Genomic DNA, 144,179 nt, shown 5'->3' with positions numbered 1-144,179 from the left:
ACCCCACCGTCGTTAGTTTCATTCCCCCCCGCAAAAAAGAAAAGAAGGCGTGTTTCTTTATGTTTAAAAGAGATTCCAAACTCCAATGTTCACGTCTATAACCTTCAGTTTTGAGATATAAGTATCCCCATAAAAATAATTCACTATTTTCACATCTTTCACCCCCCCCCTAAGTGAATTTTCCTGCAACAAACTTGTTTCTTTAATTGTAAAGTATCTTCTAAATACCAATTATCAGGACTCTAAATTCTTCAGTTTTTGATTTATGTGTCCTCATGAAAGGAACTCAACTCCTTTTCACTCCCGCCCCCTCCAAGATTATTCCCCCCCAAAACGCGTTTTTCTTTGATTTTAAAGGAGATCCAAATACAAATTTTCACGCCTGTAACAAATATAGTTTTTATTAGATGTAAGTATTCTCATACAATTAAGTCTATTAATTTTTCAATAACTTCACCCCACCCCCTCATTGGATTTTCGGAAATTACGCGTTTCTTTACTTTTTAAAGCGGATTCAAAACATCAAATTTCACGTCTGAAACATCTTCATTTTTGAGATATCAGTAGCCTAATTAAAATAAATCAACACTATCTTCAGTCAACTTTACCCCCCCCCCCCTCCACCCAAGTGGTATTTCCGAAAACTAAAAATACATGTTTCTTTATTTTTAATAAGATAAAGAATACAATTTTTCAATTCTGTAACATGTTAACTTTTTTGAGATATACTGTAGAAATTCTCATTTTAAAATTTCACCACTTTTAGTTCCCCTTAAGTGGAGTTTCCAAATACAAATCACCTATGTTTCTTTACATTTACAGGAGATTCAAAATACACACTTTTTACGTCTGCAACAATTTACGTTTCTCAGATATTCTGTAGATATAGTCTTTCAAAAAATTCACCCCAATTTGTCACTCCTGTTCAACCGCCATTAATTGGATTTACCAAAAGCAAAAAAATACGTGTGTCTTTGTTTTTAAAGGAGATCCCATATACAAATTTTCAGTTCTGTAATACCTTCAGTTTCTGAGATATATGTATCCTCATTAAAGGCATTCAACCTATTATTCACCCTTTTAAACCCATCCTATTGGGATTTACAGAAAAGAAAAAAATACGTTTTCCTTCATTTCTAAGGGAGATTCTAAGTACCAATTTTTACATCTGTAAACTTTTAAAGTTTTAATATGTAGACACACTTATTTTAAAAATTCACCCCCCCCTTTTCACCCCCATATTTGGATTTTCCAAAAACGAAAAAATACCTGCTTCTTTAGTTTTAAAGTAGATCCCAAATACCAATTTTCAGGTCTGTAATATCTCCAGGTTCTGAAATATAATTAGCCTCATTAAAGGCATTCAACCTTTTTTTCACTCTTTTCCACCCTTCCTATTGGGATTTTCCGAAAACAAAAAATACATGTTTCTTTATTTTTAAAGGAGATTCTAAATACCAATTTTTACATCTATAAACTTTAAACGTTTTGAGATATAGATACACTCATTTTAAAAATTCGCCCTCTTTTCACCGCCCCCCCCCATTAATTGGATTTTCCGAAACTAAAAAAATACGTGTTTCTTTATTTTTAAAGGAGATTTCAAACACCAGTTTTCAGGTCTGTAATATCTTCAGGTTCTGAAATATAAGTAGCTACATTAAAGGCATTCAACCCGTTTTTCACCCTTTTCCACCCTTCCTATTGGGATTTTCCGAAAACAAAAAAAATATGTATCTCTTTATTTTTAAAGGAGATTCTAAATACCAAATTTTACACCTATAAGCTTTAAAAGTTTTGAGATATAGATACACTCATTTTAAAATTTCACCCCCTTTTCAGCCCCAGCATGAATTGTATTTTCCAAAAACAAAAAATACGTGTTTCTTTATTTTTAAAGGAGACCCCAAACACCAATTTTTAGGTCTGTAATATCTTCAGTTTCTGAGATATAAGCATTCTCTTTAAAGGCATTCAACCCCTTTTTCACCTCTTTTTACCCCTCCTATTGGGATTTTCCGAAAACAAAGAAATACGTGTTTCTTTATTTTTAATGAACATTCTAAATACCAATTTTTACATCTGTAAACTTTAAAAGTTTTGAGATATAGATGCACTCATTTAAAAAATTCACCCCCCTTTTCACCCTCCTATTAATTGGATTTTCCAAAAACAAAAAAAGTACGTGTTTCTTAATTTTTAAAAGCGAACAAAAGTTCCAATTTTCAGGTCTGTAATGTCTGCGGTTTTTGAGATATAAGTACCGGTATCCTGATTAAATGGCATTCAACCCCTTTTTTACCCTCTTTCACCCATCCTATTGGGATTTTCTGAAAATAAAAAAATACGGGTTTCCTTATTTTTAAAGAAGATTCTAAATACCAATTTTCACATGTGTAAACTTTTAAAGTTTTGAGATATAGATACACTCATTTTAAAATTTCACACCCCCTTTTCACCCGCTTAGTGACGGAATATCCAAAAATCCTCTCTTAGCGAGCACCTACATCTTAATATGAATATATCCTCAAAATTTCATTCATTTATGTCCAGTAGTTTTGGCTCGGCGATGATGAATCAGTCAGTCAGTCAGTCAGTCAGGACAAGTTACTTTATATATATAGATTTGTTTATAATGGCGGGCACCCTTGCCTACAGCTGAACACAATCGGGTAGGGGAGTTTTAAACAAAACTGCATGTTCCCTTGCCTTCTGCAAGTCAAATCGAGAAGTGAATTATTCATTACAAAGGTAGACCTTCCTTACTAATGTCAGTTACACAGGCGTTGGAGAAGGACACCACTCCTACTGCCAGTCAAAGTCGGCGTGGGGAGTACTGATTACAATAGCAGACACACCCTTCCTCGGTCGCTACAAATCGACATAAGTGAGTATATATAGATCGACATACGAAAGTATATGCATGTTTACATTATTGCAGAACTTCATTTACAGATTAACTGCTGTTAAACTGTACGTCATATCGACAAAATAATTATACAATAAGACACCGGATTTAGCGCCTAAATTGCTGGTCTTATGATATATCATCTATTCATGGGTCAGACTAAGTTAGAAACGTTGAATAGGGTAAACTCTTTTTAAGATTATCTCACTTTGCATTACATTTCGGATAATTATGTGACAGCTACATAGCATTTGGCTCACATGTGGCTACTGGGTGGGCCAATTTTCGTGTAGAGTTTGATTATTCTATCTTTCCTATAAGTGATTGAAAGTATGAATTATGCATGTGAAAAGTCCAAATTTACTTAACGCCGAGAAATAAAAATCAAACGTAAAACGGATACAGATACGACAAAAGGTCATAAGACAAAGGTTGTAGACCACTCCAAATTGAACGGAAACTGTGCCATCCGTCAATAATCTTCGGGGATAACAAGTGAAAAGTTTAAAGATCTTGGAAGTTTTTCGTCCGTTACAGGCTAAAACGTAAAATTTTGACAAATTTCAATTTTCTGTTTAGTCTGGCAGATTATGCCGCAATCTGTGTTTTGGACGAGGAGGGTTAAAATTAGGACTTTCAGGAAACTAAACCAAAAAATGTGCAGATGGTCACTATTACCCCTTAAACGGGTAGCTGTACGAAAATTTCGCCAAAATAGTCAATGTACAGGCACACAGTCGTTACTATTTTGTTTATATAGATTGATAAGAAATCTGCTCCACGTACAACATATTTTGGGCTATGTCCGATGCATTTAACCTGCAAGACCGACCATTCATGATATCTCCCTTATTAATCCTCCTGTCAAAAAGTGCACGTGAAAATAAAAAGTTTTAGCAATGGATTTCCATCAAGTTGGGTCGATTTCCAATCAGCTTGGTCTTGTGTTGTATATATTGTGGAAGAATAAAATCACCATTTCGGTTCCCTATAAAACGTCAGTCCATTCCTGAAACAAGAAATGTTATTAACCTTCGAAACCTATCTTTGGACAGGTGGCTGCTAAATATAAAGTTTGATTCAAATATCTTCAGTAGTTTTCAATTTGTAAGAAATACGCTTAACACACCCCCGTTCTTGAGTTAAGTCCGGTGGAACTTGTACCGAAAAACGAACCGTTAATGATATCTCCGTTATTAATCCTCGTATCGAAATGATGCAAATGAGAAAAAGGTTTTAGAAATTAATTTCCTTTAAGGCAGGTAGATTTCCATTAAGTTTAGTTGTGTATATTTTGTGGGTGTGCAAAATCACCGTTTCGGTTTCGTATAAACCCCCATTCATTTCAGATATTTAGAAACAATATTTGCTCTGAAATGAAATGAAATGGCGTACGGCTTTTAGTGCCGGGAGTGTCCGAGGACGTGTTCGGCTCGCCAGGTGCAGGTCTTTCGATTTGACACCCTTAGGCGACCTGCGCATCATGATGAGGATGAAATGATGATGAAGACGAAGCATACACCCAGCCCCCGTGCCAGAGAAATTAACCAATGACGGTTGAATTTCCCGACCTTGCCGGGAATCGAACCTGGGACCCCTGCGACCAAATGCCAGCACGCTAACCATTTAGCCATGGAGCCGGACAATATTTGCCCTAAAACCTACCCAAGGACAGGTGGATTCTAAATATGAAGTTTGGTGGACAGACAAACAAACAAACAAACAAACAAACAAACAAACAAACAAACAAACAAACAAACAAACAAACAAACAAACAAACAAACAAACAAACAAACAAACAAACAAACAAACAAACAAACAAACAAACAAACAAACAGACAGACACAAAAGCTAAAATATGCAGATGGTCATTATTACCCCTGAAACGGATAACTGTACGGATATTTCGCCGAAATAGTCAATGTACAGGCACACTCTAGAAGTGCAGACCTTTATTTGGAGAGTTACTGCTTTGAAACTGTACGACATATCTACAAACGGACTTCACCATCAGACGCTTCGTTCAGTGTTCTACATGACTGGTCCCATGACATCTTCTCGTATCTCGTATATTTATGGGTTATATTGAGTTAGAGTCATTGAATGGGGTGAATTTTTGTACAGTTTTTACATATTACTTATAAAATTTGGCTATCACAGGGCCACTGGTCTTGTCAATGTGCGTGCCGAATGTCATGATTCTGTCTTTCCTATAAGTGTGCCAAATGGTAACATATACGTGTAAAAGTACAAAATTAATTTGAAATCAAGAAATACAGCTCTATTTAATGTATAAGGGATAGAAATACGACAAAAAGTCATAGTAACAAAGTTGTAGATCTCTCCAAGGCGACTGTGATTTCTGATTTGTGATACGACTTACCAATTAGCCACCAATTATCCCGAAACGAAGGTCTGCACCGTCGTTAAAATTGCATCCATAATTCGATATTTTCCGGGGCCAAAAGTTATACATTTGCATAGCTTAGAATATTTCCTCAAAGAAAAGAGAGTCCAGCTTTCGGGATTAGCACTCGCATACATACGGAGTAATTAACCCGGCAGTGGTCGCGTGGTTGGTGGCACATAAATGGTCGCGTCTGAGGGTTTCCCTCACCCAGTAATTTTTATGTTATTGTGATAAGTAGTTTACTTAAATGCATCTGTTAATGATATGGAAGTGTACACGGACATGTCCCATCACGTAATATGAACGAATATATTTCACAAATTATTTACGGTGTTAGTTTCCAGGATAATATTCTAGTCTGAGAATTATTATGTCATTCTGATACAAAAGTGGTCGCGTCATAAGCATTTCGCTCACTTGTTCAGTTACGTTAGTGGTCGCGTGGTGAGCATTTCGCTCTTTTCAAAACCAATACTAAAATCGGTTTTGTTTATTGTTTATCTTTCTTTGGTTTAATAATTATCTTGAAGTGGACTTCTAATGTATTTATTTTACAAATGTAAATAATACATAAATACAATATAACGCAATACAAAGTTTTTAATGTGTGTCATCGAGACTGTCATGTAACGTTTCAGAGGGAAATAATAATTTCCAGGACTTAAGTGGTGATCTGACAAACTTGGCATTTCCTTTCACGCCTGGTAACTTAAGGATAAGGTTGATGTGTCATTGCAGTTGTCCTTTCCAATATAACGAGGTACTGGTACACGCTGCTCCTCTTCCAGCTCTTCTCCCGATACCTCTGAATCAGTATCATGATCACTGTTTTCCTCGTGGTCACTCTCACCCTCATTTTCACTGTCATAAGGATCACCAAACTGTGCCAAATCATTTTCACCAACCGTATTTCTTACTTTGCTTTAGTTCCTGGTCCACTTCGTCCATCCATTGCATGATTCGCTGTTCTTGTGAATTAGCCATTGAATAACTACACAATGTTCACAACTCGGTAAATCACTAATTAAAGAACACCCTAACAAATAAAACAATACACCAGAGATACATAAAACAGTAACACTTGTGGTCGCGTGCTGAGAAAATCCCTCACCGAGCGCACTGCATAGGGTCTACTAAGAACAAAAATAACTCTTCTCTAGTGAACGGCTAACTCATACTGAATATCCTGCATGGAAGATAAGGGATTGGCCGAGGAATACCTAGAGGGGAGGGGAGCTGCGCACATGGGTTGGGCAACGACAACACTTCATTTCGAAAAGTGAGGGATTCACTCACCACGCGACCACTGCCGGGTTAAGGAAGAAAATAATACAGTTAAGAAAGCTGACATTAATAGAAAATGGATTATAACTGAGGATAGCCGGACGACGACAAACATGTAAATACCAAGTGAATGTATTGGAAAATCGAATGCCCCTCAATAAATTATGCTGGTGTGAGTTATGGATATAAGAAAGCTGTAACAGGAAAACTTTAGGGGCACGGATTCTTAGGTAAACAGATAAGAAGATCACTAATGGTGTTATAGCTTAAGCTATTCGAGGACGGTTATAATCTCCAAAGATATTCCGCCTGTACCCCGCAAAATAGCCGATAGACGCCTCTCTTGCTTTCTACCCTAGGAACAATCACGAATTTAAAAGCATGACGAGGAAAATGACAATACGTTACTTGCCTGCTGGCATGCAGTCAGAGACGTTGCCATAGTACCCTGTAGGTTCGTTGTCAGTCTGTCGGTCACTCAATGCAGAGCATGATACCCGCAGAAAATAGTAAATTTCTCCGTCATTTGAAGAGTATGGTAAATTATGAACATAACGAAAGTTGTTTATAATGAAGATGTGTTTCACATACGATCCACGGAGTTTGCAGAAAATCAATTGTATAAGAGAAAATGGAGGAAAACCATTGTGGTTTTCCTATAAACGCCCCGTCTATTCAAAGATTTTAAAGTAATAGCCATATCGAAACCTTCCTTGGGATGAGTATAATCTAAATATGAAGTTTGGTTGAGATCTATCCAGCCGTTTCGCTGTGATGGTGGAACAGACAAACAAACAGAGACGAAAAATAAAAACCACCGATTCGGTCTTGAGTTGACCTAAAACGGATAAATATCTGAAAAGTTTACAAAACAAACGAAATTACAGACAGCGGACCCCCTACAACTTTATTTATATAGATAGGTGAATTTGAAGATCAGTTGGCACTTCTGGGTTTAAGGAGCAATTTGCACGATTACCATGAAAGTAGTGAATGAGACGTAAAATCAATAACCGTTTTACTATGTAGTTTATTATCCTCATTTTATAGATTTTCACAGACACTGAGCGCGAGTTCAGTGTTTATCTGCAGTCGAACTACTACTGTAGCTCATCCAGAATCATTGCCGTTTCCTAACAGAAGATTGGTGACAGTCACGAAACATTAATTGTTTCCTATTTTATGTTCCCCGTATCAGAGATGCCGTGTCATGGATATCGAACTACTGTCGGAGGCTACGCTTCCAGGTTAATATTCTTCACACACGGTCACATATCCCTTTTTGTGCCTTGCCTTCAGCGATGAGTTGTATCAGGGGTTATTTGACATTTCGGATGATGTGACTGGGATAGTCTGTTCTCCTGCGTTTCGAGAGGTTAAATACTTCTCATGATTTTTCGGCACGACGATGTAACTCTTAGTTAAACTGGTTAGTTGTTTAGTATTGTTATAAGTAGGGCGAAGCTTGCATTCTACCAATCTTTTCATTAGCCTAAATCCTACACCTGTATAGGCATCCAAACCAAATTTACTTTCCACTTTACCGGGCGAGTTGGCCGTTGGGTTAGAGGCGAGCGGCTGTGAGCTTGCATCCGGGAGATAGTGGGTTCGAACCCCACTGTCGGCAGGCCTGAAGATGGTTTTTCGTGATTTCTCATTTTCACACCAGGCACATGTTGGTTCTGTACCTTAATTAAGGCCACGGCCGCTTTCTTCCAACTCCTAGGCTTTTCCTATCCTATCGTCGCCATAAGACCTATCGGTGTCGGTGCGACGTAAAGCCGCTAGAAAGAAAAAAGATCTTTCCACTTTGCTTGCATTTGAACCAAAGTTTTATCTTCTACAGAGTTCCCCAGCTATTTTATCACAAAAATAAATACTCTCACGGATATCTTCTTCCCTGTACCTTGATCCTGGGGATTCAGAAGAAGTGGTGGCAGAAGGCGTAGAATTATAACCTAACTTCTGTCTCGAATCTGCACTGTACTGGTCACTTTCATTATAACTTACTTCAGATTCCTTCGTTTATGACTTCGACGAAATCTGTAGCGTTCTCTCGAAAGTTCACCCCGTCTCTTTTTCACTTATATCATCACACATATTCTTAGAATTATTTGATCCGACCAAGCGATTTGCCCGTGCGATTAGGGGCGTACAGCTGTGAGCTTGCATTCGGGAGAAAGTGGGTTCGAACCCCACTGTTAGCAGTGCTGAAGATGATTTTCCGTAATTTCCCATTTTCACTCTAGGCTAATGCTGGAGCTGTACCTTAGTTAAGGCCACGGTTGCTTCCTTCCCACTCGTATACCTTTCCTATTCCATCGTCACCATAAAACCTATCTGTGCCGGTGCGACGTAAAGCAACTTGTTAAAAATATGTATATATACTTGATCCATCTCTTTCAACCACAACACAATTTCCTGAATCCTGCTACTTAATTAAACTTGTGGTAACTGTTGTGAAACCGCTGATAAGAAGAAAAGCGTAATGCACGTACCGGATAGGGACACGATACCTATCCACAAAATAAAATATCAAATCGCACAAAAATATGCATAACGCTCAAGAGTTACAGAAAACAACAAGAGTGTCGGTACGGTTGCAATTTCCCAACAGTCCTGTGCCATAGCTATTCTATAAACCTGTAATTTACAGGGAATACAAAATCTATGCTCGTGTCTGGTGCCAACACAACTATGGCAAAGCGTGATATTAGTCTGCAAGAGTGTTCACAATCTGTTATCGCTTTGCCACCATACTTGGATTCTAATCATTTTTTATTACTGAACTGCAGCGTTATTATTATTATTATTCAATAACACGTAATAACAACAATAGTATTCTAACAAGTGTGTTCGGCTTCGTTCCGATCCATTCAGACTACTGCCTTTAATTTTTTTATTTTCCAAACAGGAAATTAGTTCATGCTATATTCATTTCGGTAAAATGTTCGAAATATCGTCAAGTGGTGAACACATTTTTTCCTCTAAACGTAATAATTCTTCTCTTAACATTTCCAGTTCCTGCTCTCGGCTGCGTAATATCAATTCCAGAGAAGCCGGTGACTTGCGATTCGAGAGCATCTTCACGACTCGCCGGTAGAGAACGGTCCATATTGATTTTTGTGTGTCAATACTGCCAAGAGAGATAGGGGCTGTGGTTATAGACTGACGGAAACACGCTCATCGTGTGATTGCTGCTAACTCATTCCAACAGTCAACTACCCTAACACCAATTATTATTACAAACACAAACTCAAGTTGAACAGGAGAACTTCGCAACCTACACTTGCAAGATCAAGGTAAATGAGAAATGTCAAGCACACGAAGAGCACACTTGAATTTGTAACAAAAAATAATTGAAACAGGATAAGATTTTTCTCCACACTCCGCAATTGAACATAATAAATACTCAAACGCCAAATTTGGATGGAAAATGAAGGCATAGGGTTACATAATTTTGTAGTCAATGGCTTTTACTTTATGCCCCTTTTAAACAGTAAAAAGAAAATAAATGAAATGGCGTATGGCTTTTAGTGCCGGGAGTGTCAGAGAACAAGTTCGGTTCGCCAGATGCAGGTCTTTCTATTGGACACCCGTAGGCGACCTGCGCGTCGTGATGAGGATGACATGATGATGAAGATGACACATACACCCAGCCCTCGAGCCAGCAAAATTAACCAATTATGGTTAAAATTCCCGACCCTTCCAGGAATCGAACCCGGGACCCCTGTGACAAAAGGCCAGCACACTAACCATTTAGCTATCGAGCCGGACTTTAAACAGTAAATTAGCTCAGTTCAGAAGTCTAATTAGTTTCTTCATAACAGAATACAACATCTAACACAGTCTTTCACTTTCAGATGCTTATCATTTTATATTTCAGTTTCATGTCAGATTACTAAAGAGATATTTTGATTAATTTTGTGGTTTATTCTTGCTTAGAGTGTGAATTTACATCACGATGCCCATAAATCGTGCTACAAATGCTTTCCGTAATGAAAATGGTTTATTCAAAAACCGCTGCCAAAGAATTCAGAAAATACGGTCTTCTTCTAATCCTTCCACCACGTTATCCAGGCGGGAGGAGTTTGGCGGGTATAAATCATTGCACACATATGAATTTGGGCCTATTTTACGTGCGAATATCCTTCCTAATCCTTACGCCAGCACTATGGCCGAGAAGTATTCTCTGCTGTGTGTTTCGTTGCTTGTTGGAGGTGAGGTGTGTTGTGTTTGAAGAGGTGCGAATTAAGAAACTGCAAATATCCTGTTCCCAAGTCAGAGGGATTAACGAGGTTAAAATCTCCGAAACGGACGGGATTCGAACCCAGGACCTTCCGAACCGCAGTCACGACACTGACCATTCAACCAAGGAGCTTGACATTCGTAAGCCGTTAGTTTTTCAACTGCATTATGTACCCCATCCGATATTTCGTATCGTTTATATCAGTTAATTTTACTCACGAGCTGCTATGATTTTAAATTGTGCACTGATGGCACGTTATTCTTCCACCACTTTATCCACACTCTGGGGGAATTCGTGGGTGCACACCATGGTATACATGTGGATTTGTACCTATTTTATGGGCGGATACCCGTCTTAAATTTTGACGTTGTTATTCGATATTCTTCTCCATTCCCAATCAACTATTAATTATACCGTCCCACGGAGTGCGACGCTTGGAATGTGGAGTGACAGATCTTCGATTTTAGGTGGACGTTTTGCAAGCGTTCGTATATGACTTATGTCGTCGTTCCCACATTATGCGACGTGCATTAATTTGATTAATTAATTTGATCATCAGCAATCGTAGATCGATGATAATTAAACTTCTTGTTAATTGGAAAGTTCTCCTCATGAACTTGCCGGCTGAGTGGCTCATACTGCTGAGGCGCTGGACTTCTGACGCCAAATTGGCAGGTTCGCCACTGGCTCAGTCCGGTGGCATTTGAAGGTACGTCAGTAGATTTACTGGCACATAAAGGAACTCCTGCGGGACCAAATTCCTGCATCTCGGTGTCTCCGAAAACCATAAAAGTAGTAGTGGGACGTAAAGCCGATAACATTATTATTATTATTATTATTATTATTATTATTATTATTATTATTATTATTATTATTATTATTATTATTATTATTATTATTATTATTATTATTAATATTATTATTATTATTATTATTATTATTATTATTATTATTATTATTATTATTCGTTATTGCCACTAACGTTTGCGAGATCTCAATTCTTTGTCTTCTTGCGGGCCCACCAGGTTTTCATCCTTTAGGAGTGTGCTTTCTTCCATGCATCAGAATGGAAAAGTGAATAGGCGTTAAAGGTTGCAAAGAAATGTGGGTGCTTGGAATTGAATTTGTGTGTGTTAAATATTTGAGGAGACTCCGGCTTCTCCTTTGAGCATGTGGGTGCAGACTCCCCAGAATCCGTTGGTCTGCATGAGGTCCGCTGAGAACGGGAGGATTGGTTACCACTTGGGGTAGATTTTCTTGTCCATCATGCTTGAAGGTGAGCAGTTGAGAAACATGTTGAGGTTTCGGGAAAAAAGCAAGTTCTTAACGACAGTACAACTGAGGTTGTTAGCCCCAGAGGGCCATGATAGTCCTGACAATTGTTTTACAGCGGAATATTCGTCCTTATGCCAACCCTCCTCCTTTACTCGGGCTTGGGGCCGGCAACAGCACCATTAGGCTAATCAGTCCACCCAATAGGCGAAGTTATTATTATTATTATTATTATTATTATTATTATTATTATTATTATTATTATTATTATTATCATTATTATTATTATTTATAAATTTGTAATGTTTTGATGTCTTTTGAGTCTAAAGTCACAGATTTGTAGCCCATATTGCGCCAGTCGATTATTTCATTGTTGGGACAACCGTTAATATTATGTCGTCAGCACAGAGAAGTATTCAGGGTATCGGATGTTACAAATCGGTCTTAAGCGGAGTAATGACTGAAATTTTGCGATTTTAGACCAAAAAGTGGAATTTTAAATTTTAACCTAAAAATCCCCAAATTCTTCCTCTTTTAAAATTCCCGTTATCAATTTGTTATCGTCATTTTAAAGTTCTAAATTCCGGATTTAAACGGTAGCGGCATGCCGTATATAGAGAAAGCATCCACCCCCATCTCTCACGCTGTTAGACAATTTTGGCTTCATAGTTGTCTCGGACTACAATTTCAACACTCCCTCTGGAATATATTTACCTTGTAGTAGGCCGAGGCTGCGCATAAGAGGATACGGAAGTCTGTGGGAGTAACTTAAATTCCAGAGTAGCATTTTTTGCAAGTATGTTTCTTAAAACTTTTAATTGTATTGTTCTAGCTTAAAATATCAGCTCCTTGGTATGTATTGTGACCGTTCGCATCGTCACCTATAGTATGTCATGATATTCAGGAGATGAAATATGCCGTTTTCCGCGTCATTCTAGGATAAAAATTGTCCAAGTTAGGATTTTCCCACCCGCTCCGGGAAACGAATTGCAGTACTCTGACTCGCGCGACCCAACTCTAGTTGCCGGTAATTAGCAGCGAGACATTGCAGGAGCGCTTGTACTTAAAGTTTTCCCACTCCAACCGCGAGCGAGGTGAAAAGAAAAGCGTTATCACGTGACTGAGAATCTAGGTTACTAGTAGAGCTCAAGGAGGATATCCAATGTAAGAACTAACATTATACTGTATTTCCCTCATCCATTCACCACTGCCAAGTGCTCTACATAATTGAAAGAACGGTAATTACGCCGTAACAGGGTGCGCCTTGATGGTTACCAGATGTTGGGTCTCAACCGCGGCAACTAGCTCAAGGATTCCCCTAGCGCTCGTCATCATCCATTCGTCGTGATTTGGGTGTTCGTTCTTTGTGAAGATATCATTCTGATGTGTGAACAGTATAATGCAGTGATTTATTAAAGTCTGTGAATTTATGTGGAAGTAACCATAATTCGATTAAGCTATTTGCACGTACAGTGTGCCGCTAACAAATTTCGTAGAGCCGGTACGAAACCGTGATGATCGCTGTCCGTGTGACGAAGAGGTCGTGCATCGAGCCTCATATTTGCCTAAACTAATACGGCTCAATTAACATAAATAGGCATGTATTTAACTAAGTGCGTGGGGCGAGTGTATTCGAAATGAACGCAAAATATTTAGGAAAGTGAATGAACGGCTCATTTTCGGCATGTACAAGGGCAGAGCCTCGTCAGGTCAATCCCTAACGCATTAGAGAGCTCGACTTGGGCATGACTAAGTGCAGTAGAGTATGCCTGAATTATTGTTGTGTAGTACGAAATTGTTAACTCATTAGTAGCGTATGCAGTGACGTTTATAATTGAATCAGTGGAATTTCAGGACCTAGAGTAGCTGTCAATAAGAAGGATAGGTAGATGAGGAGGGAATTATGTCGAGCTTCAGAGACATAACCATCATTAGGCTGGGTGCTTGTGTCATTGAGCAGATCCAACCATATATTTAATCTGTGATGTGTGATATTAACTACGCATTCACATGAAATAACTTCCCCTCATTTACATAAGTAGTCTACAAGAACGTCAGAGTGGACGAGATATCTAGCTGTCTGCCGAAATTACGCCCTGTGTAGCAGAGAGAACGAGACATCTCGCTGCCTGCCGGAATTTCGCCTGGTATAGCAGAGGTCATCTGGAACTTCGCACGAGATCAAGCCGTCATGGTCGTGACTCACCAGTTCGTCATCAAAGGACTTCACATCGCTTAAGGCATCATGAAGACCGAGTAAATCCATGGGTGTGCCATCCTGTAAAGCTGTGTTCGTGGTCTCTGGAGAATGAGTACATTTCCAATTATGTTTTTGATTGAATATTGTATCACTCTGTAAAATAAAATGACAAATTTGCATGTAGATTTAACACAGGTCACACGTATGCTGTTTCAGCGGGATAACAGTATTTGTTTGATGGTTTTTATAGGAGATATTTCTTCATGGTTGAGGCAACCATATTTCTTTCTGGTTATTTACAAGGGTTAATGCATGACGTAGATTTTATAACCTTAGATTAACTAAGTGTGAAGTGTCTTAAGTCAATAGGGCGTAAATCTTCTGTATAAATGACTCAGACCATCACCGATTCACTAGTTAACAGGAGTCATCACAAGTTTTTCAATTTGTTAATTGGACGCTTCATATAATGAGACAGGAAACCACCGTTTAGAATTTAAGACGTCGGAGACAACGACTGAGATATGAAATTGGAATATATATTGCATGCGTATTTAGCTCGGGATTTGCTTGGAATAACTTGACCCGTGTAAGAGATTCATCCCCAAAGTAGCTTGTTCTCGGCGTATCGAGTGGAAGGAGACAGCTCATTGTCCAGGTTGTAGTTTGGACATGGTATTGCGAAATGTAGATGAAGCTCTCTTTGAGTTAATTGATTAGCACGAGGAATATTCCGTGCCACAGATAAAATAATTAAGGCCGGAGGTAGATACGATATGTAATAATATGATAGGAATGATGTATTCCGCTGTGAAAGGGTAGATTTAAAGGGACCCAGAAAAGGTGACCCGTTGTGTGTTGAATGTGAACCAGGCCACGGCTGGAGTGACTTATGTTGCCCTGCAAAACGGGACGGAGACGGACCCGAGTGCTCGCTATGTCTGTGAAGAGTAGAGAAGTATTGTCTGTCGTATTCCCCTCGAGACAATGACTCAAGCTATTATTTATTATTGACACCGTCCATTGAGCTCCATTATTCTGAGATGAACGATCCCACCAATTTCTTCTTTAACCATTTAAAACGTCTAAGGTTACAGATTAGCAAATTCATGTCTCAGGAGACCCAAGTTCACGCCTTGGATACAGTGAAAGTTGGTCTCACTGTTGCTAACGACAGACGGATTGAACCTCCTGCAACTTCATCTAGTGTATTTAAAGTGCATATGTTTGTATATTCATTACAGGAAGTGCCAATTGCATATTCATGAGAAATTGGGTGTTTGAAGTCGCTCTATGTTTGTACACATAATGTCATAATGTCATGTTTATATATTTGCCGGAATCCTAATGAAACAAGCGTGTGTATTATATTGCATATTCAGCAATGATTAATTTAGGGAAATGACGTGATACGACTTTCACTTATTTGGAAATGTAGTCATAGAAACATACATTTACTTGAGTTCATCCGATATCGTAACTTGTTATAAGTTGAATATATTATTCCTCGACAGATAAATAGAATTACAGCAGGGTATGCCCATACTAATTAAATGTGTGTAAGCGTGATAGGTAATGCGCAATGTGATAAAAGTAAGTGCAAAGTATAAATAGTTCAAGAGGAAACGCCTCTTTAAGTTTGAAATATTTGAACGTAGAATGAGGTGTAGAGAGAGACTACCGAACATTTAAACGTTAAGATCACCTTAAATACCATACGTAAAGTGTATTGTATGGCATATCCATGTGAATAAGATGTGTTTAACTAGTATAGTAAAGTTGTTATGTACTAGTATGTACTAGTATTCCTCTCATAATTAACATTCCCCTACTATAGAGATTATTAGAAGATTATCGCCCCATCGGACGGTCCATTCAGACCCGCAATGTTCTACCGGCTCAGCTAGCGTATTATTCTAGTAGGGGAGATGAGAATTAGACACCAGGCTGAGTTCGAAGCTCATCGGAGGTGCTCCATTCTAATATCATGTTTATGAGCCACGGTAACTTGTTTATGTACTGAAGCCTTGGACAGGTACAGTATAAAATGTTCCTTGCGACAGAGTTCTAATAAAATTTAACTGAAATTCTCTGATGAAGTTGTGATATGTACAGGAATTAAAAATTGTTCTGGATTTTATTATCAATCGAGTATTACCTTCATATTTTTTCCTATTGAGTGAATAATTAAAAATTGAAATTTGTTCTTCACCGAATATATTGTGCTGGGAAAAGTCTATCGAGTTCTCTCAGCTAAGGTTGAAAAGCAAAAGCTGCTTGCACCAGGACGCCAAGTAGTATCAAAAAGTATGTTTCGAGTTTCCAGTCCTTTCGATAAGTTCAAGAGGTGTTGTCTTGATAATAATGTTCGGTTAAAATATCTTGGTGTAGAAAGGAGATTTTAGACTACCTGCCCTTGCTGGTGGGACCTAGTGTTTACAGTGCACTATGTCTTCTGGTATAGGCTAGAGCAATTGCTTTTTACTTTCACTGATCTGTCTCTGTCTCATCCTCGGCTTTGACAATATGAAAGTGACTGAGATATGAGTTAAGCTAGTAATGCCGTTCCTTATGAACTCAGTCCCTACTATGAAGTGTGTGAGAATGTTGCTCATAGGGTTGGTTGGTGCATGAATTTCAGTGGGCTTGGCAGACCGATATGTAATAGCAACTTCTGACTCGGAGAGGAAAGCAACGGGAAACTACATCACCCCTCATTTCTCTAGTACACCTCTTCAGGATGCCTAGGCTGTTGGCGGAGCTGTTGAGGATCCAGCCAGCCTTAGGGCTGAGGACCGAACATACACACACCAATATTGCGTCAGATATGGGAGCTAAGTACCAATTGCCGTGTTAATCACATACATTCTCACACCGCACAAGGAGATTACTGCCCCATGTCGTATCATACACATCTCTCCACACTGTCGGGTTTAATCAGCAGTGGGGAGGAACGGGTTCATGAGAATACGCTAATTCACAGCGACGGCGGCTTGATGCTCATATCTATCCTAACGGAAGGTATTTTGAACATTTCATATAGGCCTAAGAAGACTTCCCATGTGGTAGTCTGGAACGTTCTTTTTCTGTGTGCCCCGTGGTTACTGTACTGTACAGAATTGTAGAAAATGGGTTCTAACATGGAAGTGAATCGTATAACATATTATCTTCTTGTACGTGTGAGGAATGTACCGAGAATGTTTGGCCGTACCTTATTCTTACAGTTATAGTCGACGATTGACTTCCATCATTCTTTGAAACTGTTCTGTTGAAATGGTTTGTTACTTGCAGAACACTACGCGCCATTAAGAACCTGTGCATACTCCGTGGTTAAAGCGTGCCTTGGACCCCGTGCACAGAAAATGATTCGTGTTAAATCATTCCTTACTAGGTGACGAGGACCCAATAATTTTGTTACACATGCCAGGACCGCTAAATTGATATGCATTTCGCCCATAGAATGTTGAAACATTGAACTCCTTCACAAATAATCTCTTCCGTTTTTACTAATAGAAAATGATATGTTCTTTATTTAATTACAATTAATTGGAGCCTAAATCATAACTTGATGTAAATATAGTAGTATCACAATGTGTAGATAACAAATAAAGGAACAACAAATTTAATGATCCCATCCATCATAGAATGACTTCAAAATCACTAGCGAAGATTAATTGCGCTCAACAATCAGACAAAAGCTGTCTCTGTGGAATAGTGTCTGCCTACTGATCTGATATACATTTTCTGGTCAACTCGTTTGAGGCACGTGTTTACTTGCAAGGAAAAAAAACGAACTTTCGGAACATAAATGAACATTTCAAGTTCTTCTTCCCCATTTTTAGAAATATGAGTAAATTTGATTCGAAATAGAAATACGAAAAGATTACCAAATACGGGTGATCCACACATCACTATAAAATTGTATCTCTATCTACACATTTAAGTATTAACCTGTACTTTGTATTTACACCTGACGGGACAAATAATAGTCTATGTCGAGTTCAGTTTAAGATTGATTGTCTGTCTGAGTGTTCGTCTGTTACAGGATTGCGGGAAAACAGATTGAGGGATTTTTAAAAGGCTTGTTAAGTTAGTATAATGTTGAGTGGAATCTTATTTATAAGTTTTTGAAAAAATCAATGAGAATGGTTATCCACAGGAGGTCTAAAACACATAACTCAACGTATCCCCCTTACGGTTGATTTTAAAAGACGAAATTGATTTAGAATATTGCTTATCATTTTTTCTTCATTTTTTTCCGACACAGTTAAAAATAAGGGGAATATCAGTGGCGGTTGTCTGAAAGTTTAATTCCAAGAAAAGATAAGTAACGATATCGCGAATTGCTATAGAGATCATACCGACACAATTTTAAATGCTTTGTACATCTGCCAGTACTTTTAAACGGTCAAAATGATACTCTTATTTTATCCAAAAAGGAGGAAATACAATACAAAAAAGATTAAACTGTACTGGACCAGAGGGAACTGGGAAAGGAAAACTACTGACAGGGAGAGGTTGTCAAATTAAGTGCCTCAGAACCTCAACAGCAAAATGTGCGCTCGACAGAAATGTAATCATATACATGCTAAGTAACAGCTCCTTAAACGGCGGTTATTACATCTAGTACAAAATACTGTATACAGCGTCTCTCATGTAAAACCCGGACCGGACACACAGTGCTTATACTCTGCGCTACGGCAGTTAGTGTATGGGAGGTGCGCGCATAGCTCTTGCTTTGCAAGCAACCAGCACGTGTTCGACCTGGCAAGCATCAGTCGCCAGTATGAATCTCAGCTGTTAGCATGGTGAGACAGCTATCATTGCAACACTGTATTTTCGTATGTAAAAGTTCTGGTTTCATCTCCATGGTCGTGTGAACAGTCATAACTCTCGCTTTTGGTGTGCTGAAAATCATAATGGTGTTTATGAAGTCCCTCATTATGATGAGAAGACTGGTGTTTGGTGTGCTTTTAGTGCAAGACGAATAATTGGGCCTATTGTTTCCGAGACGACAGTAAATGCAGAGAGGTACCAAGATGGCATTTTGACTCCATTCTTCCATCAGTTAAACGAAGATTTTCAACAAGATTCGGCACCTCCTCATACAGCAAATTCCGTACTTACAAAATTGGAAGTGTTTGCAGACAGAGTGATCAATGCTGGTCTATTTCTCCCTTGTTCTCCAGATCTAACAGCGTACGATTTCTAATTTTGGGGTAAAATGAAACAAATCCTCACACATTGTAGGAACTGAAATAAAAATTACGAATGAAAACAGAAATATTATATTGACAGAACTCACTTGAGTCACCCAGAATGTGATTACCGGACATAATGCCTGTATAAATCAGGAAGGAAGACATTCTTTTTTGCTAGTCGTTTTACGTCGCACCGACACAGATAGGTCTTACGGCGACGATGGGACAGGAAAGGGCTAGGAGTGGGAAGGAAGCGACCGTGGCCGTAATTAAGGTACAGCCCCAGCATTTGTCTGGTGTGAAAATGGGAAACCACGGAAAACCATTTTCAGGGCTGCCGACAGTGGGGTTCGAACCTACTATCTCCCGAATACTGGATATTGGCCGCACTTAAGCGACTGCAGCTATCGAGCTCGGTGGGAAGGAAGACACTTTGAGCTTCTTTTATAAGGTAAGATTTCATGTAAGATTTTATACACGCTTAAAGCAGGGCGACCGCGCGTGACAAATGTTAAGCTGAGGCAGCTACCGTAGCGCAGAGTATAAACACCGTGCATTCAGTCTAAGTTCATATGAGACACCCTGTATATATAAATGCTCACAATTAGACGTTGTTTAAATTATTACAGTTGTTTACTAAATAAATAAATTACATGTGAAATATGTGTGTACAGTATATACAATTTCTCATTATAAATTCATTCTCTCAGTCCACTAGTTACCTCCCCTCACTCTAACAGTGTGTCATTCGCTCAAGCATTCATGGACACACGTGGAAATTTCTTTAAGTAATATTTTCCTTTGTCTATAAACCGGCTCCGTGGTGGTACTGGGGTACAATGCCTGCTTCTTGCCTGGAGGCTCCGGGTTGGATTCCCGGTCATTAAATAATTTTTACCTTGACCTGAAGGCTCTTTCATGTCCACTCAGTCTTTGTGATTACAATTGAGGAGCTATCCGATAGCTGAGGAGCCAAGAATAACTGCCGAGAGGATTCGCCATGCCGATCACACGACACCTCGTAATCTAGAGACTTTCGCTCTGAGCAGTGGTCGTTTAGTAGTGCAAGGCCCTTCGGGGCTGTTGTCCCATGGGATTTGTTTTCTTTAAATTTTTATATATAAGTCACATTTAGGAACGCTCGCAATTTCATGGCGTCACCTGGCAGAATATCTATATCTCCACTACTTCAAATAAAATCCATTCTTGACGGCAGAAATATGGAAGAAGGGTGGAAAAGAGGTAATTCAACCTCATTTTTGAGCTGTACGGTATGCGAATAATAAGTGGTGAAAGTCTATAACGTGATTAGCTGCCACCCCCGGAGGCCCGGGTTCGATTCCCGGCCCTGCCACGAAATTTGAAAAGTGGTACGAGGGCTGGAACGGGGTCCACTCAGCCTCGGGAGGTCAACTGAGTAGAGGTGGGTTCGATTCCCACCTCAGCCATCCTCGAAGTGGTTTTCCGTGGCTTCCCACTTCTCCTCCAGGCGAATGCCGGGATGGTACCGAACTTAAGGCCACGGCCGCTTCCTTCCCTCTTCCTTGTCTATCCCTTCCGATGTTCCCATCCCTCCACAAGGCCCCTGTTCAGCATAGCAGGTGAGACCGCCTGGGCGAGGTACTGGTCATACTCCCCAGTTGTATCCCCCGAGCCAGAGTCTGAAGCTCCAGGACACTGCCCTTGAGGCGGTAGAGGTGGGTTCCCTCGCTTAGTCCGAGGGAAAAGCCGAACCTGGAGGGTAAACAGATGATGATGATGATGATGATGATGATGAAAGTCTATAAAAGCAGAGAGGGAGTTGCGGAGAAAAGTCAGGTAAGTGTGTTTGTCTCAATTACATGGATACTTTTTGGATGGGAGGTAGAAAGTCGGCGAATTGTCATTTCTGTGTGATGCTGTAGGATTTTTATGCAAGACGAATAATTGGGCCTATTGTTTTCGAGACGAGTTCTCCCCAGTTATGGGATGCCGACGTGGTAGACCATATGAGAAAACAGGCCATATCATGCAAGTATTCCTAGCATAGACTGCGATCTCTCAGAGTGATGTTCAGGAATTCCAATATGTTCGTTGCCTTGTCTCTTTGCACTTAGCAGTTTACCTCTTCACGCTGTATACTCCATATAACTTTACTACTTAAAACAGATATCAGACTCGTTGGCTCAATGTTCAGCGTACTGGCCTTCGGTTCAGAGGGTCCCGGGTTCGATTTCCGGCCGGGTCGGGTATTTTAACCTTCATTGGTTAATTCCAATGGCTTGGGTTTTTTTGCTAGGGGCTTTACGTCGCGCCGACACAGATAGGTCTCATGGCGACGATGCGATAGGAAAGGCCTAGGAGTTGGAAGGAAGCGGCCGTGGCCTTAATTAAGGTACAGCCCCAGCATTTGCCTGGTGTGAAAATGGGAAACCACGGAAAACCATTTTCAGGGCTGCCGATAGTGGGATTCGAACCTACTATCTCCCGGATGCAAGCTCACAGCTGCGCGCCTCTAAGCGCACGGCAATGGCTTGGGGGCTGGGTGTTTGAGCTGTCTCCAACATTTCTGCAAGACACACACCACATATAACACTATCCCCTACCACAATAACACGCAGTTACCTACACATCGCAGATGCCGCCCACCCTCATCGGAGGGTCTGCCTTACAAGCTCTGCACTCGGCCACACGAAATTATAATACTTAAAACAGACGATCTGAGTTCAGTAACTCTGAGATCAATAAGAGAAATTTCTTGGATTGATCAGTAGAGGTTTCTTCAATTATATGAAAAGTACACAGGAACTCGTGTAGTCATATTATTTTTGAATTCCAAACATTTTACTTAAGCTGATTCCGAACAAGTGCTGGACACAGTGACGAAATATTAACTAATGTCAAGGTTTGGAGATTGTCATTGTGCCTAAACTTGTTGCACGCTTTCAGGTTGATAAGAGTCTAATGCTTATAGAATAATATTGGAAGTGAATTGCCGGGGAAAACCGGAAATTTTACGTCGCCGGAAATCTTAAAAAGCAGTGAAGAGAAAAAAGAAAAGAAGAATGAATAACAGAGTAAACCTGACCTACCTCGATGTTATTCAGTAACAGTGCCATGTGGACATGCCGAGATTCGAAGCTACGTTGAAACGGTTCAAAGCTTTCATGTAGGATCGGACAAGGAAAAATATTAGTTGATGGAAGTCATTTAAGTGAAAATAGTGAACGGAGATACGGCGTGCAGTTTGGATTTGTGGAAAGTCAGTCTAGTGAGAGCTGTCTCGAGGGTCTTTCTCGTGACGGTTTGTGTAACAGAGCAATATAATAGCCCGCGAGACAAGCCGCGTGGAGGCAGAAGTCAGCCATAAACTTCGCTGACGAGGAGGAGGTGGGGACCGAGTATAAAAGAGTTACATAGTCTACTTGAAACGCCGGCAGATGATTCACATCCACAACGTATGAACTCCCAGACTGAGGAGCAAACACTTCTACTACCTCGAGCTACATAATACGGTCAGCGAAGAGGATATTTTGAATATATTATCTTCCTTATATTACCTTGTTAGAGCTAATCAATTTCTTTGTGCAATAAGCAAGCTATATTGTGTCTAGAAGGAGTGTGTTTGTAAACAATGCACTAGATGGAATGTATATAATAGCAAAGCAAGGTCACCTCCGTACAGGCAATGAAGGCCCTTGGAGGAGTGGAAGGTAAAGGTTTCCACCATTGTTAACCTCGGCACGTGATGGGGTAGAGTGGTTAGCTCTACGCCCGGCCGCCTTTTCCCCCAGGAATTAACCTGGTACTCATTTTTGGTGTAGGCTGAGTGAACCTCAGGGCCATATGCACCTCCGGAAGTGGAAATCTCATTTCTTAAATTTTACGACTTCCTGACGGGGATTCGAACCCATGTCCTTCCGGGCGAACCGAGCACGCCTTTACCGCCTCGGCCAGGCAGCCCCTGGAATGTATACAATGCCATGTAAAATAATTTATCCAGGAAATCAGCCGGCAGATTGGCTTCTCCGAAAACCATAAAAGTAATTACTAGGGCGTGAGGTCAATAAGATTCTTCTTCTTATTATTACTATTATGATAATTATTGTCCGCCTCTGTGGTGTAGTGGTTAGCGTGATTAGCTGCCACCCCCGGAGGCCCGGGTTCGATTCCCGGCTCTGCCACGAAATTTGAAAAGTGGTTTGAGGGCTGGAACGGGGTCCACTCAGCCTCGGGAGGTCAACTGAGTAGAGGTGGGTTCGATTCCCACCTCAGCCATCCTGGAAGTGGTTTTCCGTGGTTTCCCACTTCTCCTCCAGGCGAATGCCGGGATGGTACCTAACATAAGGCCACGGCCGCTTCCTTCCCTCTTCCTTGCCTATCCCTTCCAATCTTCCCATCCCTCCACAAGGCCCCTGTTCAGCATAGCAGGTGAGGCCGCCTGGGCGAGGTACTGGTCCTTCTCCCCAGTTGTATCCCCGACCAAGAGTCTGAAGCTCCAGGACACTGCCCTTGAGGCGGTAGAGGTGGGATCCCTCGCTGTGTCCGAGGGAAAAGCCGACCCTGGAGGGTAAACAGATGATGATGATGATGATGATAATTATTCAAAATTTTCAACCGTTAGAATTACGGGTAAATCCTTTAGGCGAAATTATATTACAGTGAATATTAGTGGTCTCACGAAAATGTCAACGGTTGATGCTGACTTCCCTGGAGAACTACCTTGACTGCCCGTAAATGACATGGAGTCAATTACAGGGAATATCAGTTTTCAGATATTCAAGTAAAGGGTTTCAGGGCACACTGCTGGATAGCATAGAATGCCTGAAGGGATAATGAGAATGATAGCTTAATTAAAATGATTGCAATATACAGAAGCAAGATGATAGAAAGACCACTCTGCCAGAATAAGGGTATTTATAAAATTACCTGACCAATACCCGATGAAATTATATAATCAAATTAGTCGTATGCCAATAGATGCTCAATGTCCTTGCAGTCAGGCCTTGTTGAGGGAACAATATTCACACTAATTACTATATATTCTTCGATCACATCTGAGCAAGAATTCTAAATGACCAGGAAATGATTAATCCTAACATGAAGACTCGAAGTTGAGCGGTTGATGTTCAGTAAAGTGACCAAGCAATACATCCTGAAGGTGGGCGGAACTGAAGACATTATTTCTCAGTGCCTGAATATTCTTTAACAAAGAAAATATTCATTCATACATCATGTGCCGATGGGGTAGCAGAATACTATGTTCCTAAACGACTTATATTTAAGTGGTTGTGAAAATCGTTTTTGCTTCTTCGATCTCTTATATTTCAACGTACCTTACAACCAACGCGTCAGTCTAAGTCAACCTTCACTTTCCAGTGCAGACACACACACTAAGACGATGTACACTTTCCTGTGCAGACACACCCACTAAGACAACCGACTCCTTTCAGTTCAGACACACACACTAAGACGATCTACACTTTTCAGTGCAGACACACACACTAAGCCAAACTTCACTTTTTCAATGCATAGGCGGTCATGTATCCGACTATCACTTACGTACTGTGATATATTTGGGTAATACCAAATTTACAAAAGTAATATCAATCTATAAGTGTAAATTGACGGTAAAGCCAACACATGCGCCTGTACTAGTTACGGAAATAGTAAGCCGAAACGCTGATGCAAAAACATTGCACCAGGCATTGCACTTGTATGGCCAAGTACGCATCGAACATGTTCTATAGATTGAACTCCTGGCTGGTCACCAAGGATCATCAGATGATTAATTACATGGCCCGAGCATTTCAAAACCGTACTGCTCCTCATCACCCCATACCAGTCGGAATGTGCACTTGGGTAAATTTGTGAAATATAAGTTCAAGAATCGTAACCTTGGTAAAATGGAACCGTATTCAAATTATTCTATTTTATGACACCCAATGCGGTAATGTTCCAAAACATTTGGTAATATTCGGAAATTCGTTTACCAGTTAACGTCATCCCTAATTGCCTGTCTATCGCAATTGTACCGTTACGTCCGCCGTATGATTCCATATTCAGTGATACATCACGGGGTAAAATTTACTTTCAGAAATATATCCGGCAAGTGAAGGTATTCTCGTAATTATACTTTTGTCGCTAAGGTAAACAGAGCAACCATTTTTGGTACCATCATGTTGGCATCAGAGAGAGCTTCGAAAGTGTACCTCGTATGAGAGGTCGGAATTTATATTTATATGGTAAAATCTCCGATTAAGGAAGAAAATTCCAAAGTCGAAATTTCGGCCCACCCCTTTTGGGATTCCGAGCATTTCTTTATGCGAATATTAGACGTGAGTGATGTAGCTTGAGACATTTTTAACACCTTCGTAGGTGATTTAATTTTGAGGTTATCATTCGCAAACCACACTCCTCAAAATCGTCACTTTATTTAAAGCGCCATTGCCCTAGCGTCATACAAATATTTTCTCTCATATCCTCCATCTCTTCGGAAACGGCATCACAGCCATCTTTATTTCTGGAAATCTAAGTCAGAAAGTGACCTCATGTTTCCATTACACTACTGGTCCGATGTAGTATGTAGCCTGATTTTATAGTCGTTGTCAAGAACTAGCTTGCATGGACACCGAGAGGATTAACATCTGTGACCAAAGGCGTCGTTTCAAAAATGTTGGATCTGCTCCCTCAAAGTGAGCCTATAGTTAGAGATCATCTTAGAGATCACTTACAATCATCGTCAGTATTAAGTAAAATATCACCAGATGTCCGAAATTACTTGCTAGAAGAAATGACAATTGATTTGAATGAAGGGATCAAAACAGTCATCGAGTACAACAAACACAAATGAATCCCCGTCACATTGTTTCTATTCTAGCCGAAGAGACAGACACCTCTCCTGTAAGAGCTAGTGTTGGCTACTGAATGCATGATTCGAAGCAGTGTATCGATTCATTCAAGAGTCCGAGTGAATCGATTCACAGGAACGGCGAGCTCACGGCACACGATTCAGCTTACTCCCAGCGGACAGTGCTGAGTGGCCCACTTACTGGACGTTGACGGGGAGCCGAGCTTCCACTGCAGCGAGACAGTGAATCATGGCACATCGAAAGAATCGTGAACGAGCACTGCTCAGTGACACACAAGTTACACTCGGCTCCTTATCGGCACACTGGACACTAGCGGAGAGCCGAGCTTCCGCTGCAGCGAGACATACAGTGAGCTATGGTACACAGAAATAATCGTATGCTATAATGGACTCTCGAGCTCAGCTCATTTGAAAATAATACCCACTTGCATTCACTGTCTTCTTCTTACAGGGAGGTTTAAATAATAGATGGATTTATTTTCAGTGTTAAAAAGGTAGTCAAAATATAATTCTGAAGTAGCTAGTAAGTAGGCAGACTATTAGGTCATACTATTTATTAGTTTAGTGAACCTTAGTATTATAACTTATTTGAAATTTGACAATTAAACTCGACTCTAGCCTGCCCTATGACTATGAGTCATGCTCATGACCACTCAAGAGTACCTGTTTTATATTGGGAAGAACGGCTCAGTATTCTCTCAGTTCATGTCACATCGTTGCACAAGACTTCAATCATATGTGGACAGTAAGTGAGCCGACTGACGCAATAACTTAACCAACAGTATGTTGAATCGGAAAACCAGTGGCCTACTGTACATCTCGGGTAGCCTATACAAAATATGACGATTTAAAAAAATTCTCAGCTGACAGAAAGTATATATTTTCAAAAATGACTGAGCGAGTTGGACGTGCGGTTAATATCGCGTAGCTATGCGCTTGCATTCGGGGGATGGTGGGTTCGAATCCCACCGTCAGCAGCCGGTAAGATGGTTTTCCGTAGTTCCCCATTTTCACACCAGGAAATGCTGCGACTGTACCTTAATTACGGCCATGGCTGCTACCTTTCTAATCCTTGACCTTTCCCATCCTGCGTCGCCGGAAACCTTCGATGTATGAGAGTGACTAGCATTTTTTTCTAAGAAAGGAGTTCATAATATGAAGACCAGATGGCAGCTGCGAGCACTGAATGCTGTTGCTGCTGTCCTACCAGTACATACTACAGAGGTGCAGTAGGAGCTGGTGACTAATGTGCCGTGAATCGGATCACTGTATCGATTCAGTAACGTGAACGGAATCAAATGAATCGATTCAGTAAAATGAATCGAATGTCCCATCACTAGTAAGAGCCAAACCCGTATAATATTTATGTAATGCATAAATGAATGTTAAGGAAAAAACAGAGTTAATTTGGTGTGACAATGAGATAGTAACCGTGTACAAAAATGAACTTCATAACGTACGTTATGAGACAAAACAATAAGCTCGTAAAAAACTGAAATTTTTTGTCGTAAAAGAACTAGACCTACTCGATCAGAAAGTTAAAAAACTAACTTCCCCAATTAGTACTGATTATTCCAACCATCGCAGCCAGCAGTGAACAAAGTGTGACCATCCTGAAGATGATCAAAAGAGAAGAAACTATTAAATTAGGTGAAATCAAGTCATAGAAAACCACCTACATTTTTGCAGAAAAGGGGAAAAGATACTTCGAATGTTGTTCCGGGTTATCATTGTATATATTAATATTTGTATATAATAATAATAATAATAATAATAATAATAATAATAATAATAATAATAATAATAATAATAATAATAATTGAAGTGATTTTAGGATTCAGTTTGAAACATTTTTTTCATTTCTAGCGCATACTACATAATGTAATGCATGTATAAATGAAATAAACTAGGAATTTCCATCTCAGAAGTTCATGCTACGCCACTGCCCCATTTACTCGCAATCGGTGAAAACGGGGGGCGGGGTTAGTCTGGATACCTTCGGAAAGACAGTGTAATACACTAAAATAAATAAATAAATAAATAAATAAATAAATAAATAAATAAATAAATAAATAAATAAATAAATAAACTTCTTCAGCATGCCCCTGGCATTTCTGGGATCGCAGGGTCCATCTTGGTTCGTTTCGTTTGGGCTGGTGTTTACGGCTGGATAGCGTTCCTTGGGCTGCGCGGTTTATCAGATGAAAATTCCACCACTGCTCTCATAACGCTTCCAATAAATCAAATATGAATTATTAAATAAGAATTAAATGGCCCGCCTCTGTGGTATAGTGGTTAGTGTGATTAGCTGCCACCCCCGGAGGCCCGGGTTCGATTCCCGGCTCTGCCACGAAATTTGAAAAGTTGTACGAGAGCTGGAACGGGGCTCACTTAGCCTCTGGAGGTCAACTGAGTGGAGGTGGATTCGATTCCCACTTCAGCCATCTTGGAAGTGGTTTTCCGTGGTTTCCCAATTCTCCTCCAGGCAAATGCCAGGATGATACCTAACTTAAGGCCACGGCCGCTTCCTTCCCTCCTCCATGTCTATAACTTCCAATCTTCCCATCCCCCACCAAGGGCCCTGTTCAGCATAGCAGGTGAGGCCGCCTGGGCGAGGTACTGGTCATCCTACCCAGTTATATCACCCAACCCATGGTCCGAAGCTCCAGGACACTGCCCTTGAGGCGGTAGAGGTGGGATCGCTCGCTGAGTCCGAGGGAAGAACCATCCCTGGAGGGTAAACAGATTAATGAGGAGAAGAAGAAGAAAGAAGAATTAAATAACTAAATAACAATTGTTTCAACTGTCGTCGACGACAACGGGTCGTTCGGATGTAGAGTTCAGTGTAGCATGCTGTTCAATAACAGTATCTTTAGGTAACTAATTAAGTGAGAATGAATATTGTAATTCCCTGTAGTCAATCATTTCAGTTATAGTGCTCAGTTGAAACCATTCTTCTTCGTGTCCTTATCGTCATCCATAGTAAAACTGACGGGCTTGAAAGTGGTCAGTGAAGAGGCGGACGAATGGAAGCATTGTGCGGAGCCGGCGGCAGGATCGTTGAAATCGATAGCTCAGTAATGGAGTTGACTGTCGTCTCAAATGTATTTATGACAGGCACTTGAACTGTGTCACAGATGTAGTCGTTGTGCTGGCGAGAGAATGCACGTTCCAGACTAGAGTAACTACAGAGGTGTTGACTTATGAAGTTTCCAGGAGTACTTCATTTTTGGGATACGAACATTTTACTGTCTAAGAATTCTTACTCAAAACGTTAGTAAAAGAGATCCATACGCCTGTTCTGCAATACGTCAGAACACATAAAATATAGTAGTAGTAGTAGTAGTATATTACTCCTCGGCTAAATGGTTGGCCTGTTGGTATTTGACCACGGGGGTCCCAGGTTCGATTCCGGGTAGGGTGGGGAATTTTAACCATAATTGGTTAATTTTGCTGGCACGGGAGCTGGGTGTATATGTCGTCTTCATCATCATTTCATCCTAATTACGACGCGCAGGTCGCCTACGGGAGTCAAATCAAAAGACCTGCACCTGGCGAGCCGAACATGTCCTTGGAAACTCCCGGCACTAAAAGCCATACGCCATTTCATTTCAGTAGTAGTAGTAGCAGTTGTTTTGTTGTTGTCGTTGGTAGTGGTGGTTTTCGAGTAGTCATTCCACTGACTGCATTGACACTACTGTGTAGTCCATTCAGTGTTACAACAGTAGGTAACCTTTCTAAAAAATATTTCAGCTTAAACATCGCTCTTTCTTCGTATTGCTCATGACTAACAGATTATGTTAGGCTATAACTAAGATACACCATCATAGGATTGTACTAGAAATTTCACCAGATGTGGTTTTCAATGTCCGCCTCTGTGGTGTAGTGGTTAGCGTGATTAGCTGCCACCCCCGGAGGTCCGGGTTCAATTCCCGGCTCTGCCATGAGGGCACGAGGGCTGGAACGGGGTCCACTCAGCCTCTGGAGGTCAACTGAGTAGAGGTGGGCTCGATTCCCACCTCATCCGTCTTGGAAGTGGTTTTCCGTGGTTTCCCACTTCTCTTCCAGGAAAATGCCGGGATGGTACCTCACTTAAGGCCACGCCCGCTTCGTTCCCTCTTCCTTGCCTGTCCGATCCAATCTTCCCATCCCTCCACAAGGCTCCTGTTCAGCATAGCAGGTGAGGCCGCCTGGGTGAGTTACTAGTCATTCTCCCCAGTTGTATCCCCCGACCCAAAGTCTGAAGCTCCAGGACACAGCCCTTGAGGCGGTAGAGGTGGGATCCCTCGCTGAGTCCGAGGGAAAAGCCGACCCTGGGGGGTAAACAGATTAAGAAGAAGAAGAAATGGTTTTCAATTGTATTCTGTTCTTATAATAGGCTGCTGCTAATCTGGAAAACAGACATCTTGTGTAGCCGCCCCTGACCGGGGGGTAAATACGCTACCTAATGGCTTCCAGTTGTATATCCTCCACTGATGTGAAATGGCACATGGCTTTTAGTGCCGGGAGTGTCCAAGGATATATTCGGCTCGCTGGTGCAGGTCTTTTGATTTGACATCCGCAGGCGACCTGCGCGTCGTGATGCGGATGAAATGATGATGAAGACGACATATACACCCAGTCCTCGTGCCAGCGGAATTAATCAATGATGTTTAAAATTCCTAACGCTTCCGGGAATCGAACCTGGGACCCCTGTGACCAAAGGCCAGCAGGCTAACCGTTTAGCCATGGAGTCGAACATATAAACCTCTCAGGGTCCATCCTCCTCCTAAGAAATCTCCTCCACCCGAAGCTGTTTGCGCTTTTAGTGAGCAATCAATCAATCAATCAATCAATCAATCAATCAATCAATCAATCAATCAATCAATCAATCAATCAATCAATCAATCAATCAATCAATCAATCAATCAATCAATCAATCAATCAATCAATCAATCAATCAATCAATCAATCAATCAATCAATCAATCAATCAATCAATCAATCAATCAATCAATCAATCAATCACGCGGTTATTTCATTCCCATCACCACAACGGGGAATGGGCGGGCCACCAGCTGAACGTGTAGCTCTTTGGCCGTATATAAAGAAAGGATCCGAGAAGAAGACAGTTAGAGGGGTATGTGTTGTACATACCATAAAATAAGTTAGAGAACTGGCACAGGGAGACTGGGACAACAAGGCGGGACCCAGGGGAGACCCGCAAAGCACCCCGCACAAGCAAACCCCCACAAACACCATAAGGAGAAGGGACACGAAATTTATTGTAGAGCTACGTATCTCGGGCGCGTATTCCAGAAATGGCGCTACACAGATGTACAGAAGCATATTAAATATATGGTGTGGGTATAATGGGAGGGTGCGGTATGTAGTTGGAGGAAGGAGGGAGGTAATGTTGTGAGAGAAGGTAGGAGAGGGTGGTGGTAATATTAGTGATCAAGTGGCTAGGAGATGAAGAAGGAAGAAGGTCTAATGTCGGGTAGGGCGATAGGATGAAGTTCGGGTGTGGAACAGGGGGGGCTGAACGGTTGGCGGCGGGGGTGTGGGTGGCGGGGCCGGTGGAGTGGTATGCGAAGGGGAGAGAGGGGGAGGGAAGTCGGTACGAGGTGGGGAGCGAGAAGGCTCCACCAAGGCCAACTAGATATACAGGCCATAAGGCTCCCCCTCCACTTCTGGCGCTACGTCACACGAAGAGCCATCCGCTTCATTTTTCGCCAGTGACTTGTAGGCTGATATGAACCTCGCAGCAGTAAGGCTATCAATGGTGTTGAATGACTTAAACGTGTGTGAACATTGTGAATTATGCCCACGTCGTGTTGTGTACCTGGTTGTAGAAGCAACTATAGTTCAAAAGAGCCCAATATTTCAGTGTTTAAATTTCCTACTGACTTGGTTCGGAAACAAAAGTGGATCATAGCCATCCATCGAACAGAATTTGTCCCTTCAGCAAGCTCAGTTGTGTGCATAAAGCACTTCGACGAACGTTTCGTAATTAGGGAGGATTCTGTTAAAAGTCCTGATGGGTCTATTTTGACAGTAAAACGTAACCGTTTAAAACTCTCAAACGACGCTATTCCTACTAAGTTTGAAAATGTGCCTGCCTATCTGTCTAAAAATCCTCCAAGACCGAGGAAAACTCCTATTCAAAGACAAGAAGAAATTGAAAAACGGGAAGAAGAAAGAAAGAAAGCTGTGGAAGAAGATGACAGGATCAAGGACTTCGATGACTTTAAAGGTAATTTCACTACTAAATGCAAATTAGATTTTGACAAAGTTTTTGTCAATTTCGACGGCCAAAGTCTATGTATTTTAAAAATTTATATGACTGAGGAAAATATTCCGAAAATTGGTACTTCTTTAACATTAAACGAGGCTCTTGATTTTGAAGCCATAAAACATGGTATTTTCATGAATGATAACCCTGATATACGTGCATTAGGTAACGGGGGCAAGATATTAAAATGGTCAAATTTGGAAAGTATCTGTAACTTCCTGTTTAGTCTTGCTTGTGAATCAAAAGTGACTGTCCACGACAAAATAGAAGCTGTGAAAAAAAAAAAAATCGATGAAATTGAAAGTGAAGTTGAAGACTGTATCATTACTGATAAATTAGAATTTTGCAAGGAACAGTTAAATTTAGCCTTTGCAAAGAACGTGTCTTACTCCTGTATATTAATAACATGGTTCGCTTCAATATTTTTCGCATTTCCTGGGGCGTATAAGAAGATAAGACAGTCAACGTTCCTTACAATGCCTCACCCTGTGTATTTGCAGTCTTTTACCTCAAAACTAGGCACGGGAAATTCGGGTATAGATGATTCACATTGGAATTACTTGAAAAAGAAAGTAAAATTGTTAAATGAACATGAACGATTTTGTAACTTGTTGTTGGATGAAGTCTATGTAAAACCTGAGCTTAACTATAAAGGAGGAAAGGTAGAGGGAGTTGGTTTTAGTAGTAAAAGTGGAGAAAATAACGCAACATTAGCTACTACTGTACAAACCTTTATGTTGTAATCCATTCTTAAAAAAAATAAAGACGTTGTTGGTTTGTTTCCATGTAAGAACCTAACGTCACATTTCTTAGAAGAACTAACTTTGCAAATCCTTAAAGTATTAACAGATATAGGTTATAAGGCAGTATGCATAATTTCTGATAATAACAGTGTTAATAGAAAAATGTTTGAAAAGCTGTGCAAAAGCAATTTACAAACCACTTTTCAAAATCCATTTGACGAAACACAAAAGATTTTTGTAATGTTCGATACTGTTCATTTATTTAAAAGCTTAAGAAATAACTGGCTTAATCAGGCCGATAACTTACAAACTTTCGTGTTTCCTGACTTTGACAACCCTGAGTCAGACAAAAATGTTTTGCTAGTGTTGGTCACCTTAAACAGCTCCATAGAGGAGAAGAGAATGATGTAGTTAAGCTTGCTCCTGCCTTGAACCAAAAAGCGTTGTACCCAACTTCTTTAGAGCGACAAAATGTAAACCTTTTTTCTAAGCTCTTCGATGAGAAAAATGTCGCCGCTTTAAAACACTTTGATAAAATAAAAAATGGAGCACAGCTGTATTCTTAGAAATAATTCTTCAGTGGTGGAAGATTGTTAATGTTAAGCATGTTTTCAAAGGCGACAGATTTAACGACCCTCATTGTAGCGCAATATTTTCAATTCATGACGACAATGTTTTATTTCTGCGCAAGTTTTTAACATGGTTAATTAGATGGAATAATCTGTCTGTTCAAGGGGAGATTACACAAAAAACAGAGAGTCGTCATGGAAAACTTACTAATGAAACTCAAAAAGCCTTAGTTCACACTACAAAAACTATTTTAGAGTTAATACATTTCTTGAAAACAAGTTTAGGATTCAAGTATGTATTGTTAGGGAAATTTCAAACTGACGAATTGGAAGCAAGATTTGGGCAGTACAGGGAAATGAGTGGTGCCTGCTACCATATTTTAGTGAAGCAAATCCTTGAGTCAGAACGAAAATTGAAAGCCCTGACGGTAATAAATGCATACTCTGCTAAACATGCAGCCATCCCTATTTCATTAAGTAAGTATGTGGATTGCAAGAGCTCAGATTGTAAAAGCTTTAAACCAACAGACATATCGCGTTTTGAAAATGTGCTAGTTGAGTTAAATGATATTATTGTATCTGAAAATATTTTGTTAGGTCTAGTTTATATTGGTGGATATATTTGTAAAATAATTATGAAAAATTGTACAGGTATAAATTGTCAAGATGTTTTGTTTTATTGTTAAATAATGATAATGTAACGTCAGATGTGTTAAAGCCGGAGGACAATTTTTATTTCAATATAATTGACAGGGGAGCTTTGAAATATCCATCAGATTTTATTGTTAACATTTTGATCACACAGTTTAAATTATTTAGTGTACTTATAAGAAATAAATTTGAATCGAGGTTTTTACATGGTGATTCTCAAAGAAACATTCTGACTTTGCTTGTCAACAAAGTTTTGGAAAATGAAAACGTCATGTTTGAAACATGCAGTGATTGTAGAAGTAGTTTTAAAGATTACGTTGACAAATGTATATACATCTTTTGTAATATATTATTGAATAACTATAGAAAAGTTATCGCAGACAAACTCGTTGCTAAGAAGAAGAAATCCTCAAGTAAGGATAGCCATAAATCGGCAAAGAAAAGGAAATTGATAAACTGTAACCTTAAGAATTGTTAGATAAGTTTTAAGTTGAAGCCTAATTTCTAAGAAAGGTTCCAGACTATTGTTGTGAATTGCTATCATGTATTTGCATAGTAACATTAAAACTAGTTTTATACGTATTATGGGTTTTAATCTTTTGCATGAAACCGTGTTCCGTTACAAATGACAGATGTCAGCTTAATTTTACGTAAATAAATGTACATAAACTGTTCCGCTAGTTTCCCCCCGCATAAAACTGATGTAGTGCACAAGCCTAAATAAAACCACAATTAAAGGCGTGTTCAGTTATATCGTCAAGGTTCAATAAATTAATAATATCATGGAGACAGTGAGAGCGGGCCGTATACTACCATGCTGAACGCCAGCCACTGGCGTGACGTCATGCTCCGAGCCTTTTGGCTTGTCTATCTAGTGCGGCCTTGGCTCCACTCGATATGTTCGCCTGCGGAATCTGACGCCGGTAGCGATGAGATGGTCTACGCCAGCAGCTGATGGAAGTTGGAGGCGAATCATGAAAGTCGGGCCGTCGTTGTTAAAGATGCGGAACGCCCGACGAGCGGGTACGCCAGCCAGTTGCAGTTCGTGCTGTAGATCCCGTTCGGTGACGGCAGGGTCAACCCCACGGATGACACAGCTCGGAGATGGAAACAATTGACGAGCTGGAATGGAGGCGTCTTCATTGCCATGGGAGAGTGGCGGAGCGGCGACGGTGGCATCCGTGAGGTTCGCAGAGGGCAGCTGGGGACTGGTTAGAGTGGTAGATAGGGAGGTGGAGGGTGTAGACATGATAGGGTAGGGATGACTATACGTAATATTGGAGGTAGAAGAAGACGGGGAAAGATGGACAGAAGTGGTGAGGTGGTGCTGGTAGTAGTAATAGTAGGCGAGAAATAGTGGTGGTAGTAGTAGTAATCGGAGTGATGGAGGGGGCTTGACTTTGATAGGGAAGTCAGGATCGGAGCCAGTTGTTGTAAAATATGTTCAGGAGTAGGGATCGCTGCATAGAGTTCATCAAAGAGGAATGCACCTTTCTTGATGTAGGTCTTCGGTGTCTCCGGATAACGAAAAAAGACCACAATGTCGGGGGAAGGTTGACCTGATGTAGCATCTTGGAGGCGGAGAACCACTTGAGCTGCGACTCCGTAGTTGATAAACCAAGTGCGGATATCAGCTGGAGAATGAATGGTGTCCACATTCTTGATGAGACATGAGTAAGACGGCATGGTGAGGGAAGGCGACAGCCAACTAGGCGTCTGCCCGGTTGTTTATTCTTGGGCCGACTGAGTAGCAGGAGAGAAGAGGGCCACCCAGCCGAAAAAATTGTGGACATGTGACGTATGTAGAGGATGTCTTAGTGATTCAAGTTTTCAAGTTATATCGCACCAGTCAACACTCAGCGTAAGTTAGAACTTACTCTAACATTTAATCGTATTGGTTTTAACACTTATTAGGAGGCAATAAACAAGACACATTGGGGTCTAATTTATTTTATGCCATGATTTACAGTGTCAACATTTTAATAGCAAGATTGTCCGACTCGTTGGCTGAATGGTCAGCGTACTGGCCTTCTGTTCAGAGGGTCCCGGGTTCGATTCCAGGCCGGGTCGGGGATTTTAACCTTCATTGGTTAATTCCAGGGGCCCGGGGGCTGGGTGTTTGTGCTGTCCCCAACATCCCTGCAACTCACACACCACACATAACACTATCCTCCACCACAATGACACGCAGTTACCTACACATGGCAGATGCCGCCAACCCTCATCGGAGGGTCTGCCTTACAAGGACTGCCCTCGGCTTTAAATAGCCACACGAAATTATTATTATATTAAGAGCAAGATTATGGAACGTTTCCAGTTGGTTGAACACAATTGATACCATTTTTTCCAACAGATAATTAGGTATTTGAGGATGGTTGCCCAGCTGTACTTCCTATTAAGACAATAATCATTACCATCAGTGAACTATTTGCAGAAATATTATAATATGCTTACAATATTGTGATTTTTTATTCCACCTTTTCAATACAATTGGTTTTATGTTGTTAGATCATAATGCTACAACACTGTTTTATAGGGACATGTTTCGCTTGAATTTCAAGCATCCTCAGCCTATATAATCATTTCAAGGTTAAGACCTGTCGTATTTGATTTCTTTTGACAAATTTGTGCTTAATTATAATTCTAACAATAAAGTAATAAAATATATAAACATAGGAATTTACGAACACATTCATAGTTTAACAATATGAATGACTATACTAAAATTGGAATAACCGTTCATTCTAAAGATATTGACATCCAAAACACAGTGTCATCAAATGTTGAAAATTTGGCTAAAATTGTTTTCTCAAAGTTCTAGTTTATTAAAAACAATTATAATTTGACTTCTATGTTAAAACTTGAGTCGTCAGTGACTATAAGGTACAGTCCCAGCATTTCCTGGTGTGAACATGGGGAACTGTGCTCTTTAGCCATTTTCAAGCGATCCGGAACTAGGGACTGCGAGTATTCTCTTGTAATGTCGTTGCATACGTCGTAATGATAAATACTCATTCACTTCACCGATAGAAGTTACTGTCTCTGAATTGTTCAGAAACGATGATCGTAGTTGTATTAATTTTTACTATCTGTATAGTGCCACTTTTAGCCTTCTAAAAGTTTTCGTTTCCTTAGCGTATCTGTGAAAGCCTACACTACTCAGAGCATAGTCTAGTTAGCTCAGCGTAGATTTAATTGGACGTGCTCAGAGATTCGTAGTTCGATCTCAGCACTCCTGATAAAGCTATGCAAAGCTCCGTGCGTCAACATGTCAAAGATGATACAACCATTTCACTGAAAGAAACGTATTTTTAAAGCTTCAAAACTAGCAGTCATGAGATATTAAGTGTATTTTGCTTGTAAAACTGTATCTGGAAGCAAATTCAACTGTTCAAACCTTCTCAATTTTCGATAGGAGGGGGGGGGGTGTATTCTGCCCGAAGGCAGGTCCGACCTCCGCAGAGGTCTTCCTGAGCCGGAGTTTACGAGCGGTAGGGTGGCCAGTTCCTTTCCGCTCCTCCATTCCCTTACCCCCACCAACAGCGCGTGGCAACCCATCCAACTCCTGACCACGCCCAATGTTGGTTAACTTCGGAGATCTCACAGGATCCGGTGTTTCAACATGGCTACGGCCGTGTGCCGATTTTCGATATCGTTGAGAAAGATACAAATAAGGATTTTTAAATAAATATATACACATACTAAGTTTTAATAATCATAGATATTCTATTTTCTACTTTAATAATTTTTATCTAATTTGTCTTTATAACGATGATTCCTAGTTTTGATATAATTTCTCGTAATTTAGTTGTCATTTATCTGTTTGTTGTAATTTTATTGTTGTTGTGTGTATGTATAAAGGTAATTTATTAATTTTTCTATTGCAAACAGACATTGCCATCGGCATATGCCCAAACTGTAATATATTTGATGATGATGATAATAAGGCTAAAAGAAGGCAGTCTCAATCTTTGTTGATTTATGGATGAGTGAAATGTTATTTAATGCACTGTGAGAAGTATAGTCCGCCTCTATGGTGTAGTAGTTATTGATTAGCTGCCACCCCCGGAGGTCTGGTTTCGATTCCCGGCTTTGCCATGAAATTTGAAAATTGGTGCGAGGGCTGGAACAGGGTCAACGCAGCCTCGAGATGTCAACTGAGTAGAGGTGGGTTCGATTCCCACCTCATCCATTCTGGAAGTGTTTTTCCGTGGTTTCTCACTTCTTCTCCAGGCAAATGCCGGGATGGTACCTAACATAAGGCCACGGATGCTTCCTTCCCTCCTCCTAGTCCATCCCTTCAAATCTTCCTATCCCATACAAGGCCCCTGTTCAGCATAGCAGGTGAGGCCACCTGGGAGAGGTACTGGTCCTCATCCTCAGTTGTATCTCGGCAACCCGAAGTCTCACGTTCCAGGAAACTACACTTGAAAAGGTAGAGGTAGGACTGGTCGCTGAGGCCGAGGGAGAAACCAACCCCGGACGGTACTTAAATAGACAAAGGAAGAAAGAAAGAAAGAAAGAGAGAAAGAAAGAAAGAACAAGTATAAAAATAAGTGTGAATGTATTATCAAAGGGTGCATTATACTTGCCTAGTTTTTTAGACAACAATAATTGATGAATAAACAAATTTAGAATCCACATATAAAAGATACCGTATGATAACAGAATTATACTTGAAAAAGAAACAACTTAATGAAAATTAATAAAAATTGGTTTGGGCAGACTGAAGAACCGAACAGTTATAAATTAAATGACTCGAAACTGATGAGAAACTGCTTAAAATTACCAATTAAAAATCAAACACATAGGTAGCAATAGAAAGCAATTACACATTTCAAACTACCCCACGGTGTACGAGTAGCGTTTCCACCTCTTACTCGGAGGCCCAGGGTTCGATTCCCGGCCAGGTCAGGGATTTTTACCTGGATCTGAGGACTGGTTCTAGGTCCACTCAGCCTACGTGATTAAAATTGAGGAGCAATCTTAAGGTGAGATAGCTGACCTGGTCTAGAAACCTAAAAATAACGGCCAAGAGCATTCGTCGGACTGACCACACGACACCTCATAATCTTCAGGCCCTTCGGGGTGAGCAGCGGTCACATGGTAGGCCGATATTCTTCGGGGCTGTGGCGCCGGGAGGTTTGGTTTGTTTTGTACGAAATCAAAACGGATATGTCACAAATGTCTACAAATTAAGCGAAATATTTCCTTCTGAAGGATGATGCACGCAATGTCACTGTTTCAGTATGGTAGCTCATTTCTCACCCTGAGACAGAGTACTTCATAATATTTACGCATTTTGTAATCATTACTAATACGCCTCCTCAGCGTAGCGCTTAGTATTATTACCTACCACAGTCGGAGGCCCGGGTTCGATTCCCTGTACTGTCAGAGATTAAAGAAATACATCACTTAGGGATGTGTCTGGAAAGAGCTTGTCCACGCCGAGGAATACAGGGCACTAAATTACTTCACTGAGGATTTTTGGTTCATAAATTCGCTTCGAATTTGTGTTGAGTGTCAAATCGTTTCTTTATTGTATGGTGACGAGAATATACATGAACATAGCGGAGCTTGAAGTAAACAGTGTCCCTAGAGTGATGCTTGGCTTGCTCCGCACAATGCCCCATTTTACTCTATCTCCATGGTGAATTGGATAGAGGAATGTTGCTGATGTAGTCCAGGAAGTGAGAAAGTTTCTTATGACATTCAGTCCACACCACAAAAAATGCATCTTACGCTTACCTGCACCAATTACTGGAACTTCAAAGCAAGCTCCTTTTTATCCAGTCATCGGGAGATAGTGGGTTCGAGCCCCAATGTCGGCAGCCCTGAAGATGGTTTTCCGTGGTTTCCCATTTTTATACCAGGCAAATGCCGGGGATGTACCTTAATTAAGGCCACGGCCACTTCCTTCCAATTCCTAGGCCTTTCCCATCCCATCGTCGCCGTAAGACATATCTGTCGGTGCGACGTAAAGCAAATAGCAGAAAAAAAGTCTAAGTTCTACATCAACCAATTGAACACTACGAAAGGAAGTAGACTTCCCCTAACTACTTTTAAAATATCATTCAACCTACCAAACGGTGCTAGGAACCTTGTCCTCAATAAGATGAAATAATTTCATAATTTAAACGCAGAATATGTATAGGACAGGTGTTGTAATACACAATGGCGTACAAACCAGAGTGACACCTCATAATGTATGTATCCTATAAATCTAAACCATACTGACAGGGTACATCACTCCATTCAAACGGCCGTGACACTGACCGAGCCCAATCCCCACGCTGCATATATTTTACTATTCATACCATTGATGACAATGTCAACGTTCACTACTAGTGCTTTGCGAACTGTCAATGATGGAAACCACACATAAAATTATCTCTTTTTGAATTAAAAGAATAACTGATTTAAAATGAAGCTTATTCCAGATATTTATGGGGTCGTTGGAGCCACTAAAGCTCATTTGGTTTTGGCCCAGGGATTAAGACCAGATTACATTCCTGACGCGAAGTGATTCTCAACTTGAAACTCTCGACCGGGATTCGTACTTCAGCCTTCCGGGTGAGAAGCCAGAAGCTAAGCCACTGTGCTAACCACGTCCCCCGAATTCATTGCATTGAATATATATGTTTCAATGTTAAGAATTGTGGACGTTGGTTTCGATCGAGATATTCCTATTTTTCATGGTATTCGTTGCAATGCCATCATTGAAAGAGGAATGGGTTGCTCAGCTCGCGTGTAAAAAGCAGGAGTAAGGTATAACATCCATGGTCAGTCAATCAGTTGTTGCAGGGGTTGTCGCAAACTAGGAGATTGCTACTTGACTAGACGGATGTTGAAACTTTTTTGGTGGTGGTGGTGAAGATTATCTCTTTAAGGGTTAATAAAATTAGCTAACTGTCCCCTCTCACCTGTAATCGAGAGAGGAAAGGGAAGAGGCATCCACTTTGAAGAAAAAAATGTGTCAGTAAAAGAGAAGAGGTAGGCTGCAAGGAACGTGGAAAGATTCCTTTGGTCTCTTGAACCGAAACCGTCCGAGTCAGGAGGGAACGAGTGTTGATATAGGGAGATCGGATTTCGAAGGTGGAACTATTGTGCCAAGGCCAGACATATTTAGGGAAGTTATGATCACCAACTCACACTTCGAAGTTGAGATTTCCTGAGTTTCCTCTCCTAAACACTTCATATGATAGTAAGCGATACCGTGGATGTATGTCATGTCCACATACACAGCAGAGGTTGAACATTTTGTATGACATGGTTTTAGTCGAGGAGCTGCCTACCTGAGCTAGAAAAGGTGTCTTGCCTCTATTGAAAGAATACAGGCTTGATCCCCCAATCAATGATGTAGAAACGAGCGTGCCACTGCTGCCGTTATCACTTGCTCTTTCCTTACGGACACCACTAAAGTCCAGCTCGCACTGCCTGTAGAGCTTTGAGGTAACGAAGCTAGGACACTGAATTTTAGATTGCTACATACTGTACACCATAGTTGACCTCACCATGTCACTTACAAGGAAACTGACCCAGATCGAACGGCTAAAACCGACTGGGAATGAGTTTAAAACATAATATTGAGCTTTTCCTAATACATACTGCGGTCATTTATATACAAAACTTCATGAACGTACGCTAGCGACATTTTAAACAAAGCATAACACGTTTCGTTCTGCAAGAACATCCTCAGATTCTATCAAATCACTTTAAATCATGCATATAAATGTACAATATTCACTGACTTAGCAAATGTCATGCGATGGTCACCTAATAGCGTGCGGGGCCTCCTTTGGCCCTGCGAACTGTAGCGAGACGCCGTGGAAGTGAGTCGACAAGTCCCTGGTAGTCCTCTGGACGCAGCTGACAACAAATCTTTTGCGCAGCGGCCCCCCAATGCTGGTCTGTTCCTGGGTGCAGGATGCATGGCACAGTGCCTGCGTTCCAGAATATCCCAGATATGCTCGATAGGGTTCATATCGGGGCTCCTGGGTGGCCATGGCAGTCGTTGGATCTCCGCCGCATATTCCTGGAACCATTCGCGGGCGACGTGGGAGCGATGTGGCGGCGCGTTATCACCGCAGAACCGTCTGGGCGCTCGAAGGCCTAAAATGGGTGGAGATGGTCTCCGAGCAGCTCAACATACCGCGTACCATTCAAAGTCTCTTCCAGAACAACTAGGGGACCCATTCCATACCAGAAAAATGCACCCCAGACCATAACAGAGACACCAGCTCCTTGGACCACACCTTCGAGGCAGGCGGGATCCATCGCTTCATGTGGTCTGCGCATACACGGTGCCTCCCATCGGCATGGTGCAGTTGAAATCGTGATTCGTCCGCCCATATCACGTTACGCCATTGTTTCAGTGTCCATCCATGTTGAAAGACGACAAATGCGCGTCGTTGTGCCCGATGACGTTGGGTTAACAGCGGCACCCGTGTGCAGCGCTGGCTCCCATACCCCATAGAATCCATGTTCCTACGGATTGTCCACTGGGAGACGTGTCTAGCACGCCTGTGTTGAATTGAGCCATGATTTTTTGCACGGTTGCTCGTCTGTCAGTATTGAAAATCCGTCTCAGAAGTCGCCGGTCACGGTCATCGAGGGTGGCTGGACGGCCGGTCGTTCGTCTGTTGTGGATGGTGACACCCGCATTCAACCATTCACGATACACCCTGGACATGGTTGATCGTGTGAAGCCGAATTCTCGCACCACTTTCCATCCGTCGGGCAGCGACCACCATACTCCGTTCGAACGGTGTCAGCTTATGATGACGTTCCATGTTACACCTGTCACATGCACAGCCACTCATCACAAGGTCTCCTATACAACTGCCGCTGGCACAGGGGGCGTGTGGTGCACAGAAAACACACCTGCGCATCAGCGTTCCACTATCCCATGACATTTGCTCAGCCAGTGTAGTTACGTTGCGTTAACTTGTCAGTGATTGAAAGTTGTTGATATTATGAGTAAGTAATAACAATTGTAGTAGTATTCATCCATCACCTTATTAACTTATCTAAGCTGCTACATAATAGTTCGTTACTTTCAAACACAGCTTCCCGGCTGTGGTCGCGATGTTGTCGATTAGCTAAGCCGAGGGGTGAGTAGGTAGTTTAGATGCGCGTTGAACTCTCTTACATAGAGAGGGGAGGGGAAGTAGGGGAGTCAGGAGAGTGTTGTTAATACAGCCTTCTGTCCATTGGAGAAGGGAGAGGGTTATGTTGCTTCTTATTTTTAGAATTTATTTTATGTATAAGGGAGTAAATGCAAGTTAATGATTTTGATTAAAAGTATAGAATGTCTTGTAAGACATTATTTTTCCAGGTATGTTATAGTGTAATATGCGTTGTAATTAGTGTTTTCGACTGACTGGAAAACATTAAAGTTACGTTAACTATGCCGACACTGGAAAATATGGCTTCTTCTTTGGAAAAACGATGTAGCATGTAAAAACGTTGTCCTTGTCAGGTGTGTATGGCGAAGCTTTGAAAAGATTCTCTGACATTTATTATACTGTACTATGTGGCTCCTACTCCTGGCATTTGGACTACCTCTCGCAACGATAGTGTCACGCATCTGGCACTCTCTCCATATCGTTCCTCTGATGCTCCCAGCAAAATAACTGCCTGACTCGGTCTAACGTCTTGTTCACTCCCAGGTGGGTGGCAGTGGTGGCTGAATGCAACTCGACCACCACTTCTTTTCTCATACTCTTTGGGATTACCAGCTTCGAAATCTGCTTCTTGCCATCGGTAGACTCCCACACGCGTGTTAGGACCCCTTCACTGACCTTCAGAGATGTCCATTGGGCCCAGTAGGCCTTGTTGGTGGAACTGCGTTCGGAGATTTTTCCATTCCGGTCGCTGACCAGACTCGACGTACCGCAGAATCTGCCCGATATTGCTATCCATTAGCTGCTCTCTCCTCAGGACGGGTCAATCCCAAACTTCATCTTGGAGGACCTCACGGTCCGAAAATTGACGGTTACCGCCTGCCTTTCCACCTTCTGGCAGTGTGCACAGTTCTCGGGGCACGGCCTTCTGGACAAAGCATCGGCGCTGCTGTATCTCCTTCCCTGTCTGTGCTCCTCGGCAGAGTCATACTACTGAAGGCTTTGTATCCAACGAGCCGTGTGCCCTTCAATATTAGGGAAGCATCAAGCCAGGTCAGAGCGAATTGATTGCTGCGCAGATAGAATGGCTGCCCATGCAGGTACCATGTAAGTGCTCCAAGAAGCAGCCTTTCAATGTAGTAGCCGCCATGCACCTGTGACAGCACTAAACTAATTCCCATCGCACTGACGTCTGTGTCCACGATGCGTTTCTCCCCAGGCTTGGGGTATCCAAGGATGGGTGTTATACACAGAGACTCATTCAAGGTACAGAAGACAGCCTTTGCCTCTGATGACCAGTGGAAAGGCCTTCTCTCTTCAGTGAACCGCGTAAGTGGCTTCGAGATATCGGCATGAAACTAAGATAATTAATTATGGCAGAGTAAAAGTGGTGTGATGATGGACTCCTGAACATTGTGTAATATCGTGTGTAATATTACGATGCATATCCTATGCAATCAGTGTAAATGTGAAATACTGCAAGTACCGAGCTCGATAGCTGCAGTCGCTTAAGTGCGGCCAGTATCCAGTATTCGGGAGATAGTAGGTTCGAATCCCACTGTCGGCAGCCCTGAAAATGGTTTTCGGTGGTTTCCCATTTTCACACCAGGCCACCTTAATTAAGGCCACGGACGCTTCCTTCCCACTCCTACCCTTCCCTGCCCCATCGTCGACAGAAGACCTATCTGTGTCGGTGCGACGTAAAGCAACTAGCAAAAAAAAAAAAAAAAAAAAAAATACTGCAAGTGTGAACCTATAAACGTAACCTGTTTAAGCATTGCCGTTTCGTATATTATTAATAATTTCTTTGTGGAACCAAAGAAACACAGGAACATGGCAACCTCCGCTGTGAGTGACAAGGAGCTGGGTAAAAAGAAGAAAGTACAGTGTGCTCTATGTGAAAAATTGACTCACGGCAAATGTAGTGAAATGAACAATGACAAGTGTAAAGAAGTTGGCAGAGGTGTTTAACTGTCTGTCAGCAAAACATGTAAGGACCTCACAGGTTGATACAGATGTTTCAGCCGAGCACGCATGTGAGGGAAAATCTAGATAGTATTGTACCTTTATTTGTGTGGTATGCTTTCCACTTAGTACTAAACTGGCTGCATACAACGAATTTTACGAAGTTATTGAAGCCAGTCGTATTTTAAACAGCAAACAGTTAGTAATATTAAGGAGACTTTAATTTACCGCAAATCACAGTAGAAATCGATATAATGTGTACATCCGTACACTTAAGTAATTTCTTACAATTCACGGGATTAAGAAATGGTAACAACAAGGACCTAGTATTGCCACATATCTTTCCCATTATTGTCCACAAAATCTTCCGTTTCTAGTACCATAGGACAATCATCACTCTGCCTTAAACATTACTTTCTGTTGCCAATAAAAGGGAGCAAAGTGTAACAATGCAGGAAATAAAAGTGTATACATTTATAACAAGGCAGAGTTTGAATTATTATAGGGAGGACTTTCGCACATAGCATAAAGCATTCTGGAAAATTATGCTAATATTAACCAGGCATTAGATATATTATATTCTATATTTTATTCTGTTATTTATATATTCCTGTGTTCCGGCAACCGTCTGGGAAAAGAAATGATACCTCTGATGGTCTACGCGAAATATTAGGCGGAAAGCATGCCATTGCAGGAAGATGCGCGAAGGGCATAGACAACAGGCTTTCTATTCCTTGAAAATCAAATAGACGAGAAGGAATGTTTTGAAAGATATAAGCACCGCATTTAAAGTGTATATCGGGCAGGTGGAGCACGACAGATACGAAGAACGTTTGGGCATTCGTTAAAAGTAACGAAATACAGTGGAAAATAAATATTAAGCGACATATCTGTTGCTGACAGTCTTGCGGACAATATACTGTATAGGTCTACTCAGAGAAACTGAAATAGGAGAATACGAAAACTGATCCACTGATGGATCAACTAAACGTTAAGGAAATTAATTCAATGGAAATTCAAAAGGCAATACGCAAAATGAAAACTAAATGACCGCAGGCCCAGATCTAATTCCTCCATATATAATTAAAAGCTGTGCAGCTATTATCATCATTGACCCCATACATGGCTTCAGACCAGGAAATTCGACAACGACATATCTGTAGGAGTTTCCTCCTGAAATATCGGCAACTATGGTCTGGTCTCCCACAGGGTTCAAATCTTGGACCATTATTCTTTTTACTACTTATTAATGATCTTCCTGAATGCGTACAGTATTCAAACGTACTGCTATTCGAAGACGATGTAGAAATTTTCAAAACCATTCGGTCACAAGACGACTGTAGATTTTTCAGAAAGACATAATAGTATATCACATTGGAGCGTTATTAACAAGGTAGATTTTAACATAAACAAGTGCCATGTAATGACATTTCCCAGGAATAAAAATACAATTATTAACTCGTATAATATTTTGAATACCATTTTTTCATTAGTAGGTTCTATTGGGGATTTTGGCGTACATTTTGACGCTAAACTGACGTTCTCTCTGCAAAAAAATGTTGATGCAGATACTTAGAGAGTGTTAGGATTTGTTAAGAGATGTACATGTGATTTCACAAATCCCGAGGCATAAAGTCATTATACAACTCCTTTGTAAGAAGTAGGCTAGAATATGCATCGCTCATTTGGAATTCCAGCTTTAAACTATATGAAAACAAATTTAAAATGGTGCAAAAGAATTTTTTTGTATACCTAAGGGACAAAATGACTAATAATTAGTCTGAATTAGATTCTTATGATGATTTAATGAAACAACTTGACTATCAGTATTTAGCAATGAGACGAGTAATTGTAGTTCTTCTATTTGTCTATAAATTATTTAACAATCTGATTGGTAGCCTTAACTTGCTAGTTCTCTCTTTTCAGATTGTCTCTCGCTAATCCACCTACACGCACGAATGATAGTCTATTACATTCTATTGCTCATGATCAAGAACCCAACTACATAATAATTTGCAGTTACATACTATTCCATACTAAAACAATATAAACAAATAACTTAATTGTTTATCTGTTCTAAATTAAAATCCCACTTTGCTGACTCTTATTGTTAACTTCATAGTTTTAGTTTGCTTTCTGGTTTCTAGTATATATTCGAATACTTGTTATGATATGCTACTGAATAAAATTGTATTCTTATTTCATACATGACTTTATCTTACAAGGAATTTCACAGGAGGTATTATAATTTTAAGTTGATAGTTGATTTTATTTAATGTAATAGTATATGTGTTGCACATCATTATGTTTATAGCTGTCTGAAGAATAAATAAATAAATAAATAAATAAATAAATAAATAAATAAATAAATAAATAAATAAATAAATAAATAAATAAATAAATAAATAAATAAATAAATAAATAAATAAATAAATAAATAAATAAATAGTAGTTGCGGAGCCAGAGGGAACTTCTCCTTTGACACCGAACAGTCCCTGATGGATTCTAACTTCTCCCAGACCAAGGTTAGTCAATCTGATGGCATGGCAAGATGTGGCCCAAGTAGTGCACCTCCTTCTGCAGCAACTGGCACATTTCAGAGTTCAGCTTCAGATGAGCCCATCGAAGTATCTGGAACACTATCCGGAAATCCTCGATGTGTTCCCTGAATGCGCCATCTGTGATGATGTCGTCCAGGCAAACGAGGCAGACGCCATGAATTTGTCCTCTCAGCACAGACGCCATCAGTCGATGGAAGGTCGCCGCCGCGTTGCAGAGCTTGGGATGCTTCGCTGTAAACTGGTAGAGAACGCCATCTTCTCCTTGTGTCTCGAATGGAGCGCCACTTGACAGTACTCAGACTTGAGATCAAAAAAAAAAAAAAACATAATAATTTGCAGTTGCATACTATTCCATAGTAAAACAATGTAAACAAATAACTTAATTGTTTATCTGTTCTAAATTAAAATCCCACTTTACTGACTCTTATTGTTAAGTTCATAGTTTTAGTTCGCTTTCTGGTTTCATCATTATCTTCGTTAACATCACTACTATCTGTATAAATACAGTACTGACTAACTGACAAGGATCATTGTTCGTTTCAATTGAAGGATCGCATTCCCTCACACAAGTTCTAGAGTTGTCATCAGGAATTCCTCTTCACTTCCTTATGTTGCCATATAGTACAATTGTTGACGATGTGGTGAAAGGTCTGACGTGGCGCTCCAAAGACATATCACCCTGCATCTGTAACGGCCTGTTCTAATTTTATTCAAAGGAGAACAGCTGCTGCGTCGTTATCAGTTTCACTCATGCGCTCATGTCCGTTGGCCTTTGTAACCGACTGCGAACTTTCTGTACAAATCGTTGGGTTGACGTACTTATGTCGAGAACATGAAGTATTTTGTATTATATATTCAGTAGTTTCTACTAATTCGTCAACACAAGATTCTGACTTCCATTCCTAATGCCATGTTCTATATTCCGAGATATGTCAATTTTTAGGTCTCCTCCTCGTGATTCTCGGGTGAAGAACAGCTTAGTTTGAAAATTTAAGTGGGATTTCCTGTCCCTATCTCGGAAGCTTCCGCACTCTCTCTCACACCACGTCCCTCAAGTGAGCTTTTGTTCGTGATGTACTGGTACTCCTATCCATTTCTCTGAAGGGCTCTTGGCTCGAAACTCAGCAGTATAGTCTCCTTGTATAACATGCCACATTTCCTTATTCCCCGGCATCTGGAGATATCGTTGGATACATTATTATGACTATTGATTTTTCACGACCGCATTCTAATCGAAATAGACTTTCAACCTCTTAGGTCGTGTTACGTACATTTAGTACGTGTTGAAGAGATGTTAAGTACAGAACAAAAATGGCCAACCAGACACCAGTGGGATCCGAACCCACAACCTCCCACTGGTGTCTGGTTGGCCATTTTTGTTCTGTACTTAACATCTCTTCAACACGTACTAAATGTACGTAACACGACCTAAGGCTCCTTTTATACTTACATGCCACATGCTACATGCCACATGCTTGAAGCCAGGCATGTGGCGTTCGCACTTGGAAAGGACCCTTTTATAGTTTCGTATCTGTCGAGCAGGTACAATGGCAGAGTTTACATCTAAAGTATTCGCAGCTGCATACCTCTGCGAGATAGGGGCAGGAAAAAAAAAAGAGGAAAAGGCATTTCAGTGTTCATCCTCTGAACATTCAAATATACAGTATATGATAGGAGCTTTCAAAATCCTTTACACTGACTCACGAGAGGACGAAACAATGTTTTTAATTATTTTAGGATGACCCCAAAATCATTTGATGAATTATTTGGAAAAATATAACGTCAGTTACATATTACAAGAAAACACTTCCTGCCCATTCGTCCAATAGAGCGGTTCTGTGAAACTACAATCTACAGATGTATTAAATAGAAAGAACATTATATAAAATACCATGTAAAAAACTAAATGTAAATTATTTCTAACATTATGTTTGTAACTTCAGCTTTGAGTAATGTTCATGTCCTTTGTATATTGCTGACTAGTCATTTCACATTTAAAACTATTCAGAACTTGCTGATTTCCAGGAATGTGTAGATTCATCTAGGCAAATATATGATGGCCGGCGTTGATGTGGATCATTATAGTAAATTTGGAATTGACCTGGATCAGACAAAGATATAGAAGGTTGATTTGGGAGGATATAACTCAATTGGGACTGACCCGAATCGGTTTGGTTTCGAGAGTGTGCATTATATGAATCTTTCTTCATACGTAGGGGTGATAACGCTGCAGATTTACTCCCACGCCTTATTCCGAAGATCTCGATTTTTGTGGTCTTCGTTATCTGGATCCCATAATACCGATCTACACTGCATTCGCTAATGAGCAGTTCCGTATCTAATCCAGCATCCATTGTTCTGGTTAGCACTAGACTAGACCACAAACTGTACTGAACCGCCCGGCATGAAGCGTCAACTATAAACATTCCCATAAGGTTTTGGTCCCACCCGCGCGGCGTGACATGTCAGGCGTGGCGGCCACCTGCTCGTCCCGACCCGCCTCAGTCACATGCCTGACGGGAGGAAGCGACCGCGAGGCGCGAGCAGGTAAGTATAAAATGGTCCCATTTAAACAATGTTAATTCACATGCTTGGTGTGTGGCGTGTAGCATGTGGCATGTAACTATAAAAGGAGCCTAATAGGTTGAAAGTCTGTTTCGATTATGATGACTGTTCATCCGTACTCAACACATACGACGAAGACACGACGAATTCACAGTAAGATTTCGTTCTCATAGAGATATTTGTCTCTCCGACCTGGGCATCTGTAATCAAGTTAGACCTCGAGTGTTTAATACTGTGAGAATCATGCAGAAAGCAGAAGAATACTGACATTTGCCAGTAAAGTTCACGGTAAAAACATTACTTTATTTGAAGAACTTCCATCTGCAAGCAGGTGGCTCGACTCAAGTCAAACACTTATTAGTTCTGAACGGCAGAACGCTATTAGATTGAAGGGTAGTGTAGCCCCTATGAAGGAGGTAGTCAGGAGTTCACCTGTTGCAGAAACTTGGAACAGACGGAAACTCTTGCACATAATCTTCGCTCCTGCCAGGATGAAGTTCTTCTGAGAAATTCAAAGCACCATCTAATCTGGAGAAGGACAGTTTCAGTCCCAGATATCAAAACTTTGAGGTGCACGTCTACAGCAAGTGGAAACACTCCTTGAGTTGACATCCTGGCAATGGATAGAAGAACGATATCAGCCTTCATGAATGATCACTTAGTTCGATTTGAAACTGATAAACATTAACCACTACTGGTTGCCTAAGGAAGTATGATTTTAATGAAGTTTCAAAAACAGATTACCGTAGGGACGGAGGGAAACAAGTCTCAGATATTTCGTGACATTTGTGCCAGATTCCGTATAAGTAAACAAGCGACTCAGGATGTCCGTGCGTTGTCGATGAACAGCTATCTTCATATTTTCAGAAATCAATCTTGCGGTTCGCATTTGGAGAGTCTAAATATTTCCTCTTTAATTCTAATCATGCAATTTAATTATGAATTTTTGATACTGATTGATTTTTTGAAATAGAGGAAGTGTCAGCTGACTATAAGCACTAAAACCACTGAAGGTCGAGCATTGGAATTGGCAGGGGCTTATAACTGACTATGCATTTCAGATGGGTCTCGAACTATGAAAGTTACATGCAAATGAGCATAGGAAGGTTCTTTCTCATACTCTATTGCTCGAAGACAGCTCCAAGTGTAGTGCTAAGAACTCCCACAGTAGGGTTTAAGTCATTGTGAAGTAATCTCTCCTTCAATTATACTAAACTAGAAATGAACTTTATCATGAACCTCGCTTCAGTATGAGCGAACAAATCCTCTTCTCACGCAAGAATATTTTCACAGTGAGTTTGTGTATGTACGAGCTTAGTGTGTTTGGATAAATTTCTACAACGCTATTTAAAGCTCATTCACGGTCTCCGTATGTTAGTGGTTATAAGTATGACGAAACTCTTGTTTTGTTGTTTCTTGCAAACAGTTCATTGAAGCCATGTCGGTCACGACCTACTTGCTTCAGAATTGTAGCACCTGACTTGCTCGTGTCATTGTTACCTGCCTTTAGATGCTCCCCTCCCTCAACACGCTTTCACATTATTGCCCTGCCTGGCGAGCCCAGTGGCACAGTTAGCCATTGTAGTTCTGTTCATGAGATAGTGAGTGTGTTCCTCGCTGAGGTCGATGGAATTTGAAAGCGTTTCAATGAAAGAGTCTCCAATTTTAGAATTCCAGCCCTTTAAATAACTTCTACGAGACCAAATATTAACACCCTTGTTTGTTTTAAAATCTGTAGCATTTGAAGGGAATTCAGAAATTATTCATATAATTAGGAACATTGCTACAAGGTGGAGTGGAATCGATGGAGGGGGAAGTTACAGATACTTAGTGCAACCGTACATTAAAAATCCACCTGAAATCAGAGATCTACCGAGCTGTAGCAGGTCCAGTAGTGATTTATGGGATGAAATGCTCTCCAAGGACCCCTTAGTGGGCTCAAACAACGATGGCAGAGCACAAACAACATGAACATGAGAATCTGTGGCAATCGTCCAATTGATGTCCAGGACCAAGAGAACTGGCTATTGAATATTCAAAGAGTGGGCCCTGCCAAGAGGCACACCTATTATTATTATTATTATTACTAATTCTTATTCTTATTCTTATTCTTATTCTTATTATTATTCTTATTATTCTTATTCTTATTATTCTTATTCTTATTCTTATTCTTATTCTTATTCTTATTCTTATTCTTATTCTTATTCTTATTCTTATTCTTATTCTTATTCTTATTCTTATTCTTATTCTTATTCTTATTCTTATTCTTATTCTTATTGCCATCCATAGAATGCATACTGGTTGCAGAATTTTAATGCTGTGATGTTGCAGTTAATGGTCACTGAGCGTAATAACAGCCATATTATTATATTCGGGAGATAGTAGTGTACCCGATGCATTTACTGGACGTATTAAAAATGGCGCCTACGGAAGGTAGAGGCCAGCCAAGGCAAAGAAATATATAATAGGATATCGATATTGATGTATGCTAGGAGGCCATGACTAACTTAAACCTACCACTATGAAGGCGGTGTACAATGGTGTAGAATCGATAGAATTGTTTTTAAAAAAATAAGAAGGATCAAACAGATTATTATACAAACTGACATAAAAAATTGACGTGGTGGAGACAAGACGTTCCGAACATTACTCTCAGAAATAAGCGAGATTGGCAATATTTAGCGTGAAGTATTAAGTTGAGAAGAAGGAAATATTGAGCGAATCGAATAGATAAACGTCGAAATACGATAAAAAAAGGAATAAAATCCTGAAGCTTTGAAAAATACGTCCAGATATTTAGACGCAAAGTCGTTTGAAAACCAGAACTTGATTGAGACGTGAGAGCCCGAGATTGAGCCACATTTAGTAAAAATAGTCACAAGGACAACCTAAAATAAGAAGCAATCACCATAAAATATATATATTCTACGCAGAACCATGACGAATTTATATTTTTCAGAATCAACGTATATTGTCTACTGTGTTGCTGAACAGATGATGGCTTGCTAAATCGGCATAGACCAACCTGGAGGGAGATGTCATCCTGGCCGTTAAAGCCACCCGACCCGTGTGGAGGAGGTCACTCTACCTGAAATACCAGTGGTGGACATCCTGCCCAGTTCCCGATCCAAGGACTACGACCACACCGAGGAGCAACTAAGGCCAGAAATATTGAATGGCGAGCTAAGTAATAGTATTAAGTAGTATAATTTCTTATGTAGAGTATTACCAGTATGTACAATAGATCTGAATAGCCTAAGCGTGAGATAATTAAGTGTGCTGTGAATATGAGAAAGTGCAGTGTGAAATATTTAAGACGATATTTTATCACGGAATGGTAACGTGTTTACTACATTATTTTATCCAAGGATGAAGGAATACGATTTAAAAATACGACATAGTGTAACAGCTGTTTTCAAAGAATCCCGGTTAGTTAGAAAGATCCATGAGTGATGTAGTACTAGTCAGACCCAGTTACGTCACAGAGGGACGCATGTTGAATTAGTTAAGATAAGTTACCATACTCTTTGCTATGTGACTTTATTGAAAGAAAAGACACTGAATTTGGGGTTATATACGGAATTGTATGATAAAATGCGTTTTAAGGAATGAATTCTGCGCTATTGACGAGATACATATCGTTGTGTTTAATTAATATTGGAGGTTAAACGCGGTAATTGTGAATGTTAAAAGAATTAAATATGGGTTGAATTCAAGGTTAATAGTAAGATAATGGAAGTGTGTATAGTATTTTAAATGATATATTGCGCAGATTAACAGGAAGTAAAGCGTATATGATATATTTTATGTGCGATGTTGGAGCACATGTAATGCGATTACAGAATATAAGTATGCCCCAGGGAGGAACCATAGCAAGGTATGGACAATAATAATACGTATATTTTAATGAAGTGTGAAAGTGGTTTGACAATAATAATAACCGGTGATGGGTAAATGAATACATGATTATATTATAATCTGAATGAATGGATATTGCATGGAAGAACAAGCTTGTATGCAAGTAGTATGATAATGTAGTGTTGAAATATCCTTGTGTAGGCATTAGCACACCTATATATGATAAATGCTTATTGGCTGTATGTGTATCGAGCTGGAATACGATACATAAGAAATTATTTAGCTAGAGTAGGGAATTATTTGACATTTACGTAGGATATCATCGATGTTTGTTAATCTAAAATATTATTAGAGCGAATACTTAGTTAGGAGCCGTAATTTAAATGGCAATCGGACCGAGAAACTTAGTGCGTCATTCAATATTTCATTTTCTTTACTATGATCTGCACCAACGAACTCAGATAATTTTCAATATAACTTAGGTCACTGATATTTATATTCAGGAAACATTATTCAAATTCAGGTCATTTCTGCGGTAACTTGAACAATGTTATGGTTGTATTTTTCGATGAAGGTATATAATTAACACCGGGAGTGAAGAAAAAATTTATTGATATACTGAACTTTGACCGTGGTCTGAAGACTGTGATGTATTATACTTAAGTGACCAAATGTAATTTTTAAAGGGAAGATAATTCATTTCAGGAATACGTGACCTAGAATATTAAGATGTAAACTTAGTTAGGAATTAGGCAGCGCTGACCTTAAATATTTGATTCACTAATTAATATATTTATTTATTAGATTGATAATTGAAAGCTTACGAGCCATACTTGATATTAACCATTTCTTTTGCGAATCTTGACAATTTAATAAATGTGTTTCTTGATTAGTTTTTTAAATAATGAATTGAGTTTTCATTTATATTGGTAATCAATAGTTGTACTTAGTAAGTAAGGTTCTCGTTGTGCGAACATATAATATTTTTTTAAGGTTGACTGAAGTTTACGTTCACAGAAACTACTACTGAGCGTTGAGTTATGTAATTCTGAACCGCGTATGATACCGTTATTTCTCTTCGAACACACGTTAAACTAAACATAGAAAAATTAACCATTTTTCTGGAGGCATGGATACCCTGAGATAAATATAACTGACTAGTTGGGAATTACTGTGGTTTCCCTGACCCGTAGGGTGCAGTAGGTTCGAACCCCAATGTCGGCAGCCCTGAAAATGGTTTTCCGTGGTTTCCCATTTTCAGGCCACGGCCGCTTCCTTCCCACTCCTAGCCCTTTCCTGTCCCATCGTCGCCGTAAGACCTATCTGTGTTGGTGCGACGTAAAACAACTAGGAAAAAAACAGCCATATTAATTAAGAGAATACCTTGAAGAAATTGTAGAAATGATCGAATACACAGACAGTGTGCCCTCAAAATATTTATTTATGCATATTTATTTCCGCTTACAAATATCGTTTATGTCCAGGCTTACTTATGCAGAAGATTCTGTAAATAAATGAAATTAGCTAGCACGATTCATTGGAATAAGTGTGTCGGAAAATAGAACGCTGACTTTCTCAGCGGAAGTTCGTGGGTTCAATTCCGGCCCAATTTTATGGCATTTGAAAGAATTAATGTACGCTACCTTTGTGTTGGTGGGTTTGTCGGCACTTCAAAAAACTCTTGGGGGACAAAACTTCATAGGATTTTGAGTCTCCGAAAACGATAAAATAGTAAGTGAGATGTAAAATCACAAACATTCCTTCTCAATTCACGGACGATTTCTTTGTCGCACATTTTTCTCACTCAGAAATACAATGACATGCTATTTGTATTTGGTTGTGCATTGGGAAAAAGCAATGTGGAAGAGTAAATACTGAAGTGCCATGGAGTATCCAATAAAAAGCATGCACAAACCTCTTTCTAACAGTAAACTGAAGCCTGAAATCTCAAAGATCTTTCTTACCATTATAAAACGAAGCAGTTTTATAATTTGCTTAATGTCGCACTGATACAGGTAGGTCTTATGGCGAAGATAAAATAGGAAAGGGCTATGAGTGATAAGGAAGCGGCCGTGACCTTAATCTACAGCCCCAGCATTTGCCTGGTGTGGAAAAGAAACCACGGAAAACCATTTTCAGAGCTAACGACAGTAGGATTCGAACCCAGCATCCCCCGAATGCAAGCTCACAGCTGCGCGGCACTAACCGCACGGGCGACTCGCTCGGTGAAAATAAGTGAGTGTGCTGTTCATTAGTAAAAGGTGCCAGCACGAGTGATAAGTCATAGAACTTTGTGATTATAGATTTGGTCCAATAAATGGCATTTACATCAGTAACACATCAGTTAAGGCTATTTAAATCATTCTAAAGTGGCCTGAGAGGATATGATTGTGATGTGAAAACGTGAATTTACAATTTTAGAAAATACACTGCCCATTAAGCTGCGTGTAATGACGGACAGTAGTTCTCCAGCGGTAAATAATATGGCTCGTGGAAAATCTGCAGATATAGAGATGAACGGTCACTTGTGATTTCCACAGTGTTATACATTTTCCATCCAGCATTATGATTGTGCGAAGAGGGCTCCCAAACTACCAGCTTTACTCCCGTTAACGTTAAATTAGTAAATTATGCACAGCGGCTTCACTGCGTAATGGACAACCACAAACATATGATCCAGAGCGATAATCCACATTATACCAAGGGTAAGTCTGATGGGAGGATTTTGATTTGCCGAATGCCTTGAGGACGATATTTGATAGCGAAAAGAAACATGCAAACTAATGCAGAGGACATGTTATTGTAAAACTTAGATGATTATTCGGTTCCTGTTCTAACACTCTTCAAAGTGTTACATAGGGAGCAATTCACACTTTGCCTTTTGCTGTAATATGTCCAGAAAAATTAAAAGACTTCCTATCAACAAAATTATATGAAATACTTTTTTTAACAAGGTTGGTTGAAAATCAGTCAGGGCTTCTCTGGAAAGCAAGTTTAAACTATCGTGTATATAATTCCGGTTAGAAAAGCTAGCAGAATTTTTACCTCAGATTTAAGTGTTTAGTAATAAGTTGTTTGTGAGAATAATTCTTTTTAAATATTATCTACTTATATTTATATCGCCTTTGAAGAAGAAATGCAGTTCACATTTTACATTGCATAAGCCGACTTATTTTACGCCGCAGTATACAGCTTTTGTTTGTGAGAATAATTCTTTTTAAATATTATCTACTTATATTTATATCGCCTTTGAAGAAGAAATGCAGTTCACATTTTACATTGCATAAGCCGACTTATTTTACACCGCAGTATACAGCTTTTGCCGTATTATGTTTAAGATTTGAAGACAGCCTGAGACACAGCGTCCCATCTCTCCACGTTTATATCACGTACCCTTCGCGAGAACCAGGCATGGCAACGCAGCACGTTGTTCGAGCAACTTTTGGGTGTAGGTGATAGCATTCAAGGTGGGACACCGAATATTGTATACAGTATAATGATGTGCAGGTAGGTTTAGTTCGCAGTAACATGAACATACACCAGAAATAAACTTGTATACCCGTTTGCTTCTTTCATATGATGTCTATACCAACCATTAGTCGTCGTATTTCGGCCTCACAAAGTTTAAAGCTTCGTTAAGGTCCTGCAAGGGTAACGTTAACTTCATTTGCTGGAGAACCGGATGCTGAAACGGCCGGACCTTGCTTCATCAAAGAGCTTTCTCCAGGGGAGGGCCAGTAATGGAGCTACAACTACATTTTTCATTAGGGTAGTCAACTGATTCATTTATCATAATAAATGATAATGAGAACTATTATAATACTCGGTAATTGAGGAATAACATAATTTACGGAAATATGGCATTGTAAAAGTTATTCAGATTGAAACTATCAACCAAGTATGAAACTTTTACCAATAATAGGCTAGGGAAACAAAGGGCTCAGCCAAGATGGAGGATCAAGGAAGAATTTTTATTCACCTTTTAATGATTTTAAGATAAGAAATGTAGAACTAAACGAGGCTAAGTAGCTATGGATGTATTTCTTATGTTGTATTCTTTAACCATTTATTCACAGAATGGCCAATTATATGATATTAATAAAACAATTTTACAAAACTTTACTGAACTTCCCAAATAAATGAGAGATACATTCTAACTCGATGTCTGTTATGATGTACATTTAAATGTGTAAATAAATCTCTATGCTTTTCCAAGGTTTTTAGGAGACTATTCAGTTTATGAAACGAAGAATTATTTCAACACAGTAATATTTGACTAACTTGCCGTTGCTCATTGGCTATGAATCTGCACCTGAAGTACCTTTCGTTAAAATGCTTTTTTTTCTCTCAAGTAATTGACAATGAAATAATAAATCGTCAGCTCTTTGAGAGATGAAAATAGGCATTGAATTTTTCATGCCCTTTTACCACTGAGGTGAAATTTGGAGTTGAATAAAATCTTGAATAAATAATGTTACTTGCTTTAAGTCCCACTAACTAATTTTACAGTTTTCGGAGACGCCGAGGTACCGGAGTCTCCCAGAAGTTTCTTTTTACGTGCCAGTAATTCTACCAACACTAGGCTGACGTATTTGAGGACCTTGAAATATCACCGGACTCAGCCAGTATCGAACTTGCCAAGTTTGGGTTAGAAGGCCAGTGCCTCAAGTTTCTGAGCCACTCAGCCCGCAAAAATTTCGTTTGGAAAGTCTGTCGGCCAAACTGGGGAACCATGACTTTTGTAACCGAACCCTTGTCGTTTGACCACACTCGCACAGTACGTACGTATTTATGTATGTATTTACGAACTAGGTTGCCTGGATTAACGAACCTTGCAATACAATTAGCTGAAGAAATGACACGATACTTAAGAAACAGACAAAAACTTATAGAGCAGATAAAATTTAAGGTCAGGTGATGAATATGTCAGCCGACCCCTTGGTGTAGGGGTAGCGTGTCTGACACTTACCCGGAGTCCCCGGGTTGGATTCCCGGACAGGCCAGGGATTTTTACCTGAATCTGAGGACTGGCTCGAGGTCCACTCAGCTTACGTGATTGGAAGTGAGAAACTATCCGACGGTGAGATAGTGGCCCCGGTCTAGGAAGAAAAGAATAACGGCCAAGGGGAATCGTTGTGCTGACCACACGACACGTCGTAATCTGCAGGCCTTCGGGCTGAGCAGCGGTCACTTGATAGGCCAAGGCCCTTCAAGGGCTGTAGTGCCATGGGGTTTGGTTTTGGTTTGGATGAATATATCAATTTAAAGGTATCAAAATGATTTTAAAACTATATATACAACTAGCAAGGTACCCGTGCTTCGCTACGGTATTATACTGAAATTTATAATTGAATGCTTATTGTTTTAGATATATAATCCGCCGAAATTCGCGATCTGACTCGTTTTCAGCGAGAATCCACCCAAATTCCCTATCTGACTCGTTTTCTATTAGATTACGGCACGTTTCCTCCCATTTTTCAATCTTCCTTTCCAGCAATCGATTTCGTATTTCCCGGGATAGGCTCAGGTATTCTTCCCGGTCAGTTGGGTCCGTAAATCTTTGCCATACCGTATTTTCCTATAATCATTTTTAATCTGGATAAAATCCTTCAGGAGATCCGGCGTGGTGTCATATTGGGTGCTTTGGCGGCACTGAACCCGCGGCCGGATTGCATTCTTAGTCACTACCCATCCAGGAGCCGTTTCCAGCGCGGTCCGCACATTTGACGACGGTCCGGAATATTATTATTATTATTATTATTATTATTACTATTATGTGTTGCTGGGATGAATGATGACAGGGAAAACCGGAGTATCCGGAGAAAAACCTGTACCGCCTCCGTTTTGTCCAGCACGAATGTCACATGGAGTGACCGGGATTTGAACCACGGAACCCAGCTGTGAGAGGCCGGCGCGCTGCCACCTGAGCAACGGAGGATCCTTATAAGTAACATCAATTGGTCTCACCTCCTTTTACACCCCACCGCCGTTAGTCTTTACTGCCAACCCCCCCCCCAAAAAAAAAATAAAAGAAGGCGTGTTTCTTTATGTTTAAGGGAGATTCCAAACACCAGTGTTCACGTCTATTACCTTCAATTTTGAGATATAAGTATCCCCATAAATATAATTTACTTTTGTCACTTCATTTCAAACTACTCCCCCCCCCCCCCAAGTGAATTTTCCCGCAAAAAATACTTGTTACTTTAATAGTAAAGGATCTTCTAAATACCAATTATCACGACTCTTAACTTCTTCACTTTTTGATTTATGTGTCCTCATGAAAGGAATTCAACCCCTTTACACTCCCGCCCCCCAAGATGGTTTCCCCTCCAAAACGCGTTTTTCTTTGTTTTTAAAGGAGATCTAAATACGAATTTTCACGTCTGTAACAACTTTAGTTTTTATTAGATGTATATATTCTCATACAATTAAAGTCAATTAATTTTTCAATTCTTTCTCCCCCTCCCCCACCCCTTTCATTGGATTTTCCGAGAATACGTGTTTCTTTACTTGTAAAGCAGATTGCAAATATCAAATTTCACGTCTGTAACATCTTCATTTTTAAGATATCAGTAGCCTAATTAAAATAATTCAACACCATTTTCAGTCACTTTCACCCCCCTCCACCCAAGTGGTATTTCCGAAAACTAAAAATACACGTTTCTTCATGTTTAATAGAGATAAAAAACATTTTTCACTTCTGTAACATGTTAAGTTCTTTTTTAGATATACTGTAAAAATCCTCATTTTAAAATTTCACCCCTTTTGGGTTCCCCTTTAGTGGAGTTTCCAAAAACAAATCACCTATGTTTCTTTACATTTACAGGAGATTCCAAACACCCACTTTTTATGTCTGTAACATTTTACGTTTCTAAGATATTCTTTCAAAAACTTCACCCCAATTTGTCACTTCTGTTTAACCGCCATTAATAAGATTTTCCAAAAACTAAAAGAATACGTGTTTCTTTATTTTTAAAGGAGATCCCATATACAAATTTTCAGTTCTGTAATATCTTCCGTTTCTGAGATATATGTATCCTCATTAAAGGCATTCACCCATTTTTCACCCTTTTACACCCTTCCTATTGGGAGTTTCCGAAAACAAAAGAATACGTGTTTATTTTTAAAGGAGATTCTAAATACCAATTTTTACATCTATAAACTTTAACAGTTTTGAGATATAGATACACTCATTTTAAAAAATCACCCCCTTTTCGCCCCACTCTCCATTAATTGGATTTTCCAAAAACAAAAAAATACGTGTTTATTTTTAAAGGAGATCCCAGGCACCAATTTTCAGGTCTGTAATATCTTCAGGTTCTGAAATATAAGTAGCCTCATTAAAGGCAATCAACCACTTTTTGACCCCTTTTCACCCCTCCTATTGCGATTTTCCGAAAACAGAAAAATACGTGTTTCTTTATGTTTAATGAAGATTCTACATATCAATTTTTACATCTCCAAACTTTAAAAGTTTGGAGATATAGATTCACTCATTTTAAAAATTCACCCCCTTTTCACCCTCCCATTAATTGGATTTTCCAAAAATAAAAAAAATACGTGTTTCTTTATTCTTAAAAGAGATCAAAAGTACCAGTTCTCAGGTCTGTAATATCTTCAGTTTCTGAGATATAAGTACTGGTATCCTGATTAAGGGCATTCAACCCATTTTCCCCCATTTTCACCCCTTTTCACCCCTCCTATTGGGATTTTCTGAAAACAAAAAAAAAAGTATTTCCTTATTTTTAAAGAAGATTCTAAATACCGATTTTTACATCTGTAAACTTTTAAAGTTTCGAGATATAGACACACTCATTTTAAAATTTCACCCCTCTTTTCACCCCCTTAGCGAAGGAATATCCAAAAATCCTCTCTTAGCGAGCACCTACATCTTAATATGAATATATCCCCAAAATTTCATTTCTTTACGTCCAGTAGTTTTGGCTCTGCGATGATGAATCAGTCAGTCAGTCAGTCAGTCAGTCAGTCAGTCAGTCAGTCAGTCAGGACAAGTTATTTTATATATATAGATTAAGTTTCATTTGTATACGAATAATGGTCATAATTCCTGCATTAGCTAAATATATGGTTCCCACGTATAGAAATAAAACTTATACAGTGTATTCATACACTAAATTAATCAAATGTGTCTAAAGTCACATCTTTTACGGTAATGGACATGTTTATGGTTATTGTACCCTGTGGTACTATTAATTAAATTTATTATTTCAGTAGATATTAATTTATATTTTTCTCGGTATTATGGGTTTGGGAAGGTGTAGATTTTACCTTTCACTTCTCCCGACTCGTGTTTGCTTGTTTACATTCTGATGATAGTGCCAATGGAGGAAAAATCTATTCTCCATCAAGGAACTATGGTACCGGTAACGCAGAAAATTATATTTGGATCATCAATTCTATGATATTTTAATTCACGTATACAGTGACGTATCATGTCACCCTACCGTGTGCTAGCATCAATAATTTCATTTAGTCTTCGCTGATACATCTACACCACTCTTATTTCACATATTCTTTATTTTAACGAATTCTTGATGTTTAGTAGAACATCCTCTCAATGATTTATCCTAACCAAATTTCACCCAAATCTTCCGTATTCACCAGCTTCAGTTATTCATCTGTGAATCAGTCTGTCTATTACACTTTTAAAACTCTTCCATAAAACAACGTTTCAAAATTCTTTAATGTAATTCACCCATATAATCTAATGTAATTGACATGATGCCATTCTCTACATAATCGGCAAATCTATGTTTGAATTGATCGAATTTCTGCTGTTCAAGAAAGTATCACTTGGTTGGGTTACTCCCTTCCATTGTCCTTTCAGCTTCTGCTTCCCTCACCACTAAATGCTTTATTTCCGGGCAGAAATGCTCATCCGAATTACCTGACCTTGAATTTTTAAAACCTACATTTCACATTGTACTGCGTATCAAAGTCTATGGCCACATCACATGGTACATTCTCAAGGTAATTAATTAAGAGGCTATTATTTTAAGAGACTTCCAACGACTATGGCTTGTTTTTCTGGAAAATTTATTTTGATTTTTCCCCACCTCATCTGCGTAGATATAAAAATGAAACCTTAACCTCCCTCTCTTCTGGATAGAAAAATCCATTTGATATCATAGTGGTTCGATTCCTGAACGCATTAAAAGTAACCTTCTTTCCCTGTATTTAATATTAGAAACCTTTGGAATGGTAGATTTTGCAGTTTATTTTACCAAACGACGTTTACAGATGTGGAAGAGCCTTAAACATCGATTTAATTTTCTATATTAGTTTCTGTAACATTGGACCAGAAACAAATATTTTTTCATGTGTTTCTACATTTAATTATCAACCAAATCCATATTATTCTAATTATCCGGTGTTAGATGCACTAAATGAAAAATACATTGGATTCAACTTCTAGGAATGCGAACACGTCGGAGGGTGCATGGTAAATACCGAATCAGGGTTTTCACTTTGGTATTCAGTGGAATACGAACAACTGCGAAGTAGCTTTGGTATTTCAAAAGTTATTAAGATGGCGGCCATGTCTTTGTGTCAATATTTAAATTAACTTTTAATACTTTTAATCTTTCAAACATAAGATACGTAGTTATTAAATACCAGTACAAAATTATTAAGAATAGAATGACATGATTCAATCAACACGGACATCTTCATACCGCTGGAAACCACTTATTTAGATGTAAAAGCAAAGCAAAGCAGGCCGTGAAGGCCCTTGGAGGGGTGGAAGGTAAAGGCTTCCACTATCCGTAACTTCGGCACTTGATGGGGTAGAGTGGTTAGCTCTACGCACGGCCGCCTTTGCCCCCAGGAATTAACCTGGTACTCATTTTTGGTGTAGGCTGAGTGAACCTCAGGGCCATGTGCGCCTCCGGAAGTGGCAATCTCGTTTCTTAAATTTTACGTCTTCCTGACGGGGATTCGAACCCACGTCCTTCCGGGCGAACCGAGCACGCCTTTACCGCCTCGGCCAGGCAGCCCCTACTTATTTAGATGTACAATATGTAAAAGATTATGTATATTGTGTGAACTTAACAGTATGAATGTGTGGTATTGTAAATGAAAAAGTCGCTTGAGTGTTCAAATTTAGTATCCACCAACTTAATAACTGCTAAACTTATGTGAAATGATTTGGCAAAATGGCTGCAAGATAAAAGTCGTTAAATTAAACAACATACCTTCTACCTGGTAATGTTGATTGTGGACGGAAACGTACATGAACCTAGCGTTTAGAAGTGAATTCGTTGGTGTTTGATACAGGATAAATTCAGAAGAAATATTTTTTTGTTGATGACGAGGCCTATTAATGAAAGTAATTTGTCAAGATGTAGAGTTCATTTATTTATTTATTTATTTATTCACGAAACATACAGCTAATTGAGCACTTCTCGCTTGTACTACCAACAGACGAATTAACGGAAGTAAACTTTCATGATAAAATGTAACAAACAACAATTGTGTAACAATTTATATTAATAAAGTTACAAAGGGTTCAGCATCCGTACCTTACGTTCCCGGTCAACTCCAGATCATGTGAAAGTTTTTTTACGTAGTGTGCCACTTTGTTTGTTCGTAGTTCCACTATCACGCTAAAGCGGCTCCATATTTTCATAACCCTTTCTGCAGTAATGCCATCTAGTGTAGATGAGTGGCAGCAGAAGGGACATAGCACAAGCCGGTTAAGAGTGAGTCAACTACGAGTTTACGTGAATGACGCACAACATGGCGTCAAAAGTCTACCTTACCGGCTTGGAGCAGTTGCATAGGCATATATACTGCTGCGTTGTAAACTTTTAGACTCAGCGTCGAGCTTCCAGGGAGGCAGTCAAGAGGAGCCTCTCTATTCGGGATTTTCCTTTCTCCTGCACTAAGGCGAATGCGAATCCTCTCTCATCTTCACCACAAATCTTCTTCCTCACTACAAATCTTCAGGCCTGAGAGACGGCGTCTAAGGGGAGGAATGAAACATTTCAGTAGTAGGCAGTTAATTACGGCAGAACATAATTCCCAAGGAAAATATTAACTTGTTTCGTTATTTAAAAATTAAGCAAGGTCAAGCCTCATGTTAACATTGTTAATGAGGGTTGAGAGACTGGTGTAAATGGATAGTTGGATTATTGTGCCCTGAATATGGGAGATGTGGAGGTGGTGAATTTGGAGTAGCAAGTAGAAGTAGATATTACGAGATGAAATAACAATACTTAATTCGGTGAAGGAAACTAAGGTCAACTATCTATCCCTTGATGTACAGCGATAACATACAGTAGTTACCTAATATATTACCTGTTTCTTAGACTTACAGTATTTGTAAACAGGAGTTTCTGTTTCTTACAGTGGCAGCAATGCTATTTGCTTTATGTTGCGCTGACACAGATAGGTCTTATGGCGACGATGGGACAGGAAGGGCCTAGGAGTGGGATGGAAGCGGCCGTGGCCTTGATTAAGGTAAAGCCCCAGCATTTGCCTGGTGTGAAAATGGGAAACCACGGAAAACCATTTTCAGGACAGTAGCAGCAATGCAGGATGTGCAATAGGACTAGAGGTTTCTATGAAACAGTAGAGAATGTCTAGTAATTTCATAGATTAGGATGTCTGTTACGCAGAGTTACCTTAACACAGCTGCATTTCCTTTTCTCTAACTTCGTATCTTTGTGTATTTTTAGTGCTTCTGTTTGTTCTCTTCCTGTTATACTACTGCGCCATTGTTTGCTCGACTAACCGCGCATTAGCGAGCTGTTCAAGGAGGTGTTTTTATTCTTCATAACAACACGCCCGAGACAAAAAAGTCATAAAATAAATAAATAAATAAATAAATAAATAAATAAATAAATAAATAAATAAATAAATAAATAAATAAATAAATAAATAAATAAATAAATAAATAAATAAATACATTACTTAAATTAATTAATTAAATAAATAATTTATTTATGTATTTACTTAAATTAATTAATTAAATTATTTATTTATTTATTTATTTATTTATTTATTTATTTATTTATTTATTTACCTACTTATTTAATTAATTAATTTATTTATTATGCCTTTGTAGGTTGCGAAGTTAGGGCTCTTGGCCCTCTCTTAAACTTAACCACTGTAGTGGTACATCATTGGGAGCACAGTTTGAGTACATAATATTATATAGTAAATAATAACCTACACAAAAATGCATTACACTCTTCTAACTCACATTCATTCGATCTTCCAGTCACACAAGTTATTCAGCTGCATTCAGCAGGTAGTCTTGGCAAGCAGGTTTAAATGTAAGTAATGAGGTGGAATTTCTGACACTGACAGTTAGGGGATTCCAAAGTCTAGAATCCGCCACAACGAAGGAATTGTTGTACATAGAGGATCGGTGAACAGGAATAGAAAGTGAGGAACCAGAGCGAGTATTACTGCTGTGAAAGGAGGACTAATACTTAAGCTGGGATGAAATGTATAGTGGTCTGTCTTCAGAGATCAGTCTGTATATCTGTATCAGTATGTGATACGTTCGTCGTTTGTCAGGTTTCAGCCATGGAATAATGTGATAGTATGGTATGGCATGAGTATCATAACTCAGACTGTATAAAAATCTAAGGCAACAATTAAGCGCTCGCTGAAGCTTCGAAGTCTGGTCTTTTGATGCGTCTACCAGAATGACGTCAGAGTAGTTGAGGACGGGAAGCACTAGCGTTTGTGTGAGTTCGACTCTCACATCACAAGGTAAAATATCGCTGTTTCTTTTAACCGAATGAAGTATCGAAAATATCTTTTTACACACATTCTTAATATATTCAGATCAATTTAAAGTTTCGTACATCGTCACTCCAAGATTTTTCACAGTTTGGCTGAATGGAATAACTCGACCATTCGGTATAACTGGAGGAATAGTTTCGTATCGCAGTGTGGGTAACAATTTTTGAGAGTCAAATAATGATTGCTTGTGTCTTGGAGGGGTTAAGAAGGAGGGAATCTTTCAAAGAGTAAGCATTAAGTCGCTGAAGGTCAGCATTGATGCCTGTTACTGCACGAGGCAAATCAGAGGTCTTACAGTGACAGTAAATTTGTAAGTTGTCAGCATAAAGATGGTTGCTAAAATTCTCTAAATTAGATGAAATGTCGTTTTGTGTACAAAATAAAGAACAATGGGCCTAAAACACTACCCTGCGGCATGCCTTCCTTTCTGGTTAGCCAGTGAGAAGTTTGATCAAGGGTTAAAATTCGTTGCACGCGATTTTTGTGGTACGATGAAAAGAAATTAATAGTTCGTTGATCGAAGTTAGTTAAGATTGCATCTTGTTTAGTACAGCCTGGATATTTATAGTATTAAATGCGCTACTGAAATCGAGGAGAGTAGGTATTGTCACTAGTCTTTGGTCCATTGCGTGTCGTAAGTCATCAGTCACTTTGAGCAGGGCAGTTGCTGTGTTGTGTCCTTTCTTGAATCCAGATTGCAGTGCTTCTAGGAGTGAATGGTTGTTTAAGTATTCCAACACTGCTCAAGTGCTTTGGAAATCGCAGGTAAGATATAAATTAGCCTGGATATTTACAGGGGCGCTACTGAAATCGAGAAGAGTAGGTATTGTCACTAGTCTTTGGTCCATTGCGTGTCGTATGTCATCAGTCACTTTGAGCAGGGCAGTTGCTGTGTTGTGTCCCTTCTTGAAACCAGATTGCAGTGCATCTAGGAGTGAATGGTTATTTAAGTATTCCAACACTGCTCAAGTGCTTTGGAAATCGCAGGTAAGATATAAATTAGTCTGTAGTCTTATGTTTGGGAGGGGTCACGTTTCTTAGGCACAGGGATAACATTGGCTAGTTTCCATAGCGAAGGAAAAGTTCCGTTTTTAAGGCAGTAGTTAAAAATGTGGGTCATAATTGGTAAAACAACGCCAATAATGTTGTGTAAGAAAGTTATAGGGATATCATCCAAACCTCTGGCCATTGATTTGATTGAATATAATGATTTTTTAACTTTGTTAACAGTAACGGGGTGGAATATTGAATGTTGTTGGTCAGGTAAAGGGTTCATAACGGAGTTGGACACTGAGTTTGGGGAATTCACTACATTAGGTGGTGTTCTTTCTTCAGTAAAAAACTCATTTAACTTATCGAGTGGTATGATTGACACATGAGGTTGTTGCTGAAGTTTCGCTACGCGTAAGGAACGACGCGTGTTCCAAGCACTGCTAGAATTCATGTTTGCAGTCATGTTTTGCAAGTAAGTATATTTACGGTTTCTAACGAACTGTTTAACTCTATTTCTAAGGACCTGATAATTTTTGAAGTCACTTTGGTCACGAGTCGTTTAAATCGTAGGTAAAGCGCATCGCGGTGGGCCATCATGTTTTTAATTTCATTGTTTAGCTAGGGACAAGATGGGTGAGTAACTTTTATCTGTCGCTTAGGGGCGTGTTTATCGTACAGAGTGATTACAAGGGAGTTAAACTTGTCTACTTTCGCATCTGTATCGTCCAATAGGAGTATGTCATTCCAGGGTAGATTGTAAGCGTCATGTCTTATACACAATATACGCAATGTGCGTCCATAAGCGAAAATCGTGCAGGAGGTGTTAATTAAGTACTTGTCTACCTTTGCCTGTCCTGTCACATGGTGATGTCTATTTGTTGAGAGCTGAGACCGCTTAAGACATTTCTGAAGTGCAAATACTTCCTTACCGATGATGGACTCAAGGTTGCGGTGCTGCAACGGTTTAAACTGTAAACAAAGTGTTTTGTTCGTACAGTGTTCGGCGTTTCGTCAAACAGTGGGATGGTAAGAGTAAACTCGTATCCTCGTCATGAAGTGATGCAGCTCCTCCCAGGAACCCCTCCAATGGAGGTGAGATGCATGTACCATTTCAATCACATACCAGTCTTCTTGCCATTCCTGGCAGTATCGGGAATCGAACCCGGGCCCCCGAGGATGGTGTGTTTATGAGATTGTATTGATTGACATTTTTTCCTAAGAGAATATTGCATTCCTATCTCTTTCTCTTTCTATTTGCATTTGTAATTTCATTTTATAAATGAATAGGCCTGAGTCATTTTCAGTTGATCACGCATTTCACACTCTATTAATTATTTATTCCGGCATATATATGTGCAGCAGTGTAGTCTTCTTTTTCTGCCGCTTTTCTCACACCTGTGGGGTCGCGGGTGCGAACTGTGTCGCACATGTGGATTTGGCCTTGTTTTATGGCCGGATGTTCTTCCTGACGCCAACTCTATATGGAGGGGTGTAATCGCTATTGCGTATTTCTGTAGTTGTTGGTAGTGTAGTGTGTTGTCTGAATATGAGGAAGAAACACAAACACCCAGTCCCTGGGCGAGAACAATTAACCAAAGGCGATAAAAATTTCCGACCCGGCCGGAAATCGAACCCAGGACCCTCTGGACCGAAAGCCTAACGCTGGCCATTCAGCCTATGAGTCGGACATGTGCAGTAGTGTAGTAACACGAGTTATTATTATATCAGTTCCGGATTAATTTTTGTATCTGAATTACATAGGATACATACATTTTCATTACACGCTGTTATGTCTTTCAGAGCTCTGAAAGTGTCCGTGAATTAAGTAAGCACCTCTAAAATCCTATACCTGCAAATAGCTCTGAGGCCTCGTTTATTTCAACACCTCCTATAATTAAAACACAGAAAACTGAGTCTGATCATCACTGTCTTCGTCTCACGCATTATCGTTCCTTACATTTTCATGATTCATGATAAGGGTTACTGTAATCATGCCATAGTTCGTAGATCATGGTCAATGGATGAGTGGTCCATTATGTGGTGCTGAGGGTCGGAGTACCTGTAGCTATGGAGGGAGCACCTCCGACATAATTCTGAATCCTGGCACTACTTTATGCTCAGGTGACTAGGTCTATACAATTAACTGGTGGTAACTTAAACCACTGGAAGAGAAATTCTCACGGTCTTATACATTCCCAAACATTTCCTGTTCAGATTGTTTTAAGAAGGCAATTAATTTTGAATGAGAAAATACAACCGTGACTTTGAAAATAGAACTCTACGAACAGAAAATAGGAATATGGTTAAGGTTACATCAAGAAGAATTGTCAGTGACATGAAAAACCACTAACGTATCAGCACAAATATATTAAATCAGCTGTTACATTTTTATAATCAGGAATAAATAAATCAATAAATAAAACTGCTGTAATAAATATTTGTCATCAATCACAATGGTTCATTTACTTTAAAATATTAAATAATAAATCCCAGGTAGCAAGCTTGCAGATTTACTTGATTCTTGATAAGTGGAATTCGAACCTTAATTTTTCATTTCAAAAGTCTCTCATTTGCTGGTCGGGATTAGAAGCATGGTCTCTGTGGTGAGAGGCCAGTGGTGTAGCCAGTCGGAAATTCATCTCCTCCTCTACTCTACTAAACAATAATTCGAAGTGAAGTGTGTTCGGTGTAATAATGTCTAAACGTGTTAATATTGCACTGCGTTCGAAATAACCAGGTAGGGGAGTTAGGGATTGGAATAACTTACCAAGGGAGATGTTCAATAAATTTCCAATTTTTTTTGTGATCAGGCTAGGGAAACAACATATAGGGAAACTGCCATCTGGCTACTGCCCTGAATGCATATCAGTAGTGATTGACTGATTGAAATCTCCAGTAAATGGGAAAGAGATAAATTAAGGAAAGGAACGAGCCTGTAGATTTGAACTGTAACTCGCGCTTCTATTAGCGGGTCATTGACTCTAAATCTGGAAGTTAACTACTCGGAGGGAAGCGACTGAAAACTGCTGACTGCATCGGATGAGATTACCGTAGTGCGGATTTTGAGGTAGCAGGGAGCTGATGGGAGGTGTGTTTCCTTCACTTCTCTATAAATTAAAGCGAAAGTCGTGACACACTCACTAACTCACTTAGTCACTCATTCTCTCTTCACTAATTATCAAAACTGCCACGAAGATAGAGGGCTGAGCTTTAGTACACGTGTTCCTTGTAAGGTAATTAAGAATAGTAAATATGTTTTATTCCGAAATTTTATGAAAAAGGGGGTGAAATTGGGGTAACTATCCTAAACAGTATCACAGTGCTAGAACTCCCACGAAGCTAGAGGGCTGATATTTGGCACCAGATCTTCCTTATTAGGTAATTAGTTAAAGTGAATGTTCTGTGGAAGCGTGAAATTTGAGTGACTGACATAAACACAATATCAATTAATAACTCATTTCCCACGAAGATAGAGGGCTGAAATTTGACTTAAGGGTTAATTTTAAGCTAAGGAAAGTAACAATGACCTCCTCCGTAGCGAAGCGTGAAATTTGAGTGACTGCCATAAACACAATATCAATTAATAACTCATTTCCCACGAAGATAGAGGGCTGAAATTTGACTTAAGGGTTAATTTTAAGCTAAGGAAAGTAACAATGACCTCCTCCGTAGCGTAACGGTTATCACTGTTAGCAGCTGTCCTCGGAGGTCCGGGTTCTATTCCCGATACTGCCAAAAAATTAATGTCCGCCTCTATGGTGTAGTGGTTAGCGTGATTAGCTGTCACCCCAGGAGGCCGGGTTCGATTACCACCTCAGCCATCCTCGAAGTGCTTTTCCGTGGTTTCCTACTTCTCCTCCAGGCAAATGCCGGAATGGTACCTAACTTAAGGCCACGGCCACTTCCTTCCCTCTTCCTTGCCCATCCCTTCTAATCTTCCCATCCCCCACAAGGCCCCTATTCAGAATAGCAGGTGAGTCCGCCTGGGCGGGGTACTAAAGTCTGAAGCTCTAGGACACTGCCCTTGAGGCGGTTAGAGGTGAGATCGCTCGCTGAGTCCGAGAGCAAGCCAACCGGAGAGAGACATGTAATTCTCCTAGAACTGAATATACATTCCCCGTTTCACACAACAAACAAACAATAAAATCTTCAGTAATAGCCACACTTAACATGGTCTAGGTTATTCTTGGCCTCCACTGCTCAAATTTCCAGTGAGAACTATCGTACTACACATGCACATCAAGCGTGCAAAGGAAATGTGGTCAAGAACATCTTCTATACCCATGCGGTAATTGGGTAAGACGAGGCACTTGACTAAGTTGCAATAGCTGAACGTTCACTTTATGAAAAATAAATAAATAAGTGAAATGGCGTATGGATTTTAGTGCCGGGAGTGCCCGAGGAAAAGTTCGACGCGCCAGATGCAGGTCTTTTGATTTGACTCCCGTAGGCGGCCTGTGCCTCGTGATTAGGATAAACTGATGATGAAGACAACACATATACCCAGCCCCTGTGTCAGCGAAATTAACCAATTATGGTTAAAATTCCCGACCCCGACGGGAATCGAACCCGGGACTCCTGTGTCCAAAGTCCAGCATGCTAACCATTTAGCCATGGTGTAGGACGTTCGTTTTATTATGACAGTAAACACCATCAGCTCGCGGATTCCCCAACGCGGCATAAATATCATTACATGTGGCTCATCTCGAAGATCAAATATTTTCTTTATTAATATATATGTTGTTGTTGTTATTAGATTCATCATTCCATAGACTAGTTTGATGCAGCTTTTCATGTCACCCTATCCTGCGCTAACCTTTTCGTTTCTAGATGATTACTACAGTCCACCTCTGTCGTGTAGTGGTTAGCGTGATTAGCTGCCACCCCCGGAGGCCCGGGTTCGATTCCCGGCTCTGCCACGAAATTTGAAAATTGGTACGAGGGCTGGAACGGGGTTCACTCAGCCTCGGGAGGTCAACTGAGTAGAGGTGGGTTCGATTCCCACCTCAGCCATCCTGGAAGTGGTTTTCCGTGATTTCCCACTTCTCCTCCAGGCGAATGCCGAGATGGTACCTAACTTACGGCCACGGCCGCTTCCTTCCCTCTTCCTTGCCTATCTCTTCCAATCTTCCCATCCCTCCACAAGGCCCTTGTTCAGCATAGCAGGTGAGGCTGCCGGGCGAGGTACAGGTCATACTCCCCAGTTGTATCCCCCGACCAAGAGTCTGAAGCTCCAAGACACTGCCCTTGAGGCGGTAGAGGTGGGATCCCTCGCTAAGTCCGAGGGAAAAACCGAACCTGGAGGGTAAACAGATGATGTTGATGATGATGATGATGATGATGATGATTACTACAGCTTAAATCTGCTCTTATCTACTTTTCATATTCATACCTTAGTTTGCCCCTACCGTTCTCACTACCTACATTTCCCTCAAAAATCAACTGAATACTGAACAAATTCTCGGTGTCATAAGATCTGTCCTATCATTATAACCCTTCTTCTGGTCAAATTTCTCCATATCATTCTTCTCTCAGCACTTCGATTCAGTATCTCTTCATTCGTGATTCGATCTATCCATCTCACCTTCAGCATTATTCTGTAATACCCATTTCAAAAGCTTTTATTCTCTTTTTTTTTTCTGAGCTAGTTATCGTTCTTGTTTCACTTCCATACAATGCCACACTCCAGATGAAAATCTTCAAAACATTTTTCTAATTCCTATATCAATGTTCGAGGTGAGCAAATTTCTTTTCTTAAAAAGGCCTTCCTTGTTTGTGCTAGTCTGCATTTTATGTCCTCCTTACTTCCACCATCGTCAGTCATTTTACTACCCAAGTAACAACATTCATCTACTTCCTTTAAGACTTCATTTCCTAATCTAATATTTCATGCATCACCTGACTTCGTTCGACTGCACTCCATTACTTTTGTTTTGGACTTACTCATTTTCATCTTGTACTCCTTACCCAAGACTTCGTCTATACCATTCAGCAGCTTCTCAAGATCTTCTGCAGATAAAATAACAATATTATCGGAAAATCTCAAGGTCTTGATTTCCTCTCCTTTTTAACACATATATTGAATGATACTGTATCTCGACGACTCTGTTACCACACTGATTATATATGAAGATGCTATGTAATACCATAACATATTATTTACATTTCTCCAATGATTCTACCATCATTTCATTTACGAAGATCCCGCACTATATGTAACCATACGTGCATCTGAAGACTGTAACGAATTCAATAACATATCCTGTGTTTCATATCATAATTTCATCGACTATTTGAAAAGGCCCTTGAACTCCACAGTAAATCCAGTCCCTAGTATGGTACACATAATATTACTTGATTCAAGAATTTAACAGGAATTAACGTTAAAGACATAGTATTTACATACACTTTGTGACATTAAGACATTCCTTCATGGACTGCAATGTCTCAGTCATGAACATTTGGATGATTTAATAATAATAACAATGTTATCTGCTTTACGTCCCACAAACTACTCTTACGATTTTCTGGGACCCCAAGGTGCTGGAGTTCAGTCTCTCAGTAGTTCATTTACGTGCCAGTAAATCTACCAACACGAGAATGACGTATTTTAGCACCTTGAAATTTCACCGGTCAGAGCCAGGATCTAACCTGCCAACTTGGGGTCAGAAGGTGAGCGCCTTAACCATCTGAGCCACTCAGCCCAGAATTTAGAAGATTTAGTCTCCCCATTAGCCAAATGAATATTACCAGAACTTTATAAATAAAATCCCTTCTAGAGGATTCTAATATCTCTTCCACATTGTTACAAATTTCATCTCGTTCTGCCTACATCGACGTAAGAAAATTTGCTGCAAATAAAATTTATATTAAAGAAAGCGATATTATAAATAAATAAATAAATAAATAAATAAATAAATAAATAAATAAATAAATAAATAAATAAATATATAAATAAATAAATAAATAAATAAATAAATAAATAAATAAATAAATAAATAAATAAATAAATAACGGGCTTATCGTTCTTCCGGTCTCGTTCTCCTGGATCAATTTAATCAGTCATATTGTAACTGATATAATTAATATTGAAATCATACACATCCCTTTCCTTGTTAACTCTCTCTAACTGAACAAACTGTATCACAAATATACCTCACGACAATGAATAATACAACACACGCATGACAAAGTTTTAGAAGGAATACTCCCATAACATCGAATAAACATGTATCGAATTACTGTTACACACACACGCGCGCGCGCGCACAACTTCATAAAATCTTCTGTTATTGTACATCATCTCATACAATCCTTCATCTCACTGGATGAATGGATCCTTCTGAAACTCTTCCAGCCGGTTATGAAGAGTCATGGTCCACATGGAAGAGTCTGAACAGGCTACGGTCTGGGGTCGGTCGATCTAAGAACAATATGAAGAAGTGGGGTCTATCTGAAGAGTCAACCCTCTGTGCCTGCGGAGAAGAACAAACCATGGCGCACCTCCTTAGTTGCAACTCCTGCCCTCTCGTTTGCACCATGCAAGATTTAGTGAAGGCCACACCAAATGGTCGAGATCTTGCCAAATTCTGGTCCGATGTGGTATAATTGTTATTTTGAATGTACCTCTAGTATGTTTTTTTTACCAGTTAGCCTATTTTATTATTTATCTTTTAACTAACAATTTATATGATGTGTTGCTTCTGATACGAATAAATATATAAATAAATCTGATACAAGCAATCTGTAGCGGTTAAATTACTTGTTCAGCTTGTTCCCCTAGCCTCGATGACCCCAACCTAACAATGGCCTGGTATTTACTTACTGGTATCCATAAAAGAACAAAGGACGAAGACAATGAACAAGTGGTACATCCATAGATCTAACTTCATCCTGGGCCAACGTGATGTTGGGATGACCAAAATGTGAAATAGCTAAAATTAAATTTCAGGAAACTGAATCGTCAAAAATTACCAGTGTTTCGCCCAGAGTGCGGCATGGGCTCATCAGTTGGATACCGCACCTTTTCCAAGACACTGGCCGGCTAGCACGCCGGTAGCGACACCACTGCAAGCCATACATATGATAAGCACAATGTAGTGCCGATGTACTAGGGGAGAATTGCATCTCCACTTGCTATATTGCCCTCCCGGGCTAGCATGACCAAAATATGGCTTCCGATTGAGATAGCTAAAATTAATGCGTACTTACTGCAGAAATTTTCTTGAATTTCATCAAATGTGATTATCCTTACCAGATATATTCTAATATTCGAAAAATATATTTCTCCAAAATAATTCCATCTTGACGCGTAGGGATGATCCGTGATGTCCAAGTCTCTTCTTGTCGTTGACGACGTATATATTCCCGCTCACAAGGATTTCAACTCCTTAAAATTTCCGGTAAGTTTCATCATTCAACGTCTAAATTATCATCGATAATGTTTCCTTAACGCCCTGAAAACATATTCATTCGAAAACTTCTACCAAAGTAGACTAGAAATTTACTAGATCGAGTTATCAAAGACTGTACTGGTGGTGTTACTTTATTCCTTGTTCCTCGATCAGTCCCTTATATAAAGGATTTTCAGCTAACAGCCATATCTCTGAACCTCGAATGTAATGGAGAAATTGGCTCACTTTTATTACGGTATAAGTGTTTATGGATGGTAATGAGTCACATCCGTCAATAAACGTGAAGAGAGTGAACAGACGCTTTGTTTGTCCTAATGTTTGATCACATATAGCACTTCCACAGTGATGAATTCTTTATGATATTCCGACCGTGCTAAACTGAAATACTTGCGAGGCTTGACTTGACGCCTCTATAAAGCTCGCCAAGCTCATTATATTTTACGACTCGGGAGTGAACTGAACTCATACTGTCTGGGTTGTTACACTTCCTGTAGTTGGAATGTATACTGCCCGCATTGCACTTGTGCACAATGCTTTGCCTTTGAGACAATGTTACTGGATGTGTGCTCCTGACAGTAAAGGCCATCTCAAGTCATGTACACGGTATATCTAAGAGGCACATGTTTTTCGCTTTCCGCTGTATATTCCACATGTTACTGCTGTTGCTTTGGTCATCAGTCTATAGACCGGTATGATACAGACCTCCATGCTGCCCTACCCGTGCCTATTTTATTCTTTCCTACGCAACTGCTACTCCCTATATCTATTACTGTATTTTGTTATATTCATGCCTTGGTCTACTCATAGGGTTATTAACCCCCGCCACCATTCCCTCAAATAATATCTGAACAAGTGCTGGGTGTCTCAAGATATTATATTCTACCAATTTATATTTTCCTTTGGTCAAAACCGTTCACCTCCCGCTAATAATTGATTCTATCTCTTCACTTGCGATTCAAACGACACACGCGATCTTCAGAATTCGCGCTGCTCCTTGTCCATTTTTCATACAATTCATATCCTGTCACGCCACGCAGTGCCACGTTCCACACACGTATTTTCAAAACATCTTTCTAAATTTTATATCTGTGTTTAAAGAGCGAATTTATTTTATTAAGGAATTACGTTATTCTTTTCACTAGTCTGAATTTTGTTCTTTTTACTCCTGTTACCCAAGTAGCAGTACTCATCTATATTCTCTAAGATTTCCTATTCTAATCTAATATTTCCTACATGACCTGACACCGTCAGACAGCACTCCAATATATTTGACTTGGATTTATTTATTTTTCTTTGGTACTCCCTGCCAAGGATTGTGTTCATATCATTAAGTGATCTTCTATAAAAGTAAATAAAATAACAGTATCATCGGAAAATCTGAATATATTGATTTATTCTATTGATTCCTTATGAAAATTTCTGGTTGATTTCCTTATCCTCTTGGCCAAATTGCATATAAAATACAATGCTTTTATAATAAATTACTCAAAGGGAGTCCGATTTATTAACTGCTTTAAGAAGTGCATATCCTTTCGGACGTGTAAACGTCTCTTTTTCGGTCCGGCACTGGGCATGTACTAGCACTGAACCATCTGTCACATAATGTGGTAATTTTATCGCTGCAAAGAAAGCTCTTAAACTACAATTTTATACCGAAACAAAATTCTGTGGCGTTATCCGCCAAAATAAGGAGACCCCATGTTGGTGATACCATGCTCAAGGGCTATCCTTATATATTCGGAACCGACCCTCCCACTTCGGAAAACAAAGTGTCATTTCGAAGCCTACAAAAATTATAAAATATTCAGTTCATTTAGCTATTAATGAGGTTTCTTTGAAGAAAGAGTTTGTGACATTTAGTGCAAATTTTTATAATGTGCCATGTTGAACCAAAACAAAACAAGCAAAAATATCCAATTACTCCACCATTGGTAGGATGATTAAATTTAGAACATTATGAGACAAGAAACAACTTTTCAGGACACAAATCGAGTGCGCAGTAATCAAAAGGACGTCATCAGCACAAAAAGAATTGCTGCATACCCGATCAAATATCCACTTTGGTGGATAACCATGAATTCCTAGTAGCGAGTGTGTAAATTCATCCTGGTGTATGTTACGATGATATGAATGTCTTATTGTTCAGCCAAGTACTAGAATACAGTACCTACGCTGATATGTTCGAATTGAAGTAGGACAGCGTTGATGGTTGACTTTAACAATAATGATCAAGTGTTACAACAATTGATGCAATATGTTAACAAATTATTTGATATAGACTTGATAAGCGAGCCTACAGAGCTGACAACTCCGGAAAAACGTGTGCTATCCTTCACCACAATAACACGCAGTTACCTACACATGGCAGATGCCGCCCACCCTCATCGGAAGGTCTGCCTTACAAGGGCTGCACTCGGCTAGAAATAGCCACACGAAATTATATCAACGGTTATTAATTTCAGATGACTGCCAGCCATAGGACACAGCCTGCACTGTTGCTAGGTAACATTGCCTGGCAATCCATCCCTACTTGACATCACAGCCAGCACGCTTGCTAGGTTGCACTTCCGTCACATATTTTGTGAAGATAATTTCGTAACGCAAATTTTTAGACGCCCCCAGCCATAACACATACTTATGCCAATATATTTTATATTAGACATTTTCGCTCCTTTAAATTTAACGTCTGGCCGTACCGTTAGGAGCGCGCAGCTGTGAGCTCGCATCCGGGAGATAATGGGTTCGAATCCCAGTGTCGGCAGCCCTGAAGATGGTTTTCCGTGTTCTCCCATTTTCACACCGGGAAAATGCTGGGGCTCTACCTTAATTAAGGCCACGGCCACTTCCTTCTCATTCTTAGGCCTTTCTCGTCCCATAGTCCCCATAAGACCTATCTGTGTCGGTGCGATGTAAAGCAAAAAAGCAACAAAAAACAACTTAAATGGCAGTGTCTCCTCCACCAATTTTATTTCCTCATTTCATCATCCATGAAATTTTCACCGATGATTTGCAGGTTATTGTGACGCTGATACAAAGCCTCCAGGATAGGTGGAACGCGATTGCATTCTGTTGTTGACTAGTAATATTAGGTAAAGGACAGGAGGGCCTAATTGTTTCTTTGAAGCAGCTAATGCACATGGGGCTTGCAGTTTTTCATCAGACCGTCTATAACATCTATATGATATGTGGTAAATAATAATAATAATAATAATAATAATAATAATAATAATAATAATAATAATAATAATAATAATAATAATAATAATAATAATAATAATAATCTTTTACTTTCGCTACATCTCTGGAGTAAAGCTGTTGATAGACATCCCTCTTCTTCGTATGAGGGGAAATTGAGGGCCAGAGCTCTCTCGGCTACCTGGCTTTAGTCCTATATTTGGAGTTCTGGAACTGTGCTATATTATCACATTCAACCTGCTCTACGATCGTCTACTTTACGTGAAACTTACTTCCAATACACAAGTTAAGGTTATGATATTTTTGGACTCCCGATGTGTTCTAGAAAACGTTTATCTCGTTTTTATTGAGTCGACGCTTGTATTCCTGTAAGGAAAACCAGCATATCGAACCGTAGACCAGTGCATGTCTCACCTGAGTCATTTAGAGCTTGCCTTTAAGTTACAGTGACACCTGCTGGTGGTATAACACTAACGAGTACTGTTTCCACTTCGAAAAGTGTACACCGATCCTGTGATTTACATCTTCATCGTATCCACAGCTTTGTCTACTATGGATCCAAGATACAAAAGTAGTCACATTTTGGCTCTGGTAGAGATCTCAGCAAAGTGTATGTTTATAGGAACCATGGAATCTACTAAGGAGGAATGAAGGTGGTCAGTTATTAAGCAGCCTTCCAATAGAATTTTCTTTTCTTTTATCCTCTAACCGAAACGTCTCAAACAAGGGAATTATTACAATAAACGCCAGGAAATCCATGACAGTGACGAAGATCAATGGACTCAAAATAATGCCAGAGTGAGCTCCGACCTTGACTTCCGGTGTATGTGCTGTGCATCTCATACGAGTGATCACATCTTTGTTCACGTTTTCAATTAACCTGACGTAAGAATTGGGGACACCATGATCTTGTAATACTGCCCAAAATAACTTCGAATGTTGTTGTTGTTACTGTCATTGATAATTTGTACATGGCGTGACTAAGGTCATGACGTATGCTGTGGTATTCTACGAACACAGATTTTTAGTTCTAAGTTAAATATCTAATTAAGGAATCATGATCGCAAGTTTGTAGGTTGGATCCCGGCTGAGGAACTCGAATGAAGGTCGATCAAAAATCTTGGAACTCCACGTCAAAGTTCTTGGCATATTAAATGTCACTAGTGTTATCCAGCAAAATTAAAATAACTCAGAAATTGTAACCATTCCTGCAGAATTCCGCTTTCGTTGTCAGATAGCAGCACAAGCGTCCCATTTGCGGGCAGGTTCTTTACAAGGCATCACTTCACATGGTCTGCATCTCGGTAGCTGAGGCTTTATTATTATTATTATTATTGTTATTCTTATTATAGTCCGACTCGTTGGCTGAATGGTCAGCGTAGTGGCCTTCGGTTCAGAGGGTCCCGGGTTCGATTCTCGGCCGGGACGGGGATTTTAACCTTCATCGGTTAATTCCAATGGCTCGGGGGCTGGGTGTTTGTGCTGTCCCCAACATTCCTGCAATTCACACACCACACATAACACTAACCTCCACCACAATAACACGCAGTTACCTACACATGGCAGATGCCGCCCACCCTCATCGGAGGGTCTGCCTTACAAGGGCTGCACCCAGCTAGAAATAGCCACACGAAATTATAATTATTATATTATATATTATTATTATTATTATTATTATTATTATTATTATTATTATTATTATTATTAATCTGCTTACGCTCTAAGGTTGATTATTTCCACGGAATCAGCGTGGGATCCCACCTCTACCGCCTCAAAGGCAGTGTCCTGGAGCGTGAGACATTGGGTTGGGGGATACAACTGGGGAGGATGACCAGTACCTCACCCAGGTGGTCTCGCCCAGAGGGGTCTCTTCCCGCATCGCGCTCACTTGTTTCTCTCCCTTGTCCGCCTTCTGCGTGACGTCATGTGATATGAGACAGCGGTCGCCCGTCCTGCTGACACATATTACCACTAGAGACTAAAATGGTCATAACTTCTGAACCATTCATGCAAATAATGTCCTGACAAGGTTATTGTAATCCTTATAAAATACTGGAGGAGGTCAAATAATTTATTTTTATGAGGAACTCGAGGATAATATCGAAATTTTTATTTACTTTTAAGGAGATATATTTTTTTACGGCGGACTGTAGCATAAAATCGCTTCTAGAGGGCAGCCGCTTGGAAATAGGTATGTGCCATCGCGGAATTTTTGTAGAGGATTCTATGCTCTACATTTCGTACACTTGGGGTCTATCGCTGATGGTTCACGCAGCGTAAGCCAAGAAAGCAAGTGACCGACCGACCGACCGACCGACCGACCGACATTTTTGTCTCTTTCTACGTATTTACTGTATATCGGATCACGGATACATAATAATTTTATAGTGGTTCACTGCGTGAACAGTGTTCGTGTTGTCAGTATCTGAAGTAGAACCGCTGTACTGATTAAAATGCAGTCAACATATTATGGAAACGTGTGTGGTGCTATAAATTGTCGGCACGTAAAAGAACTCCCGTGGGACAAAATTACAGCACCTCGAGTCTCAGAAGGCCGGCCGCAAAATGAGACGCAGGTCCGTGAGGTGACGCAGGGTAACTCACGTCGAATGAGTCACAGCGACAATCGTCGCAAGTTGGATCGCAGTTTCAGTACGCAGTTTATGACCCACCTGTGTCGGTGCGACGTAAAGCAACTTGTAAAAAGAAAAAAAAAAAAAAACCTCATAATTACTTCCATCTTTCATACCCCCTCGTCATGACTTCGTCACATTATTTGTTACTTATTTTTCTCACTAAAACGCACTGTTTGTGTATGGAAATAAGTTTTTTCAATTTCTGTATCTCAGTTTAGCCATTACAAATAATTTGTATTTGTCACATGAGTTTATTTTTGGAATTTCTCACTTAAAAACAATTATTTTTGCATTCATCACTAGATAAAACATTTAACTGCAATAAATTGGTATTCTGTTGCTTTATATTGTACATTAATTCTTTCTCAAAACACAGTATATAGTTTATGGTGGTTTAGACAAAAAGTACATTTAATATGATATTTCAAAAAGAATTCCTGAGTCAGAAAAATGGTTTATCAGCAATATAAACAACCCAAATCACCGTGAGTCTTGCAGGAAACTGCGGAAGAGAGACTGCCGTCCGCAGGGTCACGACGCGCATCAACTGCGTCACGTCACCCTGCGCCGTAACATGCGCGGGTCCACTCAGTTCTGTGGTTGGCAGAAACTCACCGTGAGTCACCCTGCGTCAACTCACGGACCTGCGTCTCATTTTGCGACCGGCCTAAATGTTGTTAGTGAGACGTAACACAAATAACATTATTATTATTTCGCATATTATAAAGACAATAACGACAACAACCATCATAGCCATGTAGTTTGCTACTGTGATGGCATAACAATACTTCCTCGTCAGCAATGCTTGGTTATTGAAACACTTTGTAATAAACTCTTGAATATCTCCTTTATTACAGCTCGTACGGTAAAAAGGTATCAGATGTAAATGACTGAAGAAAATCATATTTTCTATAATTATTGTTATGTGCTAATAGCCGGGCTGAGTAGCGACTCAAATGGTAGATTGCTGGCCTTCTTAGCCCAACTTGGCAGGTTCGATCCTGTCTCAGTCCGGTGGTGAAGGTGCTCAAAAACATAGTTAGTGGGACGTAAAATCCAACAACATTAACATTATTATGCGCTAATAACTTATATTTCTGAATATATTTCGAAGCTCGTGAAATAATACAGTATCCGTGATCTGATATACAGTAAATACGAAGAAAGAGACACAAATGTGCGAGAAGAGACCTGTTACTGGATCTCGGTTATTTAAAAAGGGGGCCTCACACATCCCAGTCATGAATGGTTAAAAAATATAGCCCAGTTGGAAATTTCATTTGGTGTGTTTCACGGTAAGACTGTATCCAGATGCAAAAACGTGAAAACTCTTATTTCTAATATTAAGTCAAAATTTCCAGTATTCCATGACAAAATAACCAGGACATTTATTAGGATGTGGCATTTTAATGCAAAGAGTAAGGAGCTAGCACTGAGAAAATATGCCAATAAGAAAGCTGATCTTTGGGCTGGTTCATCAAGTAATTAAGTCTCCTGACACGTACGTTTAAATAATTTAATATAATTCCAAAAAGATGTCGATATGATGCATATTTTCCTATGCCATTTGATCTAAATATTTACTTCGTCAGGAAATAAATTAATTATTTTGAGTTGCATGGCAATATTTTATTTCTTATCGCAATATATGTCATGTATTTTATATTTTATGTTCTACCTGCTCAGCATGTGACGAAATTTAACGCATTTACACGTTTTTAAATCTATTGGAAGTGCCGTTACTTATCGAATTGGACTAAACCAGACTATTCTTTGATGAAAGATTGAGAAGATGTTTCACAGGCACGAGAACTCACAGGCTTGCTGTACTGCGACTGTGTACCTTACTCGCTATCGTTCATACCGCGTGACGTCAGAGCGCTCCAGCTAATGGAAGCTTCAACCGCCGGAGTAGCCTACCTTATATTCTAGTTACCTTGGGTCTCACCTGCTATGCTGAACAGGGGCCTTGCTGGGGGATGAGAAGATTGGAGGGGATAGACAAGGAAGAGGGAAGGAAGCGGCCGTGGCCTTAAGTTAGGTACCATCCCGGCATTTGCCTGGAGGAGAAGTGGGAAACCACGGAAAACCACTTCCAGGATGGCTGAGGTGGGAATCGAACCCACCTCTACTCAGTTGACCTCCCGAGGCTGAGTGGACACCATTCCAGCCCTCGTACCACTTTTCAAACTTCGCGGTAGAGCCGGGAATCGAACCCGGGCCTCCGGGGGTGGCAGCTAATCACACTAACTACTACACTACAGAGGCGGACATTATTATTATTATTATTATTATTATTATTATTATTATTATTATTATTATTATTATTATTATTGTATTGTCTGTACATTGTACAGAATTAAAAAATAATGGTATTTCTGTATCGGTCGTGTCCACAGTAATAAGGAAATGCACCTTTTATATTTTCCGTCATCTATATCTGTCAATCTGTCTGTCTTTCTGTATGTCTGTCTGTCTGTCTGTCTGTATTTTTTGTATGTACGCACATTACGAGAAAGTATTTGAAGAGAATTTAATGAAAATCGGTATGTAAAGCCAGAGAATGAGGAACTAGAGTCTAGGCTATAAATAATTGTATTCATGCAGGATGAAATAGTAATTTAGGGGAAGAGTCCTAAAATTAAATATTTAAAAATTCCTATGTTATTGGTCCTATCGAAAGTTACTGCATAATAAAATAGAGAATACAATTTTCGGTCATTTATGTCTTATTTAATTTACCGTACCGATGTCTGGCTGCATGGATAAATGGTCAGCGTGCTGGCCTCTGGTCACAGGGGTCCCGTGTTCCATTCCCAGCGGGGTCGGGAATTTAAACCATAATTGGTTAATTTTGCTGGCAGGGATCCTGGGTGTATGCGTATTATTCGTCATCATTTTCATTCTCATCACGGCGCGCAGATCGCCTACGTTCGTCAAGTCAAAACACCTACATTAGGCGAGCCGAACTTGTCCTCGGACACTCTCGGCACTAAAAGCCGTAGGCCATTTCATTACCGTACCGACTGTGATAAGATTGATGTTGGTGATGATTACTGTTTTAAGAGGAAGTACAACTAGGCAATCATCTTCTATATAACACTAATAAGACAGAAGAATGAAAGGGGTCGGACACTACGAAAAATGAAGGTATCGGATTAAGAAAGACAAGGACCACAAAGGACGTGAAAATTAATGACTCCCTAGGCCTCCATACGTAATACTGCCGGAGTCAGAAAAGAACGAGAGTTGACCAACCGCAAATGAACAATCGCTTGAAGAACATGGCAAGAGGGAGTCATAAAATAAAGATGTCTTAATATCACAGAGTGGGTAAGGTACGGTAAGGGTTGTTCTGCCCGAAGTAAGGTCCGAACCTCCGCAGAGGTATTCCTGAGCCGGAGTTTACGTGCAGTAGGTTGACCAGTTCCTTTCCGCTCCTCCATTCCCTTACCCCCCCACCAACAGCGCGTGGCAACCCATCCAACTCCTGACCACGCCCAATGTTGCTTAACTTCGGAGATCTCACGAGATCCGGTGTTTCAACACGGCTACGGCCATTGGCATAGAGTGGGAAGAAAACTAAATTTCAAGGCCTACATTATCGATGCTCATAACATTAATCAACAATACAAATATATTGACCATTGTTCGTCATGATGTGCCACGAATTCTCCAATACATGGGATTACTGCTACGTACCGAGTATAACGGCCTGCCTGAATATTGGTGGGAAGTAACTGGGCAATTGGATAATCTTCCTTAGCCTGCCATTCCTTTGGTTCATAAATTCTCTGATACTACTGGTACGTAACACACTGGGTCATCATAGTATTCCAGCAATTCGATCCCTACTCTGAGGCGCTAATTTTAATAAGCAGTGTGTACACGTAATGGAATAATGGCAGAGGAGTATTCACGACAGTCTGCGACCTGGTTTTTACAGTTCTGGAACTTTCGACTGTTATATCGGCAGCGTTAAAAGTGAGAAAATATGCGGTTTTCAAATTGATCGAGTATTCCATATGATAGCATTGCTTCTATTCGCGACATTTTTACTGACTTCTTTGTAATGACCTATGTTGATTTCAGTTGGGAAAACTCTAAAGTCAGTTTTTCTTAAGATGTAAAAGGGCAGGTGGAGAGTGAGTGTCTTCCATTTAATAAAAGAGCCCAACTCTGCAGCAGGCAAGTGAGCGTGCGATTAAAAAAAATCCCTAACCCAGTCATCACATGAGAAAGGACTTCCCCGTCGCGTTGATGGGATACTATTAAGAGCTACTCAATTTAATACAATCTTACTCACAACGTGTACACCACTTAACCTAGAATTATGTATATAATGTGGAATTCCGTAGCGAAGCACAGGTGCAACAGGTAGTTATTATCTAATCAAGAGATAAATTCTTCACATGTTCTATAATACAAGGTCAATTTCAATTCTGTACATTTTGTGATTTCACTTTGAATAATATATTTCAACTGAGTGTAACTCTTATTGCAGCCTGAAGGGACTTCACGGTGTATATGGTTGCAAATATGAATAAATTACCGTCTCGTGACATGCGGCAAACTGAATAATTTAGGAGGAATGAAGTTGGGTATCAGACCTTATAGAGAGACTGTTGGAAATGACAAGTATTCAACTGGTGCATGGAGACTGCTGTGTACAAGAGTTATATGAGATGCACTGCTGGTACATCAGGACTTCTGTCTGTTAACGTTGGAGTCCATCAGTACAGCTGTTAATTAGTCAGTGGGCTTTATTTGCGAATATTAAAATATGATGCGATAAATAGGATAGAATGAACCCCTTACAGGAGACTGGAGAAAATTTAAAATGAAAAATAAAATATCATCAAACCCATGGATCAAGAGAGGTAATTATTATTCACATACGCGATAAGTTTTGACTGTGGCGGGGCAAACACGAGGCAAGAGATGACAGATATATCTTACCATCTAACCTCCCTTGCTCAACCCTCGCTTAAACCCGACAACTACTGTAGTGGGAAACCCTTGAAGACCTTCATTTTCCCGCTTCCTATGGTCCTTCTCTTCACCTTCACCTTTCAAGAATTACCATCCAGGACTCTTAACGTGTTCCTTTTCCAATCTAGTTGTGTTATTTTGAGTGACCTAGGGAGGTTTCTGTCTGCATAATTCTCATGACCCGTTCCTATTTTGTAGTGTATATCTTCATTTTTCGAACTATGGCTCGGTTGGTTAGTGGTGGATGTTATTTGTCAATATAATCTTTTCTTACAGTCCCAATTTTGAATGTTCAGTTTATTATTATTATTATTATTATTATTATTATTATTATTATATATTCGTTTATCCCCTTAAGGATCACGTGGAACCATTAAATAGCACTGGTATTCTTCATCTTCTTGTTCTTCTTATCTTCCCAAAACCTCATCCTTTCACTACGGGCCTGCCATCTTTCTTGAGTACATGAGTTTTTGAGTTTCAAGCTTTTCTCAGATGGATTCTTGGGTGCAAATTTATGGCTGTTGATCTTTTGTCTATATGTATTCCTTGTGGTTACCATTGGATCAACGTCGACTTCTGCGAGGTCCTTTTGTGCATCCACTAGCCAGCGAACTTGGTTTGTCGGTTTCCATTGATAATAAGAAATATTTTCTTAGTCAGTCGTAAGTCATCCATTCGTGCTAAATGTCCATAAAATTTCATACGCCGTTTGCGTGCGACTGAAGTGAATCGCTTAGTTAATGCGTAGAGTTCTTCCGAGCTTTTTCGCATCCATTTACCCTCTTGAAGCTTTGGCCCGAATATCTTCCTCAGTACCTGTCGTTCAATTTTCTCAATGTCCTTGATGTTAATGGTAAGTGCTGATGTCTCAGTTTCGTAGAGTGCCTCAGGGAGGACAACAGTGTGGTAGTGTTGGAGTTTGGCTTTTGTGGATATTGATTTCTTATTGTAGAAGTTCCAGGTGATTAGGAATGCTTTACGTAGTTTTTCTGCGCGCATTTTGTTGGCAGCTTTTTCATTGCCTGAATCACCAATAATTTCACCCAAGTACTGGAATTGTTTGACTTGAAAAATGTTGCCATATTTGGTCGCTAGTGATGTTAGGTGTGTGCACTTGGAGTCCATGTAATGCGTATTTTCATAAGAGAATTATTATTATTATCATCATTATTATTATTATTATTATTATTATTATTATTATTATTATTATTATTATATCATTCGCCCATCAGTATGACCTATTTCACATCTTTCTGGACATTTCCCAGTTTCTTATAGTCAGCACCACATATGGATTTGGCCTCATTTTACTGCCACACGCTCTTCCTGGTGCAAATTCCATTAGGAAGGAAGTAATCGCTATTGAGAGTTTCTATGGTAATTGGTAGTGTTGTGCATTGTAGTATATGAAGAGGTATTCATTAATATGAAGAACAGCACCCAATCTCTGAGGTAGTGAAATCGAAGCCGGATTCCCCTGAAGTGAAGGCAGCTACCCTTGAGCCAAGGAGGCAAAATCTGACCTCTTCGACGTATTAATGAGGGGGCGATTGTCCCGTAGGATTTACGATAATATTCATCGTCGTTTTGGGCATCAGGAACTGTGCCTCATTATTCTCCGATTACTCGTAAGGGAAGGCTGTAGATCTCGTTAAGGGGAAGGTACCACTTTCACTAGCTTAAATGCTGTAAAATGCCAACTTTGATAACTTAGTAACTATGAATGCTACTATAAAAATGATTGTAGGCTGTCATTTTTGTAACGGCCGCAGCGTTTTGAGGGCTTCGTAGACTTACTTATTATAAATAAAAGACAAATATTATGTAGGTAATTCATTTTATTCAATAAAATGGGGTACATTTGGAATGTGGGTATAACTCGGTATAGTATTGGTCTGTGATACGAGAAACAAGACACATAATTTAAGATTAGGGAGTAATATTCATAGTAACAATAAGATCAATAAATGTATTGCCGAAAGTGCTGGGAGAGTTGCTCGGCACAACATTTCAATTAAAGTGATGTTTTTGAAAATCAAATGCATTTTCATTTCTTTGGATGTCTATATTAAAATTGGCGATCGTGATGATTGTCACAACAACGTCAGTATCAAACTCGTCGTCAGTCATTAAACTTGATTCAGAGTAACGCATGAGTGCACTAAAGTGAAACATTTTGAAATCGACAGAATTGATGGAAGGATGAATATATACGGGGGCTAATATAAATCCAGAACGTCCGTTACTTTTGCCGAATCCTCAACAAACCTTTATTTTCCATTATGTAATTTGTTATTCTATACAATCACCCGGTACATATTTTTTTACAAGAATAATAAAATGGGCCTCGCACGACCACAACTTTTGTACTTCTCGAAAGAAAATTTGCTTTGTGTCAGCGAAGTAACTGTCCGATCGCCATGATGACGTAAGTACACAAGTACATCTATCAGCATGAATTGGAACTACGTTGCCTTCCAACTGGTACCACCGAGCTCGATAGCTGCAGTCGCTTAAGTGCGGCCAGTATCCAGTAATCGGGAGATAGTGGGTTCGAGCCCCACTGTCGGCAGCCCTGAAGATGGTTTTCCGTGGTTTCCCATTTTCACACCAGGCAAATGCCGGGGCTGTACCTTAATTAGGCCACGGCCGCTTCCTTCCACTTCCTAGACCTTTCCTATACCATCGTCGCAACAAGACATATGTGTCGGGGCGACGTTAAGAACAATAGCAAAAAGTAGCAAATGGTACCAGATATGGGTTAAAGGAATAATGCAGTATTGAAAATCACACTGTTCAGTGAAAAATGCTACCTTTCCGTAAAACAAATGTATAATTTTTCCGTTCTGGGGCATGAAACCACTATCTTCATCGATAAGCACGAGCGCCAACAGTCTGTCTGTTGCCGTGGTCGTTAAGGCGTAACAGTTTTGGTCAGACACCGTAGTTCGAATCCTATTGGTTGAATATATATTTACCATCAGAATGTTAGCTGGAAAGGTAAGGGAGATGGAGGTATACAATTCCTAATCACTAGGTTGCGTGCCAAAAGCCTCAATTAAATTCCAAACATGTACGCAGTGCTCATATGGAGTAGGGCACATGACGCTGTTGATGGTGACTCGTCCATCGGATGGAGACGTAGCTCAGCAGACCGCTTGGTGCTATTCGAAGGAGTAGCCTATGTGCCAGTACTGCGCGTTACCCTTTCCCTTATTACTATAATATATCAAGTCATTCATTGCAATACCCGGTCATCAAAGGTTGTATGAACTTTGTGTGTTAAATCAATTGTTTTAAATGCAACGGACTAAGATGAAGAGAGTAAACCTGGCCAAACGTGGCACAGATAAAATATGCAGTTACAGGGAAAAACAACTGATGCATTTGGAGAAAGATGAATTGAGTAAATGTTAAGTGACAGGAGGGACAGAAAAATGACTCTAAATCCGCAGAGCTCTACGTGGAGTAAATGAGACAGGTTGTGTTGATCATATGAGACGATGCAGCATGGCTGCTCTTCACGTTCTTTCAACATTCGGCCAGCTACTTAAAGAAACGACTCACTTTTCGCTAGAAATGCGATCTTGCTTGGTGCAGGATTATGACAGTGCCTGGCAGTATTTCCTCATTGTTACAGAACAGATGTTATCCAGTCAAGTTTTAAATAGTCTATTTTATTGGCCAAAAAGAATTAACTTCACTGGAAGGCTTATAAAACTCGAAAACGGAGAACTTGGTCAAATGAAACTATTGAGATTCTTCAAAAAATTATTTTAAAACAATATTGTACAAGATCTACTTGGTTATTGTTTTCGTCAAAATCATATATATTTTTATTAAGTAGCAATTTTGTCGACCAAGAAACGAACTAGTTAACATCAACCGGTAGATCCTGAATAGTTTGATAGGTGACCATAAACGTCATTATCACTGACTCCATAATGTTAATGAAGTTAATAAAGTTGGTTTGTGCAATGGAACGAGATTGAGTTTACGGAAGCTAGACAAAAATATCATTCATACAGAAATTCTGACAGACTCAGCTTCAGGAGGAAAGTGTTTTATACCAAGAATAGATTTAAAATCTCTGAATCCGGGTATACCATTCGTTCTTAAATGGAGGCAATCTCCTCTAAATTTAGCCATCTCTGTCACAGTGAATAAGTCACCAGCATAAGCACTAAAGTTGGGATAACTCTCCCCACTCCAGTGTTTTGTATTTAGCTTTCCCAAGAGCTCACAGATCCATAGATGTCAAAGTACAACTCCAAGCTACAACTGCACCCAATATGGTTTGGTTTGTAAGGAAATACTATAATACCTTTTTTGATTACATTCGAATGCGGCATAAAATCTGGCACGAGTAAATTTTATTCATAAGATATAGTAATAGTCCATTTAGAATTTTCAATTACTTAGTAATTTCGAATGTCGAAGACAGGCTCATGTATTAGTTAAACATAACCTTAAGTTAAATACTCTAGGCAATATACACCTTCTACCCAAACACTAAAAGCGTCTTAACATTCCTCTTTCCATGTACCCTTTGTCGAGGACCGTAAGTCTACGTTAAAAATGTTGCATACTTAACACATATTACACACGTTCGTCTTTGTCTTTTTCTGTAGTATTCAGTCCGAAGGTTTGGTTGTGTAGTAGCTCTCCGACCATTGTCTAATCTTTGCAGCTGTAGATAGCAATGGCAGGACAATTCAGATTTGGCAACATTTCTGTTAATTAGAATGACTTTTGAAAATAACACGAATTCACGAATCGCTATGAATGTGAGAATCTACATGAGATAGGACTGCTGCTGACTCAAGTATGTGAATGCGACCGTGTTCTGAAATTCTTTCCTTTCCAGTCACCTCCCTAAATGTTGTGCAGAAGATATTCGTGCTTAATACATGCCCTATCCAATTGTCTTTTCGTGGGTCAGAATATTTCACAAACCTGTGTTCTGTGTAATCCTTCCTAGCGTTTTGTCATTCGTAATTCAATCTCCGCATTAAATTCTTAATTTCGTTCCGTAGCACCACATCTCGAAAGCTCCAATTCATATTTTGCTGTCGAAGTCAAGAGTCCATATTACACTTCCATACATTAGTATGCTCCATACTGCTATCCTTTACACGTGTTTTCTAAGATTTATACTGATATTCGTAGATGTGAAGAGCTTCTTATCCATATTAAAGGCTATTCTAGCTTTATTCATACCAACTTGTTATTATTCCTTTACGTTCTGCTTCAGCTATTAACTTACTCTCGAGGTACGCGAACTCCTGTATATTTTTTTAGAATAGAATGGCACTGCCGAGAGAGGTGGCTTCGCAGAAGTACCTTGGTCTTTTATTAATCAATCCACATATGATACGTGTTAAAAGGGATTTCCATCTAATCTATATTCTCATATTCATTGCCATTCGTGAAATAGTGTTCAGATGTTTAATATTCCTTCTAATTAACTTTTAAAATATTGTTAAATATGAATTTGAACCTTTGCAACTAAATTAGGTTTTCATAGTAAACATTATAATTCATAGAAATGATTTAAACTTGTATATCAACAGCATGTTTTATAATCACTACCTTTCATATACTTCTTACCAGTTTCCGCATTAGTAATTCGTTTTGAAAGTTAAGTTACTCTTATTGAAGGAAAGGAGCCCAGAGCACTTTAGATTTATAAATAAAATACGCTACCATAAAAAATTCTACGTAAATATCTTCTAGTACTTTTCTGTTACAATGATATAAAAGTTAATCGTCAAACAATATGAGACAAAGCAAGTTACATACATTTACGAATATATCATTGGAAGAAATGTAGATATATTCTCTCCACGAAATTTAGGAAGAATTGTTCAATACACAAAATTGATTAATTGGAATATACAATGTTTAGACCCATAAACCACTAAATGTTCACCTCTCCTAAACTATAGTGAAATTAGTTTAACTGTGGCAACTACAATAGTAAGTTTACCTGGCTTAACGACAAAGTGCACTGAACCACCATCAAATATATTCATAGTAATTAGGACTCGCATTCAGACGTCTTCAGGATATCTATGTTGTGCCACATCTCATTACCTTCATATCTTACTTTACTGATATCGCATTCTTTACGATATCATAGATCAGTCAGTTGTGACTGGTATGTATTTTCTATACCTTACTTGACGTGTAATTCATCCCGATGAGACGGATGGAACCTCATATAACGGAGGATTGCCAAAGCATTTCTTTCTAGCTTATATTTGATTCGTGTGATATCTCATGTGGGAAAAATAATGGCTTGGATAAAAAGATGGAGACGTTAGTCTACGATATGATTTAAATCTCATATAACTGGTATTTAAAAAAGTTACATACTTTACCCTGTATGGCTCTCTCAGTTTAGAGTCAATAAATATGACAACTTAGAATCAATGCAATTTATTTCTTCAATCGCAAGTTATTTATCCTATTTATTGTTGCTTGTCTTGCCATAGTTATGCAGGTTTTGTTTATCTGAGAGATCCCTGCTCTGTGTATTATTCTTTTATTTATTTTCTGCAGACTTATTTCAGTATCATTCCTTTTTACTTCATGTCTGCTTATTGTGTTCTCGTTCCTACGTTGAGCGAAAGGTAGCACTGGTCCGATTGTTTCGTGTGTGTGATGAGCGTGTTTATGGGTTTTAATTGGAGACCTTTGGCTTCGGCGTATGGTTTGAGATTATGTTCTGTAATATGGTTTAACGCTGATGCTGTACGATTCATTTTCGCCTTGATGTGCGATATGAATGCGTGTTATACGGCGTGTAAGTCATTTTGGTTATGGTGTCGATCGGGTGAGCCAGGCCAATTTGCAGCGACCCAGACATCTGATCTGTGTTCTCAGATCAAGCCCATGGAGCTATTGACTGATTCTTGTCATGCTGTTACGATTCTTATCGTAACGTGTCTTGATATTATATTACTTATTCATTCTGCTTCGCATATTTGGTCTCTGGGTGTGTGTGTTTGGATGTGTGTGGGTGTAGCATTGTTATCGGACCTGTGTTATTTTTCAGTTTCTCATGGATATTTGATTTTATCATTTTTCTTATTTTATCTCGCTATTGTTTCCGGCTTGCTCGGCCGATTTATATGCTTATTTCTGGATTTTACTCTCATTTTAATTGTTTCATTTGACTCACGTTTCTTTGTTTCCGTAACTATGGCAACACATTTTTAACCTCCATGTGTTCCATATTTGTTTTCTTTTCTGCCAGCATTGCTTCACTGACGTTTTTTATTTCTGTGGATACAGTCTCTGTGGAGATTGTTGGGAGCCGTGTTTCTCTTAATAAAATCTGCGACTTTATCTGGGTAGCCGTGATAATATTTCTATTGTGTGGAACTGCTACTTTCACTTCTTTATGGCATCTGGTCCCTAAGAAAGTAATACTTTGGATCACGTTTTAAGTACCGTATCTCGTCTGGTAATGATTGAATGTAATTTTACCACTTTTCATGATACCTATGTTAGAACAGTGTAAAATTTCATGATATCCAGTTTGATGAGTCAAACGACTCGATTGCTATTTATATATCTTCACAAACTATATATGTGAGTATGCGACTTCCTGTGTTTCCCGATTTCGCTTCATCTATGCCCATATTTTAATATTTTCTTCCTAAGCTTATTTCAATATACCTTATTCGTTTTAATTGACCTCTGCTCTACGTTTTTGTCTTTATGCTTTGGGGACGTGTCTTTTACAATTTTTTCTATCGTCTAAGAGGTAAGGATTCAGCTCCTGGCAGTTTCTAGCCAGTTTCGACCGATCCAGATGAAATAGGTAGGTAGGTAGGTGGTGTAATGTTTGAGGTACTTTCTTAAGAAAGTCCTACCCGATGAAGTGTATGATAAAAGAAACATATCAAGGGACTCAAAGTTCAGGCAATACAAGGCAACAGCGAGAAACTCAGTACTGTACAAGGATGAGACAATGACACGAGGAATGCATGGGGAAGAACTAAAGAAAGAGAAAATTCCCGAGGAAAATACTGGAACCAAAAAGAGGAGATGAAAGATGGGAACAAAGATCAAGGGGAGAACTATGCCAAAACATGAAGATAAATTATGAAGAAGTAAGACTCAAAAGAGCAGGATTTTCTGGAGAAGTGATCAGGATGGATATGGAGAGAATGACCAGAAGTGTATGGGAGACAACGGTAAGAACGAGAGGAAAGACAGGAACCATGTGGGTTGTTGGACCCTGGAAGGATTGGACAGAGATAGGGATCAAGGTGGAAGGGACAGAGAACTGGAGAAAAAATATTCACCAACCAATATGCCTGAGATTAATGACAGAGAAGGGCACCGGAACAGAATCGAGAAGCTCCAGTCGGGAAGACTAGAGAAGAGGATACTGAAACACTCAGCTGAAAAACGGGAGAGAATGGAAGAGAGAATGAGGAGGTTCAGGGAGGATAGAAAGAACAAGACAATGAACATTTTAGTCTCATAGGGTCAAGTAATGACCCACACACAGGTCTTAAGTAGTCTAAAATTTAATATGGAAATGCTATTTGTATTTGTAATATATAACGTTGCAATGCCAAGATCGGCGACACTACAAACGGCAAATACTTGCGACCACTTGTTGGACCCTATGTCCTGCGGGAAAGGAATGAATGAGGCAAGCTCGTATTGGAGTTCTGCGCCGGAAACTTTATGACTGTCAGAAATACACACTTACTACATCACTCAAGGCGTCTCTACACGCGAATCTCACCCAGAGACAGGTTTCGAAATAAATTGACTTCGCACAAGTGCGATGACGCTGGAATACGTCTGTCCTTCATTGTAAGATATTTCCTGGAGCTGACTGTGGAAGTAATCACAGTCTATAGGTCACAAAAAGAAGTATAAAGCTGAAATATATAGTGAATGTGAAGGAAGCTAAGACTTACTTACGAGAAATTTCTTCATAATTTAGTGAAAACATAAGATCCAAACTTAAAGACTTGATAGTGAATGAAGAAGAAGTACTATCTCAAACGTGAAACAGGATCAAGATTTTTAGGTTGTCATTTCTACATCTTTGCCTGTCCCAGCTAATAAAATTCACCAAGCACAAATAATCCCAAAATATCTCTAACCAACCAACAATTAATTGAAGATATAAATAATGTGAAAAGCTCTTGGTTTCGCACTGTCCAGGATGCAGGTATCGGAGCCTGTGTAAGGAAATGCAGCGACACTGCAGAACGGGTAGTTTGAAGTTCATTAACCTGGATAGTGAGGAAATATAGCAACATCAAGACCACAATCAGACTCGAGACTACTTCAGGAAACTTTAAAACCTTATATACGAATTAAAACCTTGAACGTGGGTGGTAAACGTACTGGGGAGAAGGGAGAGTCAGTTTTTGGATGAAAACAATACTGTTGAAAGCTGTATACTGTGGATAATAACACGCTAGAAAATCAAAGTTCTACTCAACAATCGGCATTAGACCCCCAATCTTACGGAGCGAAATTGAGAAAACTATTAAATCTCTATATACAAAATAACTTGCCCTGACTGACTGATTCATCATCGCCGAGACAAAACTACTGGACATAAAGAAATTATATTTTGGGGATACATTCATATTAACATGTAAGTGCTCGCTAAGAGAGGATTTTTGGATATTCCGTCGCTAAGGGGGCGACAAAGGGGTTGAAATTTTAAAATGAGTGTATCAATGTCTCAAAATTTTAAAAGTTTACAGATGTAAAAATTGGTACATAGAATCTTCTTTTAAAATAAGGAAACACGTACTTTTTTCGGAAAATCCGAATAGAAGGGGTGATAAAGGGTGAAAAAGGGGTTGAATCTTTAATGAGGATAGTTATATATCAGAAACTGAAGATATTATAGACCTGAAAATTGGCATTTGGGATCTCCTTTAAAAATAAAGAAACACGTATTTTCCTGTTTTTGAAAATCCAATTAATGGGAGGGTGAAATGGGGGGTGAATTTTTAAAATGAGTGTATCTATATCTCAAAACTCTGAAAGTTTACTGATAAAAAAATTGGGACTTAGAATCTCCTTTAAAAATAAAGAAAATGTATTTTTTGTTTTCGTAAAATCCCAATAGGTGGGGGGAAAAAGGGGTCGAATACCTTTAATGAGGATATATCTCAGAAACTGAAGATATTACAGACCTAAAAATTGGTATTTGGGATCTCCTTTAAACATAAAGAAACATGTAATTTTTGCTTTTGGAAAATCCAATTATTGGGGTTAAACAGGAGTCACAAATTGGGGTGGATTTCAGAAAGACTATATCTAGAGTATATCTCAGAAACGTAAAATATTACAGACATAAAAATTGGTATTTTTAATCTCCTGTAAAAGTAAAGAACCAGAGGTGATTTGTTTTTGCAAAATCCACTTAAGGGGAACTAAAAAGGGGGTGAATGTTTACAATGAGAATTTCTACAGTATATCTCAAAAACTTAACATGTTACAGGAGTGAAAAATGGTATTTTTATCTCTATTAAAAATAAAGAAACGTGTATCTTTTGTTTTCGGTAAAACCGCTTGGGGGCAAATGTGACTGAAAATTAAATTGAATTCTTTTAATTAGGATGCTGATATCTCAATAACTGAGGATGTTACAGGTGTGAAATTTGGTATTTGGAATCTGCTCTAAACGTAAAAAAACACGCCTTCCCTTTGTGGGGGGGGGGGGGGGTGGTGGTAAATCAACGGCGGTGGGGTGAAAAAGGAGTTGAGACCAATTGATTTTACTGTTCATTATGTACTTAATGGGAGCCTCTGTGGCTCAGGCGGTAGCGCGCCGGCCTATCCCGGTCTCTCCATGTGAGATTTGTGCTGGACAAAGCGGAGGCGGGACAGGTTTTTCTCCGGGTACTCCGGTTTTCCCTGTCATTATTCATTCCAGCAACACTCCCCAATATCATTTCATTTCCTTTGTCATTCATTAATCACTGCCCCAGCGGAGTGCGACGGGCTTCGGCAGCCGACACAATTCCTGTCTTCGCCGCTAGATAGGGGCTTCATTCATTCCATTCCTGAAGCGGTCGAATGACTGGAAACAGGTTGTGGATTTTCAATGTACTTATCCTGATCATAAACCGAACATTTTTAATCTTTCCTGGGTTAGTTTTCAAGAGCCATCTTTTCCTTTGGAGAACGTTCCTAGATTTTCAGTAGATTCTCCTGGCATAGAGATAAAAAATTTAAACATTTGAAATAAACGATAGGAATGGTATTTACGGTGCAATTGTTCACCTCTTTAATAAGGTCAATAATGCACGGAAGTGTATCATTCGTATCGCCAGAAATTTCACGCAATTGCATACGCGTGACAATGGTGCTGATCACATAGTCAGCAACGACAATGGCAGCATATGTACTGTAATTTACCGCCAAGTAGCGGTCTTGCATCTTGCTGTGGGGTCCTAAACGTCAATAATAATAATAATAATAATAATAATAATAATAATAATAATAATAATAATAATAATAATAATAATAATATTGTTCGGGTTTAGTACCGCCAAGGTCCTCAAGACGACACCACGCCGGATCTCCTCAAGGATTTGATCCATATTAAAAATGTTTATAGGAAAAGATGGCAAAGATTTAGGGACCGAACTGACCGGGTGGAATAATTGGACCTAGGCTGAGAAGTACGAAATCGATTGCTGGAAAGAAAGATTGAAAAAATGGAAGGATCTTTGCCGTAATCTCTCAGAGAACGAGTCAGATCGCGAATTTTGGAGGATTCTCTCAGAAAACGAGTCAGATCGTGAATTTCGGCGGATTATATATAAAACGTTAAGCATTCAATTATAAATATCACTATAAAAACGTAGCATCACAGTGTGGAAGACTGGAGAATGTTCAGAGGAATTTTGACGAGCTCCCTCCCAATCCCATTGCACAAAGATTGCTCAGTCGGGATCTGTTCTGAATATGGCACTATAGCACCTCATATCTCAGGCCAGAAAATAATGTTGTGCTTTAAGACTTACATATTACCTCATACATCCACTTAACAAGCAGATTTTATGGCAGGCAAAGGAACACGGGAACAATTTTTCATCATCAGGCCATTAATGGAGAAATCTAGAGTTTTGTGTTCTTGTTCTCATCTGCTTCCTCGACTATGCAGAGGTTTTTGGCAATGTTCACTTGAAAATGTTTGATATTTGGAGTTGGCGCAGAATGATGCGAGTATAGTGGAGTAAAAAGAACAAATATATCCAAACATGAGCAACTAAATATTGTATCTCCAAACATATCAATTGGAAGTTCCTTCAGTTCTTCGAGCACATTACGGGAAGTGATCGAGAAAATATTGAAAAATGTATTATGTAAGGGAGGGTGAAAGGCACAAGAACACGGGGAAGAATATCTTTCAGATGTTGTGTTTGAGTCATCAGTCCATAGACTGGTTTGATGCAGCTCTCCATGTCACCCTATCCTGTGCTAACATTTTCATTTCTACGTAACTATTGCATCCTACATCTGCTCTAATCTGCTTGTCACATTCATACCTTGGTCTACCCCTACAGTTCTTACCACCTACACTTCCTCATATATATTGCCCAAATTAAGAAGCTCACTGGTTTACCGCTTCAGCAGATCTTAATAAGAGCTGAAAACAGGCCAGGATGAAGAGACATGGTTAATGGAGTCTTGACGCTCAGAACCGAATATACCGACTTGTGATTATTTTAATTATTATTTTATTATAATTATTATTTAATTTCTTTCACAATACTGCGTGTTTCATACAGACTTTGTTGGACTGGAGTGAACGCTGGGTGGATTCAGTATACGTTATTCATAAATTGAAAGTTACAGTTTTGATTCGATTACTGGAACAAATAGGTAGTCACAATGCCAAGAAGATAATTGTTAAGGGAAGATAAAGGGTAAATTAGGAAATAACTCGGTGGATAAAGCAATACGTATGAATCGGCTTCGGTGGTGGGAACATGTGAGGCGAATGGAAGATAATAGATTTCCTAGGACGGTAAATGGCTTGGCCATGGGTGGTAGGAGAAGCAGAGGGAGACAAAAATGACTATGGTTAGACTAACCTTTCTATGACTTAAGAGACGAAAGGTGTGGACTATAGGATTCTAGAGACGCTTAGTTATGTCAATGAGACTTCAATTCTCGATTGCGGAGATTGAACTGTCCAATGGCCAGTGGCGAATGGCAAATGGCGAGTGGTGTGAAATGCTGTGCGATTTATTTCTTCCACTTATTCCTGCCAGGCATCTCATTTTAATCTTTTCACTCCCATTATTTTGCCGATATCCATATTCCTTCATCAGTCGGACCTACTCTCATTTTCTAATTTGATTAATGTTAAAGGCGATGACTAACTCGTTATATTTGTCCTTAAAACAATGGTCAACATCATCACATAACACAAAATACCACCACCAGCACCATCGAAATGGAATTCTGCTGGTAGGATGTAGTGTTTACAGTGCACTATGTCTTCTGGTATGGGCTAGAATAAATTTGTTACTTTCATTGACCTGTCTCAGTCTCATCCTTGGCTTTGACAATATGAAAGTGACCGAGGTATGAGCGATGCCAGTAATGCCATTCCTTATGCAGCCAGTCCCCGTTTTGAATGGTGTGAAAATATCGCTCATAGGGTCGGTTGGTGCATGCATTTCAGTGGGCTTGGCAGACTGATATGCAATAGCAACTTCTGGCTCAGTGAGAAAGCAACGGGAAACTACCTCACTCCTCACTTTCCTAGTATACCTCTTCAGTGACACCTAGGCTATCTATGACAGCTGTTGGTGGAACTGTAGAGGATCAAACCAGCCTTCGGGCTGAAAACCCAACATATAACACACCCTCTAGAAATGGTGAAGATTCTTGAGGTCAGTCTCTTGTTGTTCATTCTTACTACGTGACCGTAGAAGATAAGCCTTGTTTTTCATGGCTGATGTTATGCTCTCTAAATGTTCGTAAAGCTCGTTGTTATGCCTAATTCAGTATTCGCCTTCCTCTTCAATGGGGCCCATGATTTTTCTCAGGATCATTCCTTCTTTCAGTTCCAAGTTCCTGAGTTGTCCCTTTGTCACCATGTTCAAGCATTCTGAGGCACAGAGTACCGAAAGTATTACTACGGTTTCTTAGTGTCGAAGTTTGAGGCGAAGGGAAAGCGATTTTCTCCTGTAAATATTCTTACAGAGATGGAAATCTCTCTTCAATTTAGAACATCTGGCTTTCATGGACACACTCTCACTAACGTTCGATGTTATCAACTCTCCGAGGTATTTGTAGGCGTTAGCCTTCTTCATTACCATATCCTCGTGTGGAATTGAGTTTGGTGCATCTCTGATGTTGGTGATGAACTCTGTTTTCTTAGTGGCAATACTCTACACTACTTTAACTGCTACACTCATGTTCATACAAACCAGAACACCTTGAAAGACTAGAGATAGGAAGTTCATATTCACAGAACATGCGCATTAGTATGTTCCCAAGAAATGATTAGTATTTGAACCATGTCAGCCTTCAGGTTCAAGGTCCCCAGTGATATCTTGGCTCACCACCACCGACCGGTAAATGTGCCTACGGCTCTCTTTGTCTCTATAAACCGAAAGTAATGGATCAGTGCGACTTGATCAGACATGCTGAATGCCTAGCATATGTATGCGAGAGCCTTACCGTCCAATAAGTGAGCGTGAAAGAGGGCGCATTATTGGCATGAGAGAACGTGATGCATCCATCCGAGAATTTGCTGCTCGTGTGGGACGAAATGTGTCGGCAGTGCAAAGGGTGTGAACGGAATGGTTCACAGAAGGCCCAAGAATGCGACGATATGGGTCTGGTCGCACCACCCACAATAAACCCCGAGAAGATCGACACCTTATCCGAATGGCATTGCAGGAGAGATCTGAGTCTTCGACGGCTCTGGCGCAACTGTGGAACAGTGTAACACATCGTACACTCTCAGGAGTAGCAGTCCATCGCGGTTTATTTCGGTCTGGGTTACCGGCGCGGCGTCCACTTCTCCGTCTACCTTTGACTAATGTGCATAAACATGCTAGACTGCAATGGTGTATGGAATGATGTCACTGGGGACAGGAATGGCAGCAGATAGTGTTTTCGGACGAATCTATGTTTGTTTGTTTGAAAATGATGGCCGCATTTCGGTTCGCCGCAGACAGGGGGAGAGGCATCACATTGACTGCATTCGCACAAGACATATAGCGCCAACTCAAGGCTTTCTGGAGTGGGGTGCTATTGGGTACAACCACAAATAACAGTTGGTGCGTTTCCAGATTCCTGCGACCAGCCTGACTTACGTGAATAACATCCTGCGACCCGTAGCCATACCCAAAACCTAGACGCCATATTTCAGCAGGACATTGCGCGACCACATGTTGCTGCACGAACACACACCTTCTTCTTGTCACAGGATGTCAGTCTGTTGCCCTGGCTCGCCCCATCACCGGACTTGTCGCCAATCTAAAATGTGTAGGATATGGTGAAACGACGGGTGCGGCGCTGTAACCTAACGCCAACCACCAAAGATGAACCGTGGAACCAAGTGAATGCAGCATGGATGGTTGAAAGCCAGATGCCATTCGCACCTTATACGCGTCGATGCCATCACACATGGAGCAAATTATGAGTGCCCTTGGATGCCCAGTGCCTACTAGGCAACAGGATACATGCTGAACCTAGGTGACTGAAATGCTAATCGTTTCTGCAGAACATACTTATGAACATGCCCTGTGAAAATGAACTTCCTATATCAAGTATTTCAAGGTGTTCCGTTTTTTATGAACATGAGTGTATGTAACTGTGGGAGTAGGGTAGTGTGTAGCTTCCTCCATACTTGATGCTAGAAGTGTGAGGTAATCTTCGAAGGCCAGGCAAATGATGTTTAACTTGTCCTTTTTGAAGCCGATACTCAACCCCGAAGTATAAAAAAATGAAATGTCGTATGGCATTTTTAGTGCCGGGATATCCCATACGGTTCGGCTCGCTAGGCGCAGGTCTTTCTATTTGACGCCCGTAGGCAACTTCGTGATGAGGATGAAATGATGAAGACAACACATACACCCAGCCCCAGTGCCATTGGAATTAACCAATTAAGGTTAAAATCCCTGATCCGGCCGGGAATCAAACCCGGGACCCTCTGAACGGAAGACCAGTACGCTGACCGTTCAGCCAACGAGTCGGACAACCCCGAGGTGTCTGGTAGAGTTTTTTGTGCATTCGCGAATGACTTTCTCTATTGTGCAGCTGAAGAGAATAGGCGATAAACTCATCCCCTTGCCTAACAACTGTCCCGTTATCAATGCTTCTCAATAATTCCCCTCTGAATTTTTCCTTTGACTTGGTGTTTGTCAAAGTAGCCTTTGCGAGATTCAGGGTATTATCTAGTCTCAATTAAGAAATGGTCTGAAAGAGAGACTGTCCATCTATGGAATCGTTAGCTTTCTGGAAATCAATGAAAATTGCCGCAGGGTGAAGCGCTCATATTATTGTAGGCGAGAATAGTTTTGAGGTTCAGGGTCTGTTCCGCACATGAACTTCATTTCCTGGATCCCTATTGATACTCTCCTATATATTATTATTATTATTATTATTATTATTATTATTATTATTATTATTATTATTATTATTATTATTATTATTATTATTATAGCTCCTACTATGAATCATTGTTAGAGTGGAGCGTCGGCCTCCGGATTGAGAGGTCACAAGATTCAAACCCGGCAAAATCAATATTACGATTGATTTTCACCTAATGACACTCAGCTCTACAACACTCATCGTGCGAGAATTACAATGAATTTCCTGGAAAACCTTCAGCATTATGAAGAAAATGGATCTGGATAGTTTTGTAGGAAAGTTAACTGTACATATTGCATGAACACTTCTTTCTTTGGCAAAAATGTTCACAGGTTATGTAGGTTTTATCAGAGGAAAATTTGCATTGAACACGGAGACAAAAATTAGTGTATGCATTTCTTTCAAAGGAATATGAATTCTAAGTACACTAGATGGGCTCCATTTCATAATAAGATTAACCATTTAAGCAGTTTATTTGTTTTTTATGGGCCCGGACGCAAAACTTTTCCAGCTTTCTCATGCTCCTTCCCTAACAATTTAGCGTAATGCCAGTTTTAAGTTATTACCTTTCTAATGCTAAAACAATTTCTGAAATAGGTTAATTCATTCCAGTGATTAGCCCAGACACACAAAAGGCTCAAAACTTATGCCTCTTTATGATACAGGGAGTCATTTAAGACTTCCTAGAGGAGTACCGAGGCATAGGAGAGCAGGGAAGCGGTGACAGCGAGCAAAGTACCCCCAATGGTGAGCGGCTGTAGTCGTCTCAAAGAAGCGGAATGAATACGCCTATGGAAACTAAACGAAACTGAACTCATCAGCTATATACATGCTCAGAATAATAAATAAATAAATAAATAAATAAATAAATAAATAAATAAATAAATAAATAAATAAATAAATCAAACCAATCAACTAGTAAATTAAATTGAACTCATTCCCGAATGAGTCCGGTAAGGTCGTAGATGTAATTATGTTCTTGCATTGCGTGCTGGCGAAAATGAAATACCAGTTCGCCGAGCTGCTCTCCGAAGCGACTTACGTGGACCAGTACTACGCCACTTGTGAACGAGTTGTTGCACGTAACCTTCTAAAGGTACTGTAGGACTGCGAAACTGTTTGCGGAATTTTCTAAGGCACCTTTAACTAGTTTCTTCTTCTAGCGCAAATACTTAACCATCACGATGATAACCTCAGAACACACCTAAGTCTAATACCGAGCTCGATAGCTGCAGTCGCTGAAGTGCGGCCAGTATTCAGTATTCGGGAGGTAGTAGGTTCGAACCCCACTGTCGGTAGCCCTGAAAATGGTTTTCCGTGGTTTCCTATTTTCACACCAGGCAAATGCTGGGGCTGTACCTTAATTAAGGCCACGGCCACTTCCTTCCCACTCCTAGCCCATGCCTGTCCCATCGTCGCCATAAGACGTATCTGTGTCGGTGCGACGTAAAGCAACTAGCAAGAAGAAGAAAAGTCTAATAGTTAATAGCGCATTGCCGTGTCAGCTTCCAAGACTTCTTATCGCACCAAGCCTGACACAAGGCATATGGACCACTCTTGGGGATTCCCGCGGCATGTGAGCATAATGGGAAGTCTTAAATTTTACTCCTTGTATTATAAATATGTTCATAGCTATAGTAGCCCAAATCTTGAAACATACATCAGTCCATCAATGTTGCAAGTTACCAATGACTCTTCTTTTAATGTCTCCTTTTTCACAATAGTTGCAAAGTAGTTACAATATAGATGCAATATATAATACTAACAACATCACACTCTGAGTTGTGCTAATGCGACAAAGGAACATCACCTTGCAGCAAGGAATGAAAGCAATACTCTCAGTAAAACGTACGCCTCTCGTGAGCCAATATTCTCTCCGTCACTGTGACATCTGTCGCGAGATATAATTGCTCCTGTGTATACTGAAACGTAACGAGGTTCTCATCAGTACGGGGAACAAAGTCCTGTCGTCTCATTAAACTCACAACACTTCGTTCTACTTCCCGTATTTTGCAGCTGCTAACTTTCTTCTGTGCCTACCGGACTGATACTAAGGACAGTAAGACCTTGTGACAAGTAAGAGTTAACTCTCAACTTAGAACTCCTCACTGTAATCAACGTGCGGTTAAAGTTCGGAACTCCGTACAACTGCCACTTTGAACTAACTACTGTCATAGTGATCAAGTACCTAACAATTTGAGACCAGAAACTAACGGTGTTGAGGGAGAAAGAAGAGTATGATTTAAATGTTGGTGCTATACCATTTATTCACCTCCTTTGGGTCGAAGAAAAATTCTCCTTACTGGCTGTTTCCAGTTACACTTACTGCGGCAATTCTCTGGATAATATATTTTTAATGGTGCATTTAGAAGCTACAATTTTCGATTCAGATGATATATATATGATTTTCACTCGGCTACGACAAGATCATTTTTTAATGGGGCATAAGGGAAATTTATAAAAAATGTAGCCTAATTGTTCAGATTTTACCAAACTTTTAAGACCGATATGTTTATAAGGGAAATATTTAAATTTATTGATATTTAGTGGTAGATAGTTACCGGAAAATTACACACCATTAACATTGATTTGTACGCTTATTGAATTAGTGTACTAAATTCATAGTGGTTCAAGTTTCGAACAACTTAAAATGCAACATACATTAACGAAAATATTTTAAAATACTTGTCCATCATAACACTTGTCTGTCTGTATTTTCCTACGTCGGTCACCACGTCTTATCGACATTTGATCTATGATAGCTGCGACATCAGGCCAAGTAAGTTATTACCGAACGCGATAGCTGCAGTCGCTTAAGTGAAGCCAGTAACTAGTAGTCGGGAAATAGTGGGATCGAACCCCACTGTCCGCAATCCTGAAGATGGTTTTCCATTTTCACACCAGTAGTCCTTTCGTCACGATAAGACCTATCTGTGTCGGTGCGACTTAAAGCAATTAAAAAAAAAAGAATATTTTCCATATAGCCTATAGGCTCTAAAAATTTTCCAAATTTTTGGTTGAAGAATATGCACTGGACTTGGCTCAGTATGATACTGCTCAAAATGGGTCTTCTGTACATACATACATACATTCTGTGAGCTATTAAACGAGCAATAAATCAAGGAATTATTGCAAGATGACGTCGCTTGTTCGGTCGATACAAATACTGCAAATGAACTCAAATTACACATTTTACATGAATAAATTCACAATATCCTAAAAATAGAAAGAGTAGGTAGATGTCCACACCTAGTTTCCATTTTGCGGTTTTTCGCGAAACACGTGTTACCTGTTAGAGGAATATATTAAAATAGTATATGCGCTTATTTTGTGTAGGCCTGCACCAACAGACTTAAATACATAAAGGTACATTAACCGAAATTACACCGAAAAGGAATGGTTTCCTGCTTAATAAAGAGGCGGACTGAGTGGCTCAGATGGTTGAAGCGCTGGCCTTCTGACCCCAAATTGGCAGGTTCAATTCTCACTCAGTCAGTTGGTATTTGAAGGTGCTAGAACACGTCAGTCTTGGGTCGGTAGATTTACTGGCACGTAAAAATCTACCCCGGGACAAAAGTTTGGCACCTTGGCGCCTCCAACCACCGTCGAAAGTGTGACATAACACACCAATAACATTATGTATTTTTAACAAACAATGTAACACATTGAAACACGTAATCAGAAATCAGTGTATTTTTGAAGTACGTTACTTGTTTAAAATTTCAAATCCGGAGGACTACGCGGCGTATTGGAGTTCCTTTCTTCTCAAAATACTTGTCTGAATATGCGAAACTGGAAAATGTTAACACTCATAAATGAACATAGGTTTTTTGTGGCTCGTTATCATTTTTTAAATCAAAATGGTTTCTGGATAATAGCCACGTGTATAATAAGTTTTTAAAATATCTTTTGCAATGAAGCCAAGCTTACAGGCAAGTTTCATTGCAGAAGCAAATGTTAAATAACTATACACATTATGTTGGTAAAGCCAGTTACCGGGCGGAAAGAAGTCATTCAATAGAACAATATCGTGTATTAAAAACCTAGGAACATCAACGAAGGGTCCTTTCTACCCATAATCTGCTTTTACTTCCTCTTTAATATTTAAGCAGGCATCGCTGGTCTTCTGAGCCCAAATTGGCAGGTTCTGTCCTCGCTCAGTCCGGTGGTATTTAAAAGTGCTTAAATACGTCAGCCTAGTGTCTGGAGATTTACTGGCACGTTTAAGAACTCCTGCGGGACAAAATTCTGGCATCTAGGCGTCTCTGGAAACCGTATAAGTAGCTAGTGGGACGTAAAATAAAAGAAACATTAATTTAGAATTTGATATGACAGATTGTAAACATTAGTTACTGTACAAACCAAAATGACACAGAATGATGTAGTCGGTTGTAACGTCCCCTCCCGTGTTACTACTGTCCACGACACACTCATTTTGGACATACCTGGTTCACCGGTTCTCCCGGCCTTCTCTTCTCGGCATCAGCTGCTGTTCTGGCGAGCTTCAACTTGCTCTGGGCCGCCGGTTACGTCACATCGCCACGTCACACCTGCCAATCTACACCTCGTGATATTTCCAGTATTTTCCATACGCCGACTTTCTTTCCTATATAAGCTTGCATTTTTCCCCGACTCATCAGGTAGGACGAGCTGACTGTTGTAGCGGAAGGACGTACGTGCCCCTCGCTCTGCTGTTCCTCTCCTTGCCAGGCGCTCTGTACTTTCTAAGTGCTAGGCATGCAGCTGTACTTATTAGTACAACTTCGAAAGAGCATTTGTCAGAGCTGTCACTTCTCAGTGCTCGATTTTTCTCCCTTTCAGGAGTTTCACTTTCAGGAGGATCAGGATGGAGAAGTCGGACGTGTGGCATGCATCGGACTACTGGACAGCGGCGAACATCAGGACGACTACGGTGGACAACGAGACGCCGGCACCAGAGCCGGAGCTGCAGCAGGAGGAGCCGGAGATCGAGGTGTAGATGGAATCGTACAGGGACGGGTGTGACTCCCCTAACGGCATCTTTTTCACCGAAGGCCACACCGACCCGGAGTACGAGGCGCTGCTCGTATACGCCCTGTACCTTCTGAACGGGGCCTCGTCCTGGACAGAATGCGGCGCCCTCGCCACGGAGGCAGGATCATCTCGACAACCATGTCCGTCAAGAGCTTCCTACCAGAAGGCCTCATCATCAGGCATCACGACCAGGAGCGGATGGGCGACGCAGAGAAGGAGCTCTCTACTCTGTTCCACGTCATCCGTCTACCAGGGAGGGACGGTGTGCCAGGGACGAACGACGGCGCAGTCAGGAGGAGGGCCGTGACGGACATCAGGGAGGCCGTCTCCCAGACGCCGAGGAGGCTAAGGTATAGGGCGGTTAACACCGACCTAGTCCTGGCCACCCAGCCGGCGACCAGCGACGCCACGACGGAGGTGGAGTATGCCGCACGCTTGCGCCACGACTGTACGAACCAGGCTGAGCGGCTCGGTGCTGGGAAGTGGACGCACACCGCTCTTCCATGAACCAAATTGTCGAAGTGGACGTAGACGCAGGCCTGCCAGAAAGGAAAGCGCCCGCGACGGTGGACGGCACTACAGCATTGGAGGAGGACGCCCCCTAGCGGTCAGAGGCTGCTGTTTAGGTCCAGCCTGCCGGCTTGTCTGTCGAGCTGCAGACCTCGATGTGCGCCCCACAGGATAGGGAACGCAGTCGAGTGTTAGTATCGACCGACGCCACCGCCGCCAGCCAGGAGGAGGCAGAAGACGGCGACACAGCGGAGCCACCCGCTATCCCAGGACGGGAAGAGGGCCGCCAGGGAGAGGCCTCTTCCGCAGCCGAGAAGAGATCCCCGGGAAGAAGACGCCGCCCCAGGACAAGGAGGAGGAAGAAGACGCCGGCCTATCAGGAGAGGGCCGCCCAGCCGCAACCCAGGACAGCAGCCGACCGAGGAGCCAGCTAGGAGAGGACCTCACCAGGTAGCGGCAATCAGGTGGGATCGAAACGCCCCCTCAACAGCTCTTGCAGAGTTTCCGCTGTTTGAGGTGGGACCACCGGCAACAGAGTTGTGGGCTCCAAGTGAGGTGCAACCGCTGTGGGGGTGATCACCACTACGCGGCCTGCGCAACACTTAAGGAGGCGCCGGTGTGCGCCAACTGCGCGGGGGGGGGGCACCCGGCCTCCCATCGCAGTTCCCCTGTTTACCGGGCTATGGCGCGGGCAGAGAGGAAGGAGGCCCAGCGTCATGACCCACCCCGTTCCAGGAGGCCCCCGCCTCGGCGGGCTTAGCCTCATTCTCCGGGATCGGAAACTGGGTACGGGGGACCCCAAGGAGTTGGCGCTGTGCGGCGGGCCCTAGTGGTACTCGACGCATGGCTTCGCAACCGGCAAGGCCCGCGCTAGTCACGGCAGTGCCCAGACGGACAGATCCCCTGTCAGATGGAATGGCGAGACTACGGTTCATGGTTTGGTGCATGATACCTCTTCTCAACTAACACCACCACATCCAGCCCACATCCTTTCATGTGCTATCGCAAGATGTCAGGTTTTACATGTAGGCTATTTCTCTTTTCTGCCCATGAGGTTTTTCCCTGACCCTTCAATACCACACTTTTACACCACCTTACCAACACAAGCTCTTGCCGTTGTAGCGAGCCTAAGTCGGAAACCGGCAGATACACCTTGTATCGCTTCCCACTCTTCCCTACTATCTCTTTCTTCTTTAGAATTAATAGCATGTCGGAGGCCATGTAGATTGAGTCGATGGTCACGCGGGGATAGCGGGCTTTGGGGGCCTTCCCGAAGAAAAAACCAGACTCATCAGTCCGGGATGCGACTACGCTGGTATGCTGAGGATCCCGCCTGTTTCCTTCGCAGCGTTCTGGTCACGGTGGTTTTATCTGGAAGTTTTTCTACAAGACAGATGGTGAGTTAAAAATGTTAGCCAACTTTTAGTATCCTTCCAGTGGCCCTTCAGGCATTCTATGAATTGCCGTCTGCCCATTTTTAAACGGTATGTCCTTTCCCTTGTGCCATGGCTAACAGTGTTCAAATATGAGGATTTCGAGTGGCTGAAAACTCAGTGACTGACTCCGCGGAACGTTCTCTACATTTTTAGTGTTTTCTCTCTTAATTTTTTTCTCTTTTATTTTCCTTTGCCGGTTGAGCTACGCGTCTCCTTTTCGCTTTTCTTAATTCCTATCCTTTTCCCATTCGGGTTCACCTTTTCTTGGTGGTATTATTTTTTTACTTTGGTGTCATGCGTATTCGATTTTGTATTCATCCTTTGAAAATTAATGTCAAAACAAAATTTGGTTGCTCAAAAACAAAAAAGCTAATAAGTTCTTTTTTGACTTTACTCTTTTCTTGTTTTCAATCTTTTTCTTGTTCTAACTTCTTTGTAATGCCTTTGCTGGCAAGATGTAGTGTTTGCAGTGCACTGTGTCTTCTGGTATGGGCTATATCAAATTTGTTACTTTCATTGATCTGTCTTAGTCTCATCCTTGGCTTTGACAATATGAAAGTGACTTAGGTACGAGTGATTCTAGTAATACCATTGCCTATGCAGCCAGTCCCCGTTATGAATGGTGTGAAAATATCGCTCATAGGGTCGGTTGGTGCATGCATTTCAGTGGGCTTGGCAGACTGATATGTAATAGCAACGACTGGCTCGGTGTAGAAAGCAACGGGAAACTACCTCATTCCTCGTTTCCCTAGTACGCCTCTTCAGTGACGCCTGGGCTATTTATGATAGCTGTTGGAGTATCTTCAGAGGATCAAACCAGTCTTCGGGCTGAATACCCAACATACAACATACATACACTTCTTTGTAAGTATATTCGATTTTGTATTCATTCTCTGAAAATCAATGTTCAAAAGAAATTTGGTGGCTCGAAACGGAGGAAAACCTAATTAGTTGTGTACTGACTTTACTCTTTCTTTGGTGTTTTCAAACTTCCTTTTTGGTTCTTACTTCTTTGTTAAAGCGACTTAGCATTACTACAATATATTCACATTTGAAAACTTAACAAATATTCTCACTTGGTAAGACTACGATCCTTTATGGTTATATCTATGACAGCATCGCAAGAAAAGGTAGCAAACGTTTTTCTCCATCTATTTCTTTTTTCTAATAGTAACATTCTCTGAAAACTTGTATTTCTCGTACACTGTCTTGCTTTCGGTCTTCCGCATTGTTCACATTTTGCTGCCCCATTTTCTTGTTTATGACATGGCTTGTTTCTCTGACAACTTTCCAATGTTTGACGCCACTGATCAACCTTGTGTTCTTCCGTATTGAAATATGTCTATGCCGAATCCTCCATGTACCGACTTAATCTCGCTTTCAGATGTTCCTACTTCATCATCCCATACCCCAACTTCCATAACATCCCAGGAATCATTTCCCTCATTGTCGACTGACCTCTTTTTCTCCCATACAATATCCCACGCCTCCCACCCACATCTGTTTACTTATTCTCCATCACAAAATATAGATTCTGTGGACAGATCACTAAATAATACCTAGATCATCAAACAATCTTTATTACAAGTTCCTCAGTTGCAAAAATATGATCCCCGTACTTTGACAGTATGGTTGTTTTCAGTCCGAAAATTCTTAAATGTAAAGCGGGCCTATTTCATTCAGCTGATTGGTTTACTTTCTTGCAAAACTACGGGACACTTAACCAATTTTCGGCTAGAAATTATGTTACCTTTTTCAAATTGGTTCCAACTTCGCACGGCCATTCATAACTATTTCTTACCATATGAGATTCGTCACAAACTCAGCCTAGAATTTATCCGTCGCCATCAACTTCCTAACGAACCGGATCATGATTATTTAGAAGCAATCACTACATATTGTGATGTTCTGAATATTGCCCATACCACACATGACTTGATTTCTATTGTTCACTTTTATGCCAACCCCTCGTTTTGTCAATTACTTGATGTAAAAATCCACCTACTTCTTTACCACAGCTGTATAACTTAGCTCAGTCTCATTCTGTTTATTCTCTTGGTCACTCATCACATAATTCTCAATTCCTCCAGCGATTCGAAATCTGATTCGAACTTGTACTCCTTCTACTCCACCAACTACTCCTAGACCTTCAATTGTTTGTTTTCTGTGTAAAGGTATGGGGCATATCTCTAAGAATTGTGCCACTAGCTATCAGGGAAAGCGCACTTCACCCTCGTCGATAGGCAGTAGGCGACATGTACGGGTGAATTTGCCTTCCAGTAGGAGCCTACTAATGTTACCACCAGTCAGGAGACAATCTTATGCACTTCCTACAGTGATTCTGAGCTACAACCATCTTCTCTATTGCCTTCTCAGGGCTCGATTATTGACTCTTCTTCCTCTTTTACTTTTTCTTATTTTTTACCCCGAACTTCACATCTTATAGTGACTATTAGTAATGTTACATCTATTGCTCTTTTGGACTCGGGAGCTGCTGTTTCATCAATTAGCTTTTGTTTTTAAACCACTTCAACACATTTTTCCTCATCTTCAATATTCTCTCTCGAACGCCAATTATGTTTCGGCATCCAATCATACAATTCATATCATTAGCCAAATCTCTCTTATTATTAAGATCCAACGCTTTTCTTGGCCATTTACGTTTCTCATAGTACAAGACTTGTCTTTTCCACTCATTTTGGGTTATGACTGTTTGTCTCACACTGGTCTCATTCTTGACTCCTGAACTCGCTGGTCCATTTTCATTTTTCTCCAATATCGGTTTCGTTAATTGATTTTGCTGACGATCCATTCCAACATCTTCCCAAACTTTCAACTAACTCTGTCTATTGTAATTCTACTCAAGTCAGATCAAATTCAACACTTGTTAACTGAAGTTTTTGACGTTTTTACTCCTGTTCTTGGCACCGTAAAATGTTTTCAGGCTCATATTGATTTAATTGATTCTACCCCGGTTCATACTTCTCAATATATTTGAGCCCTCCTCGCATGAAGATATTGAATCAACTAGTTGATAAAATGCTGGAAGGCAAAACTATTGTTCCAACTTCTTCAAATTATGCTTCACATGCCTTTATTGTCGGAAATCCTGATGGATACTTTCGATTTATTGTGGATTATCGAAAACTCCACTCTCGTATACTTTATGATGCATGCCCCATGCCTAAAGTACAGTCCGCTTTTCAGCAATTTTCTAATTCCAAATATTTTTCTATTTTTGATATTAATTCTTCCTACAGTCAAATTCCCCTTGACTGCTTTCATCACCCCAAATGGTTTATACCAATTTTGGAAAGTCCCTTTTGGTTTCAACCTTGGTTCCCGAAAAATGCGGCGCTTTGTGGATTCTCTTTTGTTGATATTAAGTATAAATACTTGTTTCCTTTTTTGATGACATTGTAATTTATTCCCCAAACTTTGAGTGTCATCTCCAACATATTCGTGAGGTTTTGATTCGTTTGCGTTCTCTAGGCCTTACCGTCAACTCATCTAAGGTTTCGATTGCACAAACTTCTATAAAATTTCTGGTCACATTCTATATTGTCAAATAGTTGTCATTGATCCAGATAGGGTTTCTTCTATTCATCGTGTTCCTACTCCCAAAAATCTGAAGCAATTAACATCCTTTATGTGTATGGTTGGTTTCTATGAGAAATATATTGCACATTTTTCTCAAGTGTCCGAACCCTCAATTTGCTTAAGCGCAAAGGCATTAAATTTCATTGGGATGGATCTCAAGGAACTGCCTTTCGCACTCTAAAAACCAAATTAGCCCAAGCTCCTCTCTTGCAGCTCCCTGACTTTGATGCCACCGTCGAGCTTTGCACTGATGCCTCTGACGTGGCTATTGGTGGCGTTTTACAGTAAACTAAGAATGTCCAAACTTTTCCGGTAGCTTACTTTAGCCGTATATTGTCTCCCATAGAACGCAAATAGTCTATTTATGAGCGTGAAGCTCTTGCCCTGCTAATGGCTATTGGACATTTTAGTGATTAAATTGAATATAGGAAATTTCTGGTAAAGACCGACAATTAAGCTCTTTCTTGGTTGTTAAACAATACTCCTAAAATCCGTAGAACTGGTCACTGGATACTCAGATTACGTTGTATTAAATTTTCGCTTAAATTTGTATCTGGTTCACAAAGTTCTGTTGCCGATGCTGTGTCTTGCATATTTGATGATAATAAAGATAATTATTCTGAATTAGATCGGCTCCCTTTTAAAGTGGTCAATGCAATTTCCCCTCTCATTTTCCCTTATCTTTTCAATCTTTTCACCAGCATCTGTGTACAACTCAAAACTGAAATAGCTTCTCCCAATTATTGAGGCTCTTTTCGTCTTCTTAACTGTTTACTTGTCTTTAAACCTATTCCCGAATCCACCCCTCGACTCCTTCTTTCCTCTGCGATGTATGTTTTTTCAGTACTTTCATAGTGCCCCTACTGGGGGACATTTTGGCATGGCTAAATCGTACTCTACTTTGGCCTCCCAAGTTTTTCGGTCTAACATGCACGAAGATATCTACTCTTGGGTAAGATCTTGATTTTTTGGCCTAACATGCGCTAATATATCCCCTCTTGGGTAAGATACTGTGGGTTATGTCAGAAACACAAGCCACCTAATATTCAACCATTCGGTTCCTATGCTGCTTCTCCATCCACCTACCCGGCCTAGAATTTTTATATCGACATCGTAGGGCCCCTTGTCAATACTTACAAAACCAATTCTTACATTTTACTTAATTGGATGGGTTTTCCAAATTTCTTGTTGTTCGCTCTTTGAGCAAGTTTTCGTATCATATTAACGTTAATTTGTTAGCGAATCACATTTTCCCAAAACTTTAGTTTCAGACAACGCGACTATGCTTCCTCTAAATCATTTTATAATTTATGTTTTTCTTACGGGATTAAGAAGATTTGTACTTCTGCCTATCATCCTCAAGCTAACATAGTACCTTATACATCTGAAAGTCTTTCTTTCAATTTTTCATTCTCACGACCAAAAGTTATGGGAATCTGAACTTCCTCATTTCGCTTTAGCTCTTAATGATACTATTAATAATACTATTAATAATTTGAATTCTATTTCCACTGCTAAATTGTTTTTAGGTATGGATTTTCAAACACCCTTATCCCTGAATTGGGATTTACCTACCCTCTTGGAGACCCCTTCTAATCAACTTACCACCTCTCATCTTGAATTGACTCTCACTAAACTGTGTCAAGCTAGAGATATTCATGTGGCGCGCGGTTGCGGCTGGCAAGGTTCAAGCTATCTGATCTGGTTCTCTTAAAAGAATCCACGAAGTTCTGCAGAGAACCAGATCTCCGCTAAGCTTTGCCCTCATGGCTTGGTCCATAACGTATTCTTTCTATTCATTCTTCAGCCATCGCGCTCCTTCATCTCGCTTGAAATCCTTTGCACATTTAACAGGTTCATTTTTCGAAATTAAAGAAATTTTCATCATAACTTTCGTGTTGGCTCAGCACTGTTTTTGGTCCTCCACACACCACCACCTCGACCTGGACTCCCCATGGAAGCACAAGCTAACTCTTTCTTTTCTCTAATATTATGTATGCCCCATGGTAATATTTCCTATAAAATTTATTGAGGGCCTATTTTAAGAGCCACAAAAATAATTAAACAAATCATTTTTTAAATTAAATAATTGATTCCCTTTTCTTGTTAAAAACGAAAGAATATCGTGTTATATTCTTTTTATACATCGCGTTGAGCCTCTATGGACTGCGTGGTAACAACCAACTTCATTTTAGTGTCTGGGTCTTGTTCTTGTTCCGGCTTTGACTTCCTGCCAGTATCTTCTCCAAATTAAATTTTTCTGTCAAGCTATTTGTATTGTTAACCCCTTGTCCTTTCCATCTGTCCACATACACCCTCCCGTTCTTTCCTACCTCTTACTTCCCCTTTTGTTATCAACAGTTTTCTATTCCTAGTTTGCTTCTTTTTCCAGTTGTTTCTCCCTTTTTCTTCATCCTTCTCAACGACCATCACCGTTTTTCCGAGATCTGTACCACTCGAAGGGGATTCACCATCAACATCCACAATTTTGGACTTCATCTCTTTCTGCTGCGGGGGAACGGGGGATATGTAACGTCCCATCCCGTGCTACTATTGTCTACGAAACACTCATTTTTGACATACCTGGTTCACCGGTTCTCCCGCCCTTCTCTTCTCGGCATCAGCTGCTGTACTGGCGAGCTTCAACTTGTTCTGGGCCTCCGGTTGCTTCACATCGCCACGTCACACCTGCCAATCTACACCTCGTGATATTTCCAGTACCTTCCACACGCCAACGTTTTCTCCTATATAAGCTCGCATTTTTTCCCGACTCATCACTCCGCGATTCTACTGTGCTGGTGTGTGGAGGCCAGCCCTTGCTTTCTTCGCAGCGTGCTGGTTACGGTGGTTTTAACTGGAACTTTTTCTACAAGGCAGGTGGTGAACTAGAAATGTCAGCAAAATTTTAATTATATTTCGGCGGCCCTTCTTGGAATTTTCGTCTGGCCATTTTATAACGTTGTATTCTTTCCCTTATGCCTAGGCAAACAGTGTTCAAATATGTTCCCTTGCTGGTTAGTTGCGCGTCACCGTTTTGCTTTTCCTCATCCCCATCTGTTTCCCATTCGGGTTCACTTTGTCTTGGTGGTATTAATTTTCTATTTTTTTGTCATGTCTATCCGATTTTGTACTCATCCTTTGAAAATCAATGTTCGAAACAAAATTGGGTGGCTCAAAAACAAAAGAAAACGTTGTGTACTGACTTTACTGCATTTTTGGTGTTTTCAATATTTCTTTTTTTGTTCTTCTTTGTAAAAGCGACTTGGCAATACTACAATATATTCACTTATTTAAAAACTTGACGAATATTCTCACTTGTCTTGTACATACCACGGTCCTCTGACTTTCTTTCGCACGCTTCCCTCACCATAATTTTTAAGACTACGATCCTTTACGATTACATTTATTACAGCACCGCAACACGGTTTACTAATGTTTACTGTCTTAAGGCGGTGCAGATGCATTCAAACATTATTATGCGGTCCTCAAAATATTCATTGATTTGGTCCACGGTGGATGACTTGTGCATATTCTACAGTTGCGAAGGCAGTAGTGCCAGACCTTTAGCTTAAATCCTATCCAACAGAACAAGTATGGCCTAGGCCACCATAACCCAGCTGGTAAGAGCATCCGACTCGAAATCTCAAGGTTGTGAGTTTAGATGCCACTGGTGATCGTTTGACCATTCTTGTTCTGTTCTTAACATCACTCTTGCCTGAACTGTATGTACTGAACAAGACCTAATACGATGAAAGTCTATATCGAGTTGTTTATTTGTTGGCAAGTCCTTGAAAGGTTGACAAAGTGACCAAGTTGAAATATATTCTGTCAGTGTTGAAATGTCTCTCTAGTTGATTGTAATGGATGGCAAATAACATGTTAAAAGCTTTTTTCAACGAACAAAATAGTTACTCAGAAACTTGGTCTGTTGATGTGATATGAAATAAAGATTAAATTTGTAATCTTAGGGTTGAAGATTATGGACAAGTACATTTCCGATATCTGAGGAAGCAATTCCATTACAATGTGATGAATCTTTGTAGGTACTATTACTGAATGAACTATTTGTGGAGATCAATGGAAAAGTGCTGACCACCAGAACGTGAGATAATGGGCTCAAGCCCAGAAGAGTGTGTCGGATATTTGAAGAGTGAATTCAAGACGATGATATCAATGACCTCTCGTGGCACATTCAGTAACTATAGAACAAAATTAATAAATAGACTATTCAACAATAGGTCGCCATATATCGTTCGACTTTCTCGCAACCGGGTAAAGTAATTGGGAACGTTGAAACTGACACACTGAAATACTACTGATATCATGTCTAAACGCGTGCACACGGTAGCTGAGACCATATGATTATGAGAAGGATGCCCATTATTACTTTTATTATTATTATTACTATCATTGTACTTATCAATATTATTATTATTATTTTGTTGCATTGTTTGCGTTATCAGCCAATGGACTGGTTTCTCGCACTTCTCCATGGCGCTCTACGTTGTACTGACCACTTCATTTCTACGTAACTACTATATCCTAAATTCTTCCCAAGCTTATTCCCAATATTTTATGGTCGGCACTTGATTTGGATTTGGCTCAGCTTGACGGTCGGATACCCTTTCTACTGCCAAATTTATTTAATAATAATAATAATAATAATAATAATAATAATAATAATAATAATAATAATAATAATAATAATAAAAAGTTATTTGCCTTTATGTCCCAATAACTACGTTTCCGGTTTTCGGAGCCGCTGAGGTGCCGGTATTCAGTACCTCAGGTGTTCTTTTACGAACCGGTAAATTTACCGACACGAGGCTGTCGTATTTGAGCACCTTCAAATACCACCGGACTGAACAAGGATCGAACCTGCCACGTCGTGGTCAGGAGGCCAGCGTCTCAAATTTCTGAGAAAATAGCCCGGCGCCATCTCTCTTTGGAGGGATGCATTCACTATTGCGTATTTTTGTGGTTGTTAGTGTTGTAGTGTGTTGTGTGTGACTGAAGAGAAGTATACATCCAGTCCCTGATCCAGATGATCAGAACCCACAACTCTGCCAGAAGTCGAAGCCAGGGCCATCTGTACCGCCGACTAGTACGCTAACCGTTCAGCCAAGAGGCCGGACAATAACTACATCTCAAATTTATCCTACACATACCATTCTAACACATTTCACTTTCATCTGTAGCCTACCAAACAAGTAGTGAGAGTTTCATGATGTGTCCTATCCATCATTCTCTAAATAATGACGGAAGTGGAAAGAAACGATTCTGTGGTTACTATCGCACTCACATTGCGTCAACATTTAAACGTATCATTAGAAACCTTTTCCAAATGTACGTAGAATTGTTAGTTAATTTTTTCAATACTGGTTTTTACGTCGTACGAACATATCGAAGGGTTTTGGCGACTGAGTGATGTGAAAGGTCTAGGATTAGCAAGGTAGTGATCATGGCCTTAATTATGGTATGGCTCCAACATTTATCTGGTGTGAAAATGGGAAATCACGGAAAAACATCTTCGGGGATGGCCGACAATTGGATTCGAACCCACTATCTCCCGAATGTAAGCTCATAAGAATGCGACACTAACCGCACGGCCAACTCGCTAGGTACTACTTAGATACCAGATGGTTACAGTGCATGTATCTGTCGACTGATTTTTTAATTATGGATGGCTTCGACTATTTGAATGATGAATCCTAAACTGAACATAATGAGTTCATCTTAATATTACACTGGCGGAAAAAATCCAAACGCCATGAAATGTAACATGCTCCCCTACGTCATGATGTCTACCTTTTCAACTGCTCTACTTCTGCTCTTACCTCTGCGTGTGTTCCGTTCGCTCACTCAGCCCGCTGTGTGCTTCACAACTGTTCGCCCTCCGTCCCCTCCCCTCTATCGCTGCTTGTCTACGTCACCTTGCGCTCTGGTACTTTCTGTACTCTACTTTTACGATATAAAAGGCTCGCTCTGGCCTCGAACGGGCAGTCGGACTTTTGCAACAAACTATGTGGAGGGAGGAGTCCATCATTCGCCTATACGGCTGGTCCGTGTGCGTTGTTTTACTTTGTCTGCAACTCAAGATCTGAACCTACGACCGCTGGCTGGGTGAGCGATATTAATCTCTTTGTGCTTTCTACTTCTCAATTCTGGAGAACTATTTGCGCTCTCTAACATGCCCTTCCGGCCAAAAATGTAACACTACTCTTGTTGTGGCTACAAGACAACATTATAGACCTGTATGTTCATTATCAAGTCTGTATTTTAATTTTCCAAATTTTATTCTCCATCTAAAAATTGGTAACTAGGTGAACAGACGCAAGAACTGACAGTCGTTTCTGTGATATTCTTCGAACTCTCTTCTACGCCTGGTTTTTTGGGAGTGAGCTTACTACTTTTCTAAATTTATTCGCAGGCTGTACCATTTTCTTTCCCTTCGCCAGCCCTTGGACATAATTTTCTCCTCCTTTATTCTTCCTTTTAATCCTATTCTGGGGGTTTTGCATATTGTACAGGGGCCTTTATAAATTTTAGAATTCCTTTTCGATACAGTGTGGTGTACATTGATAGGGAACTTGATATTTGATTCTAGTCAATCTTTTTTTTTTTGTATCAGATCCCCGTGTATATTGTTGCGTACCAGCCTAGTATTGATAATTTTTTTTCTTTTCTGCTTCAATCTGCTGCCTAGTCTTATGGCGTTATAATTCCTATTTCGCTTGTATACAACTGAATATATTCGCCTATTCAATTAATAATTATAACTTTGTTCTTGTGATCATTTTTGTTGTTTCTCTAATACATGTGCATTATGAAAATTTAACTGATTGTATCTTCCTGATTACTGTCCCTCCCTAATTCAAAACACCTTGTCAACTTGTACTTACTACGTATACTTCTGGAATGATCCCAGCGTAACTCTTCTTTGCAAACTCTGCTTAATCACTACGATTTCATTATGAATACTTATGGAGAGGTCGTTAAAAGCTGGCCACGCATTTTGTGAAGGTGTGCATCGTTTTCACTGAATGCCTTACCTCGCTTCGCCCATGTTTGCTTGCGCTACCACACTGGTCAGACTAGAATCTTGATTTACTGTCGACTTTTCTGTGCCACGTGTTTTTTATACTTGCTTATTTGCACTATCTACAATAATTTACTTTTATTCGTCACGTCCATCCTTTTGTTACCACCTTCCACTACCTACCACACCACAATATATTTAAAGTATTTGTACATCTACGTTACAGAAATAAGGAATGCAGAATACGTAAATTTTGGCAATATATTTGTCGAGGTAACATATTTAATTGATTAAAGGTACAATACTAGAGGTTAATATCCGGGTGAGAAAAACCATCGCAAATATGCCATGCTGGTCCATTAATAACCAGTGTAATCGTCTGAATGTTGAATGCAGGCATGCAAACGTGCATGCATTATATCGTACAAGTGCCAGACGTCAGCTTGTGCGATAGAGTTCCATGACTGTTGCACTTGGTCGGTCAATACAAGGACGTTTGGCGCCTGTTGTGGATGACGCTGAAGATGTCGTCCAATGATGTCCCATACGTGTTCGATTGCGGACAGGTCGGGGAATCGAGCAGGCCAAGGCAACATGTCGACACTTTTAGAGCACATTGGATTACAACAGCGGCATAAGGGCGTGCATTGTCCTGTTGGAAAACAGCCCCGGGAATGGTGTTCATGAATGGTAGCACAACATATCTAATCACCAGACGAACGTACACATCTGCAGCCGGGGTCCGTGGGATAACCACGAGAGTGTTCCTGCTGTCATAGGAAATTGTTCCCTAGACCAGAACTACCGGTGTAGGTCCAATGTGTCGACGCCGCAGACAGGTGGAATGCGGGCGGTCACCTGGACTCCTTCTAACAAACACACGGCCATCACTGGCACCAAGGCAGAAGCGGCTTTCATTGCAAAACACAACGGACCACCACCCCATGCTCCAATGAGCTCTCGCTTGACACCACTGAAGTTACAGACGGTGGTGTTTTGTGGTAAGTGGAATGCACGCCGCAGGGCGTCTGGCTCGGAGCTGTCCTTCAAGTAATCGATTTGGAACAGTCGTTGCGTCGCTGGGGTGCCATCTGCCGCTCGAATTGCTGCTGCAGATATAGTCCGCTTCGCAACAGCCATACGCCAAATGCGGTGGTCCTGCCTTTCGCTGGTGCCGCGGAGACGACCGGAGCCCGGTCTTCTTGCCAGCGAACCTTCTCGTGACCACTGTTGCCAGCACGCATCCGCAGTGGAGACATTCCTGCAAAGTGCAATAGCGAGGAATGAAAATGCACCTTCACATAGCTCTGTTGTACGGCCTCGTTCAACAGCAGTGAGCTATTACTAATAATATTATTTTCTTTACGTTCCATGAACTATTTTCACGGTTTTCGGAGACGCCGAGGTACCAGAATTATTTCCGCAGGAGTTCTTTTAATTGCCAGTAAATCTACCGACACGAGGCTAATGTATTTGAGCACTTTCAAATACCACCGTACTGAACCAGGATTGAACCTGCCAAATCGGGGTCAGAATGCCAGCACCTCAACCTTCTAAGCCACTTAGGCCGGCCAGTGAGTCAGTGTATTAAATAACGGAATTCTGCACAGTAATAAATAAAATATCTCGTTACATGGACATCCCTTTACTTCTAATATTTTTGTGTCCAAAAACATGGCTGACCGGTCTTTAGATCTCAAGGACCATGTTTAAAAACAGTTATTTATGTTATGTATGAGTCGAAATTTCAATTCCCACGTAGACGGATTATCTTAAAGCGGCGTTAAAGCCTTTTCCAACATTCTTATCTCTCACTCACCACACACAACACTACCTTCTACTACACTAGCAGGCAGTAGTGGTAGTGACTATTGTGTTAGGAGGAAGTAAAACTTCGAAAGCATCCGCTATTAACACTAATCAATGTAAAATGGAACATTCCGAAAAATTAAGATACCGGCAAAATAAATTGAAGGGTCAATAAGGGCGTGGAAAGGAAAGATTTCCCCGGCCTCGCAAACCTGATATCGTCAGGGTTGGAAATGGAATAATAATTGACTAAGGGCTGAAAGCAGGGAGCATGTTTCAAGTAAGTGAAAGCAACGCCATACTCAGCTAGGTGATCCGTGGTATCCAACTCACACTCCAAGTTCAGAACCCTTTGTCCCACTTTTGGTCGTCTCTTACGGCAAGCAAGGGATACCGTGAATGACATTCTGGCACCGCCATCCACAGCTGGACTAACACGCACTTTTCCGTGCACGATAGATGACATCTTCTTGTAGGGTCTACCTTACAAGGGCTGCACTGGATATCAATAACTCCACGCAATTATTTTATTTTAGTCTTGCACTCCTGAAAAACTGTGTCCGTACTAATCGACAGTTTCTTCAAGTCTACAGTTTCGGATAAGATAAAAATATTTTCGGCATATTTAAGACGTTTTGTTTACTCCCTTGAACATAAAGCCATTACCGGATGTATTCTCTAGTCCATTTCCCAATCAAAATCTCCCATGATTTTTCCTAGTAATTAAATTTGCCAATCAATATTTCCTAAGACAAATTTCACAAAAACACTTTTCCTAACGCAATTTTATGAAAGCATTCTCTTCCCAAGAAGTTTTCGACGTGTTATCTGTAATAAAAACATTCCAGTTCTTCAAATCTTTTCAGTTTTCAACCGAGAAATTACCAGCATTTTACCAAGTATGGCAGTGGACTCGTGAGTTGGACAGCCACACTTTTCTATGACGATTAATTGTTGTTATAAAAACAGGAGTGTTATATCAAATCTTCTAATGCCGTTTTTAATTGATTGCCTTTCACTTCGTAAATATGATTCTGTGTAGAAATCAATCATCAATAACCACCATTGATCTACATTTAAAGCAGTTGTCCAAGTGAAAGATTCCCTACAAATTGTTTTCAAGTGATTTTATGTTATGCGTAAAGGTTAGTGTTAATAGCTGCGGTCCTCGGGGGCCCGGGTTCGATTCCCGGTACTGCCGGAAATATATGAAAGGCAGGAGGACTGGTATGTGGTTCGAATGGTACGTGCAACTCACCTCCGTTGGCGGTGTGCCTGTAAAGAGATGCACCACATTGGGACGAGGACACGAATTTACTTTAACTGATTTTGTCTGATCGACCGTTCCACTCCAGTTATTTGTCAATCTACCAATGCTCGAGTACGGCAAAACAGTAACATGCACAGAGATAGCCGCTGGAACATTCCATAACGTTCAATACGCCAATAGTTTCGGAACCGTACTTGGGTTAGTAATTATTACTCACTCAGTTTTTTCTTAAATCAATGATAAGAAGCAACTTGCAAATATAACCTCAACCACCCCTTGTTATCTCTGGTACCTGACGGGAGTTGGACATCTCCAGTATATTACACCACCAGAATTCTAAAATACTACACAAGAATAAGTTCATAGAGAATAAATTGTCATTTTAGGCATTTATTTAGGGAAACAAGTTGTCAATTACAATTTGAACAGTAGAAATGCTATCAAAAATATCTTTTATATTCTGATTTTGTGCTCACAGTATTCACCATAATGGCTCCACCACTATTGCCTAGCGTCGCGCATGTCAGCCAGATAGCTGCTGTATTTTGTACGTGGTTGATGCTGCCATCTCTCACTAGATTCTGAAAGTATTTCTTAAAGATTACTGAGGAGTCACATCAGATTTCCAGGTATCGCGCTTTTTCTCTAGTGATGTTAAGAAAGGTGGGACTTTACAGTTCCGTCAATAAACAGAGGGATAGGCTTTATACCAATACAGCTGGATAGATCTTATTGACACAATATCTCTCTGTGTGGAGCAGTAGTAGGGTGTTGATCTCCGGTTGCCAAGATTGTGGACTCAAACCTGACAAGCATAGATCAATTTTGAACGAAAGTAAAAGGCCCATTCATCGCTGCTTGCCGTACGATGCTAACTTGTAAAAAATCTGTAGGACACATTCTATGTTTACCTAATTACATTACTTAAAACTAGAAAAATATTTCAGGCAAAAGAGTTCCGTATTCTCTCATCTGGTATAATAATAATAATAATAATAATAATAATAATAATAATAATAATAATAATAATAATAATAATAATAATAATAATAATAATATAGCCTCAGCCTTCGTGTTCATATTTGTATTTGACGTTCGCCGTTTCGGGTGATCACATGTCATTTTCGAATTCCCATTTTTCTCTTTCAGATCGTCCGGATCAATGGCTAAATGTTAGCGTGCTGGCCTTTGGTCACAGGGGTCCCGGGTCGATTCCCGGCAGGGTCGGGAATTTTAACCATCATTGGTTAATTTCTCTGGCACGGGTCTGGGTGTGTGTGTCGTCTTCATCATCATTTCATCCTCATCATGGCGCAGGTCACCTACGGGAGTCAAATCAAAAGATCTGCACCTGGCGAGCCGAACATGTCCTAGGACACTCCCGGCACCAAAAGCCATATGCCATTTCATTTCATTTCTTCCAGATCACAGAGAAAATAACGCCCTGTTGGGTGAGATATGGCTGTGTCTTAATTATATCGATTAAACACCAAACGTGTAGATCCTTTAAATGCCGACATCGTACGTTTTATTCTATAGTCGTTTTTCACCCTTTAAAGTCCAACTCGTCTGAATGGTCAGTGTACTGGCCTTCTGTTCCGAGGGTCCCGGGTTCGATTCCAGGCCAGGTCGAGGATTTTAACCTTCAATGGTTAATTCCAATGGCCAGGGGGTTGGGTCTTTGTCCTGTCCCCAACATCCCTGCAACTCACACAGCACACATTACACTATCCTCCACCACAATAACACGCAGTTACCTACACATGGCAGATTCCGCCCACCCTCATCGGAGTGTCTGCCTTACAAGGTCTGCACTCGGCTAGAAATAGCCACACGAAATTAATTGCCCTTAAATAATCCACCTACCATTGCCAGGTTTGAGCCCGCAAGTTTACGATCTAGGTGTGGATAATCTACCTTTGATCCATAGAGAAAGCTTTTCATAAAATGGGATTATTACTCTGTGAATGGATTCTTTCAATACGCATATTTCATTGCTTCATAATTATCACCGAGTAAAACAGAACGTTGAAAATCACGTGAGGTCAGCTGAATAGCGAAAAATCTAAAATGTGTTCACAGTAATTAAAGCCAAACGATTAATTTTATTATTATTATTATTATTATTATTATTATTATTATTATTATTATTATTATTATTATTATTATTATTGTACCGGGCGGTACACCTCTACACCGTTTATTTAAAAGTTGCGCCAGTTGAAACTCCTCTTCTGGAGGAAGGTTGAACTTTATCTATTCTATTAATTCTCTACTTTCTCAGAAGATGTCACCACGTGGAAAATTTTGAGTTTTTGAACTGTGTCACTTTTGATGTGTTTTTGTTTCGCTTGAAGTAAGAAGTGTGAACTTTCTCTTCTAGAGGACACTACTGAAGAATTACAATAGTGCAACCTAGTGCGAAATCAAAGAACTATTTTGTTGGAGAAATTTTTATTTCAAGAGTTTGTTCGTTGTTAAATTTCTTTCTGTCATTGTTTAAGTTGGCTGTATACCCCTCTTTTTCCCCTTAGTTTGGATCTAGCCAATCCCGAATTTCTTTAATTAATGTTCCACCAATAATGTGTTTCTTTTTCCTCTATGTAGGGGTTTCTTTTCCCTAGCCAATAAAAACTTTGAGGGAGGGTGTTTTATTTCCCCTAACGCCTAGAATCTTCCGCGAGAGGATATAAACTGCTGATTTTGGGGTCTCCGGGCCACTTCTGTTCCATCTTTCAGTGTATTAAGTACATAGCAGGAGGCGGGAAGCGCCTCTTTCTTCTTCAGCCGTTCAACACCAGGTAATGGCCTTTTAATAACTTCTTTTCTTGCTAGGTTGGCAGTTTAATACTCGCGGCGGGTTCGAAGCATTTCCATCATGTAACCTTTTCCTAAAATGTAATTACTCTTTTCATCTTTTTCTTGTAAGGCTACATATTGGGATAGAGAGTGCTAACCCTCTCGAGCTCCCACTCACATTTGTTTTGAGGTGAACTTATTTTCTCAAACTATTCTTCGTTTATGTAATGTAAAGTGTTCTTCTCTAAGTCACCTCTGTAGTATGGGATTAGCCCTTGCGTTAGCGGCCCAGAGCCAGATTAGGTTTTAAAAAAAAACAAAGTGTATTAGGAGTGCAAGATCGCCTCCTCTCAAATTGTTATTTTAGAGGTCATGTAATCAACCTTCTTTTCATGTAATAGACCTCTGTAGGTTGGGTATTTTACCCCTGTGAACACGTCCTTAGAGGACAGCTTGAAGGTAGAGTTTGGTTTGGCCTTTGAGAGGCTTAAATTTCAAGAGCGGATCGCTCTTTTGAAAATGGAGTGTCATATGCCTCGTGGAGGCTTTTCTGTGTAATTCGGAGCCAGGGGCTCCTAGGGATGAATGGGGTTTTCTGCCCCTCTGTTAAAACTTGTGTTTGTGGTAAAACTGAGCTGATCGCTGAAGTCAGGGCGTGAAGCCCAAAACCTGTAAATATTGTAACTCCCCTTGTTTTGCTACATTGTACCTGCCATGTCTGTTATTGCTTTGTTTTTGAAAAGAAAATATAACCTAGTTAAATTTTAAATTACTTTTACATTAACTTTGATTCCGTAGTTTGAAACCCATTCACGCCCGCACCTTCTTACGCCTCTACCTACCGCTAAAACACGGTAACAAGTGGTAGCAGAGCGTGGTTGAATGGGTCTCAATTTAGCCCCTTTTGACGGCTAAACATTGCTTTGATTCGAACTCTAAAAATTGTCTCAGTTGCTGGAATTTTTTGAGTTTTTCAAAATTGTTCTGTCATCATGCCCGGCCCTCGCGATGTTCTCCTCCTTAACTATTTGCGCAAAGAGGAGTTGATATACGAGTTAACTATCAGAAATGTGCAATCTGGAGGCACGGTTGCAATCGACACCAACAAGCTTAGAGAGTCCCTTGATTTGCCCATTTCCATCCCCAATTTGGGAGAGAAAGAAATTGATGACTCTCTTTCCACGATCGTCGAGAATATTACTGGGCTAGCATCGGTAGTCAGCTTTTTTGATGAAAACGATCCATCTCCTAATCAAATTAAGCGTGTGCAAGGCAGGCTGTATCACTTTGCAAATAGAGTTAATGATCTGTTGTCTCTAAAGGTGAATGACTTTCAGAGGAAGCAAGCTAATACGCTCCTTGAAACTATTTCTGAATTGTCTAATAAGGTCACTCAATTGCTAACCGGCGAAGCTCCTCCCAAAACTGATCAACCCGCCACGGTGAATGTAGGTAACGAGGAAGAGCCTCCTCAGGGAGAAGTCAATAGGATAACCGTTGCTGCTCAAACTATCTCTGCCCCATCGAACAACGAATCTGAACGCCGTGCGTCATTGGGTAACATCCGCTCTGAATTAACTTCTTTGCCATTGAAACCTTTAACGACTATGTCACCTGGGTTCAGTAGCTTGCCTCATCCATTGGCAATGTTGCTTAGAGGTATCTCTAAGTTTTCCGTCAACACCACCAGTGATGTAATTTCATTTTTAAGATTTCTAGTGGAATTTCAGGATCATGCTCTTGTTTTTTCTCTTTCGCCATGTCAAATTTTGCAAATTATCTATCCTTATGCTATTGGTGTTCTATCTGACAAAATAGTTAGAGCCATCGCTGAGCAATCTTCTATTGAGGATTTCCATGCCCATTTGCTAGCTAACTTCATCCCGGCTAGGGCCAGGTCCTCCCTTATTCAGAAATACTATTATCGGGTACAGCGCTTGGATGAAAACCTGGCAGACTTCATCCAAGATATTAAGTTTTATACTAGGGTGTTTGCTCTTCACTTCCCTGAGGATCAAATTGTACAAGCTATTGTGGAAGGTATTTCACCATCCTATAGGTCATATTTGTGTTTCGCGGCGTGCCCGCAAACGTTCTCGGAACTTGAAGCATTGGCAGTCTCAGCGGAAGGAGTTAGATACGCCGATTCTTTGCGTGTCGCGAAAGAACCCCCGCCTTCCTTTAGTAACACTCGGCCTCCACCTCGCCGACCAGTCAATCCCCGTAAATGTTATGCTTGCGGGTCGCCTGACCATCTGCGGAATAAGTGTCCTCTGATCAAGTCAAGTGGGACAAGGAATGGAGCAGGGCCATCACAAGGCTGTTTTAAGTGTGGGGCCTTCTCACATATCGCCAAGAATTGCCCAAACTCAAATAGCACCCCCTCCTGCTCAACTTCTGGTGCAAATTCCAGCTATGCCAATAATAAAAAGTGACTAGTGGCGTCGGCTGAGCCGACTAATCCATCTTCCCGAGACTCAGCCCCTAGTAAACAGGTTGTAAATGCAGAGAACGACCAGCCTTCAAATTCATCTTTTGAATGCCCTAAAGAGTGTCTTAGGATTGCGGCGGATACCCCCGCACCTGTTCCTTTTCTTAAGATTGAGTTAAATAACGAGCCTATAACCGCTCTCTTAGATTCAGGCAGTGTTTGTTCCATTATTTCGGCTGATTGGTATTCTAAATTGAAATCTGTTTGTAAACTCCCTGACTATGACTCATCTCCTGTTAAATATGTTTCGGCTAATTCATCTCCATTAGAAATTCTAGGTTCCTTACATGTCAAAATTCGGGTTTTTAAATTTACATGGAAGATCAAATTGTTTGTGGCCAAGCGTTTGTCTTGCCCCATCATATTGGGAGCGGACTTCATTTCTCACACTGGTCTTGTGCTCGATCTCCAGAGTAGGTCGTGCACATTCAAATTTGCGTCCAATTGTAGAATTCCCTTGTTAAAGTGTAATTCTGTATCATGTTCATCTATTTCGCCTACCCAGGATGAGATGTTGTTAGACCTTAGACATCTACCTGAGGAGCAGGCTGATAGTATTCGGAAATTGTGTCAGTCGTTTCCCGAGGTGTTCTCTGATACTCTTGGTGTTACTGACCTTATTGAATACAAAATTGAGGTCACGGATTCAATTCCTGTCCGTTTTCCACCGTATAGGCTATCTCCACCTAAAATGAAGGCTCTGAAAGAAATCATCGATCAGATGTTGAAGGATGGTATTATTAGGCCCTCTAAGTCAGCGTATTCTTCGCCTATTTTTCTAGTCCCGAAACCCCAAGGAGGCTTCAGGCCTGTCATTGATTACAGGGCTCTCAATCGGAAGGTGGTGTTGCAATCTGTGCCCCTTCCTGACCTTCATTCTTGCTTTTCATGGTTTCATAAGGCCAAGTTCTTCACTATCTTGGACTTGAATCAGGCCTATAATCAAATTCCCCTTGCCGAAGAGTCTAAACATCTTACAGCGTTTGCCACGGACTGGAATTTATATGAATACAACCGCGTGCCTTTCGGGCTCCCCACGGGGGCAGCTGTGCTCACTAGGCTACTAGATAGGGTCTTTTCCGACATCAAATTTGAGTACTTATATCACTACTTGGATGATGTCGTCGTATTTTCCGAAACCTTTGAAGAACATCTAGATCATTTGCGAGAAGTTCTCAATCGCCTTCGTAAGGCTGGGTTAACTGTTAAGTTGTCCAAGGTTGCCTTTGCTAAGCCCTCTATGTCATTCCTAGGGCATATTGTGTCACCTGATGGTGTAGCAGTCGATCATTCTAGAACACAGGCCATCCGTGATTTTAAACCTCCCAAGGACATTAAAGGTATCGCCAGGTTCATTGGCATGGTGAATTTCTTCAGGAAGTTCATTCCTAATTTTGCTAATAGAGCGGCGCCCTTAAACCTTCTTCGTAGGAAAGGCATCAAATTCGAGTGGGGACCTTCTCAACAAGCCGCTTTTGAAGATCTGAAATTAGCTCTCTGTAATGCCCCTGTACTTGCTATGCCTGATTTCTCGAAGAAATTCATCGTCCAAACCGACGCATCGTCGTCAGCAGTGGCTGCAGTTCTTCTTCAAGAGACTGAACTAGGGAGGCGACCCATCGCCTATGCGTCTAGGACATTGTCAGCTCAAGAAGCAAAGTACTCCATATATGAGCTTGAAGGTTTGGCAGTCTTATTCGCCTTAGAAAAGTTCCGTCTCTATCTGGAACACGTCAAATTCGATCTGGAGACAGATAATCAAGCCTTAAGCTGGGTCTTAGGTAGGCCGCGTCGTACAGGTCGTATAGCCCGTTGGGCCATCCGTATTTCTGCCTTCCAATTCGATGTACGGCATATCAGAGGTACTGAAAATGTTGTCGCCGATGGACTCAGCCGTATGTTTCATAACGACGTAGAGACCCACGAACCGGTCGACAGTTCATCACCTTCCGAGTCCATACTATCTGGTGTTAATGCCATCTTAACAGATGCTCCCATGCTTTTTAGGGATATTGAGAAATACCAACGTGAAGATCCGACGCTGGCTCCGATAATGGAAACCCTTTCTTCTGGGGAACATGCTGTCCCTTATGTTCTAAGGAATGGTGTTCTATGTTGCCCTTCGAGGCATGATAAGTTGATGAAAGTTGTTGTTCCAGCGGTTCTTGTACCTATGATCTTCAAATACTATCATGAGACCCCATTGGGGGGGCATCTTGGAATCTTTAAAACTCGTGAAAAGATTCGTGAAATGTTCATATGGAAAGGTATGGACGGTGAAATTCGGGAACTTGTAAAAGCTTGTAAATCTTGTTTGATCAGTAAACCCACCATGTCCACTAAAGTAGGCCTTTTGTCTTCTCATCAAGCGTCGCGCCCCATGGAACGCCTGTATATCGATTATGTGGGACCCTTCCCCCAGTCAAAGGGTAATGCCAACAAGTTCATCTTTGTGTGTGTAGATGGTTTTACAAGATTTTCCTGGTTATTTCCGACTAAGCTGGCTACCGCTCAGTCCACCATTACTTGCCTAAATTCTATTTTTGCTTCTTTTGGTCCGTGCCAATACATTGTATCTGATAATGCTAAAGCTTTTACATCAAATCTGTTTCGTAAATTCTGTTTTGACTTGTCCATCTCTCATGTAACTACATCTGCTTATTACCCTCAACCATCTCTGGCTGAACGGGTTAACCGTAATCTCAGGTCCGCACTTATTGCCTATCATCATGAAGATCATTCTAGGTGGGACACGTCCCTGCATTGGTTAGCTTTTGCTTTGAATTCGGCGGTTCATGAATCTCACAAATTTACTCCAGCTTCTTTGATGTTTAAGTTCGTTCCCAACACGCCGCTCTCTAACCTCTGGTCTCTGAATGACATTCTGCCCGAGACAATAGATCCGGACAACATTAAAGATCTTTGGAAGAAGGCTAAAGCTAATCTTAAAGTATCTCATGAAAAGGTTAGGGAAAGGTATGATCGTGGACGGAGACCCACCACCTTGAAGGTAGGTGACCAGGTTATGGTCAAAAATTTTGTTCCCGCGGGCAAGCTTGCCCCCAGATTTCATGGGCCTTGTATCATTCTCGATTTTCTTACGCCGGTTACCTTATTGCTAAGTAATCCAGCCACCGAGAGGATATTTAGGGTTCACCTGTCCCAGGTGAAACCGGTGTAATTTCTGTGTTAACTTGCTTCATATTATTTTGAAAGGATATGAAGGTTATATATTTTTTTTGAGTTTCACTTTTAAGGCATTCTGCCCCTTCTATAGGATTTTGTTTCTTATGTAAGCATGTTTGTGAAACCTGCCCCGACCCATTAAACTGCCATCCTGTCTTTGCCACGGCCATTACCACGCTCCCGTCTCCTGCTCCACTCTACACAGTGGCTTAATGAATACCATGAATATCTGCACGCCGCTGGCCCCTCACTCTCTCTACAAGCCTGTACCCTCAAAGAAAATGATTGTCCAACACAATTCTGCCGCCTAGCTTTAATGTTTCAGCGCCCCCGCAGCCGCGCAGCGCCGTGCAGCGACTGGGGAGGGGGATGGGCCCCCTCCTCTCCAGCGAGGACGACATGTGCAAGGCGAGCCGGAGCTCACCTCCCGGCCAAGGCTGATGTGCGGCGCACGACCTGCTACATGCCCGCAGCCTGTATCTGTTCACCGCGGGCGCGGCGGACTTCAACACCTCTGCTCCCCTCATAGTGCGGGCGAGCGGTATCTTAGGGTACTTGAGGGGTCCGAGCGGCCTCCGTTGGACGCAAGCTGCAACGGCCGGTCCGGCCATTCGACTCAATCTACATCAACTATATGGACAGTCACCATAAGCAATAACTACACTTGGGCATTCAACTACAATATTTGGTGGACATTGCAAAATTTTTTCTTCACCTTTAAGTATTAAAAGTTTATCTTCAGAAATTCAAATTCTACAAACATAAAGACTTTCATTCACCCGCAACAACAACATTTTGAAACTGAATTAAGAAATCTTGTAAATGCTTCTGCTATCTATCTTCGTATCAACATCATTACTTGGACTTTGTTTCAAACTGATTTCATGTGTCACCCCTGGAGGAACTTTTGGGGGGGGAGGTCTGTACCGGGCGGTACACCTCTACACCGTTTATTTAAAAGTTGCGCCAGTTGAAACTCCTCTTCTGGAGGAAGGTTGAACTTTATCTATTCTATTAATTCTCTACTTTCTCAGAAGATGTCACCACGTGGAAAATTTTGAGTTTTTGAACTGTGTCACTTTTGATGTGTTTTTGTTTCGCTTGAAGTAAGAAGTGTGAACTTTCTCTTCTAGAGGACACTACTGAAGAATTACAATAGTGCAACCTAGTGCGAAATCAAAGAACTATTTTGTTGGAGAAATTTTTATTTCAAGAGTTTGTTCGTTGTTAAATTTCTTTCTGTCATTGTTTAAGTTGGCTGTATACCCCTCTTTTTCCCCTTAGTTTGGATCTAGCCAATCCCGAATTTCTTTAATTAATGTTCCACCAATAATGTGTTTCTTTTTCCTCTATGTAGGGGTTTCTTTTCCCTAGCCAATAAAAACTTTGAGGGAGGGTGTTTTATTTCCCCTAACGCCTAGAATCTTCCGCGAGAGGATATAAACTGCTGATTTTGGGGTCTCCGGGCCACTTCTGTTCCATCTTTCAGTGTATTAAGTACATAGCAGGAGGCGGGAAGCGCCTCTTTCTTCTTCAGCCGTTCAACACCAGGTAATGGCCTTTTAATAACTTCTTTTCTTGCTAGGTCGGCAGTTTAATACTCGCGGCGGGTTCGAAGCATTTCCATCATGTAACCTTTTCCTAAAATGTAATTACTCTTTTCATCTTTTTCTTGTAAGGCTACATATTGGGATAGAGAGTGCTAACCCTCTCGAGCTCCCACTCACATTTGTTTTGAGGTGAACTTATTTTCTCAAACTATTCTTCGTTTATGTAATGTAAAGTGTTCTTCTCTAAGTCACCTCTGTAGTATGGGATTAGCCCTTGCGTTAGCGGCCCAGAGCCAGATTAGGTTTTAAAAAAAAACAAAGTGTATTAGGAGTGCAAGATCGCCTCCTCTCAAATTGTTATTTTAGAGGTCATGTAATCAACCTTCTTTTCATGTAATAGACCTCTGTAGGTTGGGTATTTTACCCCTGTGAACACGTCCTTAGAGGACAGCTTGAAGGTAGAGTTTGGTTTGGCCTTTGAGAGGCTTAAATTTCAAGAGCGGATCGCTCTTTTGAAAATGGAGTGTCATATGCCTCGTGGAGGCTTTTCTGTGTAATTCGGAGCCAGGGGCTCCTAGGGATGAATGGGGTTTTCTGCCCCTCTGTTAAAACTTGTGTTTGTGGTAAAACTGAGCTGATCGCTGAAGTCAGGGCGTGAAGCCCAAAACCTGTAAATATTGTAACTCCCCTTGTTTTGCTACATTGTACCTGCCATGTCTGTTATTGCTTTGTTTTTGAAAAGAAAATATAACCTAGTTAAATTTTAAATTACTTTTACATTAACTTTGATTCCGTAGTTTGAAACCCATTCACGCCCGCACCTTCTTACGCCTCTACCTACCGCTAAAACACGGTAACAATTATTATTATTATTATTATTATTATTATTATTATTATTATTATTATTATTATTATTATTGCGACCGAGTGTGTTAGCGTTCCACAGAAAGATGTTAATGATGCAGTAACAACTTAAAACAATTCCAAATTCATTCTCCCTTCCTATTAGGTTAATTTCCTGCTCTACATTTTTGTATGGAATGACTCTAGTGGCCGTGTCATTGCATGTGTGGTACATGTCTGACAAGTTATCTCCACGTGCACGTATAACATTATTAACTGTATAAACTGATACAATGCTCTATGGAGGTTATGCGAGTTCGTTTCGAATCACAATCTGTACAGTTGCACATTGACCTCTGTCCGCACCACCACCACTGTATAGCCCTTTAGTTGCTAGGCAACCTGTGACGGTTTTGGAACGAAAGCCGTAATCCGATTTCTATCCTCTTGTTCTGCTCTTATGTACACAACTGCAACTGTAGGAGATTGGGAAGTATCCATCACTAAAATTGATATCAAATCAGGGTTAATTATCCATTGGATCATGCACTGTATTAAAGCTGATGAATGGAACTCTATTACGTTGAAGAACGCGGCGAATTTCTCAAGATTATCGATCTTCCTGTGCTCACTGTAGACACACTTGAATGACTGAAAATAAGGAAGGTAGGTAATTTAACGTGATCATCTTAACAAGAATACCTTTCGTATGTCAGTTTCTTATCGGATGTCACTTCAGGTATTTGAGCGACACAGACTTATAAGATAACTTATAACATGTAGCCAAAACCTAATTGCTAAGTTAGAAACGGAAATGGTGAGCTATTATTTACAGTACGTGCCTACTTACATATTTAAAAGAAAGTAAACATTGAAGCAACAAAATAATAGAGGAACAAAAGAAAAGAGAATCAAAGAGGGCACTTTTCCAATCATTCCCATTAAACCTCACATCCTCTTTCAACCATATCTTGCATTTCATCATCCCTTGAACAGTGATCCCAAGTCACCTGGTCAGGCAGTCCGGCTCCATGGCTAAGTGGTTAGCGTGCTGACCTTTAGTCACAGGGGTCCCGGGTTTGATTCCCGGCAGGGTCGGAAATTTTAACCATCACTGGTTAATTTCGCTGGCACGGGGGCTGGGTGTATGTGTCGCCTTCATCATTTCATCATCATCATCATCATCATCATCATCATCATCATCATCACGACGCACAGGTCGCCTACGGGAGTCAAATCAAAAACCTGCACCTGGCGACACTCCCGGCACTAAAAGCCATACGCAATTTCATTTCATTATACCTGGTCAGAGAGAATGTGTTCCCATCAGGTGACTCACCTTATCCGCTCGCTGTGGGGAATGAGAGAATTACAAAATATTGGAAAGGTTCTAAAATGGCTGGTTCGAAGTCACGTGCTTGTACGGGGAGTTTGATGCGAGCCGGTGCCATCATGAATTTAAAATTGCTGCGTCATGTGACCTCGCGGCAGAATAAAGTTGGAGCACGTCGTACTCATGATATGGGTCGCAAACTATTTGTCTATATTAGTGCATTAGCCAATAATTCATAAACGTTGCTGTTACAAATGTTGAAGGGAAAGAAAGATTCGATAAATCGTATTAAAGTATGTGAAACAAGAGTTTTTTTTGTGCTATTTGCTTTACGTCGCATCGACACAGATAGGTCTTATGGCGACGATGGGATAGGAAAGACCTTGATTCTTGTTTCACAGGGCGAGTTGGCCGTGCGGTTAGGAGCGCGCAGCTGCTGAGCTTTCATTCGGGAAATAGTGTGTTCGAATCCCACTGTCGGCAGCCCTGAAGATGGTTTGATGGTTTTCGGTGGTTTCCCATTTTCACACCAGGCAAATGCTGGGGCTGTATCTTAATTAAGGCCACGGCTTCTTCCTTCCCATTCCTAGCACTCTCATATCCTAACGTCGCCGTAAGACCTATCTGTGTCGGTGGGACGTAAAGCAAATTATACAAAAACACAAACAAATAAACGAAAATCCAATTGGAAATTTTACAAACGTATTTGGAGAGGAATGGAGCAAGCAGAACTCACCATAGTAGAACAATGTAGATCTTACGCACAGTGTGAGAATGCTGTATTATCGGTGTAATTTTCCCAAGGGCTGAAAATTTGTATAAGTAAATGAATCAGTTAATTACAAAATGGCACCGAGACTTATAGCACTTATTTCGGGTTATCTGAAAGTCTAGAAGGCTTTGAGTTGAGGAGAGATTGACACGTACCCAAAGGGTGTGGTGGTGCTTAGTCAAATTCACTGAACATTTTGATCCGCTTTTTTCTCATTGGTTGGCCGGCAGGCGCACCCAGCCTTTCTGCCTCATGTTGACTCATCACTCAGCAACAAGGAGTGCACTTCTCTCACTATATCCATACATGGCAGGAGATAACAATTAATAATTAAGAATTAAGAAAACAAGCTCGTACCTTATGACAGGAGATGTTGGAAATGTTCTCCTGCATCCACACATTTCTGTCATAGTCTTAGAAAACTCCGATGATTTCAATTTTAACATTTACGAAGCCTACTATGCTGAGCTCTTCGAAACTCCGGATTCTTGTTCAAGTCGTTTTAGGGAATTTGTAGGCGTATGATCTAATATTTCTGCGACTTCATTTACTTTTCCCTCGTTAAGTACATGTTTTTTTAACACTTCGCTTCGTATCGAGGAAAGAACCATTTCCTCTCAAATCGCTTACAATTTTCTGCACGATCTCTGTATGTGGAGGGCGCACACCTGGAATCTGTGTTCCAAATCGCCGAACGACTTCCCTGCAAGACTAGTTTTTCACATAATTATCGTACATAAATACCCTTTCCTTTACTGTGTATGCATGTGGAGGCATTATGAGAATTATACCCCAAGGTAACTCTTCACAACTCGAGAACAGTTAGAGGGACAGATCAACACTTAATACACGTTATAAACACGGATCTGAATTACGAAGTGCGGGCATTCCCGTGCTGTCGCCGCGCTGTGTTACGGGAAGTGATGAGTGGATGGGGGCCAGATAAGTTGGGCACGTCTGCCGGCCAACCAATGAGAGAAACTCATTGTAGTGCACCTTATTGTTTCTCAGACATCCGTGTACTGTTCGGCTATTACGAGATTGTCACGAAAATCACTGTGAATACAACTGTTAATATGGTGAATTAGAGTCATAGTGCTGTAGTCCAAACGATACCAAACAGATGTTTGCAAAGACAGTCATATCTGCATCAAAGAACCAAGAGTGCATATCACGAAAACTGCAGCCCCCAGAACAGCATCAGATTTACCTCACCAGTCCGGAGAGTGTGAAATCACGACTATAATCCTAGAGACAGACACATTTTCATTCGTCTTAGAATGATAACGTGTCCGACTCGTTGGCTGAATGGTCAGCGTACTGGCTTCGGTTCAGAGGGTCCCGGGTTCGATTCCCGGCTGGGTCGGGGATTTTAACCTTCATTGGTTAATTCCAATGGCCCGGGGCTGGGTGTTTGTGCTGTCCCTAACATCCCTGCAGCTCACACACCACACATAACATTATCCTCCACCACAATAACACTCAGTTACCTACACATGGCAGATGCCGCCCACCCTCATAGGAGGGTCGGCCTTACGAGGGCTGCACTCGGCTAGAAATAGCCACACGAAATTTAAAAAAAGAATTATAACGTAACTTAGTTGACATCCCTTCAAATGGTTTAAATTTTGACAAACATCAGTTCTTTTTAGTTTTTTCCCTTTAGAAGATCGCCAGCGTGCAGCAAATCAAGCACACCAAGGAGAGTTGCTATAGAGATCATATCAGTGACGCTTTGAACATCTGTCTGCGCTGTCGAATATTAACCTCACACTTGTTTTTTTATAATCACTAGGAGGGGATCAAATCTTAAAATAAGTCAAACTGTGCAGGGCCAGACAGAACCAGGGAACGCGTTGTTCTCTACAATTGGCTGACAGAGAGATGCAGTACACCTACGTGCCTCGGAATCTCAGCAACACCCTGAGGGATTGACAGAAATATAATGATGCACATGTTAAGAGCTAGTGTTGTCAATGAAGTGTACGACAACTAGTCAGAATATTAATAGATTATTAAAAATACAATATTATACACATTTGTACACAGCAAAGAAGCAATGATTAACGACAGAAGATTCTGATAAATTATAACACGTCAAGTTTCGCAATCCACCATACAGCTTTGTGAATAACCAAAAGAGAATCCTCCTGACAGCCTCCATAATCCCGGATAGGACACTCGTTGACCATGTGGCGAATCGGTGAGTCGGTAGCTTGCTCCAGGTTTGCATCATGTCTGTGACCTGCTACGGCCTCTTCTAATTCTATTCAGGCCAGTCCAGGTCTTGCGCGGTAACTCGAATCAACTTGCAAGTTGAGAAAATGGTATGTAGCTGTATCTTTGTTGCCGTTTCCCACCGATCCTTTTATTCTCTGTGGGGACTGAACATTCTCGTAACCAATTCAGCTGGATAAGGCAGAAGCGATATTTAGGCCTGTTAACATTAAGAACAGAGATGACTTTGTATTCGTTTGGCTTAGGTATCTGACTGCTAACTGATGATTCTCACAGATTTTATGAAATTCCTTCGTGTTGGGAGTAGAACTGCGCTGTAAGTAGCTCCAAGGTCAAGGATAGCGAACCTATGACACGCGTGCCGGAAAGTGGCTCAAGAACACGACTTGTGTGGCACGTTATACAACATACTAAAATATTTTAATGTTTTTAACATAGGTCGGAAATTTAGCAATATAGCATCCTTTAATGTTACTCTTTCATCACGAAGAACGTCTCAATTAACCGATCATTTAAAGAGGACACAGCTGTTGATTGAATTGGCCGAGACGTGATCTGTTACAGCCAAAACCAATCGTTGTAATTTTCATCTTAAACTGATTTTATTCTTTATCGTTTCTCCTTCTTCTTCTGCCAACGGCCGTAGCCGTGTTGAAACACCGGATCCCGTGAGATCTACGAAGTTAAGCAACATTGGGCGTGCTCAAGATCTGGATGGGTTGCCACGCGCTGCTGAAGGGAATGGAGGAGCGGAAAGGAACTGGCCACCCTACCGTACGTAAACTCCGGCTCAGGCTCACCGCTGTGGAGGTTCGGACCTGCCATCGGGCAGAATACACCCTTACCTTCTTCTTTTTCTAGAGATTTTCCCACACCTATAGGTAGCACATGTGGATTTGGCCCTGTTTTACTGCCGGACGCCCTTCCTGATGGCAACCCTATATGGAGGGGTGTAATTACTCTTACGTGTTTCTGTGGTGTTTGGTAGTGTGGTATGTTGTCTGAATATGAAGAGGAGGGTGTTGGGAATGACACAAACACCCACTCCCCGAGCCAGAAGAATTAATCAGAAGCGACCGGGCCGGGAATCGAACCCGGGCTCCTCTGAACCGAAGGCCAATGCGAGGTCAGTTATAAAGCCAATGCTTGTTTAGAATTATGAGTGGGGCGATGACCGTAGATGTTAGGCCCCTTTAAACAACAAACATCATCATCATCATCATCATCATTAGAATGATGAGTCACGTCTGACAGTCATTTCCGTTCTATTCATTGACAACAGATGAAAAATAAACGCAAGAGAAATAATATTTCAACAAAGGGGTGAATTATTGCAGATATAACACAAGGCAGTAATATACGCAGGGTATTCTTGAACATAACTTATTAGAAGCTCAATATGAAGCCGAGCAGAACCAGTAGGTGGACATTCTGAACATTCATAACCTAACCTAACCTAACCTAACCTAACCAAAACTAACCTTGACATGCGAACAGAATGTTCCCGCTTGTGTTAAAGCGTATTCCGTGCAACATCGTCCATGACATATTATCAAATTTAATCTATATAAATAAAGTTGTAGGGGGTTCGCAGTCTGCAATTTCGTTTCTTTTGCCAATTTTACAGATATTTATCGGTTGTAGGTCAACTCAAGACCGTACCAGTGGTTTTCATTTTTCGTGACTGTTTGTCTGTTTGTTCCACCATCACGGCGAATCGGCTCATAGACATCGACCAATCTTCATATTAGGAGTATACTCATCCAGGTGAAGGTTTTGATATTCATATCACTTAAAAATCTCTGAATATACGGGGGGCTTATAGGAATACCAAAACAGTTTTCTTCCATTTTCTCTTGTACAATTGTTTTTCAGCAAAATACGTGGACTGTATGTGACACGTCCCTTCATTATTAACAACTTTTGTTATGTACATAATTTCGCTGACTCTTCAAATGAGGGAGAAAATTACTATTTTATACGGGTCTCATGGTCTGAAATGCGTGACCGACAGACCAACAATGAAACTACAGGTTACCATGGCAACGTCTCTGCTTGTCTGCAGAGAACTAATGTATTGCCATTTTCGTCATCATTCCCCTAAACTCGTAGTTGTTCCTTGGGGATAGAGCAAGAGAGATGTCAATCGGCCATTCTGCGGAATATTGGCGGAATTCTGTTGGAAGTTACAATCGTCCTCGAACAGCGCTAATGGGCGCTGTTAATATTTGGTCAGTGTCACGGACTGTAGCCCATTATTTCATATCGCAATGTCTTTTCTGGCATTTGCTATAATTTTTACTGCATTTCTATTCTAATTCTGTTTTCCGCTTTAATTCCTAGCCTCTGCCTTGCCTCTCTAGGTTTACGTAATAATACCATAAGTCATCTTCTTATCTGTTTACCTAAGAATGCCTGCGGCTAAATTTCTCCTTTGTTACCGACTTCTTATATCCGTAACTCATACCATCATAATTTATTGCGGGACATTTTATTTTCCAAAACATCAACTTGGTATTTACATATTTGTCCTATCCGGCTGTCCTCAGTTATAATCCAATTTTCTATTAATTCCAACTTTCTTAACTGTATTACTTTCTTTCCTAATTACTCCGCATGTTTGCGAGTGATAATCCAGAAACCTGAACACTCTTTTCGTTTAGGAAAAAATCCAAGCTATTCAAATGTATAGCCTTTGGTCTCGGGAAATATCGAAATATGGATGCATTTTAATGACGGTGCAGACCTTCGTTTCTGGGTAATTGGTTGCTAAACTGTAAGTCGTATTAAAAAACACAGAGCACAATTTCCATACAATTTGGAGAGATCTGCTACTTTGATCCTATGACTTTTGTCGTGTATCGATTATTGATACGTTAGATAGCGCTGCATTTCTCGATTATATTCAAATCTCTCCAACTCGATTGTGACTGGCATTAGGAAAAGGGGCCTGTATTTTTAATGAAAACTCTCCATCTCTATTGTAAATGGCAGTTGGCAAGTGAGCCTACTGTTACAATGGAAACTCCCAAACTCAATTGTGGTTGGCAGTAGGAAATGCGGCCTGCCATTACCCTCAAAATTTCCCCAATGCCTACCTTACATCGGAAACAACGTATGGCGTCCTCCCTGTTTTGTTTCTCGGATAGCGCTGAGAGACATGCAATATAATCTTATTCACTGCATTTGCAGTAATTTACGGAGAAATCCGTATAGAATGTAGAATATCGTAGAGCTCGGTTAGATTTGCTAATTTAATATAAACTTACTCACTGCGTGTACATAAATTTACCTAGAAATCCGTGTAAATGGTGGAATACCGTAGTGAAGCACGTTTACATATGCTAATTTTAATATAAAGGTGTGTTGGGGGGCGTTGCGAACCAAGTCTTCTAACTCAGTAATTATGCATTTCGGAACCCATGTTGTTATAATCTTCTCTTTCCTCTGAAAAAAGGAAGCCATACCTAAAATTTTGTCCAAGGATTTCGTAACCCTCTGTATAATGTAGTTCAATGACAGATATAAGGCCAAATGCGTTGATGTAATAGGTCTACTGATAGAAGCATGAGGTCCTATACCTATCTTTTTGAGGAACCTCAAAATAGAATATCGCATTTCAACTTCCGTACGAAATGAGATAGCCACTATAGTACTAAAGAATAGTTGTCAAATTCCGAATCACAATCTTAGTCCACACCTCTATATGACCTAGGGAGCGGTGATACGGGGACAGGGAACTGGAAATCAAGTAGGGATGACATAAAATTGTTAGTGTTGAACTGTAGAAGTATTATAAGGAAAGGAATAGAATTAAGTAATTTAATAGATATATATTCACCAGATATTGTAATAGGTGTTGAATCATGGCTGAGAAATGATATAATGGATGCAGAAATTTTCCCACGGCACTGGAGTGTGTATCGTAGAGATAGGATAGGAAGGGTGGGAGGCGGAGTGTTCATTCTGGTGA

Source organism: Anabrus simplex, chromosome 1, assembly GCF_040414725.1.
Source record: "Anabrus simplex isolate iqAnaSimp1 chromosome 1, ASM4041472v1, whole genome shotgun sequence".
NCBI classification, from domain to species: Eukaryota; Metazoa; Arthropoda; class Insecta; order Orthoptera; family Tettigoniidae; genus Anabrus; species Anabrus simplex.
This window is presented reverse-complemented; position numbering follows the sequence as displayed.